This window comes from Bubalus bubalis, chromosome 4, assembly GCF_019923935.1.
Source record: "Bubalus bubalis isolate 160015118507 breed Murrah chromosome 4, NDDB_SH_1, whole genome shotgun sequence".
Lineage (NCBI taxonomy): Eukaryota > Metazoa > Chordata > Mammalia > Artiodactyla > Bovidae > Bubalus > Bubalus bubalis.
In genome coordinates, this window is record NC_059160.1 from 122,132,145 (window position 1) to 122,254,784 (window position 122,640).

Sequence of the window (122,640 nt, forward strand, 5' to 3'; positions counted from 1 at the left end):
CTATGACAAGGCTCAGGCACGTCCATGCAGCAACCAGCCCAGCTGCCTGTCATTTGTCCAGGACTGCTGTTTGGAAGCAGAATGGGCAGAAGCAGGACATTTCATGTGACCATTTTGATTAAGTGGCCCTTGACTCCTGAGAGTCCCTTGGACTGCAAGGAGATCCATCCAGTCCATTCTAAAGGAGATCAGTCCTGGGTGTTCTTTGGAGGAATGATGCTAAAGCTGAAACTCCAGTACTTTGGCCACCTCATGCAAAGAGTTGACTCATTGGAAAAGGCTCTGATGCTGGGAGGGATTGGGGGCAGGAGGAGAAGGGGACGACAGAGGATGAGATGGCTAGATGGCATCACCGACTTGATGGACGTGGGTTTGAGTGAACTTTGGGAGTTGGTGATGGACAGGGAGGCCTGGCGTGCTGCAATTCCTGGGGTCACAAAGAGTTGGACACGACTGAGCGACTGAACTGAATTGAACTGAACTAATAGAACATACACACATTTTTGTGTTTATTGCCAGTAAGACTTCAAACTCGTGCTAAGGCATATTTTGAATGCAAGTGAATTAAAATTGTGTGGCTGCAACAACTTCTACATTTTTAAGAACTAGAATCTGAATATAATTTATGGAATTTTAAAGCTAGAACTATCCTAAATATTGCATCATCCAAACCCGTCTTTTGTTACACGAGGAGACTAAGGCTCAGAATGGAATGCATGTGGAATGCACTAATGCATGTGGAATGCATTAAAATTTTCTACTAATAATTGCAGCAGACAAACTTGACACTTGCTTCAGCCCCATTTCATCTGACAAGGCTTGCAGGGTGAGGGGAGAGGATCACCAGAGGATGAGTAAAGACAACTACTCTTCCCACTATTTAATAAAAATAAACCTGAAAGTGTAGTGCTTTTAAAAATTATGTAACAATTCATTTATTTTATTTTTTGGCCACACTGTGTGGCTTTTTAAAAATTTATTTATTTTAATTGGAGGCTGATTACTTTACAATATTGTAGTGGTTTTTGCCATAAGTTGACATGAATCAGCCATGGTTTACATGTGTTTCCCATCCTGAACCCACCCCTCCTCCTTCCATCCCCATCCCATCCCTCTGGGTCATCCCAGTGCACCCAGCCCTGAGCACCCCGTCTCATGCATCGAACCTGGACTGGCAATCTGTTTCACACAATGGTATATTATTCAGCCATTAAAAAGAATACATTTGAATCAGTTCTAATGAGGTGGATGAAACTGGAGCCTATTATACAGGGTGAAGTAAGCCAGAAAGAAAAACACCAATACAGTATACTAATGCATATATATGAAATTTAGAAAGATGGTAACAATAACCCTATATGTGAGACAGCAAAAGAGACACAGATGTATAGAACAGTCTTTTGGACTCTGGGAGAAGGCGAGGGTGGGATGATCTGAGAGAATAGCATTGAAACATGTATATTATCATATGTAACAATTCATTTAGATGAATTACAGAAAATTTTAAAGTGAGGAAAACCTCTTTATGTATGTCACCAAAGTTTAGGGGAAAAGGTGATATATATGATGATGGAGATTTAACCACTGGAAGTAGGGAGTTGTCACCTTTATAGGTGCCCAGCATCCAAAGCCCCTTGTCTCAGGGGGAATCCTTTGTTGTGAGTGACTTAGTAGGAGGCTCTAGTTTTCACTATGAGAGCCAAAGTGAATCTCATCCTTTTCCCCACACCTTTGGAACCTGCTGCAGACACATCTCCCAGACATACCCCTCATTCTCTTTGGACCACTGGGCTGCTTAGTGATCACTGGGTGCCAAGACCATGGGTCTATTTGACCCCGAGTCACACAGGAGTGGCTCATTCAGTCAAGACTGGCTTCACAATAAAGCCAACCTTATGAGACTTGATTCTCCCATCATAGCAGGGAGTCTGTGCCTCCCCTTGGCTGGGAACATAGGTATAATTTGCTTGAAGAAGCTCACCGACTTCTGAGGTCAAGATGCTCCCAATTGGAAGATCATTCAGTGCCTTATTAGGGAATATTTTCCCTTGTGGCCTCAGGCCCTCACGGTCTGCCCTCAGGGCCTCACACAGAAGCCACTGGGAGGCACAGTGCCCATCAAAACTCTTTGGGACCTCTGGTCATCTCCAGGATAGCCAGCTCATGGTGCAAGGAGCAAAATGCAAAGTTTCATCACATCCATAAAGTAGCATGCAGAGTATAGTATTACTTTTTGTTTAACACATACACATATGTATTTACATAACCCTAACCCTTGAAAGTCTATTGTAAGTTGAAGAAGATCTGTGTGTACATATATACGTATACATTTAGAAAAACAGAAAAGCATCTGGAAGTGTATATAAAATATATCTGTTAAAGAATCTATCACTACACTTCTTTATCCTTTTTAAATTTTGTCTCAAAATGTTGTTTGCAGGTATTAGTTTTATAAAATAAAAAAATGTATACATCTGTTTTCATCTGGGTGAAACACAAAAGTTTATTCTTAGCTTCCTTACACCCCAACCTTGCAACCCTTCTGGCCAACATGGGTGCCCCAGTGCTCATTGCCCACCTGAAGGAGGTGTCACTGAGGAAGGAGGTGGGAGCTGGTCACCTTTACACCCTTGACTCATCCCTTCAGTTTCTTCATGTGGTGAAGGTGTTTGAACACAGGCTGCCTGAAAAACTGAAGCTCTTGAAGAGGAAACCTGCATGAGCCCAGAGACACAGGTGCAACTCTGGATGTGCTCTGCATAGCCTGCTCCTGGCCATGGACATTGGTGCTGTCCAAGACAGCAGTGGAGCAGATGGAGCCATGGCCAGAGGTGGGTCATCATCGGTCAAATGCTAGCCACATGTGAGGAGCTCCCCTGTACATCTGTGAAATGAGGAGGACTTCATAGGATTATTGCAAAGTCAAATGAGACAATGTACACTTAGTATGGTTTATAGCATGTAAGTGATTAATAAAAGTGAGTTGTCTTTGGCTAACTTGAGAGAAGTGGAAAATACATAGCACTGGCCAGTATTTGAAGTATCAAATGCTCACGTGCTTCTAGGTGGAGTGCCAGTTGGCATAGCCACTTTGTAAGATTGATAACACTTACTGAAGCTGATGCATCTCCATGACCCAGAAATTCATTTATAGGTGCAGACCCAACAGAAATGCATACAAATGTGCACCACATAAGAATGTTCAAAACAGTATGATTCATAATGGCCCAAACCTGAAAACTATTTAAATGCCCATCAATAACAGAATGGATAAATAGTTTGTGATTTATTCCCATAATGGAATATCCCCGCAGTATCCAAGCTGAACAATCTATACCCACAGAGAACATGATGACTTGTACACATACTGAGTGAAAGAGCCAGACACGAATGGTCACATCACATACAAAAGTGGGTGAAGCAGGCCAGGTGTTCACAGGCCATCCCATGAGGGATGGGGGAGGTGCTAGGGATGAGGTAAGCCCAGGTGGGGGGCTTCTGTTTCTTGATGTAAGTGCTGGTTACACAGGTTGTAAAGTTTATCAATTTGTATGCTTATGGTATATGCACATTTCTAGATATATTGTAATTGTAATACAATTGTATATTGTGTTGTAATTCAATAAAATAAAAATTTTTTTTTAACTTCCCTGATAGCTCAGTTGGTAAAGAATCTGCCTGCAATGCGGGAGACCCCAGTTCAATTCCTGGGTCCAGAAGATCTCCTGGAGAAGGGATATGCTACCCACTTCAGTGTTCTTGGGCTTCCCTTGTGGTTCAGCTGGTAAAGAATCCACCTGTAATGTGGGAGACCTGGGTTCGCTCCCTGAGTTGGGAAGATCCCGTGGAGAAGGGAAAGGCAATCCACTGTAGTATTCTGGCCTGGAGAATTCCACGGACAATCCATGGGGTCACAAAGAGTCTGACATGACTGAGCAACTTTCACTTCACTTCACTTCACTTCACTTCATGGTTTAGAAGTTTTAAACAATCATTTAGTTATTACTATATTGCTACTGGTTGGAGTTCAAACTGAACTCAGATTCAGCTGCTCATCACTCAAAAGTCATCACTCTTTGTTCGAGAGAAACAGTTGGTGGAAAAAGAAACATGCTTTATTCAGGAAACTAGCAACCTGGGGAGATGGCAGATTAGTGTCCAAGTCATCAGCCAGAGGACAAGAGCTTTTAAAGGAAAGCTTGCAGGATGTGCAGGGGGCTGCATCCAGAGCAGCACAGTCAGCTCCAACAGTTATCTAGAACCTGACGTGCAGGGGTCTAGTCAGCACCGTCTTGATTTTTTTTCAGTGCAGTTAATCTTTGATTGCATGGTCAGTTTGTCCTCATTTTCTTGAGGCCAGTTCCTGGCATTGTACAGGCTAGAGATTCAGAACCGCTCAAGATGGGGCAGCTTTTGTCATGACTACAGTCTGGTCATCATGCAGTTAGCTTTTCCCCTCTGGTGGTGGTTTTAATGTCTGCAAAACAACTCCGCAATGTGCACCACACACTGGTATCTATGTCTTCTGGGAGGGACTAAAGATTCTGTGACTGCTCTATGGCCAATTCACTGTTTAGATTTTACCAGTTCTCCAGGCCTAACTGTACCTTTGTTACTCCATGTCAGTTCTTAATTCTTGAGCCAAGGTTTTGGGCAAGACCTAGGAGATGAAAACTTTTTCTGTGAACAAGAAACAGGGCACATGGAGTGACTTTTGTATTTGGGAAGTCTCCACAGGGTCCTGCTTGGTTTCATTACCAGTATTGAGGTAGAAATTGTAGGCAGTTAGTGTAGGAATTCTGAGACATCAGCCTGTTTCAATAAACACACTGTTCCATTAACCTAAAACTATACCCTTTGTCCTGAATTCCTGGCTCTCAGAGGAATGTGTCCTTAGTCTGATAACTACTAGCACTCAGATACAGGAAAGGGTAGTAATTAATTAAATTCTGTTCCATATGCCTGAGGGAAAAACAACGGGTGATCATTAACCTTTAGCCCATACATCGGGCCTGTTGTAAAATGGTTGGGGGTCATGAGAAAAGGTTGCAGAATGGTGACTTAATGTCTAAGAAAACTAAGAATCTGAGAATCAAAAGAAGCCATAAAGATGTCACATTAAACATTGTGACCTATAAGCTGATTGGTTAAAAATGACATATGTTAAAAGTAAGAACCAATCAAAAGTGTACAAATTATTACTAGTAAGGATATAAACTGCTGTAAGTCCTGCCTTTTCAGGCACTTCACCCCCTCTCAGTGTCTATGCTGATAGCTTTGTGCTTTCTTTCTCTCTGAAATAAATCCCATTTGCTTGTTACAGTGAGTGTTGGCATGTTTGCAAAGTTCATTCTTTGGCTCTACAAACAAGAACTCAGATTCCCATTTTAGTATCATCTGGCTCAGGGTAGGACAACAGGCTTTGTCCTGTGGAGACATTCTTTAGCAGTTCACCCAGTTCAGTTACATAGATGTCTTCCAAAGGAGACTAGCTGCTTTGGGGTGATAAGTACAGGTTATTTGAGGGAGACAAGAGCTGTCACATTTGGCCATCTGAACCCTGTGGCCCCAGGATACAGAAGCCCAGCCTGGGCAAGGAGACGGCTGAGTGGTTGGGTGCTTGCCCTGCCTTCCCTCAACCCCTCTGGCTGGGAAACACTCTTTAGGCAAATGGTGCTCCATATGGGGTCTGCAAAATGCTAGATTTCACCAAGTTTAACGGAAACCAGGAATTTAAGACTAACACGAAAGATGGGTGACCCCTGAAGTGACTCATCCCCTGAAACCCAGCATGAACTTGGTGGGCTGTCCCATGACTATGCTTTGGTTGAAGAAACTTAACTTAAAAAGGGAAGCTGATTTTCTGCTTTACAGAAGGCTGGCTTTTCTCTCCCCTCCCCATTCCTCTTCCCTCCCAACCCCCAGCTGGCTAAACAAATGGGGCAGCAGACCCTCAAATCATGGTAAAATCACATCATTCTAAATAATCCTCTTTTTTATTAAACTTTTTTCCTGTATATTTGTTTGGCATGTCAAAGTCTTTGGTAACATTTTTTGTGAAATTTCAGAAGATTTCAACTTATTAAAGGAAAAGAGAAATGCCCTATGTCTTGGTGATAACAGGACTCAAAGAGAAATGGTGGCTTGAAAAACCAAAGGGAAAATGTTGGAGATATTTTCTTATACAAACTTTTAAAAGCTCAAGAATAACATCAACAAGTAAAGTGCACAAATTAGAAGTATGTTTTGAGGAATTTCCACATAAACACCATCTGAATCAATTATTATCACCATAAGCCCCGCACAGATCCTGTAGTCCCATGCATACCCTTCAATATCATGGATTAATTTTGCTTTGTGTTAAAATTTAAATTAAAATTTGAATCATACAGAATATATTCTTGTGTGACTTTTTTTTTTTTTTGCTCGATGTTATACCAGTGAGATTCATCCATATTGTTTCATGCAGCAATATTTTGTTCATTTTTATTGCAGGAAAAAGAGTGTATTTTAAACAATCACCCTTGTACACAGCCTCATTTGGAGAAATACTGCCCCAGACCCAGTCAACACAGATACACAGCCATCCTATTCCATTCCCACACTCTTGGAGTAAGAAGTACAGAAAAGTAAAAAGTAATCCCTCAAAAACCAGAGCCAGGTTCAAATTTTAAGTTAACTGAACTCAAGAGCAATTTTGTGACCCCTGGGTAGAGCATCTGAAGTAGTGACTACAGTTCAAAAACTGCTTTTTCTCCCACGGAGTCAGCAATACCAAAATCCTTGAGGAAAGACATATGTGTGTGTGTGTGTGTGTGTGTCTGTGTGTCTGTCTGTGTCTGTGCATGACTGTGGTATGGTCTAAATGTGTCTACCCCCCAGATTCTTATGTTGAAACCCTAACCCCCTGTATCTCAGAATGTGACTGTATTTGGAAATAGGGTCCTTAAAGAAGTAGTAAAGTTACAGTGAGGCCAACAGGGTGGACCCTGAATCAATGTGACTGATGTCTTTCTAAGAAGAGATTAGGATACAGAAACACAGAGGGAGGACAGTGCAAAGAGACACAACAAGAAGACGGCCATCTGCCAGCCAGGGACAATGACCTTAGGAAAAGCCACCCCTGCCCACAGGCTGATCTTGTACTCTGACCTCCAGAGCTGTGAGTAAATAAATGTGTGTTGTGTAAGCCCCCCAAGCCTAGTCTGTACTTTCTTATGGCAGCCCAAGCACACCAATACTCTGTGTGTGTGTGTGTGTGTGTGTGTGTGTATAGTGCTGTGTGTAGGAACAGGCAGCAGCAGGGTGACCACACTCCCGTGGCTCCCTTGGCTGAAGGCCCCCGAACAACCCCACCTTGTCACCTCCTTCCTTCATTGCCTGGACCAGACTAGCCCAGCTGAGTCCATCTGAGTGGCAGCTGTAACAGACGCAAGGCCAGGGAGCCCCTCTGGGAGGATCTGAGAGGGAGGTCAGTCATGAAATAGCAGGAAAGCCTTATCCCTGCAGCTCAGAGCAGGCGGGGCAAGGCTACTAAAAACTAGGCTTAAAGGAAACAAAAGATGCTTAATGCATCTCCATTCAAAAAAAAAGAAACAAAACTTGGGCATTTTCCTCATCACCAAATCCTGTGATAAAGTGCATCAACCAATATAATTTTTATCCAAAATTTGAGTCCGTATAAGAATAGCCAGTGAGGAGAAGAGCAAGCGGACTCACATTGGAGGTGCTGAGCGTCAAAGATCCTGACTCATAAAGAGGGAGGAGCTAGGAGTAGGGGGAAAATTTGGCTTTCCTCTGACACCTTTATGTGGCCATGAACCACCCTGGTGCTTGTGACTGTGTGGGTCTACAGGAGCTTTGTGAAGCAGCCTGGGGATCCCTCCAGCAGCTCTGCTTTCTGAATAAGCAGCAGAAACCCCACTAGGCTCAGCCACTTGGGCTTGAGAAGCATCGTCTTTGTTTCCTGCTTAGGGTGGGCTTCAGATGGGTAAAACCCCCTGTAAGATTGGGATCTTATCTAATGTTGAGTATTATGAAGTGCGCTCTCCTCTGTACTCCCACAACCTCAGGATCATCTATACTTCCATATCTGACCATCAGGAAAGTTTTTGTGCTGCCTGTGTGTGCATTCTGTAAGGTCTCATGGAGTAGCAAGGTCTTTTAAAAGTAGTTGTGTGTTTTGAATTGATGCCCAGTCTAAACACCGACGACACCAAATGCCAGTGAAAATGTAGATCAACGGGAATTCTATTAAACTAAACATACATCTGTGCTTTGATCTAGTAGTCACTCACCCAATGAGTTGATAGTGTATGTCCACACAAATCCTGCACATAGTTGTTTGTAGTAACTTTATTCTTAATTGCCAAAACCTGGAAGCAACCAAGATGTCCTTCTGTAGGTGAATGGATGAACACACTGTTGGTACACACAGGCAAAGGAATCTATTTGGCACTAAAAAGAAATAAATCATCAAGCCATGAAAAGACACGGAGGAAGCTTAAATGTATATAATCAGGTGAAAGAAGTCAATCTTGAAAGGCTACACACTGTATAATTTCAACTATAATAATGACATTCTGAAAAATGCAAAAGTATGGAGACAATAAAAAAATCAGTGGTTGGCTGGTATTGGGGGGAAGGAGAGATAAATAAGCAGAGCACAGAGAATTTTTAGGGCACAGAAACTATCCTATATGATACTATAATGATGGATACACATCATTACACAATTATCAGACCCATACAACATATGTGATGAGGATGTGTCATTGCAGTTCATTGATTGCAGCACATGTACCACTCTGATGGGAGATGTTGGTACTGGAGAGTCAGGAGATGTGTAGGGTATATGGGAACTCTGTACTTTCTGCTCAATTTTACTGTGAACCTAAAACTATTGTAAGAAATAGTCTACATAAATAGATAAATAAAATTAAAAGGTGACAGGAGAAATCATACTTATGGAAGGAAATTACAGCCTAATTTTAGTCAAACTAGGGAATAAGCAAAGCTGTTGTGATCTGGTGGCAGTGACAGGGGGCAGTGGCAAGACAGGGTCCCTGGCTATAGAGATGATGGTCATCTGATTTGACGAGAAACCACAAAGGGAGAACATGAGGAACCCACCTCTGAGCAAATGAAACCCCCTAATTCTCATGAAGGTGTCCATGATGCTGTGTAGGCCAAGGAATGCATAAGCCTGACAAATTTGGTTCATTGAAAGAAATGTGACTTTCCTCTGAAATTACAGAGAAAAAGAGAGACAGTGAAGGGAAGAAGAGATTAGACAAACAGAAACACAAATGGGACTGGGTCCATTAGAATTATGCTAGAGAGCATAGAAGAGAGGGGCAAGAAAGTGTAGGGAAAGGCAGAGAGTAACATGGAGGAAATCCATTTTAAGTCTATAGTCCTACTCTTAGAAATTCTGAAGATAAGAATAGACTATATTGGTAAAGAGATTTAATTATCTAAGCAATCTTGTGAAGTGAGAAAGCTATTACTATATTTCATCAAATGAAAGATTACAGTAATTGAAAATGCTCATCATTTTAGTGCTATAAAGAAAGAAAAGAGTTGCCAGTTAAACCAAGACACTGTTTTGCTTATCTCTTGCTTCAAAACAAATGGGGAAATTACCCCAAAACTTAGTGGTTTATGACAATTACCACTTGGTGGTATTTCATAGTTCTATAGGCTGACTATACTCATCTGGGTAACTATCCCTTGGGATTCCCATGTGGTACACTCAGATGTCAACTGGGCTTAAGGTATCTGAAGGTTTGATGGGCTGAATATTTGAGATGGTTCCCTCACATGCCTGAAAGTTGATGTGGGCTGTGGGCAGGGAGCTCAGCTGGGCCTATTGACTGGAGCACTGTGTATGTCTTCACATGAGGCTTGAACCTCTTTGCAGCATGGTGGCTGTGCTCCCAGAGGGATCATCCCAAGAGTAGTGAAGAGACCTAGGAAGAAGTCAGAAGGTTCTCACTGTGTAACCTCAGAAGCCCCAGAACAACACTAATGATGCCTGCCATTGTTCCACAGACTGAAGACAAGAAGAATTAGACCTCCATCTTGATACAAGGAGTGACATGCATACAAAAAGGTGAAGGACTTGACCATCTCTAGCTACCATAGTCACTACCTTAAAGGTTGCTGTGGGGGAAACACACATGGATCACGCCAGACTCTCACTGCTGTGTGATATCAATCATATACTCAAAGGGATTTGGTAATTTCTTCCAATTCTCTTTGTACTTATGATTGAGTGAAAGGAAAGACTGCTGAAACCATAGTCTAAAATGTAACACAGCTTTTACTGTGGGCATCTTCATTAGTTAGGATCTGTGGAATACTGGATTGTTGCTTTCAAAGTGTTAACTAAAAAAGATACACAACTTGAGAGTTGTGAGTTAAGTTTTAATGGGGCAAAATGAGGACTGCAGCCAGGGAGGCAGCATTCAGAGAGCTCTTAGAGACTGCGCTAAGTGGCAGTGGGGTGGGGGAGTTAAGTTCAGTCACTCAGTTCTGTCCTACTCTTTGTGAACCCATGGACTGCACCATGCCAGGCCTCCCTGTCCATCACCAATTCCCGGAGTTTATTCAAACTCATGTCTATTCAGTCGGTGATGCCATCCAACCATCTTATCCTCTGTCGTCCCCATCTCCCCCTGCCTTCAATCTTTCCCAGCATCAGAGTCTTTTCAAATGAGTCCGTCCTTTGCATCAGGTGGCCAAAGTATTGGAGTTTCAACTTCAGCATCAGTCCTTCCAGTGAATATTCAGGACCAATTTCCTTTAGGATGGAATGGTTTGATCTTCTTGCAGTCCAATGGACTCTCAAGAGTCTTCTACAACACCACAGTTCAAAAGCATCAATTCTTTGGTGCTTAGATTTCTTTATAGTCCAACTGTCACATCCATATATGAGTGCTGGAAAAACCATACCTTTGACTAGAAGGACCTTTGTTGGCAAAGTAATGTCTCTGCTTTTTAATATGCTGTCTAGGTTGGTCATAACTTTTCTTCCAAGGAGCAAGCATCTTTTAATTTCATGTCTGCAGTCACCATCTTCAGTGATTTTGGAGCCCAAAAAGATACAGTCTGCTACTGTTTGCACTGTTTCCCCATCTATTTGCCATGAAGTGATGGGACCAGATGCCATGATCTTAGTTATCTAAATGTTGAGTTTTAAGCCACATTTTTCACTCTCCGCTTTCATTTTCATCAAGGCTCTTTAATCTTCTCTGCTTTCTGCCGTAAGGGTGGTGTCATCTGCATATTTGAGGTTGTTGATATTTCTCCCGGCAATCTTGATTCCAGCTTGTGCTTCATCTAGCCAAGCGTTTCTCATGATGTACTCTGCAGATAAGTTAAATAAGCAAGGTGATAATATACAGCCTCAATTTAATCCTTTCCTGCTTTGGAACCAGTCTGTTGTTCCATGTCCAGTTCTAACTGTTGCTTCTTGACCTGCATGCAGATTTCTCAGGAGGCAGGTCAGGTGGTCTAGTATTCCCATCTCTTTCAGAATTTTCCACAGTTGATTGTGATCCACACAGTCAAAGGCTTTGGCATAGTCAATAAAGAGGAGGCAATGTTTTTCTAGAACTCTCTTGCTTTTTCAATGATCCAATGATGTTGGTAATTTGATCTCTGGTTCCTCTGCCTTTTCTAAAACCAGGTTGAACATCTGGAAGTTCTCAGTTCATGTACTATTGAAGCCTGGCTTGGAGAATTTTGAGCATTACTTTACTAGCGTGTGAGATGAGTGCAATTGTGGAGAAGTTTGAGCATTCTTTGGCATTGACATTCTTTGGGATTGGAATGAAAACTGACCTTTTCCCATCCTGTGGCCACTGCTGAGTTTTCCAAATTTTCTGGCATATTGAGTGCATCACTTTCACAGCATCATCTTAAGGATTTGAAATAGCTTAACTGGAATTCCATCACCTCCACTAGCTTTGTTCATAGTGATGCTTCCTAAGACCCAGTTGACTTCACATTCCAGGATGTCTGGCTCTGGGTGAGTGATCATACCATCGTGATTATTTCGGTCTTTTTTGTATAGTTCTTCTCTGTATTCTTGCCACCCCTTCTTAATATCTTCTGCTTCTTTTAGGTCCATACCATTTCTGCCTTTTATTGAGCCCATCTTTGCATGAAATGTTCCCTTGGTGTCTCTAATTTTCTTGAAGAGATCTCTAGTCTTTCCCATTCTGTTGTTTTCCTCTATTTCTTTGCACTGTTCACTGAGGAAGGCTTTCTTATCTCTTCTTGCTATTCTTTGGAACTCTGCATTCAAATGGGTATATCTTTCCTTTTTTCCTTTGCCTTTCACTTCTCCCCTTTTCACCACTATTTGTAAGGCTTCCTCAGACAATCATTTTGCCTTTTTGTATTTCTTTTTCTGGGGGATGATCTTGATCCCTGCCTCCTGTCCTATGTCACGAACCTCCATCCATAGTTCTTTAGGCACTCTATCCCATCTAATCCCTTAAATCTATTTGTCATTTCTACTGTATAATCATAAGGGATTTGATTTAGGTCATACCTCAATGGTCTAGTGGTTTTCCCTACTTTCTCCAATTTAAGTCCTGGTCTTGTTTTTGCTGACTGTATAGAGCTTCTCCATCTTTGGCTGCAAAGAATATAATCAATCCGATCTCGGTATTGACCATCTAGTGATGTCCATGTGTACAGTCTTCTCTAGTGTTGTTGAAAGAGATGTTTGCTATGACCAGTGTGTTCTCTTGGCAAAACTCTATTAGCCTTTACCCTACTTCATTCTGTACTCCAAGGCCAATTTTGCCTGTTATTTCAGGTATTTCTTGATTTCCTACTTTTGCATTCCAGTCCCCTATAATGAAAAGGACATCTTTTTGGGTGTTATTTCTAGAAGGTCTTGTAGGTCTTCATAGAACTGTATAACTTCAGCTTGTTCAGAATTACTGGTCAGGACATAGGCTTGGATTACCATGATATTGAATGGTTTGCTTTGGAAATGAACAGAGATCATTCTGTCATTTTTGAGATTGCATCCAAGTACTGCATTTCGGACTCTTTTGTTGACCATGATAGCTACTCCATTTCTTCTAAGGGATTCCTGCCCACATTAGTAGATATAATGGTCATCTGAATTAAATTCACCCATTCCAGTCCATTTTAGTTCCCTGATTCCTAGAATGTGGATGTTCACTCTTGCCATCTCCTGTTTGACCATTTCCAATTTGCCTTGATTCATGGACCTAACATTCCAGGTTCCTATGCAATATCACTCTTACAGCATTGGAGTTTACTTCTATCACCAGTCACATTCACTACTGGGTGTTGTTTTTGCTTTGACTCCGTCTCTTTGATTCTCCAGTGATCTCCAGTAACATATTGGGCACCTGCTGACCTGGAGATTTCATCTTTCAGGGTCCTATCTTTTTGCCTTTTCACACTGTTCATGGGGTTCTCAAGGCAAGAATACTGAAGTGGTTTGCCATTCCTTTCTCCAGTGGACCACGTTTTGTCAGAACTCTCCACCATGACCTGTCCATCTTGGGTGGCCCTACATGGCATGGCTCATTGTTTCATTGAGTTAGACAAGGCTATGGTCCATGTGATCAAATTGGTTAGTTTTCTGTGATTGTTTTTAGTTGTCTGCCCTCTGATGGAGAAGGATAAAAGGCTTGTGGAAGCTTCCTGATAGGAGAGACTGAGGGGCAACCAGGTCTTATTTTGATGGGTGAGGCCCTGCTCAGTAAATCTTTAATCCAGTTTTCTGTTGATGGGCGGGGCTGTGTTCCCTCCTGGTTATTTGACCTCAGGTAATGAAGATAATGGTGACCTCCTTCAAAAGTTCTCATGCAGGCATTGCTGCAGTCAGTACCCCCAATCCTGCAGCAGGCCACTGCTGACCCATACCTCCTCCAGAGGCTCCTGGACACTCTCAGGAAAGCCTGGGTCAGTGTCTTGTGGGGTCACTGCTCCCTTCTCCTGGGTCCTGGTGCACACAAGGTTGTGTTTGTGCCCTCCAAGAGTCTATTTCCCCAGTCCTGTGTAAGCTCTCCAGCTCTATGGCAGGGTTAATGGCGACCTCCTCCATGAGGGCTTATGCCATACCCAAGTCTGCTGCACCCAGCCCAAGTCTGCTGCACCCAGAGCACCTGCCCCTGTGGCCACCCACTGCTGACCAGTACCTCCACAGGAGATACTCAAACACAGTTCTGACTCAGTCTCTGTGGGGTCTCTGGGTCCTGGTATGCACAAGGTTTGTTTGAGCCCTCTGAGCATCCTGGCAACTATGGGGTTTGATTCTAAATGAGACTTTGCCCCTCCTACCATCTTGCTGGTGTTTCTCCTTTCCCCTTGGACGTGGGGTATTTCCCCAAAGTCGCTCCAGCGCCATGCAGTTGCCACTCCAGCACCTACTGTCTTGCTGGGGCTTCTCTTCCCTTGGACATGGGGTATCTCCTCACAGTCTCTCCATAACTGCACAGCTACCACTCCAGCTCCACGCAGCTGCCACACATACACAGAAGAACTATACAAAAATGATCTTCACAACCCAGATAATCACGATGGTGTTGACCACTCACCTAGAGCCATATGTTCTGGAATGTGAAGTCAAGTGGGCCCTAGGAAACATCACTATGAACAAAGCCAGTAGAGGTGATGGAATTCCAGTTAAGCTATTTCAAATCCTTAAGATGATGCTGTGAAAGTGATGCACTCAGTATGCCAGAAAATCTGGAAAACTCAGCAGTGGCCACAGGATGGGAAAAGGTCAGTTTTCATTCCAATCCCAAAGAATGTCAATGCCAAAGAATGCTCAAACTTCTCCAAAATTGCACTCATCTCACACGCTAGTAAAGTAATGCTCAAAATTCTCCAAGCCAGGCTTCAACAGTACATGAACTGAGAACTTCCAGATGTTCAACCTGGTTTTAGAAAAGGCAGAGGAACCAGAGATCAAATTACCAACATCATTGGATCATTGAAAAAGCAAGAGAGTTCCAGAAAAACATTGCCTCCTCTTTATTGACTATGCCAAAGCCTTTGACTGTGTGGATCACAATCAACTGTGGAAAATTCTGAAAGAGGTGGGAATACTAGACCACCTGACCTGCCTCCTGAGAAATCTGCATGCAGGTCAAGAAGCAACAGTTAGAACTGGACATGGAACAACAGGCTGGTTCCAAATCAGAAAAGGATTAAGCCAAGGCTGTATATTGTCACTGTGCTTATTTAACTTATCTGCAGAGTACATCATGAGAAACGCTTGGCTGGATGAAGCACAAGCTGGAATCAAGATTGCCGGGAGAAATATCAATAACCTCAGATATGCAGATGACACCATCCTTATGGCAGAAAGTTAAGAAGAAGTAAAGAGCCTCTTGATGAATGTGAAAGAGAAGAGAGAAAAAGCTGGCTTAAAAGTCAACATTTAGAAAACCAAGATCATGGCATCTGGTCCCATCACTTCATGGCAAATAGATGGGGAAACAGTGCAAACAGTAGCAGACTGTATCTTTTTGGGCTCCAAAATCACTGAAGATGGTGACTGCAGACATGAAATTAAAAGATGCTTGCTCCTTGGAAGAAAAGTTATGACCAACCTAGACAGCATATTAAAAAGCAGAGACATTACTTTGCCAACAAAGGTCCTTCTAGTCAAAGGTATGGTTTTTCCAGCACTCATATATGGATGTGACAGTTGGACTATAAAGAAATCTAAGCACCAAAGAATTGACACTTTTGAACTGTGGTGTTGTAGAAGACTCTTGAGAGTCCATTGGACTGCAAGAAGATCAAACCACTCCATGCTAAAGGAAATCAGTCCTGAATATTCACTGGAAGGGCTGATGCTGAAGTTGAAACTCCAATACTTTGGCCACCTGATGCAAAGGATGGACTCATTTGAAAAGACTCCGATGCTGGGAAAGATTGAAGGGGAGGAGATGGGGACGACAGAGGATAAGATGGTTGGATGGCATCACCCACTCAATGGACATGAGTTTGAGTAAACTTTGGAAGTTGGTGATGGACAGGGAGGCCTGGCATGCTGCAGTCCACAGGGTCACAAAGAGTCGGACATGACTGAGCAACTGAACTGAACTGAATGAAGCTTGCAATTTGGTCACAGAGTGGTAATGATATCTGTTTGCATCTGTCCTGTGATTATAAGCAGGAACCCAGAACTTCAATCTTGAAAGTTTCACCCACGGAGAGGAGTGCTGCCTGGGACCCTTTCCCAATTGGAACTCCAGATGTGCTGTGACACGGTATTTCCCAGCACTGTTTAAGTCTGGATATTGGTTAAAAACCCAAAATGGTGATGTATCCTCTGCTGTATTTCTCATTTCTTTTAATGTAAGTATATCGAAAGTAAGCTAGATAATCTCTAATAAATATTTGTATTATTTATTTGTATTCAATGAGTGGCTTGTTTTGTTAACAAATCCTTTGAACCTGAGAGGAAAGTGAAAACTTTAGGCAAGACACCTTTGCATAGTTACTGCTTCTTCAGGACCGAGATAAGTGTCTGGAGGTGGACTGGGGCTATTGTTGAACAATATTGCCAGGAGCAGAGACAAAAGACAGGAATGGGGCCAGGAAAGTAAAAAAAGGGCTGAAATCTGCAGCACCCCCAACAGTTGTCTCACTGCATTTGACCACAAGGGCCATCTCACAGTAATGGTATCTTCTTTGTTTCTGTATTTTAAATGTCATGCACACTCTTCTTTTGGTCATTTCTAATTTGAAGCCTCACTAGTTTAGAAACTCTATGAAACATGCTTTCAGCTTAACTTGATACAGCCCACTGCTCATACACTAATATAAAATTTACACTCCACTGGTTTTTTTCTGGGATTTTCTTCATTTATGATGATTTTCAGTTTCAATGTTAAAAGAAACTGTTTTATCTTCTGAAGAGTCTTTTTTTTTTTTAATGGAAATTTAATTCAAAATGGATAGCTGCAATTTGGGCATTATCAACCAAAGTGATGCCTATGAACAGCTATGACCAAGTTTGCACAGGCACAAGTCACTCCATAATGTCACAACTGGCTGGCAGTGTTTATGAGATGCTACCAGCTGCAAGGAACACCTCACCTACAGAGACATTAAAATGTGAGAAATGGGCATCCTTGTAAGTTATTACCATTTCCATTATTTTCATTTACAGGTGAGAAAAATGAGAAACAGAGAGTCTAACAACTTTTGCATTAAGGAAAGTGACAGAAGGAAAGAAGACAAGGACATTATGGAACATTTTCTCCAAATTCTTCAACTTGTAGATAAACAAACACGTCAAAGAGCTTAAGCACTTTGTCCATTTTAACAACTCCGTCACACTGAGTCAGAATGTAAATATTTTATTCCAAGGCCAGGTACTGCATTTTCTTGTATTATACTGAATATATGGCACAGAACCTCAATTTTGGTATGGCTTGCCATTAACATTTTTCAGCTTGTTTTGATGATGACTCATGCTAAGAGTCACATTTTACTTCTCAGTCTGATATATAATATATAAATATATAATTGAAACTAAGTTTTATGAAGCAATGCTAACACTTCTACACATTATACATTCTAATAATTTCTGATTTGAAGGTAATTCTTTTTAATTTTAAAAATATGCTGGGTACTTCCACTTCTGACAAAAGAAGAGAGCTTGTTTCAGACCAATCTCCCTATGGAAAAAGAACAAAAATCTGGAAAACTATTTTTTAAAGAGATTTGATTGCCAGAATGAAAGCTATAAAAGCAGTGAGAAGATAAGAGGTCAAAATTCGAGAGAGAAGGGAAGCCCAGAGAGATGACTCCTACATTTGGTACTGCTCCTACTGAAGCAATTGAGCTGAGCATACTCAGTCACTTCAGTTCAGTTCAGCCGCTCAGTATGTCCGACTCTTTGTGACCCCAGGAACTGCAGCACGACAGGCCTTCCTGTCCATCACCAACTCCCGAAGTTCACCCAAACTCATGTTCATCGAGGCGGTGATGCCATCCAGCCATCTCATCCTCTGTTGTCCCCTTTTCCTCCTGCCCCCAATCCCTCCCAGAATCAGAGTCTTCTCCAATGAGTCAACTCTTTGCACGAGGTGGCCAAAGTATTGGAGTTTCCAGCTTTAGCATCAGTCCCTCCAAAGAACACCCAAGATTGATTTCCTTTAGAATGGACTGGTTGGATCTCCTTGAAGTCCAAGGGACTCTCAAGAGTCTTCTCCAACATCACAGTTGAAAAGCATTAATTCTTCAGCGCTCAGCTTTCTTCACAGTCCAACTCTCACATTCATACATGACCACTAGAAAAACCATAGCCTTGACTAGATGCACCTTTGTTGGCAAAGTAATGTCTCTGCTTTTCAATATGCTATCCAGGTTGGTCATAACTTTCATTCCAAAGAGTAAGCGTCTTTTAATTTCATGGCTGCAGTCACCATCTGCAGTGATTTTGGAGCCCCCAAAAATAAAATCTGACATTCTTTCCACTGTTTCCCCATCTAGTTCCCATGAAGTGATGGGACTGGATGCCATGATCTTGGTTTTCTGAATCTTGAGCTTTAAGCCAACTTTTTCACACTCCTCTTTCACTTTCATCAAGAGGCTTTTTAGTTCCTCTTCACTTTCTGCCATAAGGGTGGTGTCATCTGCATATCTGAGGTTATTGATATCTCTCCCCGGCAATCTTGATTCCAGCTTGTGCTTCTTCTAGCCCAGCGTTTCTCATGATGTACACTGCAGATAAGTTACATAAGCAGGGTGACAATATACAACCTTGATGTACTCCTTTCCCTATTTGGAACCAGTCTGTTGTTCCATGTCCAGTTCTAACTGTTGCTTCCTGACCTGCATACAAGTTTCTCAAGAGGCAGGTCAGGTGGTCAGGTATTCCCATGTCTTTCAGAATTTTCCACAGTTTATTGTGATCCACACAGTCAAAGGCTTTGTCATAGTCAATAAAGCAGAAATAGATGTTTTTCTGGAACTCTCTTGCTTTTTCGATGATCAAGTGGATGTTGGCAATTTGATCTCTGGTTCCTCTGCCTTTTCTAAAACCAGCTTGAACATCTGGAAGTTCACAGTTCATGTACTGCTGAAGCCTGGCTTGGAGAATTTTGAGCATTACTTTACTAGCGTGTGAGATGAGTGCAATTGTGCGGTAGTTTGAGCATTCTTTGGCTTTGCCTTTCTTTGGGATTGGAATGAAAACTGACCTTTTCCAGTCCTGTGGCCACTGCTGAGTTTTCCAAATTTTCTGGCATATTGAGTGAAGCACTTTCACAGAATCATCTTTCAGGATTTGAAATAGCTCAACTGGAATTCCATCACCTCCACTAGCTTTGTTCATAGTGATGCTTTCTAAGGCCCACTTGACTTCACATTCCAGGATGTCTGGCTCTAGGTGAGTGATCACACCATCGTGATTATCTTGGTCATGAAGATCTTTTTTGTACAGTTCTGTATATTCTTGCCACTTCTTCTTCATGTCTTCTGCTTCTGTTAGATCCATAACATTTCTGTCCTTTATCAAGCCCATCTTTGCATGAAATGTTCCCTTGGTATCTCTAATTTTCTTGAAGAGATCTCTAGTCTTTCCCATTCTGTTGTTTTCCTCTATTTCTTTGCACTGATCACTGAGGAAGGCTTTCTTATCTCTTCTTGCTATTCTTTGGAACTCTGCATTCAGATGCTTATATCTTTCCTTTTCTCCTTTGCTTTTTGCTTCTCGTCTTTTCACAGCCTTTTGTAAGGCCTCCCCAAACAGCCATTTTGCTTTTTTGCATTTCTTTTCCATGGGGATGGCTTTGATCCCTGTCTCCTGTACAATGTCACGAACCTCATTCCATAGTTCATCAGGCACTCTATCAGATCTAGTCCCTTAAATCTATTTCTCACTTCCATTGTATAATCATAAGGGATTTGATTTAGGTCATACCTCAATGGTCTAGTGGTTTTCCCTACTTTCTCCAATTTAAGTCTGAATTTGGCATTAAAGTGTTCATGATCTGAGCCACAGTCATCTCCCGGTCTTGTTTTTGCTGACTGTATAGAGCTTCTCTATCTTTGGCTGCAAAGAATATAATCAGTCTAATTTTGGTGTTGACCATCTCGTGATGTCCATGTGTAGAGTCTTCTCTTGTGTTGTTGGAAGAGGGTTTTTGCTATGACCAGTGTGTTCTCTTGGCAAAACTCTATTAGCCTTTGCCCTGCTTCATTCTGTATTCCAAGGCCAAATTTGCCTGTTACCCCACGTGTTTCTTGACTTCCTACTTTTGCATTCCAGTCCCCTATAATGAAAAGGACATCTTTTTTGGGTGTTAGTTCTAAAAGGTCTTGTAGGTCTTCATAGAACCGTTCAACTTCAGCTTCTTCAGCGTTACTGTTTGGAGCATAGGCTTGGATTACCGTGATATTGAATGGTTTGTCTTGTAAATGAACAGAGATCATTCTGTCATTTTGAGATTGCATCCAAGTACTGCATTTTGGACTCTTTTGTTGACCATGATGGCTACTCCATTTCTTCCAAGGGATTTCTGCCCACAGTAGTAGATATAATGGTCGTCTGAGTTAAATTCACCCATTCCAGTCCATTTTAGTTCCCTGATTCCTAGTATGTGGATGTTCACTCTTGCCATCTCCTGTTTGACCACTTCCAATTTGCCTTGATTCATGGACCTAACATTCCAGGTCCTTATGCAATATTGCTTTTTACAGCACTGGACCTTTCTTCTATCACCAGTCATATCCACAACTGGGTATCATTTTTGCTTCATTTCCATCCTTTCATTCTTTCTGAAGTTATTTCTCCACTGATCTCCAGTAGCATATTGGGCACCTACCTACCTGGGGAGTTCCTCTTTCAGTATTCTACCTTTTTGCCTTTTCATCCTGTTCATGGGGTCCTCAAGGCAAGAATACTGAAGTTGTTTTCTCATTCCCTTCTCCAGTAGACCACATTCTGTCAGACCTCTCCACCATGTCCCACCCATCATGGGTGGCCCCACATGGCATGGCTAGTTTCATTGAGTTAGACAAGGCTGTGGTCCATGTGATTAGATTGACTAGTTTTCTGTGATTTTGGTTTCAGTGTGTCACTTCAGTTGTGTCCAACTCTATGTGACCCTATGGACTGTATGTAGTCTGCCAGGTTCCTCTGTCCATGGGATTCTCCAGGCAAGAATACTGGACTGGACTGCCATGCCCTTCTCCAGGAGATATTCCCAACTCAGGGTTGAACCCATGTCTTTTATGTCTCCTGCATTGGCAGGCAGGTTCTCTACCACTAGCATCACCTGGGAAGCCTGTTGTCACCAGGTAAAGTGGTGGCTCAGAGACTGAGAAGCTGAGCACATCCTTTGAGGCTGGGGCAAAATCTGATGTTAATAATGACCAAGGAAAATGGGCAATGGTAAACATCCTAGATTTTCAGGTTAGACCCTGAAAAGAAGAGTGAATCAGAAAGAGACCAGGTCTCATAAATGCTAAAGTTCAAATCATCTCAGCCCTGAATTATTTTAAAGTCATACCCCTTACTCAACTGCTTGTTCCAAGCACAAATGAATGAAAGCTAGAATATCGAGCCTCAAAACAGTTTTCATACAAATTGCAAAAAGTACAAGAAGAGACCAAAAGGCAAGAGAAAAAAAAAATCACACAATAGAAACAATGACAAAGGAGATAAAGATATGGAAATAAGACTTTAATATAACAATGATTTATATGCTCAAGAAGTTTAAAAACAGTGTGGAATATTTAGTCCAGATAAATGCAAATACAAAGGATAAAATGAAAATTTTATAACTAAAAATAATAATTAAAATTAAGTACTCAATGAATATGTTTAACAGCAGATTAGACACGTGTTGGAGAAGACTCTTGAGAGTCCCCTGGACTGCAAGGAGATCCAACCAGTCCATTCTGAAGGAGATCAGCCCTGGGATTTCTTTGGAAGGAATGATGCTAAAGCTGAAACTTTAGTACTTTGGCCACCTCATGCGAAGAGTTGACTCATTGGAAAAGACTCTGATGCTGGGAGGGATTGGGGGCAAGAGGAGAAGGGGACGACAGAGGATGAGATGGCTGAATGGCATCACTGACTCAATGGACGTGAGTCTGAGTGAACTCTGGGAGTTGGTGATGGACAAGGAGGCCTGGCGTGCTGTGATTCATGGGGTCGCAAAGTTGGACACAACTGAGTGACTGAAGTGAACTAAACTGAACTGAAGAGAGAAATAGTGAATTGGAAGACAAGCCAGAATAAAAATAGCCATAGAGGATTATGAAAAGACAAGTCAGTTTTTAAAATACAGAAAAGGACATAAAAGTCATGTGATTTACAATACACAAATAAATTCAATCACAGAAGAAGGAGGATAAGGAGGAGCAGAAGGATGAATGGACCTATAAAAATATTTTAAGAGATAATAACCAAGGATTTTTCAAACCAAAGAATAACATCAAACCACCAAAGTAAGAAGCCCTATGTAACCTAAGCAAGATAAATACAAAGAAAGCCACATAGGCAATCACACTCAAATTACTGACAGCAAAAGACAAGGTCTTTAAAGACCTTTAAAGCATGTAGAAAAAACGAGATCTATTTCCTTGAAAGAGGTAATGGTAAGAATGACAGTTGATTTTTCACAAAAAATAATGGAAATAGAAGACAATGTCAAGAGACACATGTACCCCAATGTTCATCGCAGCACAGTTTACAATAGCTAGGACATGGAAGCAACCTAGATGTCCAACAGCAGATGAATGGATAAGGAAGTTGTGGTACATATACACAATGGAATATTACTCAGCTATTAAAAAGAATGCATTTGAATCAGTTCTAATGAAGTGGATGAAACAGGAGCCTATTATACAGAGTGAAGTAAGCCAGAAAGAGAAACACCAATGCAATATATTAACACGGATATATGGAATTTAGAAAGATGGTAGTGATGACCCTATGTGCAAAACAGCAAAAGAGACACAGATGTAAAGAACAGATTTTTGGACTATCTGAGAGAAGGCAAGAGTGGGATGAATGAGAGAATAGCATTGAAACATGTATATTACAATATGTAAAACAGATGACCAGTGCAAGTTCAATCCATGAAGCAGGACACTCAAAGCTGGTGTTCTGGGACAACCCAGAGGGATGGGGTGGGGAGGAAGGGTGGAGGGGGGTTCAGGATGGTGGGACACATGTACACCCATGGTTGATTCATGTTGATGTATGGCAAAAACCACCACAATATTGTAAAGTAAGTAGCCTCAAATTAAAATAAATAAAGGAATTTTAAAAAGAGAGAAGACAATGTCATTCAAATTGCTGAAAGAAAATACAGCCAAGCTAAAATTCTAATCTCAGTGAAATTAACTTTTAAAAATAAAAGTCAAATGAAGGTATTTTAAGACATATTCATACACATACTAAAAGAATTAGCCAAAGCATATATTAAAGGGAGTCTTCAGGCCAAAGGCAAATGCTTTCTGATAGAAGTTAACTATGGAAAATGAATGAAGATAAATGAACACTTACTCTAACATTAATAATATATTGTAACATTTAAATATAAAGAGGTAGAAATAAGATACTCAACAACAATAGCATGAAACACAGAAAGATAAATGTTAGCATCATCCAGGAAGTGATGAAATTAACAAGTTAAAATACATTTTAATAAGTCAAGGGTGAATATTAATTTAAGATAATCACTAAAGGAAAATAAAAGAATGTATACACAACAAGCTGTTAAGTGAGGATCCATGGAATTGTAAAAGTGTGTAATCTAATGAAGCTAAGGAATATAATAAAAATCAAGGACCATGTACAGCAAGTATAAACTGTCTGAGGATTCACTAAGTAAAGAACTCACAAAACCTCTATAGGGAAAACTTTGACAAAAGGCAGAAAAAATTATGTGAATACACAGATAGATAGACCTTCTATGCTCTTGCAAATATGTAAAAGTTCAATTCTACTCCCCAAATCAGTAAATTCATTGCAATCTAATAAAAATTTAAGCTGATTTTTTTCATATATTTGGTAAACTTATTCTGAAATTTACATGGAAGAATACAGGACCATGAAAAATACAGTTGACTTTGAACAAGAAGAGAGGGGAGGCTTGCCCTGCTAGATATTGAAGCACATATTTTGGTGATAGAAATCGTCTGTTAAAGGTCCAAGAACAAACAAAAGGCATCAGTGAGGTGGAAAGAAGTGCTCAGAAACAGGCTCTAATACAATTATGTAAAGTTTAAAAATAAAATTAAAAAAAAAAAGAAAGAAACAGGCTCTTGAGAGCTTAATACATTTCAGAAAAGCTGTCACAGATCAGTGAGAAAAAGACAGATTAACTCAGTAGCTCCATGAATAAAATAAAACCAAACTGAACCCTACCTGATATTATAAATAGGGACCCTTACAAATAAAGGGGCTTCCCAGGTGGCACAGTGGTAAAGAATTCACCTGCCAATGCAGGGAATGCAGGAGAAGGGGATTCACTCCGTGGATCAGTATGATTCCCCTGGAGAAGGAAATGACAACTCACTCCAGTATTCTTGACTGAAAAAGCCCATGGACAGAGAAGCACTATATGCTGTTTATAAGGGATCACTTTAAATAGCAGACTGGAGGCTCTTGTTAATCAGCTGAGCCATGATTCTGCAGCCCAAACCTCCAGGGCTCTCCTTTTCCTGACCATTTTCCAAATCTTGTCCTCTGGCCTCCTGTGGATTCTGTATTCCTGTCTTGCATTTCCAATAATCTCATTTTTATATAATATAGCCAGACTCGTCATCTGTTGTTTGCAATTAAAAAGAAAGAAAGAAAGAAACTCTATTAATGCGTTTCCAGAAGTCTGGTCTTTGATACACACACCACAACCACTTCCCCCTGCCACTCGCTACCATCCAGGAAAGATTGTACTGATTTCCTGTTCTTCTCAGCCTGGTATTAGAAAATTGAAGGGGTGGCCAGTGAAAGTGAAAGTCACTTAGTCGTGTCTGTTTGTGACACCATGGACTGTAGCCCTCCAGGCTCTTCTGTCCATGAATTTCTCCAGGCAATAATACTGGAGTGGGTTGCCATTCCCTTCTCCAGGTGATCTTCCTGACCCAGGGATCAAATCCAGGTCTCCTCCTGAATTGCAGGCAGATTCTTTACCACCTGAGCCACCAGGGATAACCTTTTTCTGATTTAAAAAATAAAGAAGTCCCTGTCCTTTTATTCCCAGGAGGTTCTGCTTCGGTTCAACACACTCCACAAAATGCCTGGACCTATTTACCTATCACTAGGGAAGAACTTCCCTCTCACTCTCAGGCATTCCACTCTCTGTGTCTCTGCTATAAACACTTTGTTCTATAGCATCTTCATCTTATTTGATTCCCCTTCACCCACTTATTTGATTTTGAACTGAGGAAAAAGCTGACAACTTCGGTTGCAAACCAAAAAGATGGTCCTATTGAGCAGTCACACTCAGTGCATGCTCCTTCTATGAGCTTGGTTCCTGAATGAAGTCTAGGGTGGGCAGGGACAGAGGGTGGGTGACAGTTTAATTGACAGTTTGCAAAAAGGATGTTCTGCAGACAGAAAATAACAGCCAGTGGTGATGCTGTTTGGACCATGTTTTGTTTTGTTTTAACTTAGCAAACAATTAAAAGCACATTTTAAAAATCCAGATTTTTGACATCATGAAAAACCAAGGCTGTAACAACACAAAGCCCACAGTCGGGCATGTCATTGCCAGTTTGCCTCAGTTCTCAGCACTCCCTGTTACCACCCTGCACTGGGGCAGGTGTCAGTTGGTATTCATCTGCTACTCCTGCTGTTCTTTCTGAATTAAAGGTGGAAAGGGTCATTTGTGTGAAAAAGAATGAGGGAGAATATATCAGCAGGGCTGTTTAGTGGTTGGAGAATCTGTGCTGCACACAGAGGGCAACAATCAAGCTGATAAAGGCCCTCACTTGGCCTGCCGTGCCATGCCCCAGTCAGGCACTGGGCTGCACCATCCCTAAGGGAAAACATTTTCTAATTTGCTCAAAGCCTTCATATAGGCTCCTAGAAGCAGGGCATATATTATCTGCAGTGTGTGTCTGTGCTGAAAGTATCAAATGTAACCAGCTTTGTCTATGTTGCCTGGCCAGTTCCTATAGACATTTGAATTTGCATTCTTGGTTTATTTCTTTTACTCCTACTGTTTCATGAGCTACAAATTTCACAGGATTTTCAAGACAACCTAGAATATGAGGAAAAATTTCCCAACTAGGCATTGACAAGATGATGCCTTTTCTCTTATTACAAATACTATAAACAGATTTTGTTTCCCCACCCCTCGCCCCTGTCCTTTGTATTCTCTGGATTATCTGCTTACTAGAATATTCCACATTCCCATTTCTTGGCCTTTGCCAGTGCTCTTTCCCCATCTGAAGTGAGCTTATCATCCACTACCCCATCCAGATCTTGTCCACTCTAAAGGTGTTTTGCCTGCAGAGCACGCTTCCATGGAGCAGCAGTATGGGGGATACTGTGGTTTCCACCTCAGACCCTCATTGCAGGGCCCATATATCTATATCTTAGAGTCAGGAATGTCAGCAACTGACAGTTCACAGCTGCATCCTTCTCAGTCACAGGGAACAGCCTTGCCCATGGTCATGTCTCCTCCCAGAGCTGCCTTGCAGCAATGATTCACTGATACAGAATTTTCTAAAGTGTCACCTGAGACTTCAGTGCAACTGCAGGGTGGTGGCTTCTCCCTGTGCTAACCCTGCCTTTGTCACCTCCCAGGTATCTTTGCTGAGAGCACCTGCAGAAAATCTTCAGATAGTCTGGTTCTGAGTCTGTTTCCAGAGTGTTCCATCTATGGCCATTGGTACCAGATATGGCGTTAGGGAAGTAGATTTCTTAGAGTCATTTCAGTGGGACTGTAGACTTGGATCATTCAGAGCAGAGTTGGCCCCAAATCACGTCACCATTGGTAAGAAAAATGCTGCAGAGGTGCAGCTGTTACAATTCTCACCAGAGGCAAACTGGGCCGGGATCCACCAGGGTGAAAAAATGGTAACAATAAGGACTATGGAATTGGATGACCTTGTGACCTAAGTGACCTTGATTCGTTGATGAAAGATAATGACAGTCAGGGTGATTAACTACCAATTCAGAGCAAAATGTGAAAGACAAAGTTTCTTTGCAACATTTCAGGGAACTTTAATCAAAGGTGTGGCAGAGATGGTAGAGGAAGTTATCACAAGGCTCAGAGACATGGGCATTCTAGGGTGGACAGACTATGTAAGGCTAAGAATCCAGAACTGACTCTGTCCTGTGAAAGGCCTGGAGGACACCTGTTTACCAAAACTACAAGGATTTCCTGAAGAGGGTCCAGCATTGCTGAGCTCAGCAAAGGTGTCTTCTGTCAGCCAGAGTTGATGTCAGAAAAAGGAATGATAGGATCCTGAAATATGAGATATTTCATTATCACCATCAGAAGCAAGATGGGTACAATTATTACAATGAGACACAAGGCTGAAGACAGTAGTGGAGTTGCTATGCAGAGAGCTTAAGAGCTGATTCATAAAACATGATGTTCTCAGAGGTGAGACAAAGAGCCACCCAACAAGGGTGTGGCTTAACTTACGAAATGGAAAGAAATTAAGGATGGATGGTTGGAAGGCCAAGGCAGTTTTCCCAATACAAAGTCAAAATCCTTTGCCCAGTTTTTGGGCCTGAGCCAGTTCTCAGACCTGGAACCCAGTGATTGAAGGAGAGAACTCTTCAACAATGCAGCAAATGTATTGAATAGTAATTGCCCCAGTGTATCCATTCAGATTTTGAAGAAAAACAGAGAATATAACATAACATAATGTAGCACAATGGAGAGAGAGATTTCAAGGATTTCAGTCATTTCACTTGTACAATTAGGGTGACTGGCAAGTCTGAAATCGATAAGGCAGGCCAGCAAACTGAAAATTCAGGAAAGAGTCAATGTTGTAATTTTGAGGAAAATGTCTTTTTCTTTAGAAAATCTTGGTCTTTATTCTTAAGACCTGCAACTGATTGAATGAGTCCATCCACATTATGGACTCATATCTGCTTTACTCAAAGTCTACTGATCTAAATGGTTGTTGTTTAGTCGCTAAGCTATGTTCCAACTCCTTGAGACCCCATTGACTATAACCTGCCAAGCTCCTCTGTCCATGGGATTTCCCAGGCAAGAATACTGGAATGGTTTGCCATTTCCTTCTCCAGAGGATCTTCCCTACCTAGGGATTGAACCCACGTCTCCTGCTTGGCAGGCAGATTCTTCACCACTGAGCCACTTGAGAAATCTGATCTAAATGTTAATCACATCTAAAAAATACTTTCATTATTGTTTGACCAAGATATGGGCACCATAGCCTAGTCAAGTTGACAAGTGAGATTATCCACCACATCAGACCTTCTCCCATGGGATCTACTGTCATTCACTCAGAACACTGAGGAAAAAGGAAATTTCCAGCTCTTCCAAAGATCTGGATTGACATGGCTAGCTAGGGTCCTGGGCCTGGTATGTCTTACAGGGGGCCCATTGGGAAGTCATTTTCCTGGTTCCTAAAAGAAAAACTGGAATGGACATTCTTGGTAGGTGGCAGAACCATCAGATTAGTTCTTTGGCCTGTAGGCTGAAAGGTATTAAAGTAGGAAAGGCCAAGAAGAAGCTCTAACCATCCTCCCCCAGCCCAATGCAAGATAATAAGTAAAAAAATACATAAATAAAATGCTGTATTCCGTGAATTAGAGCTAAATTCAAAAACATAATGAACGCAGAAGTGATGGTTCTGTGATAAGCCAGAAACTCACCAGCCTGGCCTCGGCAAAAAATCAGTGGATCATGGCCAATGACAGTGGACAATCAGAAACCTAACCAAGGAGCAGCACCAAAGTGCAGTTGTTGTGTTAGATATGATGTCTCTGCTTGACGAACCTCCAGAATGTGATAGTGGCCATTGACCTGCTGAGTGAGTTCTTGTTCAATCTATTCAGGAGAAGGATTAGAAAAGGTTCATACTCCCATGGCACAGACAACAGTGTACATTTATAGTCTTGTCCAGAGTTATACTAACTTTCCTGTTTTTTGTCAGAATGTAGTCCAGAGGGCCATCTGGACATTCTACAGAGTATCACACCAGTCCACTATATCAATGGCATAATGTTAAGTAGACCAGATGAGCAAAAATTGGCATTGGAGGATGAGATGAAACATTCAGTCCAAAAAGTGGGAGAAAAATTGTAGGTGGATTTCAGTCCTCTTCCCCATTTCAGTGCCCTCCAAAGTAAAAGACAAATGATTACATTTCACACCTCCCACTATTAAGTAAGTGAAATGTCTGGTAGGCCCCTTGAACTTCTGGAGGCAGAATATTCCATTGTTGGAAAGATACTCTGACCCATTTACTGGGTAATAGGAAGAATATGGGCTTCCCTGGTGGCTTAGTGGTAAAGAATCTCTCTTGGCATGCAGGAGATGCAGGAGATGTGAGTTTGATCCCTGGGTCAGAAAGATCCCCTCAAGGAGAAAATGGCAACCCACTCAAGTATTCTTGCATGGAAAACCCCATGGACAGAGGGTACTTGTGGGTTCCATAGGGTAGCAAAGAGTTGGACATGACTGAGCAACTGAGCATGCACACAAGCAGCTTGTCAAAAATAGATGGCAGCTGCACTCTTTAGGGGTGGCTCTGAAGAAGCCACTGAATTTATGAAGGAAAAGTCTCCAAGGAGTAGGCATCTAGGCAGAATACCTGGTCATCCAATTGTGGGAAAAGAAGAGGATCAAAATTAGAATAGCCCGAGAATCATGGGTAATTGTGTGTGATCCTTCTGGTTGGTCAGGGCCTGGAGAGTTGGGAACAGGGACCTCTGGATGGAACTATAAGAGAACATCACATATTAATGCTCACTTAAGAGTGTGCACCATGGGTAAGTCTCCAAACAACAAGCTAGGTAGAATCAATCAGTAAGTTCATGTCAGCCACTCCAAAAGCTGGTACGAAGGGTTGTGTGAACAGAGTAGCTCCATGGCAGAGATGGAGGTTATACACAGGCCCAACAGCAAGAGCTTCCACTCACTAGGTCTCATCTAGATATTGATACTGTCAAATATACACCATGCCAGCAGTGGGGGCCAACACTGAACACCACCCCTTGAGAAGATCAACTGTCCACTTGGTACAATTGAGTTGACTGGAAGGACATGCAGTATCCTGGGTTTGCCTTTCCTGTCCATGGGAACTTGGTCATTATTTCATCCATTTACAAAAGATTCTGTAAACATTATTCCAAGCCAAGGGAATTACTCTACAGAAAAGAAAGTATGGCCATGGGCACAAAGAATCCACTGGTCCTGTTACATACTGCATCACCCAGAAACTGACAGCCTGAGAGTGAATGCTCTCAAAGACATACTCAAAGACATACCTTGTAGATGACACCCTGTGAGGATGGGTTGTCATCCTCCAGGATGCATATATAACCTAAATCAATGACCATATGGTGTTGTATCCTCTTGGGACTAAATAGAAGTGGCTGCATTTTCCAATACTCTCAGTGACCACTTTGGGAGTTCGGGCTTCCCCTCTTCATTCCTTTAGGGTCTGAGGGCAAGGGAGTCACCATCCTGGCAGGGATTGTTGATCCTGGTCATCAGGAAGAGGTAAAGCTGGTGTTACACCAGAGAGCAGAGAAGAACACATTTAGCCTTCAGATGATTGACAAGTGTCTCTTGGTGTTTCTACATCTAGTTTTAATGGCAAATGGCCATCAGAAGCAGTGGTCTGAGGAAAGCATAGTAACCAGTATCTCAGTCCCTCAGGATTGAAGGTCTGGGTCATCATGACAGGCCGCAGCCAAGGATGCATTAAATCTAGAATGGGTTGAGGATAATAATTGTCAGTTGTAACCTCAAGAGCAACCTATAACTGAAACGTTGTCGCTGAACGAAAAGAAGCCGGGATTCTTGGCCCCCGGAGGGGAAGAATTCAATCTGGGGCCAGAGACGAGGCTTGATTGCTCAGAGCTTTTGTGTAATAAAGTTTTATTAAAGTATAAAGGAGATAGAGAAAGCTTCTGACATATGCATCAGAAGGGGACAGAAAGAGTACCCCCCTGCTAGTCTTTAGCGGGATGTTATATAGTCACTGCTGCTGCTGCTGCTGCTAAGTCACTTCAGTCGTGTCCGACGCTGTGTGACCCCATAGACGGCAGCCCACCAGGCTCCCCCATCCCTGGGATTCTCCAGGCAAGCACACTGGAGTGGGTTGCCATTTCCTTCTCCAATGCATGAAAGTGAAAAGTGAAAGTCAAGTTGCTCAGTCGTATCTGACTCGTAGCGACCCCATGGACTGTAGCCTACCAGGCTCCTCTGTCCATGAGATTTTCCAAGCAGGAGTACTGGAGTGGGGTGCCATTGCCTTCTCCGATATAGTCACTAGCAGTCTGTTAATGAAAGAAAGGAATGTCTTAAAACTCAGAATAGCACCAGGCCCCTCACCCATAAGATGCATTTTGGGATAATCTTGGCACCAGATGATTCATCCCGGACTTGAATCTTGTAGAAGGGCAGATTACCATACAAATAGTTTCGTTTACATAGATTAGGGGAACAATATCTGAGTATAACATACTGGTTTATCAAGTAGGTTCTCAGCCATTAGGCAGAACCGACTTGAAGACAGAGTCTGGGGTAAATGCATAGTACATTAACATAGCTTAAGACAAACATTTCCATAAGAAAAAGGCATTGGTTAACTCAAGGTTTGAGAATAGTTAACTTCAGGTGAAACTATGTGTCATTATGGCAACTTAATATTTTAAGAGAAACCTCCTTTTAAATTTGTATAGAGAAGAAAAAAATACTGTAGTTTGTTTCCTCCTGCCGCTTAAGAGAGATAAAAATGTTTGACACTTGCAGCCTATTTCCTCCATTTGGAGACCCCTGGCCTTCCTGCCTGTTACCCTCTCACAACCTTCTCTTGTAAATTTCCATCAGTAAAAGACCAACCAAAATTCCGGAGCAGCTGTTCCCTTTATGGGACAAATTCATCATAAGAAACAAGTAGGTCTGAGCTGTGCAAGGAATAGACAGTCCTATGTGCTCTGGTGCCCTCTTTCAGTATGGTGAACCTATCCCCTGATGTCTAAAAATATCAGGTGGTGATGGTTCATAGTTGTGTCCATCACTGAGCATGACCCTTGGCTTCAGAGATCTGAAGGTTACACCCTATCCTAGAGAAATGACCCAGAACAATGGGGACACAGGGGCCTGGCCCTTTTTTCTCAGCTCGAGACAACTCTTGTAACCAAATGAGGTCATGTGGACCCCTACTTGGGTCCTAGTCTGGCTGAGGCCCCCTGCCTTGGTGGGAAACATTCTTTTACTTTTGGCGTTTTTGCAACCAGAAGCAAAACCGAATCAAAGTAGAGCAAGCTTTATTAAATGGGCCAGTGGGAACTTAGCTCACAAATCAATTTCTCACTTGCAGAATAATTAAGGGTAAGATTTCAAGGGCAAAGGTAATGGAAGGGTGGTATATACATTGGTTTTCTAGAAATAGTTCCCAGTTCCTCTGGGAACTGGAGTTCCACCTCTTTTCTGCCCTTTTATGGTCCTTTAGCATATGGGTTTGAAGCAAGTTGAACCATTGTGGTGCAAACAGGCAGATATCTTACTCAACCTGATTGTTTGGTGGTAAGGTAATAGGGAACCAACATCATCAGCTGTCTGGTTTCAACGTGCTTTGGGTAGCAGTTAAGTAACTTCTTCCACTTAGTGGAAGGGGTTTCAGTGTCTGCAAAACAGCTCAAAGGACATGGCTCAGGAGGAGCTAAAGGTCCTTGGCTTTGCTTAATGATTGTTATTTTTATTTTGCCTTGCTTGACTGTTTTCCTTTATTTTTGCATTTTCTAATTTTTCTGATTAAATTGATTCTTTGGAACTAGGGGAAGGCTTTAGAGGCTAAAGTTTTTCTACAGACAAGAGGTAGATGGACAACATGGTTGGGGGAGAGGTCTATCCAGGAAGGCCCCATAGGGTTTTACACTCTCAGCTCCAGAGCTTCCTAGAGGATCAGTCAAGGCCTCAGTTTAAACCCCTGCCCAGTCCTGCTTTCTTTTCTTCCCATACATGTGTCCCAGGAGAGGTCCAATAAGACTTTGCATGCAGCTTCCTCTTGCAGGGTCCTATTCCAGGGAAGCTAACCTGCCACAAACAATCGCCTTCTTGGAAAGGAACCCTCACTGACACCACCCCGACCCAACCCCCACCTCCAGCTGCAGTCACAGGAGCCAGCAACCAACCACAGCACGCTGACCCTGCCACTCCAGGGCAAGGTCATTGCCTCCCATTGTGGAGAAAGACAGTCTGCAATAAATGAAGCAAAAATTAAAGAAAGAGTTTTGATTTAAGTCACTATTGGGGGTATCCCAGATGCTCTAGTTCCTTTTTTCCTTAGATATATTTGTTTAGTTTTCTTTGAATTCTTGTAAAAGGGTTGAGGGATTTGTGGTTGATCAAGGAAAAAAGTATGATTAGGAGAGGCAGTAATGCACAAGCTTTATTGGGTGGAGCTCAGACAGACAGAGTTGTGTGGGAGGGAGAGCATGAGACCAGAGATGAGAAGGGGAAAGGGGCAGAAAATTTTGGGAAAGAGTCAGATGGACTCACATATCTAGGTTGCATTGGTCAGCAGCCAAACAGGGTCTCTAGCTCAGTGAGGTCTGAAGGGCTTCACCAGCTTCTTATGATCAACGGTTCTTTTGTGCCAAAGGCAGTGATGTGGGATGAGATTTCAAGGGGGATGCAAAGCAAGCTGCTTCTAAATAGCTAAAAATATTCTCCTTTGGCTATCTTAAAATAACCAGATGTGTAAAAATTTGAGCTTGGTGTCGATGGACTTTGAGCTAACAGGTCTCAACTTGCAGTGAAGAAATAAACAACTTAGGGGACAACACACAGGGCATCTTTGACTCACAGAACAAGTAAGGTCTAATCTATCCTTTTTAAAACATAGTGGATTCATGTTGATGTATGGCAAAACCAATACAATATTGTAAAGTAATCAACCTCCAATTAAAATAAATAAATTTATATTAAAAATAAATAATAAATTAATTAATTAAGACATAGCCCTTTGGTGCTTCAGCTGTCTTGAGTTGAAGCTCTGACAGTTGCAATCAACTATTAGGTCCCGTCTGATACAAAAGCCTAGTCTAATTATTCCTATATTTATGAAGCTCTGAGTGATGATAGATTCCCTTCCCTGGTTGCTGAGGGCCATGAGTGCACACTCCTTAGTGCACTGTTCTGTCATCATTATTCTTTCATGGTTTCATGTTTTGTCTTGCCTAGCCTCTCTAGCTGGTGAGCTCTCTGAGGTCGAGGCCTGGCCAGATGGCCTATTTTTCTCAGGACCCTGGTGCCTGGAGTTGCCTGGCAGCAGCACTTTTTCCCTTTTCCCACACTTAGGAGTGACCCCTTCCACCTCCCTCCCTCAGATTAGCCAGCCTGAGCATAGGCTTCATTCACAACAGGAGAAATGTGAGATCCTGAGCTGACCCCAAAGGCTGCCTCAATTGCCAAGGTCTTCCACAGTTCTCACCCCTTCATGTATTTTCTTATTGTCAGCTCCTGAGTGCTCATAGACGCCTGGGACTTTGGGCCACCTGCTTTGTTTAGCTCTCTTAAAGGAGATGCCTGGTACTGCAATCAATCATAAAAAATAAAGCCTGATTTGAGAATCAGGGGTCCTGATTCTGGTCCTGGCACTACGTGATCTCGGACAAGTCTCTTGGGTCCTCAATATCTCGGTTTCCCCATCTCAGCACTGCTAGTAATCATAAACACATGATCCATACTTCTACATGTCAGGCACAGGCACTGAAACTGTCTCGTGTGACACAACGATGTGATAAGAAGCCATGGGGACTCCTGGGCTTACAAGTCAGATGCAACTTGCCTGATATCACATGCCAATAGCTTCCTAAATCTGGGGCGAGGTGTTGGATGGCCTGTGCCTGGAACCCACACTGCCTCCTGAGAGCTCTACTCTCCCATCTTCTCCAGCTGGACTCACCCAGACCCCTGTCTCCAAACTCTGCACACAGTGACCGCTGCTCAGCTCCCAAAGGCCTGATTGTCTGAGAACCCTTTTGGACTCATGATATTCTCACTGAGCATCAGACAGATTTGTGAGACTTTAGGCAAATCATTGTGTCTGAGCTTCCTCCCAGGAGACTCAAAACATTAAAGAGGTGATATTTAAAATGGGTTTGGCTACTTGCTTATTCTGTTGAGAAGAGTGTTATTTCAGGGAATGGATATGATAGACACTTTGTGATGCCTGTGGAGGCGTATTTAAAAACACATGTAATAAAGAAGGTTGAAAAAAAGTAATGAGTGAAATAAAATGGGTTTTGGAGGTGCTGTGGAGAATAGAGCTACAGAACATCCAGAATCACCCCATCATTTATTGTTATTTAGCTGTTTCTCTCGGCCCTACCCATTTCAGTTGGGTGGACCTGTGTACAGGGAGTGATCTGGGCTCTGGGTTAGGGGAAGGTGCTGGACAGGGGTTGAGCTTTCTCATTCTTCAGAGCACTGCCAGAGAGGCGTATTTTTGGAAGATGCATTGGGACAGCAACCTCCTGAGTCCGTGAGAGGACGTCTTTTCCTTTTGAAAACACTTCTTTAATGTCTCAGTGTTCTACTTTCCCTGGAACTGAGCAGCTGCTGCCTTTGAGAAGAGCTATAAATAGACCTTGCTTGTCTGAATAAATAATGCAGCAGAATGAGTGTGGGGAGGGCCAGGTGCGCTGGGCAGCCCGACGTGGCTGGGGGTGAACAAGGCCTGGGAGAGGAGAGGACATCCCAGGCCCAGCTCCCCAAAGCCAAGGGGGCCCATGGGGGGAATGTTAAACAGGAGCCCAGGACTCTGATGCCTCTCTGCCTGAGTGACAAGCGTCAGGCAGAGGGAGGGCATTGTCGCTGCCTCAGTGGCTGCCAGAGCTGCTGTTGAGGTCTCTCACCAGAGGGCCAGGTGTGCAGTGGGTTCTGTTGGCTCTCTGCCTCTGGGCTGTGCATGCACAGTGGCCACATTTGAAAGGTGCCTTCATGCATCCAATGGCTCATCTGGGGTTGTGATTCTGAGTGTTCTGAGCTGTAGGGATGAGTCCCTTCCTGGAAAAGATAAACAGGATTATCTGATTATCTCCTGGTTCCAGGATCCTGATCTGGAATGTCAACACTTCTGCAACCCCTCCTCCTTCTGGATCTCTGAGCTCCTGTCTCTGTTTCCATCAGCGCTTGAATGTTCTGTCCTCATCGTTTTCTCATCCATGATTTGAGAAGCTAACAACATGTGGAGAGCTTGCTTCTGGCTTGAGGTATCCTCAGCCTGGGACACAGAGCAGCCTTATGCTCTGAGGTTGGGTTGAGTCCTCAGGGACCTCAGGGACGTCCAGGCCAGGCTTCCTCCAGCCTGCCTCTGCTGGGGAGGCAGGGATGGCCTTCCCAGGTGGGCAGAGGCCTGGTGCAAGCTCCCTGTCCCCCAGGCATTCAGGGAAAGTATGATAGAACTCACGCTGCTACCAGCACTGCCCAGGACATATGAACGTTTTTGTCTTCTGTCTCCATAGAACTCCTGTACTGGACTTTCTGTCATCTGTGAGGGAAAGCAAACAAAAAGGTACTCAATATCCTTAGTCATCAGGGAGATGTAGATAAAAACTAAATGAGATGCTTCTTCACACCCACTAGGAGAGCTGGAATAGAAAACACAGACGATAACAAGTGTTAACAAGGTTGTCGAGAAATTAGAACTCTCAAACATTGCTGCTAGAAATGTAAAATGATGCAGCCACTTTGGGAAATGGTCTGGAATTTCCTCAAAAAATTAAACAGAGTGTTAACATATGGCCCATATAGTCCACTCCTAGGTATGTACCTAAGATTTGAAAACATACACACAAACACATGTACTTGAATGTTCATGACATAATGATTCATAATTGCCTCAAAGTGGAAACAACCCAAATGTCTATAAGCTGATGAATAAACAGAGTGGTATATTAGCCACAAAAAGGAAGAAATTCCTCACATATGCTGCAACATGAATGAATATTGAAAATGTTATCCTGAGTGAAATAAGCCAGTCACAGAAGAGTACATATTGTAATAATACCATTTATAGGAAATGTCCAGAATAGACTAGTAGCTGCCAGAGGCTGGAGAACGGGAAAAATGGGGAAAGACTGCAAGTGAGTATAGGGCTTCTTTTGGAGTGAGGAAAATGTTCTCAAATTAGATATGGTTGCACAACTTTGTAAACAAACTAAAGCCCATTGACTGGTACACTTTAAAAATATTAATTTTATGATATATGAATGTATCTCAGTGAAAAAATGTTTATGCTACTCGAATCACAGAATCATTCACCAAGCATTTTTTGAACATCTGTTATGTTCCTTGAATAGTGTGGCCAAAACCTAACACATAGTAGGCACTCCAAAATATTTGTTGACTGGGTGACTGAGCTTAACCCTAGGAATAAAGAGATAATTAAGATATGATTTCCCAAGAAACCGTAAAAAACTGTGTAGCATATTACGTGTCATGCTATTTCATTTATATAAAATTATATGAAATGCAAATTGAACTATAGTGATACAAAGCAATGGAAATAGTCACAGACTTTATATTTTTGGGGTCCAAAATCACTGCAGATGGTGACTACAGTCATGAAATGAAAAGACACTGGCTCCTTGGAAGAAAAGTTATAACCAACCTATACAGAATATTGAAAAGCAGAGACATTACTTTGCCAACCAAAGGTCAAAGCTTTGGTTTTTCCAATAGTCATGTCTGTATGTGAGAGTTGGACTATAAAGAAAGCTGAGTGCTGAAGAATTGATGCTTTTGAACTGTGATGTTGGGGAAGACTCTTGAGAGTCCCTTGGACAGTGAGGAGATCAAACCAGTCCATCCTAAAGGAAATCAGTGTTGAATATTCATTGGAAGGACTGATGTTGAAGCTGAAACTCCAATACTTTGGCCACCTGATGCAAAGAACTGACTCATTGGAAAAGACCCTAATGCTGGGAATGATTGAAGGGGGGAAGAGAAGGGGCAACAGAGGTTGAGATGGTTGGATGGCATCACCGACTCAATGGACATGAGTTTGAGTAAGCTCCAGGAGTTGGTGATGGACAGGGAAGCCTGGCGTATTGCAGTCCATGGGGTTGCAGAGTCGGACACAACTGAGCAACTGAACTGAACTGATACAAAGCAGATCCGTAGTTGCCTGGGGATGAGGAAAAAGACTGAAGAGAAGTGTGAGGGATAGATTACAAAGACACACTAAGAAACTCTTAGTAATGTTTATTTACCTTGATTGTGGTGACTTTTGTGTGTGTGGAGAGAATACCTTTATTGCATCCTATAAGTTTTGGCACATGTTTTTTCATTTTCATTTGTTTTGAGATACTTTTAAAATTCCCTTTTGATTTCCTCTTTGACTCAACAATTGTTCAAGAGTGTGTTGCTTAATTTCCCTATCTGTGAACTTTCTCATTTTCTTGCTGTTATGAATTTCTAGTTTCATTCTGTTATGGTCAGAAATGTACTTTGAGAGACATAGAACTTCTTAAATTTGTCAAGGTTTGTTTTGTGACCTAACACATGGTCTATCCTGGAGAATGTTTCATGTGTGCTTGAAAAGAATGTGTATTCTTCTACTGTTCTGTGGAAAGTTCTATATATGTCTGTTCGGTCCATTTGGTCCATAGCATTGTTCAAGTCAGTTGTTTCTTTACTGATTTTCTATCTGGGTGTTCTATCCATTATTATAAATGGGGTATAGAAATCCCTTATTATTATTGTACTGCTGTCAACTTCTGCCTTTGGATCTGTCTATATTTGCTTTATATATTTAGCCTATGAGTGCCTTTCAGCCTATGAGGGTCTTTAAATCTAAAGTGAGGACTTCCCTAGCAGTGCAGTGGACAAGAATCCTGCCAATGCAAGGGACACAGATTTGATCCCTGGTCTGGGAAGATTCCACAGGCCACGGAGCAACTAAGCTTATGGGCCACAACTATTAAGCACACACTCTAGAGCCCACAAGCCACAACTACTGAGCCTGCGTGCTGCAACTACTGAAGCCTGTGTGCCTAGAGCCTGTGCCCCACAACAGGAGGAGCCACTTCAATGAACAGTAGACTCCACTTGCCGCAACTAGAGAAAGCCCATACAAAGCAGTGAAGACCCAGCATGGCTAAAAAGAAATTAAAATTAAAAAAAATCTAAAACAGTCTTCATTAGAAGGACTGATGCTGAAGCTGAAGGTCTAATACTTTGGCCACTTCATGTGGCCATTGGAAAAGACCCTAATGCTAGGAAAGATTGAAGGCAGGAGGAGAAGGGTGTGACAGAGGATAAGATGTCTGGATAGCACCACCAACTCATGAGTTGATGACAAACTCATGACATGAGTTTGAGCAAACTCTGGGAGATAGTGAAGGACAGGGAAGCCTGGCATACTGCACTCCATGAAGTCATAGAGTTGGACATGACTTAACAACTAAAAAACAATCAACAATAACAAAGTGAGTCTATTGTAAACAGCTTATTATTGGATCTTGGGTTTTTCTGCCTTTTTTTTTTTAATCCATTCAGTTACTCTGCCTTTTGATTGGGGAGTTTAATTGATTTATATATAAAGTAATTGCTGATAGATGAAGACATTATTGTCATTTTGTTCATTGTTTTCTCTCTCTTTTGGAGTTTTGTTCCTCTCTTTCTTGCCATATTCCTTTATTATTTGATAATGTTTTTTGTAGTGGTTTGCTTTGATTCTTTCCCCTTTATCTTTTGAGTATCTGTTTTAACTTTTCCCCTTGTGGTTAGCTTGAGTCTTGCATAAAATATGATATAACCATTTATTTTTAATTGATAACAACTTAGCTTCAATTGCATACAAAAAACTCTCCACTTTCACTTCCTCTGCCCCAATTTTGTGTCCTTGTAGTCAGTTTGTTTCATTTGTATTGTGTATCTATTAACAAATTTTTATCTTTAACTTATATATTAGAATTAAAAGTAATTATGCCACTATTATAGTGTTATATTCATCTGTTTGTATATATTTTACCTTGACCTTTACCAATGAGATTTATGTTTTCATATGCTTTTGCATTGCCTTTTATCATGTTTTGATTTCAACTTGAAGAACTCCCCTAGACATTTCTTGTAAGGCAGGACTAGGGGTGACAAAATTTCTCAGTTTCTGTCTGTCTGGAAAAAAGTTGAACTCTTCTTCATTTCTGAAGATTAATTTTGCCAAGTATAGTATTCTTGTTTGGCAGTTTTTTTCTTTCAGTACTTTGAATATATCATCTTACTCTCTCCTGTCCTGCAAGATTGCTGTTGTGAAATGCTGATAGTCTTAACGGGGTACCCTTATATGTGACAAGTCACATCTCTTACTGCTTTCAAATTTCTCTCTTTATTCTTGACTTCTGACAGCTTGATTATATTAACAATGTGCCATGGTGTAGTCTCCTTTACTTGTTTGGGGCCATTTTAGCATCATGGGGGCTTCCCTGGTAGCTCAGACAGTAAAGCATCTGCCTGCAATGAGGGAGACATGGGTTTGATCCCCAGGTCGGGAAGATGCCCTGTAGAAGGAAATGGCAACCCACTCCAGTACTCTTGCCTGGAAAATTCCATGGATGGAGTAGCCTGGTAGGCTGCAGTCCATGGATCACAAAGAGTTGGACACGACTGAGCAATTTCACTGATTCACTCAAGTTCCCAGGTGGTGCTGATGCTGTGAATCAAGCAACTTCACTTTCACTTTCACTTTAGTATCATGAACCTGAATGTTCATTTCCCCCACAAGATGTGGGAAACTTAAGCTATTATTTCTTTAAATAAGCTTTCCCACTTTCTCTCTCTCTTCTCCTTCTGGGATTCCCAAATGTATATATTGGTTCTTTTGATGAAGTCCAATAAACCCCATTGGTTGTTTTTACTCTTTTAAGTCTTCTTTTTTCCTCTGACTGGACAATTCCCATAATTTCTCTTTAAATATGCTGATTGTTTCTTCTGCTTGACTGGGCCTACTGCTCTCTATTGCATTTTTTTATTTCATTCATTTTATTCTTTAGCTCCAGAATTTCTGTTCAGTTCTTTTTTATGATTATCATTTCTTTCTTCAACTTCTCATTTTGCTCATGTGTACTGTTTCCCTGACTTTTCTGAGTTGTCCAAGTTCTCTTGTAGCTTGCTGACCTTCTTTAAAACAAGTATTTTGAATTGTCAGGCATGTTATAGATCTCCATTTCTCTGGGATTGGTTGTTGGAAAATTATTTTGTTCTTTCGGCGGTGTAAGTTTCTCAGATTTTTTTTTTTATCTTACTGTATTCTTGCATTGCTGTCTGTGCATCTGAAAAAGCAGTTATGTCTTCCAGACTTTATGGTCTGGCTTCAATGGGGAAAAGATCTTTCATCTATGAGTGGGTTTGATGGCACCAGCTGGGTGGGGTACAGCAGTTCCAGCTAAAGTAGGTGCTGTTGTGGCTGTGGTTCCAGAGGAATGCAGCAGGAAAGATTTTGGGTAGCTCCAAAGCTGAGAACAGCATTGGGGAAGGCTGCAGGGGTCTTCAGTGTCCAAGGCTGGGAGTGTCTGCAGTGGTGGCAAGGCCTGCTGGAGTCCTCAGTGATGAAGGCCACTGGGATCCTTCTGCTCCTCTTTTCCTCTGCAAGTGGTAGTCACAGCCAAGAAGATCCCTCTTAGAGCTGGGATGTAGGGTGCATGTGCAAAGTAGCTGCTGAGGTCCAGGGAGTGGGCATGTGCAAACTGGCAGTGGCACCAGGGTCTGTACTCTTGAGTGTGAACTCTTTTTTCAGTCTACCTATCCTGCAGAGAAACGCTCATATAGGAAATTACTCACTTGACAGATGGAGAGATATCCATATTCTTTCCCCTTAACAACTTAAAGTCCTGATCAGCAATGTGCCTTGGAGGAGAGTTTCATCCTCATCACACAACATGGGCTCTGGATATACACATTTTTTGGCATTTTTGTGAGTCATGAACAAAGTTTCTAAAATAAGATTCTGAAATAAATAGGCCATTATAAATACTAAGATTAATTTTATGAAGCACGCTGGATTTGTTACTGTTCTGAAATCTGCTGATGGCACAAAGAGTGAAGCCTTTTGTTCTGCTTTCGGTTAAGAAAATCTTGTTATCCATTTATAATATGCTTCACTGAATAGAGTATGACTCAGGGCCTCCCAAGCTCACACTTCCCACGTGCAGCTCAGCATGACATTCAAAGTATTTAACAATCAGCAGGCACGAAGCAGTAACCAAGCACATGGACACTGACCAACATGCCGCACTAGTATGTATCACTTGAGTGTCACTTCCACTTAGCACTAACCTGTGGCCTCACTTTTAGACTGAAAAGGTAAAACGATTTATAGATATCAAAAGGCCTTAACCCAGAAACTCTTATAACTTCAGTTTTGCATGTGAATTAAAACATAGCATCTCTAGAAACCTTTACCTAAGAGAAAGGATAAAGTAAGTGGGAAAGTCAAAGACATTTTTGTTACAAAAAATTATTTCACTACCAAGTAGCTTCCTAAAATAATGAGATAGATGATGGAAAATTTGTTGAAAGGAAGAGTAAAGATGAGTTGATGAAAATTACTTTTTATTCTATTTTAAATTCATCTTGTTTTAGTCAAATATATTTAAAGCATTCACAGGAAAAATAAGTGGTCTCTTTGGTTAGTTGCTTTTAAGAAGTTGTAAGTAGAAGCAGTTTGGTAAAATATGAGGCCCATAACCTAGTAAAGAAATCTTTCTGAATGCTAAAATAAGCATTATTTGACGGTAAGAGAAATAGAAAGACATGCAGAAGAGGTGACACAATAATTACAAAGTGGGGGGGGGTGGATAAAATATCCTACACACACCATCTGTGTGCTGTGTATAGCAAATACTGGGATGAGCACTGAAAGCAACCCACAGATTTCCATGTGCATCACTACAGAACCAGCCTAGTTTCACAGTGACTTCAAAGTGGGGGATAAAATGTCTGATCACAGCTGACTTGATGCCTCCCTGCCCCTCCTCAGCTCATCCCCACTCCAGGCACGATGAGTACATGGACGGTGAGGGGACCTGGCAGAAGTCACATGGCAGCTGTGATTGGTGTTTTGGAGGAGGAAGGAACTCTGATTCAAGCGTAAGACAGAACAAAATTTTGGAACTGATGATAGCTATCTAGAACATACTTCCTCCTTTTATGATGAACATTCCTCTTAAATTTTTGATACTGACCATTCATGCTTGTGCAGTAAAGGGTTAAATCAGCAGCTTTGGAGTGTTCAAACCCTGCACATTCCAAATCTTCTAGCTCTTGACTGGCTCCTGGGAGATGAGATCCAGACTCTTGGAATATGCTCCCTGATAAGGCTGTTTTTGTGTACCTGGAGTTTTGGGATCTTCCAGAATATCTATGCTAACAGCATGATGTATGGTGGGGTCCTTGAGCCATGCCATATCAGTTTGAGCCCTGGGGTAGCTAGACACTAAGAACTAAGGTCAGTTCTGTGGGCACTCCATGCTTATGTGACAAAATCCCAATAAGAACCCTGTACCCCAAGGCTGGGAAGCTCCTCTAGTTGGCAGCGCCCCTTACGCATTGTCACACATCATTGCTGAGAGAAGTAAGTGCTATCTACACAAATCCAGGGAGAGAGAATGCCTGGAAACATGAGCCTGGTTTCTCCTGGACCTTACCCCCTCAGTCTTTTTCCCTTTGCTGTTTGTAATCTGCATCCCTTCATTGTAATAAACTGTAACTGTGAGTATAACAGCTTTTCTGAGTTCTGTAAGTCCTTCTAGTGAATCATTGGCAAGCCTTCTTTCTGAAGGTGGTCTTTTTATTTAACTTGAGGATAGTCTTAGGGACCTCTGCCTGCAACGTGGTTCTCGCAGAAACTCAGACCATCTTCCTCCAAATAGCCTCAGACTGTAAAATACATTGCTTTCCACCCCTGTCAGTCAACTTACAGTCCTTCTAGATGGTCTCTGTGTCTTGAAAAATCCAAGATGAGCACCTTCCAGGCCCAGCAGATTTTGTACCTTGTCTCATGAGATCCTCGTCTCATTCCCAAGTATAATAGTGTGATGCCAGGGCACAATGTCCCCACTGTGTTCACCCAATGTGTCAGGCAGACAGCTTCTACTTTGATTTTCTGGTTTCACTGAAGTCTTACCTCTCCCACAAAATGGAACCCAGCCCTTATCATCAGTCAATGGTTAAAGCCCAGATCATGTTCTTACTTCTTGGCTCCCATCTTGGCTAGAGCTGAACCCTCTCCTCCTTGGCCCCAGGGGCCCCCACACCAGACAGACTGCCATGATCCAGGTTCTGGCCTAGTTCAGTGTCTCCAGGTCACTGCCATGGTTGAAACTTACCCAGAGTCCCACCTTTGAAACATACTGAATCAGGAGCAGAAAAGAATAAACCTCAAAAACACATTTTCCAGCTGACTGTCATCTGTACCTTGGCCTCCATCTGTAGAAGACAAAGCACTGTACCCTTTGTTCCTGGAGGACTTGGAGTTCTAAGCAGTAGGTGAGTGTTGTATCCAGTCTGTGTAGCTCACTTGCGCAGCCATGTCAGGCCTCCCCTTCCCTTCCAACTGAGGCTTGTCTCCCACACATTGTTCAGGTCTGGGTTTGTGTGTTGTAATTCCTCAGGGAAAGCTTTCCTGTGCTTCATTCTAGGTCTGTGGCTCTTGATCTATGCTTCCATAAAATTATGATCTTTTTCTTCAAAGAGTTCAGCTGTGTTTGTAATTACTGGATTAATGTCTGTCCCCCTGCAGACTGTGGGCTCCATGGATACTACCTCCCTTTGTGCTCACTATGTATCCAGGACCTAGTACCATGCCTGGGTCATAGTAGGGCACTTGAGACTAAGAATGAGGTGTATGAACCATGCCACAATCATCTTGTACTTAAAAAAAGTATGACAATGTTTTCTTCCATATATGTAAACTCAGTCTTCATGAACTTTTGCTCTTGTAATTTGGTCACCTGTTCACCAAGATGGTTGCCAAGGTAACCCTTGCACAACCAGAAAAAAAGTAGCCTTGCAGGAAACAGATGTGCAGGCATGTGTGCATCAGTCATGCTCCTTCTCCACACTGACCATGGAAGGGAACAGAGCTAATTCTGAAGAGCAGTGCAGACAACCAGAGAAAATGAGCTTGGAAAAGTGGCTGGGAAAATTCTGACATGTGCTACAACAGGGATGGACCTGGAGTGAAATGAGCCAGACACAAAAGAACACACACCATAGCATTCTATTGATATGAGCTATTTGGAGGAGTCAAATTCATAGACACAGAAAGGCGTCTGTCTCATGGTGGTTGCTGGGGCTGGGAGGGGGATGGGGAATTGTTGATGTGTAGTTACAGTGTGGGAAGATGAGAAAGTTCTGGAGATGGGTGGTGATGATGGTTACACAGCAATGTGAATGTACTTAACACCGCTGAATTTTACACAAAAGAGTAAATTGTGTACAAATTTTCTTTTTTTTTTTTTTCAAGTAAAATTCTCCTTTATTAGAATTTGCACATACAAAAGGAAGATTAAAGAAAGTGGGAGCAAGTGAAAAAAAAAATCTAGAAGAATCTTAGTGATTTTCAGCCACAACTCTCAAAGCAGGTGTGTACAAATTTTCTAATTGGAAAATTTTATGTTATATGTACTTGTTGCTAAGTCACTTCAGTCGTGTCCGACTCTGTGCGACCTCGTAGACGGCAGCCCACCAGGCTCCTCAGTCCCTGGGATTCTCCAGGCAAGAACACTGGAGTGGGTTGCCATTTCCTTCTCCAATGCATGAAAGTGAAAACTGAAAGTGAAGCTGCTCAGCTGTGCCAACTCTTAGAGACCCCATGGACTGCAGCCTACCAGGTTCCTCTGTCCATGGATTTTCCAGGCAATAGTACTGGAGTGGGGTCCCATTGCCTTCTCCTATATGTACTTACCACCATAAGATAAAATGAAAAAAAAGATTAAGAGATTTTTCTAGTTAATCAGAAAGCAATTGATACATTCTTGTTTAAATACTGTAATCAAAGAAGTAGAAATTCCATAAAGACACACAGTGGGAAAATATGGCCCATGAGCAACAGTTAGGGGGCTGCCTGTGACAGGCTCGGGGACACCTTGGTCCAGTGCAGCAGTGGTTGAGGATCGAATGTTTATGTTTATTTAATCTTGTCCCATAAAGTGTGAGTGGAGAGTTCCTGCTTCTTTTGGAGCATCTCTGTCAGTGTTCTGCACAGAGCGTATATCAGGACAACCAGTCGACACTGTGAGGAACACTTTTCCAGATGCTGGAGGAAGGGAGCAGCACGTGCACAACACCTGTTCTGCACCTCAGTTTCTTTGCTCTTCACTGATCCTCTGACACAGGAAGCATGCCCGTGACCTATCTCAGGAAGTTAGGAGAAAGAACTGTCTGGAGATTACACTTTGCAAGAGGGAGAGACAGACAAATCTACCTAGTGCTACCAACTGCTACTGCTAAGTCACTTCAGTCGTGTCCAACTCTGTGTGACCCCATAGACGGTAGCCCACTAGGATACCCGGTCCCTGGGATTCTCCAGGCAAGAACACTGGAGTGGGTTGCCATTTCCTTCTCCAATGCATGAAAGTGAAAAGTGAAAGGGAAGTCGCTCAGTCATGTCTGACTCTTGACAACCCCATGGACTGCAGCCCAGCAGGCTCCTCCATCCACGGGATTTTCCAAGCAAGAGTACTGGAGTGGGGTGCCATTGCCTTCTCCAGGGCTACCAAGGGCAGCCCCAACCTGAAAAGGACAGCGCAAGTCTGCTTCACAGCTTTCCTTTACAAACACAGCTGAACCAAAGTGTGAGACAACTCCCTCAGCGCCCCTCCCACTCTGTGACTCCCAGATCCTCCTTCTGTGGAGGAGATCCACTCTTTCCTTGGTTGCTGATGTGGGATCCATGTGATTCTGGAGATTTCCTGTAAGAGGAGCTCCAGTGCCAAGATGTTGGGCTGAATATCCCCAGGAAAAAATGGTTCACTTTGAGAAGCTGGAAGGGAATCTCAGAAAACAAACATGTTTAAGCAAAAGGAAAATTCCCCATGTCACACCAAGCCCTACTGTCTCTCTGCCTAAACTTGTGGCCAGGTGTCAGGCCGTGCAAGTGGTCATGATGCTGCTCTTTGACGAGAAGAGAAGGTATGGCAGTTGGGAAAAGGGGGCCTGCTCTTTCCTACAGAACCTCCTTCAGGACACCACCTCTGGCAGCCAAATCCTAATCCAGTGATCTCCATCCTTACAAGTGACATCATACAATCCCCTCTGACTGGAGCCAGACTGGTCATTGAGTTCCCTAAGTTACTGCAAGACCCCACAGGGCCACAACTTCTGGCAGAGGGGACTTGATACAAGCTCCAGAACCTATGTATCTCCACCATCGCTCTCCAGAAACACTCATGCAGATGCTGTTTTTTCCAAGCAAGAAAAAGGAGCTGGTTTGACTAGACTAGGGACAAAGGTTGTCAAAACAAGTCAGGCAACTTTCTGTAACACAGAGACTGGACACTGCCAGCTACCACTGGCTGGTGGCAGCAGCCACAGTTCATGCTGCCATGGCAGCAACAAGGGCAGAAAGCAGCTGAGGAAGTTGGACCAGAGCCTTGGGCTGGGTGGCTGGGTGATGTGGGTAGGACCTGCAGAGAGCTGGCTCATCAGTGAAGGGTGGAGAGGGATCAGAAGTTTGGGCTGAGGCAGGGAGCTGGGCGCCTGAGGGAGAGGGGCAGGTAGTCTGTGGGACCAGGCAGCATGGTCGTGCTGAGGTGGGGTGACTTTGGATCATGCAGAACTGGGAAGCTCATTCATTGTAAAAAAAAAAAAGAGTAAAAGATGTTCAATGTCAAAAATTCAAACAAGAAAGAGGTACGAGAGTGAGACTAAAAGTCCCCGCCTTTCTCTTCCAGCAGTATCTCCTCTCTCCCCAGGACGCCCACTATGTACACCACCTCTCTAATCTTTTCTCTGGGTATTTGGAAACATGAAGATTTCTTTCTTCCAAATCAGATGTCACATGAAATACTACATCCCTTTATTATTATTATTTTAGTCAAATTAAATCTGGATCCAAGCCCCAGGACTTTCCTACTTCCAGAGTGGCAAAAACTTCACAGAATCCTGTTCTGGCCATGGAGTTTACCAGCTGCTGTGTGAGGCCACAGGGTCCCTTGAGGTCTGCTGCCGCTGCAGATATTGGGTCTTGGAGGCAGAGACACTAGCATCTTTGACAACCAGATACCAGTTCCCTGGATCCAGCCCCACAGGACACATCAGGTTTTACCCTCACTGAGGTTTGCCACCATTGGGGCAATATCAAGTCTTCCTCTGGGCCAAAATCCCTACCTTATGCTACTACTGGAGGGAAATATCTGACTTGTTCTTGATAAGGCATTCCCTCCCTCTTACCTTCAAACCCTAGTATAATCTCTTCACCAAATGTGTTGACCTCTAAGGACCTCTATTTTTTACCCGCAAAAATCACTAAAGCAAGAAATTACTAACCATCTAAGTGCCCTGAAGTAGGGAGTAAACTGAGAACAATGCACAAAATATTGATAATATAACACACACACGGAAATATCACAGGATTACAGAAATGGGTCTCACTGTACATATTCTAAAGTTCCTTCTTTCACTGAAGAATATATGAGACATATTTCTTTGCCAGTATATTTAGATCAACATTCCCTTTTTAAAACTGAGCAGTATAGTATCCCATGATTTATTCAGCCATTTCACACTTAATGGAGATGTCAGTTTCCCTTCAAAATCCCTACACTATCAGCGCCACACTTGTACTCATATCTTTAAGTGCACATGTGCATATTTCTGTAAAAGAGAACCTCAAAAGTGGAATTAATGGATTACTAGATTGCTAGATTGATGGCATATGCTCTTTATATTAAATACATATTGCCAACTTCTTAAAGATACTGAACTAGTTTATACTTTCATAGGTTCTAAGCACACCAGTTTCTATACCTCCTCACCAATCTTGATCATTATCACTTTTTTTCCTAATCCATTTTGTGGGTGAACAATAGTGTTTCACATTATTTTGTTTTGTATTTCCCTGATTACTGGAGAAGTTGAGCCTCTTTTGAAGCTTATGGCCATGTCTATTTCTTCATGATCTTCTCCTAGCTTTAACCTAGTAGTTAAAAAAAAAATTCTTTTCTTATTGATTCTAAAAAGAATGACTTTTCTGTTTCATGAAACTAAAACTTTGTCTTATGTAAGTTACAATTTTTTATTCCAGTTTGCCATTTACCTGTCAGCTTTATTTGTGGTCATAATTCTGAGTTACCTGATAAAGGGTGGGAAAAATCAGTAAATATTTCAAAGCTCCATCAGGTAATTTTAATCAGCTGAGAGCCACCAGTGAAAGAACAAAACACACAGGAACTGGGAACCAGAGAAAGATTCCAGGTGTAGCTGAATTAGTGAGCAACCTCAAGTCACTGAACTGTAAAGGTAAGGCCATTTTTTTACCAGCCCTACAACCTCCCTAGTTTTGTCTTACTTTCATTTTCAATCACCATACAGAGGCCAAAGGGAATTACAGGTTTCTCTCCAGCCAGACACCCTTCAGTGGGACACCATTACCCTTCTAATAAAATCGAAACTTTTTCACCTGACTCCATAGGTCTTGCCTGATCTAGTCCATGTCTATTCGACTTCATCCTAAGCCACCCCCCCACCCCCTCCACTGTCCCCGCCCCGCATTGCCTTTGCTCACATCAGTCATTTCTTCCTGTTCATGCAGGGTCTTTGCCTCTGCTGCACCCTCCTCTCACCACCCCCTCCCACTCCTCACTGGCAAAGTGAGCTCCTTCTCTTCTCTCCTTCACAGCCCAGAAGAGATGTCTAAAAAGATTACCCCTGATTATTCTCCACTTTGCCCATCACAACTTGTCATTATTTAATGCACTTGTTTATTTTGTTTTGGAAACAAGTATTCCCTCTGACCTATGTACTCCATGGGGGGGCCACCAGGATATTCCACTGCCTGGCACATTTCTTAGCACATAGAGGTTATTTCATCACTATTTGTTGAATGATCCAGTTACAGATCAGCCCCACCAGTGTTTTCTCCAACTTCAACCCCTCCTCTTGGCCTAGAACAACAACTGAAGAGAAGAGGACAAGGCAGGCCCCTGACACTGTCCTCCCCTGTGGATCATGCCTCTTGGTCTCCCAGGTCACAGGAGACTCTCAAAACTGGTGGGAGCCAGGGCCCCTGCTACTGCTTGGAAGTATTGCAGCCAGCCATCACTCTCTCTTCCCCTCAACTCCTATTCACAGCACCTGGACTCTGCTATCCAGGACAAATAGCTCCTCTTCCAGCTCAAATGGCCTCCTTTCACCATCTGCATATCAGAATATAGGGAAGGAGGGGAGGCTGAGAACTTTCCCCAGAAGCATTTTGTCACCCTTCTGAAATTTTCTTAAAGCCCCAATAGAAGCCAGGCATAGTATCCCCTCAATTTTTCCATTTCAACCACTATTGGGTAGGAGAACTCTAGGCCAGTTTGGAGGGTCCAGATGCAAGACCTTTAATTTGGTCTTTTCAGCAGCCCTAGACTCATTGAAGGGAGTAACGGGGCGCCTGGTCTCAGAGAGAGACATCCCACGGTGCTTGGTTATGGGCAGGATGTCTGCCCAGCATCGGGGTGCAATTGCCCTGTCGCTTCAGGTTGTTTAACATGCCAGTCTTGCCTGTGACGAGTTGTCGCATCTTTTTACAGTGACAGCATGCAATCCATCCATCTGAAAAACAGGAATTTTACATCCAGAGGAATGCTGAGAAAATTGACCACCAAATCCTGCTGGCCACACCTAGTCCAGCAGAAATTCTTGGCTGGGAGATGGCATTGGCAGGTAAATCTACACATTGCCTCCAGAGGACCAGAAACAAAGTTGTAGACATGATAATTGGAAATTTGTCCATTGACCTGAGGCTTTTCCTATTAAATCCTGGGTCTTCTGAGAAGGACTTCCATATAAGAAAGCCAAGGTTTGCTTTTTAGGATGTAACCTCTGAAACACTAATCATTCCCCTTTTACTGAAGGCCAGTAGATTTCCTGGCATAATTCACAAGGTTCCCCAGTCCCCAGGAGATTAAATGTTAATTACCTGGAAAGGTCTTAGGAATATAGAGTTTGTACAGTAGTGATTCATACCAATAACCACTTCAGCTTATTTCCAAAACTGCCACACAGTCTTGGGGAAGCACAACACAAATGTCACCAACACATCCTCTCCCTCCTGCATGCCTATACCACCACCTGTTGAAACCTTCCTTAGATTAGCTACTCTACAGCCCTTCGGTGGGGTTCTGGAGAGGGTCCCAGCTAGACCTTGGGTTATCCTGTGCCCCACTGTGGATAATGTCATCACTCTCAGGACCCTGCCCCCAAACTCCTGGGCTCCAGTTGGTCATGGAATTTTCTGCTTTAAACCTAGATCCAGTGCTTTGGCTAAAGAAAAATAACTTTACTGAGGCCCATAAAATGCTTTTTTTTTTTCATTTGAATTACTTATGTTATTGAATAAAAGGATTGAAGGAGAAATCTGGGAATGCTTATTCGCCACTAAAATGTCAAAGTTCTGCTTCCTGTGAGAAGCAATAATGAGGAAGCAGTTTTCAGGGTTTCATACTGAAATTAGGTCTGGACTCTCCCAGCATTGGGCTGACTGGTCATAGCCTTTTCCAGCTTTCCCTGTGTCTGTGCTTAGTCGCTCTGTCATGTCAGACTCTTTACAATCTGATGGACTGTAGCCTGCCAGGCTCCTCTGTCCATGCAGTTTTCCATGCAAGAATACTGGAGTGGGTTGCCATTTCCCCTCCAGAGGCTTGTCTTGACCCAGGGATTGAACCCATATCTCCTGCATTGGCAGGCAGATTCTTTACCACTGAGCCATCTGGGAAGCCCTACTGCTTCCCCTTATTCTTTTGGTAATCATATCCACCCACCCTTGGAGTCAACCATTACCTGAAGAAGATGGTTATTATGACTCAAGCTCTTTATTTTCAGCCCAAACCTTTCTAGATCTCTACCTAGATGTCCTGTGGAAACATCTCAGCAAGTCCAAATGACCTCATCACCTAAGCCTTTGGGATCTGCCACCACTACAATCATTGCCTGAATTCAGACCCTTCACATGGGCTCGTTTTTCTGTCTCCATTACCACCCCCCAGCACCCTCCCTATCTCTCTTACTGTACCCTGCCATGGTGCAGCATCCTAGCCCCTTGATTTCATGACAGGTGGGATCTGTGTCTTCCCTATCACCCTCCTCTTCTGCTGGGAGCCCTGCCAGGCATTCTGTGACTGCCTGGGACATGCATACTCCCATGTCCCTCCCCTGGGTCAGAGGTCACTCATATAGAATGGGCACACAAAGCTAGCTGGGCTACCTGGATGCCTAACCAGGATCCAAATTGGGCCACAGAAAGATGATTCATGGTGGCGGGAAGTGTAAGGATGAAACTCTAGAGAATTTCCCTGCCATGAAGAGGACATGAGGACAACATGTAGAGTCAGGAGACAGAATATCATCTTGGGAATATTTACATTTTTGAGACTCAGATATGTTTCTGCCCTTCCTCTGACTTGCTTGCTGAGCTTGTCCCTAGAATCTGTGAGCCTAAGCTACTTGTAGTGGTTTTTTGTAGGTTTGTGTGTTTGCTTGCTTTAGGGAGGACAGTTTGTTGTAGAAAGAGATGGGAATACCAGACCACCTGACATGCTTCTTGAGAAACCTATATGCAGGTCAGGAAGCAGCAGTTAGAACTGGACATGGAACAACAGACTGGTTCCAAATAGGAAAAGGAATACGTCAAGGCTGTATATTGTCACCCTGCTTATTTAACTTATATATGCAGAGTACATCATGAGAAACGCTGGAATGGAAGAAGCACAAGCTGGGATCAAGATTGCCGGGAGAAATATCAATAACCTCAGATATGCAGATGACACCACCCTTATGGCAGAAAGTGAAGAGGAACTAAAAAGCCTCTTGATGAAAATGAAAGAGGAGCGTGAAAAAGTTGGCTTAAAGCTCAACATTCAGAAAACGAAGATCATAGCATCCAGTCCCACCACTTCATGGGAAATAGATGGGGAAACAGTGGAAACAGTGTCAGACTTTATTTTTGGGGCCTCCAAAATCACTGCAGATGGTGACTGCAGCCATGAAATTAAAAGACGCTTACTCCTTGGAAGGAAAGTTATGACCAACCTAGATAGTATTGAAAAGCAGAGACATTACTTTGCCAATAAAGGTCCGTCTAGTCAAGGCTATGGTTTTTCCCGTGGTCATGTATAGATGTGAGAGTTGGACTGTGAAGAAAGCTGAGCACCGAAGAACTGATGCTTTTGAACTGTGGTGTTGGAGAAGACTCTTGAGAGTCCCTTGGACTGCAAGGAGATCCAACCAGTCCATTCTGAAGGAGATCAGCCCTGGGATTTCTTTGGAAGGACTGATGCTAAAGCTGAAACTCCAGTACTTTGGCCACCTTATGCGAAGGGTTGACTCATTGGAAAAGACTCTGATGCTGGGAGGGATTGGGGGCAGGAGGAGAAGGGGATGACAGAGGACGAGATGGCTGGATGGTATCACTGACTTGATGGATGTGAGTTTGAGTGAACTCCGGGAGTTGGTGATGGACAGGGAGGCCTGGCGTGCTGCAATTCATGGGGTCACAAAGAGTTGGCCACAACTGAACGACTGAAATGAACAGCCAAAAGAGGAGAGAAATGTTTGATTTGTCCCCCATCTGCTCCCTATCCTGCCCCAGCACGTACATAGTGCCTGGCATATATTAAGTACTAAGTATCCTTCCCAAGTGCTTGTTTTTCCCTCTGGAATAGTACTTTGAAGGCATAAAGCCATGTCTCATTTGTATACCACATGCTTCCCAGGTGGTGGTAGTGGTAAAGATCTCGCCTGCCAGTGCAGGAGACATAAGAAATGCAGGTTCGATCCCTGGGTTTGAGCAGCTCTTTGCATTATGCTGGCTTCCCTTGTAGCTCAGATGTTAAAGAATCTGCCTGCAGTGCAGGAGACCCAGGTTCGATCCCTGAGTTGGGAAGATCCCCTGGACAAGGAAATGGCAACCCACTCCAGTGTCCTTGCCTGGAAAGTCCCATGGACAGAGGAGCCTGGTGGGCTGCAGTCCATGGGGTCACAAAGAGTCGGGCATGACTGAGCGACTAACACTTGCATTATGCTTAAAATCTTGTACATGTTTTCATATAAAGTGTTTACTATTTTTCATTCCTGAAATGCATATTAAACATGCAAGCTACAAAAGTGAGAAAGAATGTTAAAGTAGTATTCCTGGGATGGGAAGATCCCTGGAGGAGAGCATGGCAACCCACTCCAGTATTCTTGCCTGGAGACACTAATGGACAGAGGAGCCTGGTGGGTTACAGTCCATCGGGTCACAAAAAGCCAGACATGACTGGAGGTACTTAGCCCATAGCACAGAGTACCAAAGACACTGCTTGATACTGGTCAAGAATGCTTACTACTCTTGTCTTAAAGAAAGGAAAAGAGCTAATGTGGAGTAGCGGGTCAGTGATAGAAAAGAAGATTGACTCGGAGCAGTATTTGATGGTAGAATCAACCAACTCAGTGAGTCATTATGTGTGGTACAAACAGAAAAATCAGCAGACCTTCTGATTTCTGGCTGCCTGGCTTAGGTAGCTGTATGGATAATGGTGGCCTGAACTGTGTAGAGAGCACAGGAGAGAAGCATGTTTCTTCTCTTTCTCTCAAGATCCCCTGTGCTTCTCTTTGAGCCCAAGGAATTTTCCACTACCCCCCACTGTACCCTAGGAATATAACTGCAGCCATCCTCAGGAACAAGCACCTGTGAACACCTGCTCTGTTTAAAACAAGAGTAGCTATTTTTGAATTCCTATTAATTAAAAATCAACTCACACATTTCAAATTATTAAAATTCTAAAAATGAACAAAGGTTTCTTATTTAACTAAAATTTGACTAGGAAATGGTGGTTTTAAATGTGAATGTTCAAGCTTTTATCAAATGAACAATGATAAATTAATTTCATGTACTTAAGATGCAGACTCAGTCCCTGAGATATGGGGCTAGAAATGGGGCTGCTGGCAAGTGAGGGTGTGGACAGGTTCCTGCCATGGTGTGGCTATGACTGAAACCCATAATTTCCCCATTTTTAGAAAATATGAATCTTCCTGGGTGTGTTATCTATCTTTGTTTCCATCTGTCATTTGAGGTCCTTTGTAGATAAGTCAAGCTGTCTCATATGAACAGTGCATGAGTGCTCAGTCGCTAAGTCATGGCTGATGCTTTTTGACCCCAGGGACTATAGCCCGCCAGGCTCCTCTGTCTATGCGATTTTCCAGGCAAAATACTGGGGTGGGTTGCCATTTCCTTCTCCACATATGAACAGTATCAATGCTAAAATAACCATAGGCTGAAAGGAAATTAAGGCTGTGTCAAGGTGTGTGTGTGTTTGTGTGTGTGTGTGTGTGATGAGAAAGGGTGGACCAAGAAGAGACTCCCTTTTCCCAGTCATTTGTGGAAATCTATTTCAGGTCAACTGGAACAAACTGTGAGTTCTTGCCTTGGGCAAAATCTCTATTTGCAGTCAGCAAATTAATGGGTGGTACCTTAAAATGGGTTGGCCTTAGCTGAATCAATGTCTGATGGGCAATCTTTCCTCAGATCAATTTCCCACTGAGGATCCTAGGTAGAACTTTTCAGTCCTTTCACGCATTCATTAAACGTTCATTTAGTTAAAGAAAAGGCAATATTCTCCTTCCTCCCTCCCTGTACCATCCCTCTGGGGTTCAGGATTGGGAACACTTGTATACCTATGACAGATTCATGTTGATGTATGGCAAAACCAATACAATATTGTAAAGTTATTAACCTCCAAATAAAATAAATTTATATTTTAAAAAATTAAAAAAGAAAGAAATATATGGAATAACATGCAAGTTTGGGCTTGGAGTACAAAAGGCAGCAGGGTAGTACAAAAGGAAGTACAAAAGGAAGGCTAATAAAGTTTTGCCAAGAGAATACACTGATCATAGCAAACACCCTCTTCCAACAACACAAGAGAAGACTCTACACATAGGCATCACCAGATGGTCAACACTAAAATCAGATTGACCCCTGGAGGAGAGCATGGAAACCAACTCCAGTATTCTTACCTGGAGAATACCCATGGACAGAGGAGCCTGATAGGTTGCTGTCCATGGGGTCACAAAGAATCAGACATGACTAAGCGACTAAGCACAAAGCACAGGTGTGTTTAGAAAATACAAACCTTGTGAAAAGGCAGCTTTCAGAATGGGAGAAAATAATAGCAAACAAAGCAACTGACAAAGAATTAGTCTCAAAAATATACAAACAGCTCATGCAGCTCAATACCAGAAAAATAAATGACCCAATCAAAAAAATGGGCCAAAGAACTAAACAGACATTTTTCCAAAGAAGATATATAGATGGCTAACAAACACATGAAAAGATGCTCAACATCACTCATTATCGGAGAAATGCAAATCAAAAGCACAATGATGTACCATCTCATGCCAGTTAGAATGCCTGCTATCAAAAAGTCTACAAACAATAAGTGCTGGAGAGGGTATGGAGAAAAGGGAACCCTCTTACACTGTTGGTGGGAATGCAAACTAGTACAATCACTATGGAGAATAGTGTGGAGATTCCTTAAAAAACTGGAAATAGAACTGCCATACGACCCAGCAAACCCACTGGTGGGCATACACACTGAGGAAACCAGAGTGGAAAGAGACACATGTACCCCAATGTTCATCACAGCACTGTTTACAATAGCCAGGACATGGAAGGAACCTATATGTCCATTGGCAGATGAATGGATAAGAAAGCTGTGGTACATATAAACAATGGAATATTACTCAGCTATTAAAAAGAACGCATTTGAGTCAGTTCTATTGAGGGGAACGAAACTGGAGCCTATTATACAGAGTGAAGTAAGTCAGAAAGAAAAACACTAATATAGTATATTAACACATATATGTAGAATTTAGAAAGACAAGAATGATAACCCTATATGCAACACAGCAAAAGAGACTCAGATGTAAAGAACAGACTTTTGGACTCTGGGAGAAGGTGAGGGTGGGTGATTTGACAGAATAGCTTTGAAACATGTATATTACCATATGTGAAATAGATCGCCAGTCCAGGTTTGATGCATGAGACAGAGTGATCAGGGCCGGTGCACTGAGACGACTCTGAGGGATGGGATGGGAAGGGAGTTGGGAGGGGGGTTCAGGATGGGGGGCATATGTATACCCATGGCTGATTGATGACAATGTATGGCAAAAACCACTACAATATTGTAAAATAATTAGCCTCCAATTAAAATAAATAAATAAAATTTTTTTAAATGTAAAAAAATAAAATCAGATTGATTATATTCTTTGCAGTCAAAGAAGGAAAAGCTGTATATAGTCAGCAAAAACAAGACCGGGAGCCAACTGTGACTCAGGTCATGAACTCCTTATTGCAAAATTCAGACTTCAATTGAAGAAAGTAAGGAAAACCACAGGGCATTAAAGTATGACCAAAATCAAATCCCTTATGATTATACAGTGGAAGTGACAAATGGAGTCAAGAGATTATATCCGACTGACAGAGTGCCTGAAGAACTATGGTTAGAGGTTCATAACACTGTACAGGAGTCCGTGATCAAAACCATCCCCAAGAAGAAGAAATGCAAAAAGGTAAAATAGTTGTCTGAGGAGGCCTTACAAATAGCTGAAAAAAGAAGAGACACTAAAGACAAAGGAGAAAAGGAAAGATATACCCATCTGAATGCAGAGTTCCAAAGAATAGCAAGGAGAGAGAATGGGAAAGACTAGAGATCTCTTCAAGAAAATTAGAGATACCAAGGGAACATTTCATGCAAAGATGAGCACAATAAAGGACAGAAATGGTATGAACCTAACAGAAGCAGAAGATATTAAGAAGAGGTGGCAAGAATACACAGAAGAGGGGGAGAACAAGATGGAGGAGGAGTAGGTGGATGTGGAATACATCTCTCTCCACAGATACATCAGAAATACACCTTCAGACACAGAAGTGCTTGCAGAACACCAGCTGAGAGCAGACAGGGGTACCTGACTACTGGAAAAGAATATGTAGAACCACACAAAACTCAGTAGGACCAAGGAGCTAGGGGGAAAAAACAGGAGTGTCAGTAGGACCAGACCTGCCCTCAGCGGGTGGGGGAACTGAAGCAGGGGTCTCATTCCCACTTTGGGGCAATTGTCTGGGTCAGAGGAGAAACATTTAAAGCTAAGAGTGAAACAACTGATCTATGGCAGCCTAAATGGAATGAGAATCAGTCCTTGCCATAGCCATAGGTACCCCTGATAGGGACACAGTTCCCCTTGAAGGGGCAGCAGCTGGGAGGTGGAGCGTAGGGATTGTGGAGCAATCCCAGGGTGAGGGCTGCTGTTGACTGCAGAGAGACAGACCAAGGGAAGTGAGGGAGGAGATTGTGGTGGGAAATGCCTGTGGAGGAAAGCCAGGCAGCCATGGAAGCAAGGCGATACTGCTGAGTCATGTGTAGAGGGTGAAGCCATCACCATAGCCTCTCTCTCCCCACACACCAACATTGGCAGCTGAACATTAGAGAGGCTGGCCCATCAAATGCCTGACACGCCGAACTACAGAGTAGGACCCCCATCCAGGGTGCCCCTTTAAGTCTCTGATGCGTGGATCTAGAGTAGGGCCCCAATCAGGGGAGACCCCTCTATATGCCTGATGTGCCAGACAATAGAGAAGGACTCCGCTCCCCTACTTCAGGCAAGGGAGCCCTCTAAGTGCCTGAATGGGCAGAGCAACAGAGGAAGACTAGCCAAAGAGGCCTTCTGACCACCAGCTACCAGAGGCTTGAAAAAAGACTATGATAGGGCCATAACTCCTGTGGTTGAGGCAATCTGTGTTCCTGCAGCCTTGGTACCACCAGGGTCCCCACAACCCAAGCAGCTGCTCCACTTCATGCTCAACCCTCAGTGGGGCAGAACTGCCATAGGCAAAAAATGTCTTGTATCTATGCACGAGGGTTGCTTCAGTCATGTCCAACTCTTTGCAACCCTGGGGGCTGTGGCCTGACAGGCTTCTCTGTCAGTGGGGTTTTCCAAGCAAGAATACTGAAGTGTATTGGCCAATACTGGTTGCCATACTCTTCTAGAGCATTATATTTCCTGCTACCCTAGCCACCAACTCCCCTGAGTACCTGGTCTGCCAGACCCCTGTGACCCAAGCAGCTGCACCACCTCTACACCTGGCCCTCACTGGGGCAGACCCATGTCCTCCAGGACAGCCTCAGGAGCAAACCGCAGTGGATGACCCACAGGCAGAGATGGAAATAAAACCAGAATTAAAACCCAGGCACAATGTGGCTAAAGAAGAAGACCCAAAACCTTCCCACCAGCTGTACAAGCTGCGGATTAAATCCACATGATCAACTAGGCAGACTCTGTGTCTGCAGAATATATAAAAGGACATGGAAAATAAATACATTCGTTCTGATAGCTGTGAACATTGGAGGCAAGAATACACAGGAGTAGGACCAGATTAGGGTCTAGCTGCCCTCACAGCAGGTCCAGAGACCAGCGCAGTTTTGGAAGGCACCCTAGGGGGACGAAGTGGACTGTGACTCCCAGCAAGGGAAAGGATGCTGACAGCAGTGACTCAAGAAAAATATTTACTATTCTTGTATTTTGACTAGTTCTGCAGTTTCTTTTGGATTTTTTGTTTTGGTTTTTTTTCCTTCTATTATAGTTGTTGATTTTATTAGCACTGAGTGAGTGAGTGAGTGAAGTCGCTCAGTCGTGTCTGGCTCTTTGCAACCACATGAACTGTAGCCTACAAGGCTCCTCTGTACATGGAATTTTCCAGGCAAGAGTACTGGAGTGGTTTGCCATTTCCTTCTCCAGGGGATCTTCCTGACCCAGGGATCGAACCCAAGTCTCCCACATTGCAGGCAGACGCTTTAGCATCTGAGCCACCAGGGAGGTCTTATTAAGCACTATGGAATCTAATTAAGCTTTTGAGTTTTATTTTTTTTTAATCAGACTTTTTATTGTTATAAACCTCTGCCTCTATGTTGGCCTTTTGCAGTTCAGTGGAGTTTTCCTTTTATTTTTTTAATTTTAATTTTTAAAACATATTATTTTTTTCTAGTTATTCCTTTGCTTGCTTTTCCTACTGTTCTTTTCCCTTTTCAGTTAGTCTTTAACATATATAAATCTTCCTTATCTACCTCTGTTTAACTTTGCATATCTATTCTTTCTTTCTTTCCTTTCCTCTCACCGTATTTGTTTTGTTTTCATTGCTTTATTCCCCATTTGTCACTTTACTTTAGTTTTGTTTTACAGTTTGTGCTTAGTTTTGTTTTTAACTGGTAGATATCATTTTTGGTTTCCTTTGTTCACTGGGTCAACCTATTTTACTATATTTTTGTTGGACTGTTTTGATTTTGCTTATGGTATATATGTATATGTGTATATTCCATTATTTTTTATTATTATTTGCCTGATTTTGTAACTGCTATTTGTCTGGGGTTCATCTTTGGTTCCTCATTTTGGGGTATTTGTTTTAATCTCACTTAATGCCATAACAAACCACTTGTGGAATCTTCGTTCCTGACGAGAGATCAAGCCCTGAACCTTTGGATTGGGAGCACTGACTCCAAGATCCTAGACTACCAGAGAACTAACCCTAGGGAGTATCAAATAGTGAGAACATCCACAAAAGAAACCAACTGAGTATAAGACCATGCAACACCAATCACCAGTAGCACCCTGTGAAGGATGCCTCATCCAAACAACAAACAAGACAAAAATACAAACCAAATCATCAGCTGACAGGATTACCACCTCTCAGCCCTGCACATCATAGGAAGAAAAATAGATCTCAGCACAAATCTCACCCTATAGGAAGCTTACACAAACCACTGGACCAACCTTAGGAGGACAGAAACCAAAAGGAAGAAAGAATTCAACCCTGAAGCCTGGGAAAAGGAAATCTCAAACAATGTTTTAAAAAAAAATAATGAAAAGGCAGAGAAATACTGCACAAATGAAGGGACAAGCAAGAAACACAGAAGTCCAAATAAATAGAGAAAACAGGCAAACTACCTGAGAAAAGAATTCAGAATAATGATAGTAAAGATGATAAAAAAAAAAAAAAAAAACCCTTGAAAACAGATTAGAGAAAATGCAAGAATCAATTAACAAAGACCTGGAAGAATTAAAGAATAAACACACAGAGACAAACAACATAATTATTGAAATTAAAAATACTCTAGAAGGAATCAATAAGAGAATATCTGAAGCAGAATAATGGATCAGTGAGCTGAAAGATAAAATAGTGGAAATACAGCTGAAGAGTAGAATAAAGTAAACAGAATGAAAAGAGCTGAGGGTAGTCTCAGAGACCTCTGGGACAATATTAAATATACCAACATTTGAATTATAGGGGTCCCAGAAGAAAAAGAGAAAAAGAAAGGATATGAGAGAAGTTTTGAAGAGATTATAGTGAAAATTTCCCCAACATGGAAAAGGAAATAGTCAATCCAGTCCAAGAGGTGCAAAGAGGATAAACCCAAGGATACAGGATAAACTCAAGGAGAAATGCACCAAAACACATCCTAACCAAACTATCAAAGATTAAACACAAAGAAAGACTATTAAACGTAACAAGGGAAAATCAACAAGTAACATACAGCATGTTAAACATAGATTTAACAGCTGATCTTTCAGCAGAAACTCTGCAGGCCAGAAGGGAATGGCAGGATATATTTAAAGTACTGAAGGGAGAAATATACAGCCAAGATTACTCTACCCAGCAAGGATCTCATTCAAAATTGACGAGAAATCAAAAGCTTTTCAGACAAGCAAAAGTTAAGAGAATTTAGAACCTCCAAACCAGCATTACAACAAATGATAAAGGGACTTACATAGTCAGGAAACACGAGAAGAAAAAGATCTACAAAAACAAACCCCAAGCAATTAGCAAAATGGAAATAGGAACATATATATCAATAATTACTTTATATGTAAATGGATTCAATGCTCCAACCAAAAGACACAGACTGGCTGAATGGATACAAAAACAAGACCCATATATATGCTGCCAACAAGAAACCCACTTCAGACCTACAGACACATATAGACTGAAAGTGAGAGGATGGAAAAATATATTCCATGCAAATAGAAAGCAAAAAAAAAAAAAAAAGCTGGAGAAGCAATCCTCATATCAGACAAACTAGACCTTAAAATATAGAATATTACGAGAGATAAGGAAGAGCACTACATAATGATCAAGGGATCAATCCAAGAGGAAGATATAACAATTGTAAATATCTATGTACCAAATATAGAAGCACCTCAATAAGACAAACAGTAACAGACTTAAAAGGAGAAACTGACAGTAACACAATAATAGTAGGAGACTTTAACACCCCACTCACACCAATGGACAGATCATCAAGACAGAAAACTAATAAGGAAACACAAGCCTTAAATGATACATTAGATGAGATGGCTCTAATTGATATCTTCAGAACATTCCATCCAAAAGCAGAAGAATACACCTTCTTCTCAAGTGCACATGGAACATTCTCCAGAATAGACCACATCTTGTGTCACAAATCAAACATCAGCAAATTTAAGGAAACTGAAATCGTGTCAAGTGTCTTTTCCAACCACAACGCTATGAGACTAGATATCAATTACAATTTAAAAAAAACTATAAAAAGCACAAACACATGGAGAATAAGCAACACATTCCTAAATAATAAACAGGTTACTGAGGAAATCAAACAATTCCTAGAAACAAATGACAATGAAAACACAGCAATTCAAAACCTATGGAATGCAGCAAAACCAGTTCTAAGGAGGAACTTGATAGCAATACAATCCTAACTCAATAAACAAGAAAAATATCAAATAGACAGCCTAACTTTACACCTAAAACAACTGGAAAAAGAATAACAACCCCCCCCCCCCAAATTAGCAGAAGGAAAGAAATCATGAAGATCAGAACAGAAATAAATGAAAAAGAAATGAAAGGAACAATAGTAAAGATTAATAAAACTAAAAGCTGGTTCTTTGAGAACATTAACAAAATTGACAAAACTTTATCCAGACTCATAAAAAAGAGAGAGAAGAATCAAGTCAACAAAATTAGAAATGAAAAAGGAGAGGTTACAATGGACAATGCAGAAATAGAAAGGATTATAAGAGATTATTATGAACAACTATATGGCAATACAATGGATAACCTTGAAGAAAAGGACAGATACTTAGAAAAGTTCAATCTTCAAGGACTGAGCCAGGAAGAAATAGAAATTATGAACAACCCAATTACAAGCACTGAAATCGAAGCTGTGATCAAAAATTTCCCCAAAAAACAAAAGCCCAGGACCAGATGGCTTCACAGGTGAATTCTACCAAACATTTAGAGAAGAGCTAATGCCTATCCTTCTAAAAGTCTTTCAAAAAATTGCAGAGGAAGGACCACTTCCAAACTCAATCTACAAGGCTACCATCACCCTTATACTAAAACCAGACAAAGACAACACAAAAAAAGAAAACTATAGGCCAGTATCACTGATGAACATAGATGCAAAAATTCTCAGCAAATTTTTAGCAAACAGAATTCAGCAACATATCAAAAAGCTAATACACCATGATCAAATTGGGCTTATTCCAGGGATGCAAGGATTCTTCAATATATGCAAATCAATCAATGTGATACACCATCTTTAAAAAATTGAAAGATAAAAACCATACAATCATCTCAATAGATGTAGAAAAAGCCTTTGACAAAATTCAGCACCAATTTATGATTAAAACTCTTCAAAAAATGGGCATAAAAGGAACCTACCTCAACATAGTAAAGGCCATGTATGATAAACCCACAGCAAACATGATTCTCAATGGTGAAATTTGGGCATTCCCCCAAAGATCAGGGACAAGACAAATGTGTCCACTTTTACCACTACTATTTAACATAGTTTTGGAAGTCCTAGCTACAAAAATCAGAGAAGAAAAAGAAATAAAAGGAATCCAGATCAGAAAAGAAGAAGTAAAGCTCTCACTGTTTGCAGATGACATGATCCTCTACATAGAAAACCCTAAAAATACTATCAGAAAATTACTAGAGCTAATCAGTGAATTTAGCAAAGTTCAAGGATACAAAATCAATACACAGAAATCACTTGCATTCCTATATACTAACGATGAAAAATTAGAAAGAGCAATCAAGGAATCAATCCCATTCATCATTGCAACAGAAAGAATATAATATCTAGGAATAAACTTACCTAAGGAAACAAAAGAGCTGCATACTGAAAATTATAAGATGCTGATGAAAGAAATCAAAGATGACATAAACAGATGGAGAGATATTCCATGTTCCTGGGTAGGAAGAATCAATACTGTGAAAATGACTATATTACCAAATGGAATCTACAAATTCAATGAGATCCCTATCAAATTACCAATGGCATTTTTCACAGAACTAGAACAAAAAATTCCACAATTCATATAGAAACACAAAAGACCCCGAATAGCCAAAGCAGTCTTGAGAAAGAAGAATGGAGCTGGAGGAATCAACCTTCCTGACTTAAGATTATACCACAAAACTACAGTAATAGTACTGGCACAAAAACAAAAATATAGACCAATGGCACAAGATAGAAAGCCCAGAAATAAACCCATGCACCTATGGGTACCTTATTTTTGACAAAGGAGGCAAGAATATACAATGGAGCAAAGAAAACCTCTTTAATAAGAGGTGCAGGGTAAACTAGACAGCTACATGTAAAAGAATGAAATTAGAACACTTCCTAACACCATATACAAAAACAAACTCAAAATGGGTTAAAGACCTAAATGTAAGACCAGAAACTATAAAACTCTTAGAGGAAAACATAGGCAGAAAACTCAATGACATAAATCAAAGCAAGATCTTCTATGATCCACCTCCTAGAGTAATGGAAATAAAAACACAAGTAAACAAGTGGGACCTGATTTAAACAATCTTTTGCACAACAAAGGAAACTATAAGCAAGGTGAAAAGACAACCCTCAGAATAGGAGAAAATAATAACAAATGAAACAGCTGAAAAGGGATTAATTTACAAAATATACAAGCAGCTCATACAACTCAATACCAGAAAAACAAACAACCCAATCAAAAAGTGGGATAAAGACCTAAACAGACATTTCTCCCAAGAAGACATACAGATGGCTAACAAACACAAGAAAAGATGTTCAACATCATTCACTATTAGAGAAATGCAAATCAAAACTACAATGAGATATCACCTCACACTGGCCATAATGGCCATCATCAAAAAGTCTACAAACAATAAATGCTGGAGAGGATATGGAGAAAAGGGAACACTTTTGCACTGTTGGTGGGAATGTAAATTGATACAGCCACTATGGAAGATGGTATGGAGATTCCTTTAAAAACTAGGAATAAAACCACCATATGACCCAACAATCCCACTCCTAGGCATATACCCAGAGGAAATAAAAATAGAAAAAGACACATGTATCCCATTGTTCATTGCAGCACTACTTACAATAGCTAGAACCTAGATGTCCATCAATAGATGAATGGATAAAGAAGTTGTGGTACATATACACAATGGAATATTACTCAGCCATAAAAAGGAATGCATTTGAGTCAGTTCTAATGAGATGGATGAACCTAGAGCCTATTATACAGAGTGAAGTAAGAGAGAAAGAGAAAGATAAATATTGTTTACTAACGCATATATACAGAATCTAGAAAGATGGTACTGAAGAATTTATTTGCAAGGCAACACTGGAGAAACAGACATAGAGAACAGACTTATGGACATAGGGAGAGGAGAGGAGAAGGTGAAATGCATGGAGAGAGTAACGTGGAAACTTACATCACCATATGTAAAATAGATAGCCACAGGAATTTGCTATATGTCTCAGGAAACTCAACAGGGGCTCTGTATCAACCTAGAGGGCTGAGATGGAGTGGGAGATGGGAAGAAGGTTCAAGAGGGAGGGGATATATGTATACTTATGGCTGATTCATGTTGAAGTTTGACAGAAAACAACAAAATTCTGTAAAGCAATTTTCCTTCGATTAAAAAATAAATAAATTTAAAAGAAAAAGATTACACAGAAGATGTACACAGAAAAGAGCTTAATGACCTGGATAACCACGATGGTGTGGTCACTCACCTAGAGCCAGACATCCTGGAGTGTGAAGTAAAGTGGGCCTTAGGAAGCATCACTATGAACAAATCTAGTGGAGGTGATGGAATTCCAGCTGAAGCAATTCAAATCCTAAAAGATGATACTGTTAAAGTGCTGCTCTCAATATGTCAGCAAATTTGGAAAACTCTGCAATGGTCACAGGACTGGAAAAGGTCAGTTTTCATTCTGGTCCCAAAGAAGGACAATGCCAAAGAATGTTCAAACTACTGCACAATCGCAATCATTTCACTAATTGTTAAGAAAATGTAAATCAACCCTGCAATAAGATACCACTTTACACCCATTAGGATGGCTACCATCAAAACAAAACAAAACAAAAAACAGAAAATGAGTGTTGACCAGTACATGGAGAAATTGGAGCACATGTAACGTTGTTGGTGGGAAGATAAAATGGTGCAGCCACTATGGAAAACAGCATGGCAGTTCCTCAAAAAATAAAAAATATAATTACCACATGATCCAATAACTTCATTCCTGAGTATATACCTGAAAAATTCAAAGCAGCATTCCAAAGTGATAATTGTACATCCATGTTCATAGCAGCATTATTCACAACAACTAAAATGTGGACATGTAAGTATTCATCAATAATTGATGAGATATGCAAAATGTGGGGTATATATACAGTGAAATATTTTTAAAACTTAAAAAGAAAGTAAACTCTGACACATGCTATAGCATGAAAGAACCTAGAGGATATTCAGTTCAGTCACTCAGTCGTGTCCGACTCTTTGAGACCCCATGAATCACAGCACGCCAGGCCTCCCTGTCCATCACCAACTTCCGGAGTTTACCCAAACTCATGTCCATCCAGCTATCTCATCCTCTGTTGTCCCCTTTTCCTCCTGCCCCCAATCCCTCCCAGCATCAGAGTCTTTTCCAATGAGTCAACTCTTCGCATAAGGTGGCCAAATTATTGGAGTTTCAGCTTCAACAACAGTCCCTCCAGTGAACACCCAGGACTGATCTCCTTTAGGATGGACTGGTTGGATCTCCTTGCAGTCCAAGGGACTCTCAAGAGTCTCCTCCAACACCACAATTCAAAAGCATCAATTCTTCAGTGCTCAGCTTTCTTCACAGTCCAACTCTCACATCCATACATGACCACTGGATAAACCATAGCCTTGACTAGATGGACCTTTGTTGGCAAAGTAATGTCTCTGCTTTTGAATATGCTGTCTAGGTGGGTCATAACTTTCCTTCCAAGGAGTAAGCGTCTTTTAATTTCATGGCTGCAATCACCATCTGCAGTGATTTGGGAGCCCAAAAAAATAAAGTCTGACACTGTTTCCACTGTTTCCCCATCTATTTGCCATGAAGTGATGGGACCAGATGCCATGATCTTCGTTTTCTGAATATTGAGCTTTCAGCCAACTTTTTCACTCTCCTCTTTCACTTTTATCAAGAGGCTTTTTAGTTCCTCTTCATTTTCTGCCATAAGGGTGGTGTCATCTGCATATCTGAGGTTATTGATATTTCTCCCAGCAATCTTGATTCCAGCTTGTGCTTCTTCCAGCCCAGCGTTTCTCATGATGTACTCTGCATATATAAGCTAAATAAGCAGGGTGACAATATACGGCCTTGATGTACTCCTTTTCCTATTTGGAACCAGTCTGTTGTTCCATGTCCAGTTCTAATTGTTGCTTCCTGACCTGCATACAGGTTTCTCAAAATATAGGTCAGGTCGTCTGGTATTCCTATCTCTTTCAGAATTTTCCACAGCTCATTGTGATCCACACAGTAAAAGGCTTTGGCATAGTCAATAAAGCAGAAATAGATGTTTTTCTGGAATTCTCTTGCTTTTTCAATGATCCAGTGGATGTTGGCAATTTGATTTCTGGTTGCCAGTGGCACAATCAAATACTGTATGATTTCACTTATATGAGGTGCTTAGAGTGGTCAAAATTATACAGACAGTGTAGAGTGATGGTTTCCAGGGTCTGGACTTGAAGAGGGATGGGATTTATTATTTAGTAGGTATATGGTTTCAGTTTTACAAGATGAAAAGAATTATAGAGATGGATGGTGATGATGGTTGCATAACTGTATGAATACATTTGTTTTTCAGTCGCTAACTCATGTCCAACTCTTTTTGACCCCAGGGACTGCAGTATACCAGGCTTCCTTGTCCTTCACTATTCACTGAAGTCATCCAACTATCTCTTTCTCTGTCACCCCCTTCTCCTCCTGCCCTCAGTGTTTCCCAATGAGTCTTTTCCAATGAGTCGGCTTTTCGCACCAGGTGGCCAAACTATTGGACCTTCAGCTTCAACATCAGTCCTTCGAATGAATATTCAGGGTTGATTTCCTTTAGGATTGACTGGCTTGATCTCCTTGCTGTCCAAGGGACTCTTAAGGGAGTTCTTCAGCACCACAGTTGAAAAGCGTCAGTTCTTCAACACTCAGCCTTCTTTATGGTCCAGCTCTCACATCCAACATGACTACTGGAAAACCATAGCTTTGACTATATGGACCTTTGTTGGTACAGTGATATCTCTGCTTTTTATTTATTTATGAAGAAAATGGGTTTTTTTAAATTATTTATTTTACTTGGAGGCTAATTATGTTACAATATTGTATTGGTTTTGCCACCATCAACATGAATCCGCCACGGGTGTACACATGCTCCCCATCCTGAACTCCCCCTCACACCTCCCTCCCCATACCATCCCTCTGGGTCATCCCAATGCACCAGCTCCGAGCATCCTGTATCATGCATCAAACCTGGATGGGCGATTCGTTTCACATATAATATACATATTTCAATGCCATTATCACAAATCATCCCACCCTCGCCCTCTCCCACCGAGTCCAAAAGACTGTTCTATACATCTGTGCCTCTTTTGTGGTCTCGCATACAGGGTTATGGTTACCATCTTTCTAAATTCCATATATGCATTCAGTTCAGTTCAGTCGCTCAGCCGCATCTGACTCTTTGCGACACCATGAATCGCAGCACGCCAGGCCTCCCTGTCCATCACCAACTCCCAGAGTTCACTCAGACTCACGTCCATCGAGTCAGTGATGCCATCCAGCCATCTCATCCTCTGTCGTCCCCTTCTCCTCCTGCCCCCAATTCCTCCCAGCATCAGAGTCTTTTCCAATGAGTCAACTCTTCACATGAGGTGGCCAAAGTACTGGAGTTTCAGCTTTAGTATCATTCCTTCCAAAGAACTCCCAGGGCTGATCTCCTTCAGAATGGACTGGTTGGATCTCCTTGCAGTCCAAGGGATCCTCAAGAGTCTTCTCCAACACCACAGTTCAAAAGCATCAATTCTTTGGCACTCAGCCTTCTTCACAGTCCAACTCTCACATCCATACACGACCACTGGAAAAACCATAGCCTTGACTAGACGGACTTTTGTTGGCAAAGTAGTGTCTCTACTTTTGAATATGCTATCTAGGTTGGTCATAACTTTCCTCCCAATAGTTAAGTGTCTTTTAATTTCATGATGCAGTCACCATCTGCAGTGATTTTGGAGCCCAAAAAAATAAAGTCTGACGTTTCCACTGTTTCCCCATCTATTTGCCATGAAGTGATGGCACCGGATGCCATGTTCTTCGTTTTCTAAATGTTGAGCTTTAAGCCAACTTTTTCGCTCTCCTCTTTCACTTTTGTCAAGAGGCTTTTTAGTTCCTCTTCACTTTCTGCCATAAGGGTGGTGTCATCTGCATATCTGAGGTTACTGATATTTCTCCCAGCAATCTTGATTCCAGCTTGTTCTTCTTCCAGTCCAGCATTTCTCATGATGTACTCTGCATAGAAGTTAAATAAGCAGGGTGACAATAGACAGCCTTGACGAACTCCTTTTCCTATTTGGAACCAGTCTGTTGTTCCATGTCCAGTTCTAATTGTTGCTTCCTGACCTGCGTACAGATTTCTCTAGAGGCAGGTCAGGTGGTCTGGTATTCCCATCTCTTTCAGAATTTTCCACAGTTTATTGTGATCCACACAGTCAAAGGCTTTGGCATAGTCGATAAAGCAGAAATAGATGTTTTTCTGGAACTCTCTTGCTTTTTCCATGATCCAGCAGATGTTGGCAATTTGATCTCTGGTTCCTCTGCCTTTTCTAAAACCAGATTGAACATCTGGAAGTTCACGGTTCATGTATTGCTGAAGCCTGGCTTGGAGAATTTTGAGCATTACTTTACTAGCGAGTGAGATGAGTGCAATTGTGCGGTAGTTTGAGCATTCTTTGGCATTGCCTTTCTTTGGTACTGGAATGAAAACTGACCTTTTCCAATCCTGTGGCCACTGCTGAGTTTTCCAAATTTGCTGGCATATTGAGTGCAGCACTTTCACAGAATCATCTTTCAGGATTTGAAAGAGCTCAACTGGAATTCCATCACCTCCACTAGCTTTGTTAGCAGTGATTGTTTCTAAGGCCCACTTGACTTCACATTCCAGGATGTCTGGCTCTAGGTCAGTGATCACAACATCGTAATTATCTGGATCGTGAAGATCTTTTTTGTATAGTTCTTCTGTGTATTCTTGCCACCTCTTCTTAATATCTTCTGCTTCTATTAGGTCCATACCATTTCTGTCCTTTATCGAGCCCATCTTTGCATGAAATGTTCCCTTGGTATCTCTAATTTTCTTGAAGAGATCTCTAGTCTTTCCCATTCTGTTGTTTTCCTCTATTTCTTTGCATTGATCGCTGAGGAAGGCTTTCTTATCTCTTCTTGCTATTCTTTGGAACTCTGCATTCAGATGCTTATATCTTTCTTTTACTCCTTTGCTTTTTGCTTCTCTTCTTTTCACAGCTATTTGTAAGGCCTCCCCAGACAGCCATTTTGCTATTTTGCATTTCTTTACCATGGAGATGGTCTTGATCCCTGTCTCCCATACAATGTCACGAACCTCATTCCATAGTTCATCAGGCACTCTATCTAACAGATCTAGGCCCTTAAATCTATTTCTCACTTCCACTGTATAATCACAAGGGATTTTATTTAGGTCATACCTGAATGGTCTAGTTGTTTTCCCTACTTTCTTCAATTTCTCTGAATTTGGTAATAAGGAGTTCATGATCTGAGCCACAGTCAGCTCCCGGTCTTGTTTTTGTTGACTGTATAGAGCTTCTTCATCTTTGGCTGCAAAGAACATAATCAGTCTGATTTCAGTGTTGACCATCTGGTGATGTCCATGTATAGAGTCTTCTCTTGTGTTGTTAGAAGAGGGTGTTTGCTATGACCAGTGCGTTTTCTTGGCAAAACTCTATTAGTCTTTGCCCTGCTTCATTCCGTATTCCAAGGCCAAATTTGCCCGTTGCTCCAGGTGTTTCTTGACTTCCTACTTTTGCATTCCAGTCCCCTATAATGAAAAGGACATCTTTTTTGGGTGTTAGTTCTATAAGGTCTTGTAAGTCTTTATAGAACTGTTGAACTTCAGCTTCTTCAGCATTACTGGTTGGGGCATAGACTTGGATTACCGTGATATTGAATGATTTGCCTTGGAAACAGAGATCATTCTGTCGTTTTTGAGATTGCATCCAAGTACTACATTGTGGACTCTTGCTGACCATGATGGCTACTCCATTTCTTCTGAGGGATTCCTGTCCGCAGTAGTAGACATAATGGTCATCTGAGTTAAATTCACCCATTCCAGTCCATTTCAGTTTGCTGATTCCTAGAATGTCGACATTCACTCTTGCCATCTCTTGTTTGACCACTTCCAATTTGCCTTGATTCATGGACCTGACATTCCAGGTTCCTACGCAATATTGCTGTTTACAGCATTGGACCTTGCTTCTATCACCAGTCACATCCACAGCTGGGTATTCTTTTTTCTTTGGCTCCATCCCTTCGTTCTTTCTGGAGTTATTTCTCCACTGATCTCCAGTAGCATATTGGGCACCTAACGACCTGGGGAGTTCTCTTTCAGTATCCTATCATTTTGCCTTTTCATACTGTTCATGGGGTTCTCAAGGCAAGAATACTGAAGTGGTTTGCCATTTCCTTCTACAGTGGACCATATTCTGTCGGATCTCTCCACCATGACTCGCCCGTCTTGGGTTGCCCCACGGGCATGGCTTAGTTTCATTTAGTTAGACAAGGCTGTGGTCCTAGTGTGATTAGATTGACTAGTTTCCTGTGAGTATGGTTTCAATGTGTCTGCCCTCTGATGTCCTCTTGCAACACTTACTTGGTTTCCTTACTTGGGTTTCTCTTACCTTGGGCATTAGTACACTGTATTGGTGTTTTTCTTTCTGGCTTACTTCACTCTGTATAATAGGCTCCAGTTTCATCCACCTCATTAGAACTGATTCAAATGCATTTTTTTAATAGCTGAATAATACTCCATTGTGTATATGTACCACAGCTTTCTTATCCATTCATCTGCTGATGGACATCTAGGTTGCTTCCATGTCCTGGCTATTATAAACAGTGCTGCAATGAACATTAGGGTACACGTGTCTCTCTCAAATCTGGTTTCCTTGGTGTGTATGCCCAGCAGTGGGATTGTTGAGTCATATGGCAGTTCTATTTCCAGTTTTTTAAGGAATCTCCACACTGTTCTCCATAGTGGCTGTACTAGTTTGCATTCCCGCCAACAGTGTCAGAGGGTTCCCTTTTCTCCACACCCTCTCCAGCATTTATTGCTTGTAGACTTTTGGATCGCTGCCATTCTGACTGGTGTGAAATGGTACCTCACTGTGGTTTTGATTTGCATTTCTCTGATAATTACTGATGTTGAGCATCTTTTCATGTGTTTGTTAGTTATCTGTATGTCTTCCTTGGAAAAATGTCTGTTTAATTATTTGACCCATTTTTTGATTGGGTCATTTATTTTTCTGGAATTGAGCTGCAGGAGTTGCTTGTATATTTTTGAGATTAATTCTTTGTCAGTTGCTTTGTTTGCTATTATTTTCTCCCATTCTTAAGGCTGTCTTTTCACCTTGCTTAGAGTTTCCTTTGTTGTGTAGAAGCTTTTAATTTTAATTAGGTCCCATTTGTTTATTTTTGCTTTTATTTTTTTATTTTATTCTGGGAGGTGGGTCATAGAGGAGCCTGCTGTGATTTATGTCAGAGAGTGTTTTGCCTGTGTTCTCCTCTAGGAGTTTTCTAGTTTCTGGTCTTACGTTTAGATCTTTAATTCATTTTGAGTTTATTTTTGTGTATGGTGTTAGAAAGTGTTCTAGTTTCATTATTTAACAAGTGGTTGACCAGTTTTCCCAGGACCACTTGTTAAAGAGATTGTCTTTTCTCCATTGTATATTCTTGCCTCCTTTGTCAAAGAGAAGGTGTCCATATGTGTGTGGGTGTATCTCTGGGCTTTCTATTTTGTTCCATTGATCTATATTTCTGTCTTTGTGCCAGTACCATACTGTCTTGATGACTGTGGCTTTGTAGTAGAGCCTGGAGTCAGGCAGGTTGATTCCTCCAGTTCCATTCTTCTTTCTCAAGATTGCTTTGGCTATTCGAGGTTTTTAGAATTTCCATAAAAATTGTGAAATTATTTGTTCTAGCTCTGTGAAAAATACCGTTGGTAGCTTGATAGGGATTGCATTGAATCTATAGATTGCTTTGGGTTGTATACTCATTTTCACTATATTGATTCTTCTGATCCATGAACACGGTATATTTCTCCATCTATTAATGTTGTCTTTGATTTCTTTCACCAGTGTTTTATAGTGTTCTATATATAGGTCTTTTGTTTCTTTAGGTAGATATATTCCTAAGTATTTTACTCTTTTCGTTGCAATGGTGAATGGAATTGTTTCCTTAATTTTTCTTTCTGTCTTCTCATTGTTAGTGTATAGGAATGCAAGGGATTTCGTGTGTTGATTTTATATCCTACAACTTTACTCTATTCATTGATTAGCTCTAGTAGTTTTCTGGTGGAGTCATTAGGGTTTTCTATGTAGAGGATCATGTCATCTGCAAACAATGAGTGTTTTACTTCTTTTTTTCTAATTTGGATTCCTTTTATTTCTTTTTCTTCTCTGATTGCTGTGGCCCAAACTTCCAAAACTATATTGAATAGAAGTGGTGAAAGTGGGCACCCTTGTCTTGTTCCTGACTTTAGGGGAAATGCTTTCAATTTTTCTCCATTGAGGATAATGTTTGCTGTGGGCTTGTCATATATACCTTTTATTATGTTGAGGTATGTTCCTTTACTTCCTGCTTTCTGGAGGGTTTTGATCATAAATGGATGTTGAAATTTGTCAAAGGCTTTCTCTACATCTATTGAGATAATCATATGGCTTTTATTTTTCAATTTGTTAATGTGGTTATTACACTGATTCATTTGCGGATATTGAAGAATCCTTCCATCCATGGGATAAAGCCCCCTTGGTCATGATGTATGATCTTTTTAATGTGTTGTTGGATTCTGATTGCTAGATTTTTGTTAAGGATTTTTACATCTATGTTCATCAGTGATATTGGCCTGTAGTTTCTTTCTTTGTGGCATCTTTGTCAGGTTTTGGTATTAGGGTGATGGTGGCCTCATAGAATGAGTTTGGAAGTTTACATTCCTCTGCAATTTCCTGGAAGAGTTTGAGTTGAGAAGCGTTAAGCTCTTCTCTAAATTTTTGGTAGAATTCAGCTGTGAAGCCGTCTGGACCTGGGCTTTTGTTTGCTGGAAGATTTCTGATTACAGTTTCAATTTCCATGCTGGTGATGGGTCTGTTAAGATTTTCTATTTCTTCCTGGTTCAGTTTTGGAAAGTTGTACTTTTCTAAGAATTTGTCCATTTCTTCCAAGTTGTCCATTTTATTGGCATATAATTGCTGATAACAGTCTCTGATGATCCTTTGTATTTCTGTGCTGTCTGTTGTGATCACTCCATTTTCATTTCTAATGTTTTTGATTTGATTTTTCTCCCTTTGTTTCTTGATGAATCTGGCTGTCTGTCAATTTTATTTATCCTCTCAAAGAACCAGCTTTTGGCTTTGTTGATTTTTGCTATGATCTCTTTTGTTCCTTTTGCATTTATTTCTGCCCTAATTTTTAAGATTTATTTCCTTCTACTAACCCTGGGGTTCTTCATTCTTCCTTTTCTAGTTGCTTTAGGTGTACAGGTAGGTTATTTATTTGACTTTTTTCTTGTTTCTTGAGGTATGCCTGTATTGCTATGAACCTTCCCCTTAGCACTGCTTTTCCAGTGTCCCAGAGGTTTTGGGTTGTTTTATTTTCATTTTCATTCATTTCTATGCATATTTTGATTTCTTCTGTGATTTCTTGGTTATTCAGCAGCCTGTTGTGCAGCCTCCATATGTTGGAATTTTTAATAGTTTTTCTCCTGTAATTGAGATATAATCTTACTGCATTGTGGTCAGAAAAGATGCTTGGAATGATTTCAATTTTTTTGAATTTACCAAGGCTAGATTTATGGCCCGGGATGTGATCTATCCTGGAGAAGGTTCCGTGTGCACTTGAGAAAAAGGTGAAATTCATTGTTTTGGGGTGAAATGTCCTATAGACATCAATTAGGTCTAACTGGTCTATTGTATCATTTAAAGTTTGTGTTTTTTGTTAATTTTCTGTTAAGTTGATCTATCCATAGGTGTGAGTTGGGTATTAAAGTCTCCCACTATTATTGTGTTATTGCTAATTTCCCCTTTTGTACTTGTTAGCATTTGTCAAACATATTGCGATGCTCCTATGTTGGGTGCATATGTATTTATCATTGTTGTATCTTTTTCTTGGATTGATCCTTTGGTCATTATGTAGTGTCCTTTTTTGTCTCTTTTCACAGCCTTTGTTTTAAAGTCTATTTTATCTGATATGAGTATTTCTACTCCTGCTTTCTTTTGGTCTCTATTTGCGAGGAATAGCTTTTTCCAGCCCTTCACTTTCAGTCTGTATGTGTCCCTTGTTTTGAGGTGAGTCTCTTTTAGACAGCATATATAGGGGTCTTGTTTTTGTATCCATTCAGCCAGTCTTTGTCTTTTGGTTGGGGCATTCAACCCATTTACGTTTAAGGTAATTATCGATAAGTATGATCTCATTGCCATTTACTTTCTTCTTTTGGGTTCGAGTTTATACACCGTTTCTATGTTTCCTGTTTAGAGAAGATCCTTCAGCATTTGTTGAAGAGCTGGTTTGGTGGTGCTGAATTCTCTCACCTTTTGCTTGTCTGTAAAGCTTTTGATTTCTCCTTCATATTTGAATGAGATCCTTGCTGGGTACAGTAATCTGGGCTGTAGGTTATTTTCTTTCATCACTTTAAGTACGTCCTGCCATTCCCTTCTGGCCTGAAAGATCAGCTGTTATCCTTATGTGAATCCCCTTGTGTGTTATTTGTTGTTTTTCCCTTGCTGCTTTTAATATTTGTTATTTGTGTTTGATCTTTGTTAATTTTATTAATATGTGTCTTGGGGTGTTTTGCCTTGGGTTTATCCTGTTTGGGACTCTCTGGGTTCTTGGACTTGGGTGATTATTTCCTTCCTCATTTTAGGGAAGTTTTCAATTATTAGCTCCTCAAATATTTTCTCATGGTCTGTCTTTTTGTTGCCTTCTTCTGGGATTCCTATGATTCGAATGTTGAGGCTTTTAACACTGTTCCATAAGTCTCTGAGATTGTCCTCATTTCTTTTAATTCGTTTTTCTTTTTCACTCTCTGTTTCATTTATTCTACCATTCTATCTTCTACCACACTTATCCTATCTTCTGCCTCCGTTATTCTACTGCTCATTCCCTCTAGAGTGTTTTTGATCTCATTTAATGCATTATTCATTATATATTGACTCTTTTTTATTTCTTCTAGGTCGTTGTTAAACCTTTCTTGCATCTTCTCAATCCTTGTCTCCAGGCTATTTATCTGTGATTCCATTTTGATTTCAAGATTTTGGATCATTTTCACTATCATTTTTTTGAATTCTTGATCAGGTAGATTCCCTATCTCTTCCTGTTTTGTTTGGTTTGGTGGGCATTTATCCTCTTCCTTTACCTGCTGGGTATTCCTCTGCCTCTTCATCTTGTTTGTATTGCTGTGTTTGGGGTGGCCTTTCCGTATTCTGGCAGTTTGTGGATTTCTCTTTATTGTGGAGTTTCCTCACTGTGGGTGGGGTTGGACGGGTGGCTTGGCAAGGTTTCCTGGTTAGGGAAGCTTGTGTTGGTGTTCTGGTGGGTGGAGCTGGATTTCTTCTCTCTGGAGTGCAATTAAGTGTCCAGTAATGAGTTATGAGATGTCAATGGGTTTGGAGTGACTTTGAGCCGACTGCATATTGAAGCTCAGGGCTATGTTCCTGTGTTGCTGGAGAATTCGCATGGTATGTCTTGCTCTGGAACTAGTTGGCCCTTGGGTGGTGCTTGGTTTCAGTGTAGGTATGGAGGCATTTGACGAGCTCCTGTGAATTAATGTTCCCTGGAGTCAGGAGTTCTCTGGTGTCCTCAGGATTTGGACTTACACCTCCTGCCTCTGGTTTTCAGTCTTATTTTTACAGTAGCCTCTAGACTTCTCCATCTATACAGCACTGTTGATAATACATCTAGGTTGAAGATGAAAAGTTTCTCCACAGTGAGGGACACCCAGAGAGGCTCACAGAGTTACATGGAGAAGAGAAGAGGGAAGTGGGAGACAGAGGTGACCAGGATGAGACAAGGGGGAATCAAAAGAGGAGAGAGCAAGCTAGCCAGTAATCACTTCCTTATGTGTGCTCCACAGTCTGGACTGCTCAGAGATGTTCACGGAGTTATACAGAGAAGAGAAGAGGGAGGAAGGAGACAGAGGTGGCCAGGAAGGTAAAGAGGGGAATCAACAGGAGAGAGACAGATCCAGCTAGTAATCAGTTCCCTAAGTGTTCTCCACAGTCCGGAACACACAAAGAGATTCACAGAGTTGGGTAGAGAGGAGAAGGGGGAGGGAGGAGATAGAAGCAACCTGGTGGAGAAAAATGAGAGTCCAAATGGGGAGAGAGCAGTCAAGCCAGTAATCTCACTCCCAAGTGAAAATGGGTCCTGAAGATTGGGTTCTTAAAGGCACAAAACTGGCAACAAATACCAAAAAGTCAAGATTAAAAATCTAGAGTAGAGGTTGGATTTTCAAAAATACAATATTAAAGAAAAAAGTCACAAAAATTATAAAATATATATATATATGAAGTTTGCTTTTTAAAAAAAGGGGTCTTTTTTTTTGCAAAGTAATAGTAGGTTATAAAAATGAAAATTAAAGGAGTAATAGAGGACTTAAAATTTTTTTTTAATTTTAAAAATTAAAGAATGATAATAGTAAAAATATATCTAGGACTTTCTCTGGTGTTTTTGTGGACAGTGTGGGGTCAGTTTATTTTCAGATAGTTCCGTGGTCCAGCTTATATTTCTCAAGATCTATAGGCCCCTTCCTATGTAGTTGGTACTAACTACAGGGTTTTAATCTATTGCACCTGTCACTTCCAAGGTGGTTCCCTCTGTTTTAGCTTCTTCTGTTTGCTGGTCTCTTCGGTGTCTAATTTCCACCCTGAGACAAGGGGGCGGTGGTGGACACTTTTTTTAGGCTCCCTTGTTCAGTCGTGCTGTGGGGAGGGAGGAACGCTGCAAAGAAATAACACTGGGGTCTGTGGGGAGTGCTCCCATTGTCTTGGCCACACTGGGTTTGCCCCCATTCACGGCGTGTGCTCTTTCTCTGTCTACACTGCTTAGTCTCTAGGTTGCTCTGCTGGGAACTGTCTGAGGCTGGCCCTGAGTTGTATGCACTTCCCAGGTCTAAGAGCTCAGGTTCAGGTTGTCGGGTACTCCTCAGAGGCACAGACTCGGTTGGGCCTGAATTTTGTGCCCTTTCCAGGTCCGAGCAGCTCAGGTGACCAGGTGTTTGGCGAGCACGGTTGCTGCGACTTATCGCCTCCCCTGTCCCTGCCACTCAGTTTTCTGGGTGTACAACCGGCAGACCTTCTCAGGCAGATGTTGACCATCCAGAATCCCAAGAAGTCTTGGTTAGCAACAAGCCTGCTTGCAATTTGGTAGATAATGCCTTTTTGGGGCCATGATTGCTTCTGGCTCTGGCTACCCTCACCTGCCTGTCTCCGGAGGGGGATGGGCTGGTCTGCAGCTGGCTAGCTCTGCTCAGTCCTTTGTTCTGTGAGGGGCCTGGCGGTGTGTTAGGTTAGGGCTTTTCTCAGGGTAGCTATCCCATAGTCTGATTTGCTCTCTCAGGTTAGTTCCCTCAGATTGACCTCAGGGCATTCAGGCCTGGTCCTTACTCTAAGCAATGCAGCCCATGCCTCCCTGCCCAGCCCCTGCTTGCTAGTGGCGGATGCAGGCATTTGTGCTGCTTCTCCACTGGGAGTTACCGTTGGGCATGTAATCTGTGGGTTTTAATTATTTATTTATTTTTCCTCCCAGTTATGTTGCCCTCTGTGGTTCCAAGGCTCGCCACAGAGTCGCCAGTGAGAGGGTTTCCTGGTGTTTGGAAACTTCTCTCTTTTTTAAGACTCCCTTTCTGGGACATATCTCCATCGCTACCTCTTTTGTCTCTCTTTTTATCTTTTATATTTTTTTCCTATCTCCTTTCGAAGACAATGGGCTGCTTTTCTGGGTGCCTGATGTCCTCTGCCGGCATTCAGAAGTTGTTTTGTGGAATTTATTCAGCGTTCAATGTTCTTTTGATGAATTTGTGGGGGAGAAAGTGGTCTCCCCGTCCCATTCCTCTGCCATCTTAGGACTGCCTCCATAGCTCTGCTTTTTAATATGCTGTCTAGGTTTGTGTTTAATATCACTGAAAGTGAAAGTGTTAGTTGCTCTGTTGTGTCCAACTCTTTGAGATCCCATGGACTGTAGCCCATCAGACTCCTCTGTCTATGGAACTCTTTAGGCAAGAATATTGGAGTAGGTAGCCATTTCCTTCTCCAGGAGATCTTCCCAAACCAGGGACTGAACCCTCATCTCCCACATTGCAGGCAGATTTTTTTTTTTTTTTTTTTTTTACCGTCTGAGCCACCAGGGAAGCCCCAGAACTATACATTTTAAAATGATTGAGATAGTAAAATTTATAACAAAATTTAAAAAACTGATAAGGCAATATGTTCTTTTTGCTAAAACCTGTTTGGTTGTCACTTGCAACCAAATGTACAACTAATATACAGTGTATATCACTCCTGATATACACTGCCTGCATCTAGTTTTATGTCAATCATGAGTAGTAATGATGAACATGAAAGACCTGCCCACAGGGTTTTGGAAGCCTTCCTCTAAGTCAACATCAGTCAATTAATCAAAACATTTTGAGGATGGTTATTAAACTAGTGGCTACTCCTCTTAATTGTAATTAGCATGTAATCCATATTTCTTTACACAGTCCACAAGCATCTTATGAAAAACTGCCAAAGTCCTAGTGCACTTTCCAGACCTACCTGTCTACCAGTCATCAGAGGGAGGAGACGCTTCCAAAGTAATTCTTGGTAACTGACCTGGCCACGCTCACTGACAGTACTGCTGCTGGGCTGGCCTGTTCTTCTGCAGCTCCCCAGGCCTCTTCTTCCCTGACACTACAGTCTGTGTAAAGATTCTTGCTGGTTTCTCAGCTTTCTTAGGTGCCTTCCCTGCTCACAAGACTAGATTCTCTAGGGTTTGGGCACATACAGGCCAGTCTTCCCTCAGCACTGAGTGAGAACCAGCCCCGTGTGAACTGTACATTCATGATTCCTAGACTCTGGCCCTTCCCAGTCAATTCATCATGCTATTTATTTTAAAGTGATTTGTTTCAAGGCCAAATTGAGTGACTTTCACTCTTGCTACTCAGAAGATAGCATCATCTGGGAGCTTGTTAGAAAATCAGGATCTCAGGGTGCCTCTCAGACTAACGAAATCTGCATTTTAAGAAGATATAAGGTGATGTGCACATTAATATTTCAAACACTTAGACTGAGTCCTTCCACTGTGGAGGCCCCTTGCCTGTGTTCTCTCAAATGCCTGGGTACGTGGTGTTCTGTGTTGTCTCCATCCAACCTTTCTAAGTAATGTGTCCTCCTGAATGATCTCTCTTAGTTGGAGAATCATTTTACATTGTTTAAGTTATTAAACTAAACAAAACAAGCTTCAAAATCCTTTGAGTTTTCTTTAGTTTTTTCTTTAATTAACAAGCCCAGCTAACTGTGACCTTTTCTGTACTGCTGTTTTTCTTGTGTGTCTGGACTGTCCTTTCTCTTTGTGCTTTCTGCCAACCTGTTTGCGTCATTTCCACACCACCTTTAGAACTCCTGGTTCAGAGCTCTCCTTTCTGGGCATCTATACTTGTTCTTTAGGTACCAGTCCCTTTTCTTCCAAGATCAATTGCACAAGTATTGTTAGTATTACATTCAGGGATCTTTCAAACCTCTAGGATTGCCTCCTCTTCACTGTCTCTTAGCCTAAGAATCTTATCTTTCCACTGAAATAAATATTTTCCCAGAAACAATTTTATATAATGCATGAACATAGTTAAAATATTGATTAAATGTCAAATTGTAACAAAAAAGTATTAGATCCCTCTGCATATAATTATTACTCCATCTTACTTGTGTTTTCTGATGCTTAGCTTTTATGTTCTTACTTTTATGCTAGATTGAAATTTTTCTTATTGATTTTGAATATTATCTATTGAATTTTTAATTACATTAGATGAAAGATTTGGCTTCTAATACCACTCTGTCCCCACTTTGTTTCCCATCTCCTATGAAGGGGATGACAGAGGATGAGATGGTTGGATGGTATCACCAACTCAATGGACATGAGTTTGAGTAAACGATGGGAGTTGGTGATGGACAGGAAGGCCTGACGTGCTGCAATCCATGGGGTTGCAGAGTTGGACACAACTGAGCAGCTGAACTGAACCTTTTAATCACAGGCATAACACAGTTTTTATTAAACTATTATAATTATTACTTCATAAATGTTAACTTCATATCCAAGAATCATATTGTGATTGTATTTCCTTTCTTTTATAATTAATTGTTAGTTTGGATTTAACAATTATATCATTTTAATTTTCTTAGGCTTTTTTGTACCTATACCCAGTTCTTCTCACTTTCTCCACAGCCTCACAATATAAGTTTCCAAATGACCAAATACATTTTCATTTTCTTAAGATTCTATACATGTGTATGTAAAATTTCCCAATGCCCTCCACAAGACTTTCAATTAAATTTTCCACATGGTGAGATCTAGCCACTACAGTTCTGTTCAGTCCCATCCCTCCTGGAGCACACTGGCTCTATTCCACTTTGGGTAAACTGGTGGACAGACCCAGTGCCCAGCTAACATCTGGGGCTCCCCAACATGATTTCTCTCCCCCACATGATCAGTGTGGGTCCAATCAGGAGACAGAAACCACAGAGTAACCCCCAAACAGGAAGTTTAATAGAAAGAATTATTCAATGTATATAGGAGAATAACTGTAAAGATGCAAAAAAAATGAAAGAGTGTGTCCTAGGGTTGAGGAAGCGTCCCCTGAGAAGGACAACTTGGAAGGGCTCTCCTCACTGGAGGTTTGGTTGCAGCCTCTTGAATGGCAGAGAAGTGTGCTGGGCTGCTGGGCCTGAGAGAGTCTCTGGTCACCCAGTGAGCAAGAAACAGGCCTCTGGGGGTACAAGTGACCCAAGGCTGGAGGTGGGCACCGAGAGGGAGTGGAGACCCACTGCAATCTGAAGGCCTGAAGTGCAGTGTCTGTGTCAGGAGGACCAAAGAGATGGTCCTTGGGCCCCAACCAGGATTTCAGAGTCTCCAAGGGGCTCACATACTGGGTGTGCATTGGGGCAGAGCACTGCTCATGTCTCTGAAGAGGTGCACTGATAGTTAGAGCAGCAGGAGCAAGAAAAGGCAAAACACAGCAACCATAACCAAGAACAGAGGCTTCCCTCCAGCATCCTCTACTGATGGAGAGAGAACCTTAGGGAGCCTGGTCCATGGCTGCAGAGCAGGCACTGGTAGCGCCTAGGGAGCAGAGAGGTGGTGCAGATGTCTGGACACCCACCCCAGAGCTTACCCAGGCACCTTCTGCACACATTCAACTCTAAGTAGTTCTACCTAACATACATAACAAGACAGAGCCATCCTTCATACAAGAGAAATTCTCACCCTTCCCCCAAATGAGGAGATACACAGTTCTAACAGTTATTGTATTCATTGCCAGCTTCATTAATTAATCTTCAAATTCAGTCCCAATCCCCATGAAATAGCCTGTTACCTCAAGACTACATTACAAAGTTAACTTCTAACAACTTATATAGAAAAAGCAAAAATGGGAAGGAGATAAAGAATAAAATGGTTAGTAACTGCCAATAGACACAGGTATACAATAAGAAAGGAAAACAAATGCAGTTTATACTGTCTTTTAGCAGTTTGTCGAGTGCCATGAGTTATATTGATTTGCTCCAGTAAAAACACTACACTGGTGCCAGCAGCTGTAACTGGAGTTTCACACTTGATTGAGCTTAGGATGGTCCACAGTGATTATCTAGGATCCATCTGGCTTCAGTACAGGCTAAATAGGTGAGTTAAGTGAGGATATGATAGGTATCACCCCCTTTCAAGTCTTTGATGGTGGTACTAAGCTTGGCAGTTCCACCAGGGATACTGCTTCCGGTTTACTATTTAAGTAATGAGGGGAATTTCTGTGACTACAGAGAAGGTACTGGAAGCACCTAGGGAGAAGGGGTGCCTTAGCATTTCCTATTGTAATGGTCCTTGTTGCTAAGTATTCAAACACTGGAGGAACAACCACAGAGTGGATCTGCTGTAAGTTAAGACTGCAATTACCACTGGCCACTGGGAACGTCTACCTTGTCTAGTAAGACACAGTATCGCTTTGAGACAGCCAACATTGGGCACTACTTTGCCTCTGGTGCCATGTGTTGGTTCTAATGCTACATCTAAACGCTGAGAAACTAAAAGAAAAAACAACTTTTAGCTGAGAAGCTGAGCAGGGCTTTCATCACTTTCTCAGGGACAAGAGAGACAATTATTAGGACTCACCCAAGAGGAAAACAATAGAATGGGAAAGACTAGAGATCTCTTCAAGAAGATTAGAGATAATAAGGGAACATTTCATTCAAAGATGGGCACAATAAAGTACAGAAATGGTATGGACCTCTCGAAGTAGAAGATATTAAGAAGAAGTGGTAAGAATACACAGAGGAACTATACAAAAAAGATCTTCATGACCCATATAACCACAATGGTGTGATCACTCACCTAGAGCCAGACATCCTGGAGAAGTCAAGTGGGCCTTAGGAAGCACTACTATGAACAAAGCTAGTGGAGGTGATGGAATTCCAGTTCAGCTATTTCAAATCCTGAAAGATGATGCTGTGAAAGTGCTACACTCAATGTGCCAGTAAACTTGGAAAACTCAGCAGTGGCCACACAGGACTGGAAAAGGTCAGTTTTCATCCCAATCACAAAGAAAGTCAATGCCAGAGAATGTTCAAACTGCTGTACGATTGCACACGCTAGCTCAAAATTCTCCAAGCCAAACTTCAACAGTACATGAACTGAGAACTTCCAGATGTTCAAGCTGGATTTAGAAAAGGCAGAGGAACTAGAGATCAAATTGCCAACATCTGTTGGATCACTGAAAAAGCAAGAGACTTCCAGAAAAACATCTCCTTCTGCTTTATTGACTACACCAAAGCCTTTGACTGTGTGGATCACAACAAACTGTGGAAAATTCTTCCGCAACTAAGTGACTGAACTGAACTGACTGACTGACCAAAGAGGAGAGGCCCTAATTAAACTCCATGCCCTGTAATTGGGACTACAAAAATGATACCATGGAAGGAAGGGAAATCTGGAAATAAACCTGCCTTCACCAGATTAAGGCAGCCCAGCTTCCAATCAACTCAGTCCCTAACTTTTAATATGAGATCTACTCCAATGTGTCTGCAGCATAAAATCTAATCCTCTCTGGGAAAAGATAACATTATTCAAGGCCTCAAATTTTCTCTCAAGTTTTTTATATTCAATGCCTCAGTTTAGTTCTGTTGCTCAGTCCTGTCCGACTCTTTGCGACCCGATGGACTGCCACATGCCAGGCTTCCCTGTCCATCACCAAATCTCAGAGCTTGCTAAAACTCATGTCCATCGAGTTGGTGATGCCATCCAACCATCCCATCCTCTGTCGTCCCCTTCTCCTGCCTTCAATCTTTCCCAGAATCACAGTCTTTTCCAGTGAGTCACGTTCTTTGCATCAGATGGCCAAAGTATTGGAGCTTCATATTTTTAAAAATGCAGCTCCTTAATCTCCAAAAGATTTATGTTTTTGAAGATATTAGCTATTCCATGGGAGAAAGAAGGAGAGTGGTTGTAATGATTCGAGTGGACAGAGAATAAGTCACTTGTCCATGGTTGCCCAGTGGTCAGTAGCTCCCAGGGTGTTAAAAATTAAAGCTGCATTCAGACTGCCCTATAATAATGTGGAGGGGATGGGGAGGTAAGTACACAAATAAACAGCTTGCCTGCTGAAAGTTAACATTAAAGTCACTGAAACAGGTCGTTCTAAAGACAACATTTATAGCTTAGGTGAACCCAACAGAGTGATCAAGACTTCCCACCATGACAGTCTTGATCCCACCCCCTATCCTCTGATCTTTCCTGGTGGACTTTAGTTTTCTGTGCTTTCTACCACTGGTCCCAGGGAGACACTTTAGGAGTCAGTGAACTAAAATGGACTGGAATGGGTGAATTTAACTAAGAGGACCATTATATCTACTACTGTGGGTAAGAATCTCTTAGAAGAAATGGAGTAGCCCACATAGTCAACAAGAGTCCGAAATGCAGTACTTGGATGAAATATCAAAAATGACAGAATGATCTCTGTTCAATTCCAAGGCAAACCTTTCAATATCACAGTAATACAAGTCTATGCCCCAACCCCTAATGCTGAAGAAGCTGAAGCTGAAAAGTTCTATGAAGATCTACAGGATCTTCTAGAACTAACATCCAAAACAGATGTCCTTTTCACTATAGGCAACGGGAATGCAAAAGAAGGAAATCAAAAGCTACCTGGAGTAACAGGCAAATTTGGCCTTGGGGTACACAATGAAGCGGGTCAAAGACTAACAGAGTTTTGCCAAGCGAACATGCTGGTCAGAGCAAACACCCTTTTCCAACAACACAAGAGAAGACTACATATGGACATGACCAGATGGTCAATACCTAAATCAGATTGATTATATTCTTTGCAGCCAAAGATGGAGAAGCTCTATACAGTCAGCAAAAACAAGACCGGGAGCTGACTGTGGCTCAGATCATGAACTCCTTGTTGCCAAATTCAGACTTAAATTGAAGAAAGTAGGGGAAACCACTAGATCATTCAGGTATGACCTAAATCAAATCCCTTATGATTATACAGTGGAAGTGACAAATAGATTCAAGGGATTAGATCTGATAGACAGTGTGCCTGAAGAACTATGGACAGAGGTTCATGACATTGCACAGGAAGCAGCGATCAAGACCATCCCCAAGAAAAAGAAATGCAAAAATGCAAAATGGTTGTCTGATGCTGCTGCTGCTGCTGCTAAGTCGCTTCAGTTGTGTCTGACTCTGTGCGACCCCATAGACAGCAGCCCACCAGGCTCCTCTGTCCCTGGGATTCTCCAGGCAAGAATACTGGAGTGGGTTGCCATTTCCTTCTCCAATGCATGCATGCATGCTAAATCACTTCAGTCTTTTCCGACTCTCTGTGACCCTATGGACAGCAGCCCACCAGTCTCCCTCCAATGTCCATGGGATTCTCTAGGCAAGAATACTGGAGTGGGTTGTCATTTCCTTCTCCAGTTGTCTGCCGAGGCCTTACAAATAGCTGAGAAAAGAAGAGAAGCTAAAGGCAAAGGAGAACAGGAAAGGTATACCCATTTGAATGCAGAGTTCCAAAGAATAGCAAGGAGAGATAAGAAAGCCTTCCTCAGTGATAAATACAATGAAATAAAGGAAAACAATAGAATGGGAAAGACTAGAGATCACTTCAAGAAAATTAGAGATACCAAGGGATCATTTTATGCAAAGATGAGCACAATAAAGGACAAAAATAGTATGGATCTAACAGAAGCAGGGTTTCCCAGGTGGTTCAGTGGTAAAGAATCTACCTGCCAATGCAAGAGATGCAGGTTCAATCCCTGGGTTAGGAAGATCCCCTGGAGAAGGAAATGGCAATGTACTCCAGTATTCTTGTCTGGAAAATTCCATGGACACAGGAGCCTGATGGGCTACAGTCCACGGGGTGGCAAAGAGTCAGACACGACTGAGCACACACAACTTGTAATCAACAGAAGCAGAAGATATTAAGAAGAGGTGACAAGAATACACAAAAGAACTATACAAAAAAGATCTTCATGACCCAGATAACCACGGTGGTGAGATCACTCACCTAAAGCCAGACATCCTGGAATGCGAAGCTAGTGGAGGTGATGGAATTCCAGTTGAGCTGTTTCAAATCCTAAAAGATGATGCAGTGAAAGTGCTACACTCAATATGTCAGAAAATCCGGAAAACGCAGCAGTGGATACAGGACTGGAAAAGGTCAGTTTTCATTCCAATCTCCAAGAAAGTCAATGCCAAAGCCTGTCCAAACTACCACACAATTGCACTCATCTCACACACTAGTAAAGTAATGCTCAAAATTCTCCAAGCCAGGCTTCAATAGTACATGAACGGTGAACTTCCAGATGTTCAAGCTGGTTTTAGAAAAGACAGCGGAACCAGAGATCAAATTGTCAACATCCGCTGGATCGTGGAAAAAGCAAGAGAGTTCCAGAAAAACATCTATTTCTGCTTTATTGACGATGCCAAAGTCTTCGACGGTGTGGTGCCAGGAGCCGGCGAGAGGCACTCCACTCGTGACAAAGGTCATGAGGAAGGAGGCTCGGCATACGCAAAGGCGGGATCGAGCCTCAGGAGTCCCCCTGGATATTCTCGAGCATCTACCCCCAAAAAACCAGAGTCTGCCTACTTTATTGCTTTGTGCTCTCACCTCTGACTTTACTGGGGGCTGTCCCCCACCACCATCTCGCTCTCTCTGACAAAGAGTTAACTTACAGCTCCAATTAATAAAGTTCCTGGGCATTAGGAGTGTTTAAATCTAAACCCCTCAGATAGCTCTCTAACTCGCCTGACAAGTTTACCCGGACTCCTACAGCTATGCATACGATTGTTTACAGTCTCCCAGCCTCGAGAGGCACGGGAAGCTTAAGATATTCAAATAGCTTAGAGCCTCTCAGAGAATTAGAAACTGTCAGAATAAAACTAGTAAAAGATTTCATTGATGAGCCAATGCTTGCTGCCAAGTTTCCACATCCCCTGTATAGTATCCTCGAATGTGTATTAATTAATATAGTTGGTATGTAGGAAAGATAAGTAGTGGCCTTGGTGTTAGCAACTTTAGACCCTTAAGGTAATAAATTCTTTCCTTTGTTGTAAACCCATTACGCCTCTGCCCTATAGGAATGCAATTTTATCTAACACCTTCGGAAGATGGCGCCAAACCTTAGAATAATTACTCTAAAAAAAAAAAAAAGAAGAAGAAGAAGAAGAAGAAAATAAGTCTTACGGTTGACAAACCTTTGTCAAGAGTCATAAAATGTTAATAGGCCTTCTGGCCAGAAGATGATGTAAATCACCTAAACCATTTGTATACGATAAATTTGCAGGAAAGAAACCCTGGTTTTTGATAAGGATCAAAGACTGCTGACTTTGCATCCCCTATTATCCTCTATGTGTAACTTAGGGTATAAAAACCCCTGTTGAAAATAAAGCTACAGGCCTTGCTTACCAAAGCTTGGTCTCCCCATGTCATTCTTTCTTCTCAATTTCTGGCTTAGTCTCCATCTGGAGCGTGGAGATCCTCTGCGACCATTTATTTGCCTGGGCTTCTAAGATCCACTCGAGAAGGTGTCTAAGGTGGGGCACCTTCCGCTATTCAAGAGGGCGTCTGCGGCCTCTGTGGTCAGAGCTAACCTGGTGTCACAGGTTATATTGATTTTCTGCATAAACCAAGTTACTCAGCCTCTTTTCTCCACTGAATTTTCCTACTGAGCTATCCTCATTCTATTACTCTTTATATCTTTGATGAATATTTAAATTAAGTCACTGACGCCGTCTCTCCTTCGAATACCCTGGATCAGCGGGGGCTGGACCTCGGCAGTGTGGATCACAACAAATTGTGGAAGATTCTGAAAGAGATGGGAATACCAGACCACCTGACCTGTCTCTTGAGAAACCTATAGGCAGGTCAGGAAGCAACAGTTAGAACTGGACATGGAACAACAGATTGGTTCCAAATCGGGAAAGGAGTACATCAAGGAGTACATAAGTCAAACTGCTTATTTAACTTATATGCAGAGTATATCATGCAAAATGCCTGGCTGGATGAAGCACAAGCTCAAATCAAGATTGCCTGGAGAAATATCAATAATCTCAGCTATGCAGATGACACAACTCTTATGGCAGAAAGTGAAGAAGAACTATAGAGCCTCATGATGAAAGTGAAGAAGGAGAGTGAAAAAGTTGGCTTAAAACTCAACATTCAGAGAACTAAGATCATGGCATCTGGTCCCATCACTTTATGGCAAATAGACAGGGAAACAATGGAAACAGTGAAAAACTTTATTTTTCCAGGCTCCAAAATCACTGCAGATGATGACTGTAGCCATGAAATGAAAAGATGCTTGCTCCTTGGAAGAAAAGCTATGACCAACCTAGACAGCATATTAAAAAGTAAAGACATTACTTTACCAACAAAGGTCTGTCTAGTCAAAGGTATGTTTTTTCTAGTAGTCATGCATGGATGTGAGAGATGGACCATAAAGAAGGTTGAGTGCCGAAGAATTGATGCTTTTGTACGGTGGTGCTGGAGAAGACTCCTGAGAGTCCCTTGGGCTGCAAGGAGATCCAACCAGTCCATCCTAAAGGAAATCAGTTCTGAATATTCATTGGAAGGACTGATGCTGAAGTTGAAACTCCAATATTTTGGCCACCTGATGCCAAAATTGATTTTGGCATAAACTCATTAGAAAAGACTCTGATGCTTGGAAGGATTGAAGGCAGGAGGAGAAGGGGACAGCAGAGGATGAGATGGTTGCACGGCATCACCGGCTCAATGGACATGAGTTTGAGTAGGCTCTGGGAGTTGGTGATGGACAGAGAAGCATGGCATGCTGCAGTCCATGGGGTTGCAAACAGTTGGACACAACTGAGTGACTGAACTGAACTGAATTGAATGATAGAAATTGGATGGAAGCAAGGTATTTTGTCCCCTTAAGCATTCCCAGGCTGACCTTTACCTTTCTGTTTTATATAGTTGTTTTATATAGTCCTTTCTTTCCCAACCCATCTGCCCATCATAAGGAGCTCCCAATCTGCAATCCTTTTATCATCATGGAGAGATGAAGATTATTGTGTAGTCCATTCTAAGCATAAAATTAGAAGGCCAGTCACATAATTAATGAGGTATTGAACAGGTAGAATAATAAAAGAAAAATTTACCTTTTGCCACTCTGCTTATACAAGATACATGACTCCAGGTATTGTCTTATTGTAGTAAAATAATTTAACTCCACTCTGTTGATGGAGAAGTCTGTGTTTACTATGACCAGAGAGTAGGACAGGACAAGGCCTTGGTCCCAGGGACTCAGCATATAATGGAAAAATTTTGCCAGTTTCTTGAATGGTGAGAAGTCATGAGGTCATAATACGTTAGGGAACCAAGAGTTCAGGACCAATTCTATCAGAAAAATAAATAAATAAATAAATATTCCAAGGCAAAAGAATGCATTCACACTTGCATTTCAGACAAAAATTTGCCTTGGCTGTCAGGGTTTGGAAAGAGGCCCACATCCTTCCTTTGTTCTCCCACATCCTGTTTTTGACAGCAAGGAGTGGGGAGATAAGAGATGCTCTCCCACTCTTGGAACAACACCTGACCATCTGGCGCCAGTTAGTTCAGTGCCTTGGCAACATTAGCTCAACTCAGGGTCCATATCTGGCCTCTGTATTGATATGGTTATCCCAGTTCTGCTCAAGTGCAACCACCTGAGTAGTTCCTAAGTGGTCCTATCCAAGGACTGACAGAGAACCCAGAGCTTGGGAGAAATGACACTGATATCACATTAGGCCCTTGCTACAATGATGTTAGATACTGAGTATGTGGACTTCCTTCCTGCTCTACACCTGCAGATAACGCTATGGCTGTGTCAGGCCATACCTACCCAACCTCAACCTGCTTAGCAACCCATCCTCACACTCTAAGTGTGAACTTTGGTATCAGTCAGTCTAGTTCTACATCCCCTTTGCTTTTGTGGCTCAATGATCTAACTCACAGTATTAGGAACTCCCTCATAAGATCATTTCATACTGTGGGGAAAAAACGAAGTAACCCTGTGAGGGAGTTCATAATACCAACTTCTTTCACTGGTGAGAAAACTAAGGTTTGGTTGAGTTAGATAATTAACTAACAAGTGCAAGGGAGATGTATGACTATACTGACTGATATCAAAGTTCACACTGACAGTCATGGGGCTGCACAGGTGGAGGTGATGAAATTCCAGTTGAGCTATTTCAAATCCTAAAAGATGATGCTATCAAAGTGCTGCACTCACATGTTGCAAATTTGGAAAACTCAGCAGTGGCCAGCGGACTGGAAAAGTTCAGTTTTCATTCCAGTCCTAAAGAGGGGCAGTGCCAAAGAATGTTCAAACTACTAGACAACTACACTCATTTCACATGCTAGCAGTAATGCTCAAAAACCTTCAAGCTAGGCTTCAAGAGTATGTGAACCAAGAACTTCCAGAGGTACAAGCTGGTTGTAGCAAAGGCAGAAGAACCAGAGGTCAAATTGCTGGTGCACTGAGATGACCCAGAGGGATGGTACGGGGAGGGAGGAGGGACAGGGGTTCAGGATGGGGAACATGTGTATACCTGTGGTGGATTCATGTTGATGTATGGCAAAACCAATACAATATTGTAAAGTAATTAGCCTCTGATTAAAATAAATAAATGTAGATTTTAAAAGAAACAAAGAAAAAAAATTGCCAACATTCACTGAATCATAGAGAAAGCAAGGGAATTTCAAACAAAATTTACTTCTGCTTCATTGACTATACTAAAGCCTTTGACTGTGTGAATCACAACAGACTGTGGAAAATTTTTAAAGAGATAGGAATACCAGACCACCTTACCTGTCTCCTAAGAAACCTGTATGCAGTACAAGAAGCAACTGATAGAAACTTACATGGAATAATCAGTTCAGGGCCATTGCTCAGTCATGTCTGACTCTTTGCGATCCCATGGACCACGGCACACCAGCCCTCCCTGTCCATCACCAGCTCCCGGAGTCTACCCAAACTCCAGTGAATAGAGTTGATGATGCCATCCAACCATCTCATCCTTTGTTGTCCTCTTCTCCTCCCTCTTCAATTTTTCCCAGCATCAGGGTATTTTCCAATGAGTCAGCTCTTCGCATCAGGTGGCTAAAGTATTGGAGTCTCAGCTTCAGCATAAGTCCTTCCAATGAACACTCAGGACTGATCTCCTTTAGGATGGACTGGTTGGATCTCCTTGCTGTCCAAGGGACTCTCAAGAGTCTTCTCCAACACCACAGTTCAAAAGCATCAATTCTTCGGCACTCGGCTTTCTTTATATATCAATTCTCACATCCATACCTGATTACTGGAAAAACCATAGCCTGGACTAGACAGACATTTGTTGGCAAAGCAATGTCTCTGCTTTTTAACATGCTGTCTAGGTTGGTCATAACTTTCCTTCAACGGAGTAAGCATCTTTTAATTTCATGGCTACAGTCACCATCTGCAGTGATTTTGGAGCCCCCCAAAAATAAAGTCTACCACTATTTCCACTGTTTCTCCAACTATTTGCCATGAAGTGATGGGACTGGATGCCATGATCTTTGTTTTCTGAATGTTGAGCTTTAAGCCAACATTTTCACTCTCCTCTTTCACTTTCATCAAGAGGCTATTTAGCTCTTCTTCACTTTCTGCCATAAGAGTGGTGTCATCTGCATATCTAAGGTTATTGATATTTCTCCAAGCAATCTTGATTCCAGATGGTGCTTCATCTAGCCCAGCATTTCTCATGATGTATTCTGCATATAAGTTAAAGAGGCAAGGCAACAATATATAGCCTCGATGTACTTCTTTTCCTATTTGGAACCAGTCTGCTGTTCCATATCCAGTTCTACCTGTTGATTCCTGACCTGCATACAGATTTCTCAAGGGGAAGGTCAGGTGGTCAGGTATTCCCATCTCTTTCAGAATTTTCCACAGATTATTGTGATCCACACAGTCAAAGGCGTTGGCATAGATAATAAAACAAAAATAGATCTTTTTCTGGAACTCTCTTGCATTTTTGATGATCCAGCGGATGATGGCAATTTGATCTCTGGTTCCTCTGCCTTTTCTAAAACCAGCTTGAATATCTGTAAGTTCATGGTTCATGAATTGTTGAAGCCTGGTTTGGAGAATTTACTAGCGTGTGAGGTGAGTACAATTGTGTGGTAGTTTGGATGGTCTTTGGCATTGCCTTTCTTTGGGATTGGAATAAAAACTGACTTTTTCCAGTCCTGTGGTCACTGCTGAGTTTTCCAAATGTGCTGGCATATTGAGTGCAGCACTTTCACAGCATCATCTTTTAGGATTTGAAATAGCTCTACTGGAATTCCATCATCTCCATTATTTTGTTCATAGTGATGCTTCCTAAGGCCCACTTGACTTCACATTCCAGGATGTCTGGGTCTAGGTGAATGATCACACCATCGTGATTATCTTGGTCATGAAGATCTTTTTGTACAGTTCTTCTGTGTATTCTTGCCACCTCTTCTTAATACCTCTGCTTCTGTTAGGTCCCTAACATTTCTATCCTTTACTGAGCCCATCTTTGCATGAAATCTTCCCTTGGTATCTCCAATTTTCTTTCCCATTTTATTGTTTTCCTCTATTTCTTTACACTGATCACTGAGGAAGGCTTTCTTATCTCTCCTTGCTATTTTTTGGAATTCTGCATTCAAATGGGTATATCTTTCCTTTTCTCCTTTGCTTTTTACTTCTCTTCTTTTCACAGCTATTTGTAAAGCCTCCTCAGATAGCCATTTTGATTTTTTGCATTTCTTTTTTCTTCATGATGTTCTTGATCCCTGTCTTCTGGACAATGTCACAAACCTCTGTCCATAGTTCATCAGGCACTCTGTCAATCAGATCTAGTCCCTTAAATCTAGTTGTCACTTCCACTGTATAATCATAAGGATTTGATTTAGGTCATACTTGAATGGTCTAGTGGTTTTCCCTACTTTCTTTAAGTAAGACTTAATTTAAGTCTGAATTTGGCAATAAAGAGCTCATGATCTGAGCCACAGTCAGCTTTCAGTCTTATTTTTGCTGACTGTATAGAGCTTCTCCATCTTTGGCTGCAAAGAATATATCAATCTGATTTCTGCATTGGCTATCTGGTGATGGCCATGTGTAGAGTCTTCTCTTCTGTTGTTGGAAGAGGGTGTTTGTTATGACCAGTGCGTTCTCTTGGCAAAACTCTATTAGCCTTTACCCTCCTTCATTCTGTACTGCAAGGCCAAATTTGTCTGTTATTCCAGGTGTTTCTTGACTTCCTACTTTTGCATTCCAGTCCCCTATAATGAAAAGGACATCATTTTTGGGTGTTAGTTCTAGAAGGCCTTGTAGGTCTTCATACAACTGTTCAGCTTCAGCTTCTTCAACATTAGTTATTGGGGCATAGACTTGGATTACTGTGATATTGAATGGTTTGCCTTGGAAATGAATACAGATCATTCTGTCATTTTTGAGATTGCATCCAAGTACTGCATTTCTTGCCCACGGTAGTAGGTATAACAGTCATCTGAGTTAAAGCCACCCATTCCAGTCCATTTTAGTTAGCTGATTCCTAGAATGTCAATGATCACTCTTGCCATCTCCTGTTTGACCACTTCCAATTTACCTTGATTCATGGACCTAACATTCTAGGTTCCTATGCAATATTGCTCTTTACAGCATTGGACCTTGCTTCTATTACCAGTTACATCCACAACTGGCTGTTGTTTTTGCATCAGCTCTCTTTCTTCATTTTTTCTGAAGTTATTTCTCCATTGATCTCCAGTAGCATATTGGACATCTAACTATCTGGGGAGTTCATCTTTCAGTGTCTTATCTTTTTGCCTTTTCATACTGTTCATGGGGTTCTCAAGGCAAGAATACTGAAGTGGTTTGCCATTCCCTTCTCCAGTGACTATGTTTTGTCAGAACTCCCCACCTTAACACATCTGTCCTGGGTGGCCCTACACAGCATGGCTTAGTTTCACTGAGTTAAACAAGGCTGTGGTCCATGTGATTAGATTGGTTAGTTTTCTGTGATTGTGGGTTCAGCCTGTCTGCCCTCTGATGCCTTCTCTCAGCACCTACGGTCTTACTGGGATTTCTCTTACCTTGGATGTGGGGTATCTCTCGGCCACTTGCTGCTTCAGTGCCGTGCATGGACTGCTTCAAAATTGGGAAAGGAGTGCTTCAAAATTGGGAAAGGAGTACATCAAGGCTGTATATTGTCATCCTGCTTGTTTAACTTATATACAGAGTACATCATGCAAAATGCTGAGCTAGATAAATCACAATCTGGGAGAAATATCAGCGACCTCAGACATGCAAATGCTACCACTCTAAAGGCAGAAAGTGAAGAGGAACTAAAGAGCCTCTTGATAAGGGTAAAAGAGGAGAATGAAAAAGCTGGGTTAAAACTCAGCATTCAAAAAAAAAAAGATCATGGCATCCGGTCCCATCACTTTATGGCAAGTAGATGAGGAAAAAGTGGAAGCAGTGACAGATTTTCTTTTGTAGGCTCCAAAATCACTGCAGACAGTGACTGCAGCCATGAAATTAAAGGACTTGCGTCTTGGAAGAAAACCTGCAGCAAACATAAACGGCGTATTAAAAAGCAGAGACATTACTTTGCTGACAACGGTCCATCTAGTCAAAGCTATGGTTTTTCCAGTAGTCGTGTATGGATGTGAGAGGTGGATCATAAAGAAAGCTGAGTGCCAAAGAATTGATGGTTTCCAGTGGCGATGTTAAAGAAGCCTTGTGAGAGTCCCTTGGACAACAAGGAGATCAAGCCAGTCAATCCTAAAGGAAATCAGTCCTGAGTATTCATTGGAAGGACTGATGCTGAAGCTGAAGTTCCAATACTTTGGCCACCTAATGCGAAGTGTCATTTCATTGGAAAAGACCTGGATGCTGGGAAAGATTGCGGGCAGGAGGAGAATGGGGCAACAGAGGATGAGTTGGTTGGATGGCATCTCTGACTCAATGTACATGAGTTTGAGCAAACTCCGGGAGACAGCAAAGGACAGGGAAGCCTGGCATCCTGCAGTTCATGGGGTCACAAAGAGTCGGACATGACTTACCGACTGAACAATAACAATATAAGGTAATTTAGGAGACTGAACCAAATAACCAGTGTAAAGGGATTTTAGCACTTTGCCTCATTAGTGATGGCCATTTATTACTGGCCAAGGGACTATAGGGCAAAGTGAAAGTAAGTGTCCTTCCTGTTAGATAGAGCCCTTCCTGATGGGAACATGAAACAATGCTTAAAATCAAAACCACAATGAGATACCATCTTGCACTCATTGGATGGCTATTATAAAAACAAAGTGAGTAGAAAATAACATGTATTGGTGATGATGTGAAGAAATGGAAACCCTTATGTATTATTGGTGGAAATGTAAAATGGTGTGGCCACTATGGAAAAGGGTGTGTAGTTCCTCAAAAACTTAAAAACAGAATTACCATACAACCCAGCAATCCCACTTCTGGTTATTTACCTCCCACAATTGAGAGTGAGACCTTAAGAAGATATTTGTATATTAATATTCATAGCAGCATTATTCACAATACCTAGTAGGCGCTGAGTAGGTAAAAACCACCCAAATGTCCTCAAGATGAATGCTGTTATGAAATACAGAATTCAACTGAGTAAATTTTAAAGACCTTATTGATTTCACTCAATGGTCCATGACTTCTGCAGCATCCAGATAGGAAGGAGTTCTGTGGAGCTGTAGAAAATGAAAGACTCTTTCAGGCAGAAGGGAACAGGAACAAAGTTATACTAGCAAAATCAGACTTGTTTTGGCAACATCACTCTCCTTTAGGGGAGGGCAAGCGTATAAGGGGCAGATGACCTCACTAGTGCTGCTCAGGCGATTCCTGATTTTGCTATTGAACAGATTGTTGTAAATGGCTTGTAAATGATTTGGCTTCTCTAACATTAGGTTAATTTTTTAGTTTTTTCTTTTAAACCTGTTTTGACGTGTTTATGTTTAAATATACTATAAAGGAGGCCCTTGTTATATATGTGTTTTAACTATTGCAGTAAATGGTATTCTTTAAGTCTTTATTAATATTATAATTTCAGAATCCTTTGGCTGGTATAATTCCACGTACTCTTCATCAGATTTTTGAGAAACTTATTGATAATGGTACTGAATTTTCAGTGAAAGTCTCACTATTGGAAATCTATAATGAAGAGCTCTTTGATCTCCTTAATCTATCTTCTGATGTTTCTGAGAGACTGCAGATGTTTGATGATCCCTGTAACAAGGTAACTTGAGTCTTTTACAATGAAATGTCTCCAAATGTTAATGTATGATATTTTGAGAATTTATATATATATATATATATATATATATATATATATATCTTTTTAACCAATTTAATGGATGTTCTTCTGATATTTGGCCAAAGGGGAGTGATAATCAAGGGTTTAGAAGAAATTACAGTACACAACAAGGATAAAGTCTATCAAATTTTGGAGAAGGGGCAGCAAAAAGGACAGCTGCAGCAACTTTGATGAACGCCTACTCTAGGTAAGAAAGCCCTTTTTCCCCCCAGTGCTCCATTTTGTTTTCAAGAAGAATATTCAAACTTGGGAAATCAAATTGGGGCGTGTCAAGGTATGTGAGTCACACACCTGGATTGTGTGCTGAATTGCTTGCCTTAGCAATTGGCTTGAGATTTATAAGGAGAGCACCAATATTGGGAGAATGTTGAAAGGAGGAAAAAGACAAGTTGAACTTGAGCAGAATTATTAAGTTTTTTTAAGTAGAAGATTTCTTTTCCCAAATGAAATTATACATGGGAGCCCTGATTAAAATGTGGCTGGGGTAGTTGATTTGGCAGTGGGATACTCAGGGGCTTACCTCCTCAGCTTTCAGGAGATTTGCCCTGAGTACTTTTCTGGAGCCCCTAAGGATACTTAAAATACAGTTTGAAAATCCCTTATTTGAGTAAAGATTAGAAGAAAACCAGATGGCTTGTGTTTCTCCCCCTACCCCAAGCTTAATCGAGGAATAAATGACAAAATTTTATATATTCAGGTTGTACAACATGACTTTTTTCTTCCCAATGGCTTAATTTTAATGTAGGAAGACATATGATCACTAACAGAATACACATGATCACTAATACAGGCTTTCAAGGGGAGAAAGAGGCATAAGAATCCCTTATAAGATGAATCCCAGACTCTACAAATGCACTTACCAAATCAGAAGTGATTTTTTTTTTTCGCTCGTCTTTGAAGGAAACATCAGAACGTAATTGAAAGAGTTGTAGATTAGGAGTTAGATATTTGTGCTTAGTTCCAGTTCTGCAGTTAACTAAATATGTTACTTCAGGTAGTTAAACTTACCTGAACATCATTTTCCCCAAACTGCAAAATGACTTTGAGGTCTTACTCTCTTATAGTTGGACATTTCCACAATATGCTATAGCAGTTATAATTGTAGCTTTATATAAACATATGTGTATTTAAAGAGAGAAGAAAAATAGCATAACATGAAAGTAACCAGTATCATGGAATTATGGGTGATTTTATAATTTAATTTCCTATAATAGCTTTCCATTAAAAATGGAATTATAAACAAATCATAGAATGAAGTTTCCATTTGAATTAAATGTTTGGTTTATAACTTGACTTGATTTAGGCTTTGGAAGAATGAATTTAAGAAAATTTCTTTCTCTAAATAGTTTTCTCTGAAATATAAAATTCCCATTATTCTGTAAATTTGAATAATTTAAAATTTCCTAATTTTCACTGAAGACTGGAGTAAAGATATCTTCTTATCAATGTATGTGATAAAGAAAAGGAACATGATTCAGTTTTCCAAAATCAGAGTTGACTTTTATGCTTAATAGCATTAATTCTATTATCTTGAGTTAGGAATGGGCAAATAATGGTAGAAAAACATGAGATATATTTTATAATTCAAATCAATAGTTTATATTTTTCCCTGTGTCCCTCCCCTTTTCTGTTATTTAAAATAACTCAAATAATTTTGTAAAAATGATACTTATAAAATTTTCCAAGTCACATAAAAGTACAAATAAGAAAATTAGAAATTACCATATTCCAACCATCAATGACATTAACAAACAGAATGTTCTTCATCAGATATTGATACAGAAAGGAATGCTGTCTTTGGTTGTCTGCATTGTTTTTTATATCACTAAGATAAAAGTTGAGTGTCAGTATACAGCATAAGAAGGGCTTTGGAAAACCTTATAGTCTAGCAGTGATTACTTGTGGTGTTTCAGTGAACACTGCTATTTACTATTTGTGCTGTTCAGAGGAAGGACCTACCTGTCTCTGGTGACCTTCTCAAGGCAGAGCAATATACTTTTAGGACAATTGACACTGAGGGGGAGTGATCTGGTGGCTTGCCTGATGCTGTTTGAGTTTAAGGTAATTATGTATTTCAAGTGGTTCTTATAAATAGATCAATTGCAAGCCATCTCTTCTGACACACCAGGCAGCTGTTCAAACACTATTCCACATCCAGCTTTTGGAGGTGTCGGAGGATTCTAAGTCATTTAAGCTGTTTTCAGGTAAATTATTATTGGGTTCTTCTGTGCAGACAGCAGGAGCAAGAAAGCCAAAACTTAGCATCGTTCTATCCACTGTCTTCCAAAATTTTACTGATATCCTGTCTGATAATATCTTTCTCTACCCTGATGGATTTAGATCTTTCTTTGCTGTTTTCATTATGTTATAGAAAGAAAACAAATAATGGTTTGCATTATAACAATTGGGCAACTTGGTCTTGTTTTCTAGTCGATCCCACTCAGTTTTCTCTGTTACAATACATATGAAAGAAACTACAGTTGATGGAGGGGAGCTTGTTAAAATTGGAAAGCTGAACTTGGTAAGCATCAACTGTAATACTACTGTTCATTCTTTCAGTTTTTTTTTTTTTTTTGGTAGTTTTATTGAAGTATAATTGACAAATCAGATCAGATCAGATCAGTCGCTCAGTCGTGTCCAACTCTTTGCAACCCCATGAATCGCAGCACGCCAGGCCTCCCTGTCCATCACCAACTCCTGGAGTTCACTGAGACTCACGTCCATCGAGTCAGTGATGCCATCCAATAAAATTATGTATTTAAAATGTACAGGTAGCAGGATATCCTATCTCATGGCTGAATAATATTCGAGTGTGTGTGTGTGCATGCACATCATGTCACATCTTTATTCATTCATCAGTGGGTACTTAGGTTGTTTCCATACCTTGTTTATCATTAACAATGCAGAGAACGTTGGAGTGCAGACATTTCTTTGAGACAGTGATTTCATTTTCTTTGCATACATACCCAGAAGTGGGATTGCTAGGTCAAATGGTGGTTCTGTTCCACTGTTTCTTCTTTATCACCTCATAGAGCAGTTTGAAAATTGTGTATTTAGAGACAGTGCTTTTGCAGTCACTGTGTTATTGGTTTTGTAGTGGATTGTTATTTGTAGAAAATTATTTTACTGGCTATTTAATATCTTTATGTACAATATGAGAATGAAAGTCTTCTATTCCAAATCCATAGACTGAGGACTTATTTTTATTTTTAAAATTCAAGGTTGATCTTGCAGGCAGTGAGAACATTGGCCATTCTGGAGCTGTTGGCAAGAGGGCTCGGGAAGCTGGAAATATCAATAAGTCCCTGTTGACTCTGAGAAGGGTTATTACTGCTCTTGTAGAAAGAACACCTCATGTTCCTTATTGAGAATCTAAACTGACTAGAATCCTCCAGGACTCTCTTGGGGGACGTACAAGAACATGTATCATTGCAACAGTTTCTCCTGCATCTCTCAATCTGGAGGTAAGGTCTTAACTATCACTTTTTTTTTTTGGCTGTGCTGCGTGTCTTGTGGGATCTTAGTTTTCAACAAGGGATTGAACCTGGGACCTCAGCAGTGAACATTTGGAGTCCTAAACACTAGACTGCCAGAGAATTCCCTATCATGTATAATATTTTTAGAGTTAACTAATTGGCTTCATTCATTCTATACTGCAGTAAAAATAATCTGGACATTGAACGTGGTGGACACACAGAGGAGAACACCACTGAAAAATTGTCTTTCTCCTTGCTGGCAGTTTTCAATCTTAAAAAGCTAGTTACTTAGTTGTATTTTTCCAGTCTTCAAAGATAATTGCTGTGGTCATTAGCAGTGGATGGTTTAATTGAGGCCTTAGAAGTGGGTTAAGAGAATGCTACTGCTTTAGAGGCTGCTTGGAGATCCCTAAAGATAGGGCTGGATGTGGGGGTACAGGTAGGAAAACCAAGAGAAACAATAAAGATGGTAAAATCTGCTTTAATTTTACTGGATTATCTTCTTTAAACAGAATTAGAAAAGCTTTTGTAAAGTCTCTTAACTCCTCTTTCATTTTAAAAACTGTCTTTGTTGAGAAATGATTTGTATACTATAAAACTCACCCATTAAAAGTATATAATTAGGTGATTTAAGACGCTTACTCCTTGGAAGGAAAGTTATGACCAACCTAGATAGCATATTCAAAAGCAGAGACATTACTTTGCCAACAAAAGTCCGTCTAGTCAAGGCTATGGTTTTTCCTGTGGTCATGCATGGATGTGAGAGTTGGACTGTGAAGAAGGCTGAGCGCCGAAGAATTGATGCTTTTGAACTGTGGTGTTGGAGAAGACTCTTGAGAGTCCCTTGGACTGCAAGGAGATCCAATCAGTCCATTCTGAAGGAGATCAGCCCTGGGATTTCTTTGGAATAAATGATGCTAAAGCTGAAACTCCAGTACTTTGGCCACCTCATGAGAAGAGTTGACTCATTGGAAAAGACTGATGCTGGGAGGGATTGGGGGCAGGAGGAGAAGGGGACGGCAGAGGATGAGATGGCTGGATGGCATCACTGACTCGATGGACGTGAGTCTGAGTGAACTCCGGGAGTTGGTGATGGACAGGGAGGCCTGGCGTGCTGCGATTCATGGGGTCGCAGAGTCAGACACGACTGAGCGATTGAACTGAACTGAACTGAACTGACTATATTCATCGAGCTATGCAACTGTCACCAAAAATCTAAACATTTTTATCCTAGAAAGAAACCCTGTAACCTATTAGCAGTCACTCCACATCAGTTTCCATTTCCAGCCCTAGGTCACTATTAATCTACTTTCTTTAATCTATACCTTTGCCTGTTCTGAATATTTTGTATAAATAGAATCACACAATAAGTGTTGTTTCGTGACTGGCTTCTTTCACTTGGCATAATGTGTTCAGTGTTCATCCACATTGCAGCAGGTATCAGAACTCATTCTTTTTGTGAGTGAATGATATGGATATAGTACAATTTGTTTATTCATCAGTTGATGAAATTCTTTGAGTTTTTTTTTTTAAGAGTTTAAGACTAAAGCAAAAAAAATTATTGGATTAAATGATAGTAAAGTTAAAGACCCTGAAACTTGAAGAGTGAAAAATAAGGATGTTTTAAACAGTCCTCTATTGTATTTATTTGCTTAATTGGAGTATAGTTGCCTTAAGAACATTTCTTGTTTGGAAAGGTTGTGTATAGTAGTACTAGTGGGTAAATGTTTATATTAGATATTACCAGAAATTATTATGTTATTGTATAGTACATTTTGGGTAACAGAACTGCATTATTCTCATTTATCCTCATATCTTCAGTAATTGGCCTTTTCTTTTTATCACAGGAAACTCTGAGTTCATTGGAATATGCTCATAGAGCAAAGAACATGTGCAATAAGCCTAAGGTTAACCAGAAACTCGCCAAGAAAGCTCCGATTAAAGTAATTGTGAATTTTTATGGAGTATTATAAATTTGTTTGACAAATGTGAAAATGAGGAACTGAAATAGATCATTGTTTTTAAAAATTTATTAAATTACCTTTGTGATAAGGCTTTTCATTTAATGGTTTGAACAGAATACCCTGTGTGTTAAAATGCTTTTTCTAATACGAATAGATGACCTTACAAGCTCTATCCACTCAGTAAAAATTAAGCATATAATGGTACTTCAGTGCAGTTTTAATTAGTATTTCCTTAATGAATAGTGATATTCAGTATCTTTTTACATGCTTATTATCCATATGCATATCTTCATTTGTGAAATGTCTATTTAAATTCTTTGCCAGTTTTTAATTGGGTTGTCTTTTTATGAAGTTGTAAAGGATTGTTCATATTTTCTAGACACAATCCTTTATGAAATAGTTTTTAAATATTTCCTCCCAGTCTGGCTTGTCCTTTCCTTTTATTGGTAGTGTTTTTTTGTTGTTGTTGTTTGTTTGTTTGTTTCTATTGAGACAACTATAGGTTCACAAGCAGTTGAAAGAATACAGAGAGATCCTTTGTACTTTTTATTAAACTATACAGTAAAATCACTGAGGGACAGCATTAATAGCAATTCATTGGTCTTATTCCTCAGTTTTCCTGGCACTCAGGTGTGTGTGTTTAGCTAGCTCTGTACACTTTTGTTCTGGGTAGGTTCATACAGCCACTGCCAGAGTCAAGGTACTGAACAGTCCCATCTCAGCAAGGACTCCTCTTTGGCCTTTTGTAATCACTTCCTTCCCATTCTGACCTCCCTTCCATAATCTTTGCTATCCAATGGTCTGTCCTCTGTTTCTAAACCTTGTCATTTAAGAGTGTTATTGAATGGAATCATGCAGTATGTAAACTTTGGGGATTGCTTTTATCACTCAGCATAATTCTCTGGAGGTTAACCTGAGTGGTGCATATCAATGGATCTTTACTTTTTAAGGCTGAGGAATATTCCATATGTATATACCACCCGCCTGCAATGCAGGAGACCCCAGTTCAATTCCTGGGTCAGGAAAATCCCCTGGAGAAGGGATAGGCTACCTACTCCAGTATTCTTGGGCTTCCCTGATGGCTCACACTAAAGAGTTCACCTGAAATGCGGGAGACCTGGGTTCGATGCCTGGGCTGGGTAGACCCCCTAGAGGAGGGCATGGCAACCTACTCCAGTATTCTTGCCTGGAGAATCCCCAAGGACAGAGGAGCCTGATGGGCTACAGTCCACGGGGTAGCAAAGAGTCAGATGCAACTGAGCGACTAAGCACAGCACAGCACGGCACACGTATATACCACACATAGCTTGTTGTCAGATTCACCTGTGAAAGATATATGGGCTAATTTCATTTTTTTGCGACTGAAAATAAAACTGCTTTGATCATATTTGTTTATAGTAATTTGTGTACATGTAAATTTTCATTTTTCTGAGATAATTGCCAAAGAGTACAATTGTTGTGTTGTATGGTAATTAAAATTAAGTTTTCTTTTTTTTAAGCAACTGCCAAGTTGTTTTCCAAAATGGCTGGGCTTTCTCTTCTGTTGCAATGATTTATGTCTGTCCCTCACTCATACCACAGTTTTAATTACTGTCGCTTTATAATAACTCTTGGAATCAGACTGTTTAAAAGGAAGCTTATATGGGCAAACCTCTCTTTATAGAGGGTGTCAAAATCGTCAGGATCTGAGAAAAACTACAGTGATTTTTATAGTCATTATTTTTTAAAGGCCATGCTCTTTTATAAGCATTCATTTTATTTTAGACACTTGAATTTTTGAACCCTATTGCTATTATTCAATCTAAAAATATTTAACAGTAATTTATTATGATAAAATATTCAGTCATTGTTTAAAATTCCAGTTGTTTCAGTGTAGGCTTTTAATAATTTGTTTTAGGATCCAAATAAGTTTTACCATAAATTAGTAGTTGGATTTTGAGGCTTGATAGAGTCAGGCTTCATCTTATTTATATATTTTTGACCAAAATACTTCATAAATGGTGGTATGTTCTCCCACTTGGAAGCACATAATGTCTGGTTCTTTCCCTTTTTTTTTTTTTTTTTTTTGGTAAGGGATTGATTATATTCAAATGACCTGATCCACTAGTTGTTTAAGGGTTGCAAAATAATAATTTTTGAATTGTTCTTCCTTAGTTGAGCTGCTAGACAAACTCTATAAGGAGGAACATTCCCTCAGCTCCCCAAGGCTGTAGTTCTTATAGAAAAGACAGGACAAATGCTTGATTCATTTCCTTTGACAGTTTGGAGAATAACAGGTTGTTTTCCCAGCTTTCTTAATGTCATTATAAACTCATGGATTTAGAATATTTGTGCTAACAATTGTAGTTAATAACCTCACTGACGTTCCAATTGTTCCTTCTCTGGCCATTGGGTACTTTTTCAGTGGGTTCTTGAGTCTTTTTTGTTGATCTAGGCTTCCTTTGCTTCCTTCCTATTTTGTTTTACAAGATGTTCCAGGTTTATCTTGAATGTTTCTTGCCCCAATCCTGGAGTCAGACACCTCCCTAAGAAACCCTAGTTCGTTTTCATGTGAGATGAGATTTGGAGACCAACCTGGCTACTGGAGGTTGTTTTTTTCTTCAGAAGCCTGTATTTTTACAATGAATGAAAGCTATTGACTTTATTCTAACTATATTAATATTGAATGAAAAGTAAGGTTGTGACTTTTTAATCACATATTTTTGTGCTTTAAAAAAGATAAGAGGGCTAACTTTGTTTTATTTATTATAAATCTTCCCCAAACTGAATGAAAAAAAAAGGGAAGTGCTAAACTGACACAACATTCTTCTTGCATAGGAATATACAGAAGAGATACTGCATCTGAAACGGGATCGTGTTGCAGCTCGTGAAAAAAATGGAGGGTACAATTCTGAAGAAAATTTTAGGAAAGCCCTTGGTTATGGAAATTAATTTCTAAGAATAGGGAGTGTAGTTAGTAGTATTGTACTACCTTTGTGTGGCGACAGTTGGTAACTAGACTTCTTGTGGTGATCATTTTGTAATGTGTAAGAGTATCAAATCACTATGTTGTACACCCAAAACTAATGTGATATTGTAAGTCGATTATGCTTCAATTAAAAATTATTTACCTAAACTATATCATTCATTTAATAACAATGTTGCATCCCTCTTGTACATTTAATATAGGAAAGCATTTCAAATATCTCATCTACTTTGAAGAGCTATTTGCAATAAAAAACTGATATAGTTATCAAAAGACTGTTAGAATGAACTTTCGTCTTATACCATCTCAACTTTATCTTTTCCTTTGATCAATAGCTCTAGCAAATAGTTTGAGGAAATCTACCTTCTTAAAATTCTTTGTCATTTAAGCACAACGTGGAATAGAAGATGGTTGGTAGTTATGAAGGAACTAGAAGAATGCAAAGGACAGCACTCACTTCTGACACTTGCTAATCGAACAAGAAATCAGAGAGGCTCATTAAAGCAGACCAGAATTGTCTGGTGCAAAATGTCAGCAGTGTTAAAGCTGAGAAGCTGTGCTCTAGAGAAGAATCATTTATCTCATGAAGACTTTTGTGGTGGTGTGATAGTGATATGTGTTGGGGTGTGTATTGGGGCCTGTGTGCTGGGGGCAGGAGATTCAGTTGCTCTGTATACATACTTTAGTTTTCCAGGTTTTAGCCCCTTATCTTTACCTCTTCCTCCTATGACACCTGATGCTTTCACACCACAAGCCCCTTCAGGATTCTGCCTGTCTTGTTTATTATTCTTCATGTTCTTGATTATAGACACCTAGTTGTATCCCCTACCTCTGGGTTATAGTCCTCTGTCACCTTTGTAGCTTCTCAAATTTTATATACAAACATGTTTTTTCCCCCTGTAATCGGTAGGGATTCTCAGTTTCAAAATGGAGAAAACAAGAAAAACAGTCTGTTTATAAACCGAAGACAAAGAATACATTTGTTTTTTGCACTTTGTATCTATTGCTTATTGATACTAAAGCATCATTATCATGATAGTGATAAACAGTAGAGATGATATGTAACTGCCTCAATTGTGTTAGAGTAAATTTTCTAGGCATTAGGAAACAATATTCACTGTTAAAATCTTTTTAAATTTTAGTTTAGAGCTATGAGTGGAAAACCAACTGTTCAAGAGGAAGAAATTGTAGAATTGGTTGAAAAAATTGCTGCTGTTTAGGAAGAGCTAAATAGGGTAAGCATTCAAAACTGTATTGACTGTCATGTAAAAAGCAAATATTAAAAGGCAATTTCAGAATGTGAGGGACCAGATATTTTTTCTTTTTTTTTTTTCTTGCTGACCTCTAAACTAAAATTAAGTTGTATCACAGTTTTTATTTTAAATTATCTTTAATGATAATGAAGAAATGAGTCTTTTTTGAAGAAGTTATTCTATTTGACACATACTAATGCAGCATTTTAAGAAATTAACGAAATTGTGTAATTTAATATGAAAGCTGTATAGTGAATGCTGAGACATTTTCATCAACATGTTTATCAGGTGAGGAAAGCCAGATGTTGGGAGAAGCCAGATGTTAAATAACTAAGGCTGAGAGACCTGACCCTTCAGTGCCACCCTCACACTGGCAGTGTCGAAAGGAATCTGAAGAATTAACACCATTTCATTAGACCTGTTATTTGTTTTTGTTTGGTTGGCTGTGCCCCACGATTTGCGGAATCCTAATTCCCTGACCAGCGATCAAACCTGTGCCCATAGCACTGGACACGCAGAGTCCTAACCACTGGACCACCAGTACTAGTAGCCGTTATAGGAAGATACCAGTTACCATATGAAGTGCTCTAACCTACCGGGTAACTTGTTACAACTTTTATATGGAAATAATTTGTTTGGTTCTTTTAGTGTTATGAACTAGTCAGGTGTGTCAACAACCACTTCAGCATTTTTAAATTCTAAACCAAAAATGTTTCATGTGTTATATGTAGGTTACAGAATTGTTTATGGATAGTAAAAATGAACTTAACCAGTTCAAATCTGACCTGCAAAATAAGACACAGGAACTTGAAACCACTCAAAGGCATTTGCAGGAAATGAAATTACAGCTTCTTGAAGAAGAATATATCACCTTGGCTTTGGAAAGTACTGAGGAGAGACTTCATGATGCTGCCAACAGGGTTTGTCTTTTGCTTTTATTTGTAGTCGTGTTAAAGTTAAAGAATGGCTAGAAGTATTGACAAAGGAGGCAAGAATATACAATGGAGAAAAGACAATCTCTTTAACAAATGGTGCTGGGAAAACTGGTCAACCACTTGTAAAAGAATGAAACTAGAACACTTTTTAACACCATACACAAAAATAAACTCAAAATGGATTAAAGATCTAAATGTAAGACCAGAAACTATAGAGGAGAACATAGGCAAAACACTCTCCAACATAAATCACAGCAGGATCCTCTGTGACCCACCTCCCAGAATACTGGAAATAAAAGCAAAAATAAACAAATGGGACCTAATTAAAATTAAAGGCTTCTGCACAACAAAGGAAACTATAAGCAAGGTGAAACAGCCTTCAGAATGGGAGAAAATAATAGCGTATGAAGCAACTGGCAAAGAATTAATCTCAAAAATATACAAGCAACTCCTACACCTCAATTCCAGAAAAATAAACGACCCAATAAAAAAAATGGGCCAAAGACCTAAACAGACATTTCTCCAAAAAGACATACAGATGGCTAACAAACTCATGAAAAGATGCTCAACATCACTCATTATCAGAGAAATGAAAATCAAAATCACAGTGAGGTACCATTTCACGCCAGTCACAATGGCTGCGATCCAAAAGTCTACAAGCAATAAATGTGGAGGGTGTGGAGAAAAGGGAACCCTCTTACACTGTTAGTGGGAAAGCAAACTAGTACAGTCACTATGGAGAACAGTGTGGAGATTCCTTAAAAAACTGCAAATAGAACTGCCGTACGACTCAGCAATCCCACTGCTGGGCATACACACCGAGGAAACCAGAACTGAAAGAGACACATGTACCCCAATGTTCATCACAGCACTGTTTATAATAGCCAAGACATGGAAGCAACCTAGATGTCCATCAGCAGATGAATGGATAAGAAATCTGTGGTACATATACAGAATGGAGTACTACTCAGCTATTTAAAAGAATGCATTTGAATCAGTTCTAATGAGGTGGATGAAACTGGAGCCTATTATACAGAGCAAAATAAGTCAGAAAGAAAAACACCAATACAGTATACTAATGCATATATATGGAATTTAGAAAGATGGTAATGATAACCCTGTATGTGAGACAGCAAAATAGATACAGGTGTATAGAACAGTTTTATGGACTCTGTGGGAGAGGGCGAGGGTGGGATGATTTGGAAGAATGGCATTGAAACATGTATAATATCATGTGAAATGAATCACCAGTCCAGGCTCAAAGCATGATACAGGATGTTCAGGGCTGGTGCACTGGGATGACCCAGAGGGATGGTATGGGGAGGGAGGTGGGAGGGGGGTCAGGATGGGGAACATGTGTACACCCATGGTGGATTCATGTTGATGTATGGCAAAACCAATACAATATTGTAAAGTAATTAGCCTCCAATTAAAATAAATAAATTTATATTTTTAAAATTGGTCAAATTTAGAATGACACCACTTTATTTACAATCTTCATTTTTAAATTTGTATTTTATTTTTTAAAACAGTTTCAGAGATACACTGAAGTTGCAAGTCACTATGACGGACTATTCTTTTTCTGTATCGGTTGCAAATACATTGTCAACATTATGTCTGATTGTCCCTGAATACTTTAGTGTGTATTTCCTACAATATAGCAGACACTTAATCATAATACAACCAGCAATATCATGAAATTGGCATCGATATATTAGTGTCATCTAATCCTCAGATCCCGTTGTTTTGATGGTTGTTCCCATAACATCCCTTATGACATCTTTTCTGTCTTCTTTTTCTTGGTCACATGCTTCTTTTTGATTTATATTATCATTTGTGTACATATGTCTTATCTTTCAATTTAACTATAAATTCCTTCAGTTCAGTTCAGTCGCTCAGTCATGTCTGACTCTTTGCGACCCCATGGACCACAGCATGCCAGGTCTCTGTGTCCATCACCAACTCCTGGAGTTTACCCAAACTCACGTCCATCGAGTCTGTGATGCCATCCAACCATCTCATCCTCTGTTGTCCCCTTCTCCTCCTGCCTTCAATCTTTCCCAGCATCAGGGTCTTTTCCAATGAGTCTGCTCTTCACATCAGGTGGTCAAAGTATTGGAGTTTCAGCTTCAACGTTAGTCCTTCCAATGAACACTCAGGACTGATATCCTTTAGGGTGGACTGATTGGATCTCCTTGCAGTCCAAGGGACTCTCGAGTCTTCTTCAACACCACAGTTCAAAAGCATCAATTCTTCGGTGCTCAGCTTTCTTTATAGTCCAATTCTCACATCCATACGTGACTACTGGAAAAACCATAGCCTTGACTAGATGGACCTTTGTTGGCAAAGTAATGTCTCTGCTTTTTAATTATTTTAATAATTAAAATGACATATTTTAATATGTTGGTCACAACTTCCCTTCCAAGGAGCAAGAGTCTTAATTTCATGGCTACAGTCATCATCTTCAGTGATTTTGGAGCCCCCAAAAATAAAGTTAGCCAGTGTTTCCACTGTTTCCCCATAAATTTCTTACTAGTAGGATTTTCATATTCCATGCTTAGCATGATGGTTTATGTATAATATAATAATTACTAGTTAATTAAAGAACAATCTGAGAGTTGTACTATTTTTTGCTCTTGGTGTGGTTTTATCAATGAAAGAGATGAAAATGGTGAATGTCACCATTTCATATACTGTAGTTTTTGGAAAGTTCAGTGTAAAAAGTAATGCTGCTTTCTTAAATGTAATTTCAGAAATATGTATTCAAAGATTCAGAACTGATAACTACCTGAATAGAAGTTAATCATTACTATCCCAGAAATAGTTCATCGGATTTTTGTGTGATTTTTTTCAAACAATATTTTAAATTTAGTAAGTGACGTTTTGTCTTAGGCAGCCTCAATATGTTCGTTTCTTTCTTGTTAATGCAGTTTCAGAGGCTTTTGCCTCAGAAGCTGTTGGAGCTGCTGAAGCAAGTTTTCCCTTTCCCCAGGTCGCCTTGACCTTTGAATGCCCGGTGGATTGACTGGATGTGTGAACTTTCTTGTCCCAGTTCATTGATACCCAGGTGAACCCAAGACTTGGACCCAGTTGTAGTTTATGTATTTTGTGTGCAATGCAGAACACAGTTCTCCATGTTTTTCAGTTGTTAAAGCCTCTGTGTTTACCTGTGACTCACAGAAATGAGTTGGCAGCCATGTGACCACGTGTCTGTGTGGACCTCTGGGGCCCTTCCCATGTCCCTCCCCCCTCCAGCCTTTACAGCTGGAGCAGAGCTGCATTAAATAGGCTGAAGTTGTGTTTCTGCCTGAGATGAGGTAACTTTCCTGAACCTACCCTCCTTTCCTGCCCTTACATACAAGGCACAGCAGAGGGTGTGGTTCCAGCCACGCGAAACCAGTATGTGTGCCAGTCCCCAGGGGATGGGGCTCCAGCTGCACTTCTCATTCATCGTGTGTTATGAGGGGCAGCACCCCAACCCAGTGGACTGCAGTGGACATTGCATGTCTCCTCTGCGCTATTGAAGGTGTGGGGAGAGCGAGTGGACAGGCTAGGCAAGGCCAGCTCAGTGACACGTCCTGGCCCTTTGCAGGGTGCCCCCACCCCCGCCTTTCCTGGAGCACGCCCAACCCATCGCAGCTGCATCACCACCACTTCCTCTTTATCTGGAAAATCCTGTACTCAGCCGTAAAGAAGAACAGATAGTACACAAGTTATATGCTTTTGAAAATACTACTGTGGTGCAGGTGAAATAAACCCAGGCTTTCAGAAATTTATCTGTTATAAAATGTCAAGGCAAGTGTCTATTATATAAGTATAAATTAATATTGTTAGTCTTTACCTATTACAAAATAATTAAACATATAGATTTTAAAGTGTCTTTTTCCAGTTATGTTTCTTTTTACCAAGACTATGTGAAAATGTCATCTTAATGATGTCCAGTATCAGAGTGGCGTGAGATGATCTGTTTCTTTCCCCTTCGATATATAATCAGTAAAACATCCATAACTCAACAAAGATACCTCTGCTCAGCACATCAGGTCTCTGGAGAGTTCCTCGGATCTGTGCATCTGAAGGCAGGTAGGCAGGACACGTAGAGAAAGCGGAGCCTGAGACAGTGAAGGTGGTGCCTGTGACCCTGGACTGGCTGTGGGCTCAGCCCGCATCCCCGGGGAGCCTGGCAGCACTGGTCAGGCAGCTTGCATAGGAATTCAGCTTCCTGGCCACTGAAAGGCCTGGGCCATGGGAGCTGGGCATCAGGGACTCCAGCCGCCTGCCTCCTCATCCACCAGGATTCTGTCTGTGGACCCCAAACCCTGGACATGCAGGAGGCCCCAGAACGTGGTGGAAGTGACCCACATCCCAGTAACACCAGGAGCAGTACCCAGGTCACCTGCAACACCTGCAGAGGCCATGCAGGTGGAGACACACAAATGTATGCCACAGCTCCACCTACTGGAAGTAGAAGAAAGCGCTCTAATTCAGTTCAGTGCAGTTCAGTCGCTCAGTCCTGCCCCACTGTCAGTGACCCCATGAATTGCAGCACGCCAGGCCTCCCTGTCCATCACCATCTCCTGGAGTTCACTCAAACTCACCTCCATCGAGTAGGTGATGCCATCCAGTCATCTCATCCTCTGTCGTCCCCTTCTCCTCCTGCCCCCAATCCCTCCCAGCATCAGAGTCTTTTCCAATAAGTCAACTCTTTGCATGAGGTGGCCAAAGTACTGGAGTTTCAGCTTTAGCATCAGTCCTTCCAAAGAACACTAGGACTGATCTCCTTTAGGATGGACTGGTTGGATCTCCTTGCAGTCCAAGGGACTTTCAAGAGTCTTCTCCAACACCACAGTTCAAAAGCATCAATTCTTCGGCGCTCAGCTTTCTTCACAGTTCAACTCTCACATCCATACATGACCACAGGAAAAACCATAGCCTTGACTAGATGAACCTTTGTTGGCAAAGTAATGTCTCTGCTTTTGAATATGCTATCTAGGTTGGTCATAACTTTCCTTCCAACAAGTAAGCATTTTTTAATTTCCTGGCTGCAGTCACCATCTGCAGTGATTTTGGAGCCCAGAAAAATTAAGTCAGCCACTGTTTCCACTGTTTCCCCATCTATTTCCCATGAAGTGATGGGACCGGATGTCATGATCTTCCTTTTCTGAATGTTGAGCTTTAAGCCAACTTTTTCATTCTCCACTTTCACTTTTATCAAGAGGCTTTTGAGTTCCTCTTCATTTTTTCTGCCATAAGGATGGTGTCATCTGCATATCTGAGGTTATTGATATTTCTCCCGGCAATCTTGATTCCACCTTGTGCTTCTTCCAGCACAGCATTTCTCATGATGTACTCTGCATATAAGTTAAATAAGCAGGGTGACAATAGACAGCCTTGACGTACTCCTTTTCCTATTTGGAACCAGTCTGTTGTTCCATGTCCATTTCTAACTGTTGCTTCCTGACCTCCATACAGGTTTCTCAAGAGGAAGGTCAGGTGGTCTGGTATTCCCATCTCTTTCAGAATTTCCCACAGTTTATTGTAATCCACACAGTCAAAGGCTTTGACATAGTAAGTAAAGCAGAAATAGATGTTTTTTTCTGGAACTCTCTTGCTTTTTCCATGATCCAGCAGATGTTGGCAATTTGATCTCTGGTTCCTCTGCTTTTTCTCAATCCAGCTTAAACATATGGAAGTTCATGGTTCATGTATTGCTGAAGCCTGGCTTGGAGAATTTTGAGCATTACTTTACTAGCATGCGAGATGAGTGCAATTGTGCAGTACTTTGAGCATTCTTTGGCATTGCCTTTCTTTGGGATTGGAATGAAAACTGACCTTTTCCAGTCCTGTGGCCACTGCTGAGTTTTCCAGATTTGCTGACATATTGAGTGAAGCACTTTCACAGCATCATCTTTCAGGATTTGAAATAGCTCAACTGGAATTCCATCACCTCCACTAGCTTTATTCATAGTGATGCTTTCTAAGGCCCACTTGACTTCACATTCCAGGATGTCTGGCTCTAGGTGAGTGATCACACCATCATGATTATTTTGGTCATGAAGATCTTTTTGTACAGTTCTTCTGTGTATTCTTGCCACCTCTTCTTAATATCTTCTGCTTCTATTAGGTGCATACCATTTCTGTCCTTTATTGTGCCCATCTTTGCATGAAATATTCCCTTGGTATCTCTAATTTTTTTTTAAGAGATCTCTAGTCTTTCCTGGAGAAGGCAATGGCATCCCACTCCAGTACTCTTGCCTGGAAAATCCCATGGACGGAGGAGCCTGGTAGGCTGCAGTCCATGGCATCACGAAGAGTCGGACATGACTGAGCGACTTCACTTTCACTTTTCACTTTCATGCATTGGAGAAGGAAATGGCAATCCATTCCAGTGTTCTTGCCTGGAGAATCCCAGGGACGGGGGAGCCTGGTGGGCTGCCGTCTATGGGGTCACGCAGAGTTGGACACAACTGAAGTGACTTAGCAGCAGCAGCTAGTCTTTCCCATTCTGTTGTTTTCCTCTATTTCTTTGCATTGATAGCTGACGAAGGCTTTCTTATCTCTCCTTGCTATTCTTTGGAACTCTGCATTCAGATGCTTATATCTTTCATTTTCTCCTTTGCTTTTCTCTTCTCTTCTTTTCACAGCTATTTGTAAGGCCTCCCCAGAGAGCCATTTTCCTTTTTTTTTTTTTTTTTTTGCATTTCTTTTCCATTGGGATGGTCTTGATCCCTGTCTCCTGTACAATGTCACCAACCTCCGTCCATAGTTCATCAGGCACTCTATCTGTCAGATCTAGGCCCTTAAATCTATTTCTCACTTCCACTGTATAATCATAAGGGATTTGATTTAGGTCATACCTAAATGCTCTAGGGGTTTTCCCTACTTTCTTCAATTTAAGTCTGAATTTGGCAATAAGGAGTTCATGATCTGAGCCACAGTCAGCTCCTGGTCTTGTTTTTACTGACTGTATAGAGCTTCTCCATCTTTGGCTGCAAGGAATATAATCAGTCTGACTTCAGTGTTGACCATCTGGTGATGTCCATGTGTAGCGTCTTCTCTTGTGTTGTTGGAAGAGGGTGTTTGCTATGATCAGTGGGTTCTCTTGGCAAAACTCTATTAGCCTTTGCCCTGCTTCATTCCGTACTCCAAGGCCAAATTTTCCTGTTACTCTAGGTGTTTCTTGACTTCCTACTTTTGCATTCCAGTCCCCTATAATGAAAAGGACATCTTTTTGGGGTGTTAGTTCTAAAAGACCTTGTGGGTCTTCATAGAACCATTCAACTTCAGCTTCTTCAGTGTTACTGGTTGGGGCATAGGCTTGGATTACCGTGATAATGAATGGTTTGCCTTGGAAACAAACAGAAATCATTCTGTCATTTTTGAGATTGCATCCAAGTACTACATTTCAGACTCTTTTGTTGACCATGATGGCTACTCCATCTCTTCTAAGGGATTTCTGCCCACAGTAGTAGATATAAATGGTCATCTGAGTTAAATTCACCCATTCCAGTCCATTTTAGTTCACTGATTCCTAGAATGTTAACGTTCACACTTGCCATCTCCTGTTTGACCACTTCCAATTTGCCTTGATTCATGGACCTAACATTCCAGGTTCCTATGCAATATTGCTCTTTACAGCATCGGACCTTGCTTCTATCACCAGTCACATCCACAACTGGGTATTGTTTTTGCTTTGGCTCCATCCCTTCATTCTTTCTGGAGTTATTTCTCCACTGATCTCCTATAGCACCTACTGACCTGGGGAGTTCCTCTTCCAGTATCCTGTCATTTTGCCTTTTCATACTGTTCATGGGGTTCTCAAGGCAAGAATACTGAAGTGGTTTGCCATTCCCTTCTCCAGTGGACCACATTCTGTCAGATCTCTCCACCATGACCCACCCGTCTTGGGTGGCCCACAGGCATGGCTTAGTTTCATTGAGTTAGACAAGGCTGTGGTCCATGTGATTAGATTGACTAGTTTTCTGTGATTATGGTTTCAGCGTGTCTGCCCTCTGATGCCCACTCACAACACCTACCATCTTACTTGGGTTTCTCTTACCTCGGACGTGGGGTATCTCTTCACAGCTGCTCCAGCAAAGCACAGCCGCTACTCTTTACCTTGGACGAGGGGTATCTCCTCACGGGCTCCCCTCCTGACCTTGAATGTGGAGTAGCTCCTCTCAGCCCTCCTGTGCTCGCGCAGCCACAGCTCTTTGGACATGGGGTTAGTCCTCCCAGCTGCCGGCCCTGACCTTCGGCTAGGGGTAGCTCCTCTCAGCCACGCTTCTGTGCAGTCTGTCGTCTAAATGGCAGCAGGTCTAAACCAAATGGTGGCCAGACAAAGCAAAATGGCCATCAAAAAATCACAACACAGAACACAGTGTTAAAACACACACATATAAACCTGGCAGTCCTCATCAGACACTCCCTTAAATACAAGAGTACAGTCTCTCAGAAAACCTCCTATAGAGACACAGAACTTCAGATCCAAGTACTAACAGAGTAAAGGAAAATATCTCAGGTACTCAAAGATTTTAAAAGGAGGAAAGGAAGCCAGGTTGAAAGAAGAAGGGGGAGGAGGCGGGAGAGGGGAGCAAAAGGGGTGGCCTGACAGACGTCTCTTGCCACCTGCAGATACCCAGGCGTTATGGGACTTTACTCTGGGCCTCCAGAGAAGGGAGGACTGGAACTTGGCCCTACCAGAAATCAGACCAAACGAGAACCAGAATTCGAGTTCTCTGCCAAGAGGAGGTGATCAGTCTTTAATCCTCCACTCAGGCTGAGGCCCTCAACCAGATTTCTAAGTCCAGGACCAAGGGATTAGAAAGACGGGGAAGGATTAGGAGAGGAAAGAGAGAGGGAAGGGGAGAGAGGTCAGTAAAGTCTCTCTAATTACTGGACTTTTAAAATGTTAACTCCTAGTAGCTCAGCTGGTAAAGAATCTGCCTGTGATGCAGGAGACCCCAGTTCAATTCCTGGGTCAGGAAAATTCCATGAAGAAGGGATAGGCTACCAACTCCAGTATTCTTGGGCTTCCCTGGTGGCTCAGCTGGTAAAAAAAAAAGTCCTCCCACAATGCAGCAGACCTGGGTTCAATCCCTGGGTTCGGAAGATACCCAGGAGAAGGGGAAGGCTACCCACTCCAGTACTCTGGCCTGGAGAATTCCATGAACTCTATAGCCCATGGGGTCACAAAGAATTGGACATGCTCGAACAACTTTCCATTCTCTTAAATGTTACAATCAAGTTAAAAAAGCTTTACCTAAAGAAGAAAAGTGTTGCCCACTTCACATGTGCCTGCAGAGGAACAGCTCATCCAGCACCATGAAAAACCAAGATAACATTGTGTTTCAAAAAGGAAACAACAGTCCTCCAGAAAAAAAAAAAAGAAAGAAAACTTAAGGAGTATTATCCAAGTGAAAGATGATTCAAAATGGCCATTGTGAAGAAGCACAGGAAAACTCAGAAAGGCATTACAATGAGATCAGGAATAGTATTGCACAGAAGGAATTCTTTACCAAAGAGACTGAAGCTCTAAAAAACCAACAAACAAAAATTCTGGAGCTGAAGAACTCAATTAACAAGATGAAAAATTCATTAGAAAGTACTGGAAATAGAGCAGACCGTGTGGAAGAAATAGTGAGCTCGAAGATATAAATCTAGAAATGACTCAGATAGAAGAGAATAGAGAATTAAGATCTTTAAAAAGTAAGGAAATCCTACAAGAATTCTCTGATTCTTTTATAAGGGGCAACAGAGTGATGGGTACCCAGGAGGAGAAGAGAGGGAGAAGGGAGTAGAGTGATTATCTAAAGAAATAATAGCTGAGAACTTCCCAGACAGGGGAAGGAAGTGGATATGCAAGTCCGTGAGGCTAAGAGAACTCCTAGTTACCTCAACACAAAAAGACCTTCTGCAATACACATTATGTTAAAACTGTCAGAAGTCAATGACAAAGAATTTTAAAGGCAGCAAGAAAAAAATAGAACCCTACAAAGGAACTCCCATTGGGCCATCATCAGATTTCTCAGCAGAAACCCTGCAGGCCAGGCAAGAGCAGAATGACATTCTTAAAATACTGAATGATAAAAAATGTCAGTCAAAAATACTCTCTCCAGCAAAGTTGTCCTTCAGGAGAATGAAGATTGCCCAGGGTAATGTGTACAATTGTAAATACCATATGAAAGATGGCATTTTAAGGAGGAATTTCAGAAAAGGGAGAAGAGAATCCACGTGGATATTTCAGGGATGATTTCCTGCCTGTGGTATGAGCAAGTCTGATGTGTTCAAGGACCAGCAGGCAGGCTCAAAGGAAACGACGTGAGGGAGGGGAATATAGCTGGAAGTGATCAGAGATGTGGTGAAGTACCAGCTCCTCGAAAATGCTGAAGCACTGGGGGCTATTGTCACGGAACAGGATGCCAAGGAAGATGCCAGGGAGTATTAGGTGAGCCCTGGCTGGCACAGGTGCCAAGTGCCTGGTGTCAACATGGTGCTGAAGAGGTCACTGGGCCTCAGTCAAGCCTGCAAAGTTCGAAAGGGCTCTGTGTGCTCTGGTTTGTGGCTACAGCTGAGGCCGGAGGACCCCCATGTTCTCACACACCCACATTTTGGATCACCTGTGCAGAAGGCTCACGTGAGCGAATCACTTGAGCAGCGGGAAAAGAACAGACCAACTCCTGCGCCGCCAGGATCAGGAAGAGCACCTTTCAGCCGGCTGTGTGCCTCCAGCGCCCTCCACTGGCAGAGCTTAACATTGTGTTCACAGGGCAAAAGGCAAGATGCTGAAAGGCCTGTCCACTATGTGAAGAATGGGGTCAGTAGGGTAAACTGCGAAGAAGGCAATGGCACCCCAATCCAGTACTCTTGCCTGGAAAATCCCATGGACGGAGGAGCCTGGTGGGCTGCTGTCCGTGGGGTCGCTAAGAGTCGGATACGACTGAGCGACTTCACTTTCACTTTTCACTTTCCTGCATTGAAGAAGGAAATGGCAACCCACCCCAGTGTTCTTGCCTGGAGAATCCCAGGGATGGGGGAGCCTGATGGGCTGCCGTCTATGGGGTCGCACAGAGTCAGACACGACTGAAGCGACTTAGCAGTAGCAGTAGCAGGATAAACTGAAGGCTGAGAGTCAATAAATGACATGGACAGTAGGGAGGGTTGAGGCTTGGGAGGTTTGTTTTTATTTTGCTTGTAAGTCCCATGTCACCTATGACTCCATAAGACTCAAGCCTTGCTCGTATGAAGGTGCCTCTGGAAGGAAAAATTTATCTGTGCACTTGGATCTGGCTTGGCGTCTCCTTGGAAATCTTTCAAACTCTATTGTGTGATATAACTGTAAATATTCATTTCAGGTCTGAAACAGTATTGGAAATATATCTGAATAGAGTCTTAAATTTTCCATAATGTTTAATAATGGTATTTTAAAATTTTTATTTATTTTTTAACTGAAGGATGATTGCTTTACAGAATTTTGTGGTTTTCTGTCAAACCTCACCATGAATCAGTCATAGGTATACATATATCCCCCCTTTGAACCTCCCTCCCATTTGCCTCCCCATCCCACCCCTCTAGGTTGATACAGAGCCCCTGTTTGAGTTTCCTGAGCCATACAGCAATTTCCCACTGGCTATCCATATTACACATGGTAATGTAAGGTATGCTCTCCATACATCTCACCCTCTCCTCCCCTCTCCCCCTGTCCATAAGTCTGTTCTTTATGTCTGTTTCTCCATTGCTGCCCTGCAAATAAATTCTTCAGTACCATTTTTCTAGATTCTGTATATATGCATTCAGTTCAGTTCAGTTCAGTCACTCAGTCCTGTCCGACTCTTTGTGACCCCATGAATCGCAGCACGCCAGGCCTCCCTGTCCATTACCAACTCCCGGAGTTCACTCAGACTCACGTCCATCGAGTCAGTGATGCCATCCAGCCATCTCATCCTCTGTCGTCCCCTTCTCCTCCTGCCCCCAATCCCTCCCAGCATCAGAGTCTTTTCCAATGAGTCAACTCTTCGCATGAGGTGGCCAAAGTACTGGAGTTTCAGCTTCAGCATCATTCTTTCCAAAGAAATCCCAGGGCTGATCTCCTTCAGAATGGACTGGTTGGATCTCCTTGCAGTCCAAGGGACTCTCAAGAGTCTTCTCCAACACTACAGTTCAAAAGCATCAATTCTTCAGTGCTCAGATTTCTTCACAGTTCAACTCTTACATCCATACATGACCACTGGAAAAACCATAGCCTTGACTAGACGGACCTTTGTTGGCAAAGTAATGTCTCTGCTTTTCAATATGCTATCTAGGTTGGTCATAACTTTTCTTCCAAGGAGTAAGCGTCTTTTAATTTCATGGCTGCAGTCACCATCTGCAGTGATTTTGGAGCCCCAAAAAATAAAGCCTGACACTGTTCCCACTGTTTCTCCATCTATTTCCCATGAAGTGATGGGACCAGATGCCATGATCTTCGTTTTCTGAATGTTGAGTTTTAAGCCAACTTTTCAACTCTCCACTTTCACTTTCATCAAGAGGCTTTTGAGTTCCTCTTCACTTTCTTCCATAAGAGTGGTGTCATCTGCATATCTGAGGTTATTGATATTTCTCCCAGCAATCTTGATTCCAGCCCAGTATTTCTCATGATGTACTCTGCATATAAGTTAAATAAGCAGGGTGACAATATACAGCCTTGATGTACTCCTTTTCCTACCTGGAACCAGTCTGTTGTTCCATGTCCATTTCTAACTGTTGCTTCCTGACCTGCATACAAATTTCTCAAGAGGCAGGTCAGGTGGTCTGGTATTCCCATATCTTTCAGAATTTTCCACAAGCAACAAGTATTAAAAATGAGGTTTTTTTCCTACCAGACATCCTTTCCCCAGTCCTTTTTGTAGAGCTGGTCCTGGGTCCAGGCCTCTCTAGCACCCCGTCAGGGATGAAGGAGGAAAGAAAACCCGGGAGCTTACATCATTCCTCAGGTTGTGAAGTTCCCACCCGGTCACCTTCCCTGAATTTTTCCTAGCTTTCCTATATTTGTTGGTGTCTAAGGCCCCCGACCGCTTCATTAGGCAGCCTGGGGATCAGTAGAGCTTCTGTGGAGAGACACTGATGTTGGCCCTTGATGTCAGGAGGTGAGGGGTAAGGGCCTGGACCTCAGCGCCTGTGCTCACTGGATGAGGCCCAGAATCTGCATTTTCTTCACACACTGGGGGTGACCCTCTTGGTGATGATGCCTGCCTCTCAGGGCTCCACGGCACTGTACACGCAGGACACCTTGCAGATGCCTGCCTGCTACTAAGGGCTCAGCAAATAGGAGCTCTTGTTCTCTTATAGGTGAGACTCTAGGCTCCAGGAAGATCATTTTTGAGCTTAGTGGAAGAACAAAAGCCAGATGATGGGGATTCAAACACCAAGCACTTGGTGAGGGAAGTCAGTCTGCCTCTGAGATTCTGAGCTGGAGAAGGAGAGAGAGGCCTGTGAAAGAGGGAGAAGGAAGTTTGAAGCTCAGGCAGGACAGGAGGAGGAGCTGAGCGGGGCCGAGAGGGGAGATGTGCAGGTAAATTACACGGAGAGGACAGCGCTGCTGATGCTGGCAGAGTAGCACAGGAGCAAAGACAGGAACACTGCCCGGAGGCCAGGGCAGGCTCCCTCAGCCCGCATCCAGCACAGAACTGCATTCCTGACTGACGTCACCACATACTGTGACCTTTGCTTCTCCAAAATCATACACCCACTGTTTCCACTCCTGGTGGTTACTGTTTCCACTGCATAAAGAAGAGAAAAGAGACTGAATGAGGCGATAGGAGATTAGAAAGAAAAGAGTGAGTTTAAAGTAATTTATATGTATAATAAGCTCCATTTTTTTTATTATTATTTCATCTTGTGTTTATTAACCATCTGCTTTACTTCAGGCATTTGTTCTGGTTGCAGTGAGGAGA

The 122,640-nt window shown here is 41.5% G+C and overlaps 1 pseudogene; it reads left to right on the plus strand.

The window, feature by feature from the left end:
- Positions 1-2,551: 2,551 nt before the first annotated feature.
- LOC102390961 lies at positions 2,552-108,858 on the plus strand (annotated as a pseudogene).
- The last annotated feature ends 13,782 nt before the right edge of the window (positions 108,859-122,640 follow it).